General features: G+C 39.0%; 8 protein-coding genes, 1 non-coding gene and 1 pseudogene across 19 annotated transcripts in view; 7 read left to right on the forward strand and 3 right to left on the reverse strand.

Moving 5' to 3' along the window:
- The first annotated feature begins 24,480 nt into the window (after positions 1–24,480).
- Positions 24,481–42,759, forward strand: LOC146469094 (endothelin-converting enzyme 2-like). Of its 2 annotated transcripts, none has more exons than XM_085123763.1 (17): positions 24,481–25,918; positions 26,333–26,386; positions 27,876–27,992; positions 28,794–28,865; positions 29,981–30,108; positions 31,550–31,775; positions 32,751–32,849; positions 34,123–34,200; positions 34,391–34,494; positions 35,211–35,269; positions 36,420–36,474; positions 37,458–37,525; positions 38,163–38,299; positions 38,997–39,062; positions 40,196–40,291; positions 40,437–40,513; positions 41,185–42,759. In XM_085123763.1, exons 1-17 carry the CDS (start codon positions 25,211–25,213, stop codon positions 41,282–41,284), a joined length of 2,244 nt encoding a protein of 747 aa, XP_084979889.1. In that variant the 5' UTR covers positions 24,481–25,210; the 3' UTR covers positions 41,285–42,759. The 2 variants fall into 2 exon arrangements, with proteins under 2 accessions (XP_084979889.1, XP_084979888.1); XM_085123762.1 differs by lacking the exon at positions 38,997–39,062 and adding an exon at positions 39,113–39,178 and having other exon boundaries at positions 24,482–25,918; positions 41,185–42,758.
- A 94-nt stretch (positions 42,760–42,853) lies between these two features.
- On the forward strand, positions 42,854–57,220 carry LOC146469095 (endothelin-converting enzyme homolog). Its single transcript, XM_085123761.1, has 17 exons — positions 42,854–44,166; positions 45,264–45,317; positions 46,150–46,266; positions 46,806–46,877; positions 48,334–48,461; positions 49,062–49,284; positions 50,506–50,604; positions 50,904–50,981; positions 51,750–51,853; positions 52,891–52,949; positions 53,115–53,169; positions 53,804–53,871; positions 54,025–54,161; positions 54,614–54,679; positions 55,482–55,577; positions 55,817–55,893; positions 56,349–57,220. The coding sequence occupies exons 1-17, from the start codon at positions 43,447–43,449 to the stop codon at positions 56,446–56,448; spliced, it is 2,253 nt and encodes a 750-aa protein (XP_084979887.1). The 5' UTR covers positions 42,854–43,446; the 3' UTR covers positions 56,449–57,220.
- On the forward strand, positions 51,087–51,158 carry Trnad-guc (transfer RNA aspartic acid (anticodon GUC)). Its single transcript has one exon. It is a non-coding gene; the product is annotated as a tRNA-Asp (tRNA).
- Positions 57,221–60,126: 2,906 nt separating the features above from the next.
- On the forward strand, positions 60,127–87,110 carry LOC146469097 (dixin-like). Of its 3 annotated transcripts, none has more exons than XM_085123758.1 (15): positions 60,127–60,380; positions 65,190–65,310; positions 72,167–72,289; positions 72,715–72,952; positions 74,109–74,529; positions 75,635–75,812; positions 77,044–77,303; positions 78,508–78,606; positions 78,995–79,099; positions 80,019–80,120; positions 80,883–80,960; positions 81,844–81,910; positions 82,484–82,574; positions 83,051–83,159; positions 83,905–87,110. In XM_085123758.1, exons 1-15 carry the CDS (start codon positions 60,183–60,185, stop codon positions 84,010–84,012), a joined length of 2,298 nt encoding a protein of 765 aa, XP_084979884.1. In that variant the 5' UTR covers positions 60,127–60,182; the 3' UTR covers positions 84,013–87,110. The 3 variants fall into 3 exon arrangements, with proteins under 3 accessions (XP_084979884.1, XP_084979885.1, XP_084979886.1); XM_085123759.1 differs by lacking the exon at positions 83,905–87,110 and adding an exon at positions 83,277–83,828; XM_085123760.1 differs by lacking the exon at positions 60,127–60,380 and adding an exon at positions 64,813–65,093.
- Positions 69,346–71,688, reverse strand: LOC146469098 (uncharacterized). Its single transcript, XM_085123619.1, has one exon. It carries the CDS (start codon positions 71,295–71,297, stop codon positions 69,708–69,710), a length of 1,590 nt encoding a protein of 529 aa, XP_084979745.1. The 5' UTR covers positions 71,298–71,688; the 3' UTR covers positions 69,346–69,707.
- A 1,386-nt stretch (positions 87,111–88,496) lies between the features above and the next one.
- On the reverse strand, positions 88,497–93,157 carry LOC146469099 (out at first protein-like). Its single transcript, XM_085123778.1, has 4 exons — positions 92,935–93,157; positions 91,691–91,825; positions 90,544–90,718; positions 88,497–89,348 (listed from the first exon to the last, which is right to left on the reverse strand). Exons 1-4 carry the CDS (start codon positions 93,148–93,150, stop codon positions 89,056–89,058), a joined length of 819 nt encoding a protein of 272 aa, XP_084979904.1. The 5' UTR covers positions 93,151–93,157; the 3' UTR covers positions 88,497–89,055.
- Positions 93,158–104,268: 11,111 nt separating this feature from the next.
- On the reverse strand, positions 104,269–106,822 carry LOC146469100 (juvenile hormone acid O-methyltransferase-like; annotated as a pseudogene). The gene is made up of 2 exons (XR_014867291.1): positions 106,527–106,822; positions 104,269–106,136 (listed from the first exon to the last, which is right to left on the reverse strand). The product of XR_014867291.1 is annotated as a juvenile hormone acid O-methyltransferase-like (transcript).
- Positions 106,823–107,922: 1,100 nt separating this feature from the next.
- Positions 107,923–108,940, forward strand: LOC146469101 (juvenile hormone acid O-methyltransferase-like). The gene has a single exon (XM_085123749.1). It carries the CDS (start codon positions 107,923–107,925, stop codon positions 108,748–108,750), a length of 828 nt encoding a protein of 275 aa, XP_084979875.1. The 3' UTR covers positions 108,751–108,940.
- A 6,665-nt stretch (positions 108,941–115,605) lies between these two features.
- On the forward strand, positions 115,606–133,707 carry LOC146469102 (AMP deaminase 2-like). 2 transcript variants are annotated; one of them, XM_085123755.1, is made up of 15 exons: positions 115,606–115,762; positions 116,800–117,203; positions 117,923–118,112; positions 118,950–119,187; positions 119,938–120,067; positions 123,464–123,595; positions 124,447–124,509; positions 126,216–126,270; positions 127,844–128,084; positions 128,764–128,890; positions 129,671–129,834; positions 130,820–130,940; positions 131,395–131,568; positions 132,531–132,641; positions 133,330–133,707. In XM_085123755.1, exons 1-15 carry the CDS (start codon positions 115,720–115,722, stop codon positions 133,480–133,482), a joined length of 2,346 nt encoding a protein of 781 aa, XP_084979881.1. In that variant the 5' UTR covers positions 115,606–115,719; the 3' UTR covers positions 133,483–133,707. The 2 variants fall into 2 exon arrangements, with proteins under 2 accessions (XP_084979881.1, XP_084979880.1); XM_085123754.1 differs by lacking the exon at positions 115,606–115,762 and having other exon boundaries at positions 116,602–117,203.
- A 3,411-nt stretch (positions 133,708–137,118) lies between these two features.
- LOC146469103 (uncharacterized) overlaps positions 137,119–141,855 on the forward strand; it is a 202,370-nt gene continuing 197,633 nt past the window's right edge. For all 6 annotated transcript variants that reach the window (XR_014867297.1, XR_014867298.1, XR_014867299.1 and 3 more), the window contains exons 1-5: positions 137,119–137,364; positions 137,811–138,074; positions 138,602–138,847; positions 140,799–140,874; positions 141,367–141,507. Coding sequence is in view for 1 of the 6 variants with exons in the window: in XM_085123770.1 (XP_084979896.1) it covers positions 137,327–137,364; positions 137,811–138,074; positions 138,602–138,847; positions 140,799–140,874; positions 141,367–141,507 (765 nt within the window). In the remaining 5 variants the exon portion in view is untranslated. The remainder of the gene's footprint in view (positions 137,365–137,810; positions 138,075–138,601; positions 138,848–140,798; positions 140,875–141,366; positions 141,508–141,855) is intronic.

A 141,855-nucleotide genomic window follows, 5' to 3' on the forward strand; every position in this document is an offset into this window, starting at 1 on the left:
ACCCGATTTATTTTTATTTATTTATATTTAGATGTTACTTTTTAATTTAATTAGTAGTTATTATCTTTTTTTTATACTGTCAAACACTTATATCATGAGCCTGTGGCTCAGGGGACTGGGAGACCACCCCCTGTGTATTTGACACTAAATAAATTACTTACTTACTTACTTACGTCTTGGGGTTTGGAATTCTTACGTTTGGGGGTTTGTTTTTTATGTTTGGGGGTTAGGAATCCTAACGTTTGGGGTTTGATTTCTTACGTTTGGGGGTTAGTTTTCTTATATTTGGGGGTTAGGAGTTCTTACGTTTGGAAGTAACTTTTCCTACCTCTGGGGGTTAGGAATTCTTATGTTTGGGGGTTTGGAATACTTATTTTTGGGGGTTAAATTTCTTATGTTTTGGGGTTAGTTTTCTTATATTTGGGTGTTAGATTTTGTACGTTTGGGGGCTAGGAATTCTTACATTTGGGGCATAGATTTCTTACCTTTGGAGTTTAGGAATTCTTGCGTTTATGGGTTAGGAATTCTTAGGTTCGTGGGTTAGGAATTCTTACGTTTGGGAGATAAGAATTCTTACGTTTGGGGGTTAAGATTTCTTATGTTTGGGAGTTAGATTTCTTACGTTTGGGGATTAGATTTATTACGTTTGGGGGTTAAATTTCTTACGCTTAAAGGTTAGGAATTTCTTCGTTTGGTGGTTACTTTTCTTACGTTTAAGAGTTAGGAATTCTTACGTTTGTTGGTTAGGAATTCTTACGTTTGGGGGTTACATTTTTTACGTTTAGGGGTTATTTTTCTTACGTTCGGGGGTTAGGAATTCTTACGTTAGGGGGTTAGGAATTCTTACGTCTTGGGGTTTGGAATTCTTACGTTTGGGGGTTTGTTTTTTATTTTTGGGGGTTAGGAATCCTAACGTTTGGGGTTTGATTTCTTACGTTTGGGGGTTAGTTTTCTTATATTTGGGGGTTAGGAGTTCTTACGTTTGGAAGTAACTTTTCCTACCTCTGGGGGTTAGGAATTCTTATGTTTGGGGGTTTGGAATACTTATTTTTGGGGGTTAAATTTCTTATGTTTTGGGGTTAGTTTTCTTATATTTGGGTGTTAGATTTTGTACGTTTGGGGGCTTGGAATTGTTACGTTTGGGGGTTAGATGTCTTACGTTTGAGAGTTAGGAATTCTTACGTTTGGTGGTTAGATGTCTTACGTTTAAAGGGTAGGAATTCTTACGTTCGAGGGTTAGATTTTGTACGTTTGGAAGTTAGGAATTCTTACGTTTGGGGGTTAGATGTCTTACGTTTGGGGGTTAGATTTCTTACGTTTGGGGGTTAGATTTCTTATGTTTAAGGGTTAAGAATTCCTTCGTTTTGGGATCAGTTTTCTTACGTTTGGGGGTTAGAAATTCTAACGTTTTGGGGTTAAGAATTCTTACGTTTGGGGGTCAGATTTCTTACGTTTTCGGGTTAGGAATTCTTACGTTTGAAAGTTAGATCTTTTACGTTTGGGGGTTAGGAATTTTGACGTTTGGGGTCTAGACTTCTTACGTTTGTGGATTAGGAATTCTTACGTTCGGTAGTTAGGAATTCTTACGTTTGGGGGTTAAATTTCTTACGTTTAGGGGCTATATTTGTTACGTTTGGGAGTTAGGAATTCTTACGTTAGGGGGTGAGGAATTCTTACGTTTGTGGGTTTGGAATTCTTACGTTCTGGGGTTAGATTTCTTAGTTTTGGGGGATAGATTTCTTACGTTTGGGGGTTAAGAATTCTTACCTCTGGGGTTTAGGAATTCTCACGTTTGGGGGTTAGTTTTTTACGTTTGGGGGTTAGGAATTCTAACGTTTGGGGGTTAGTTTTTTATATTTGGGGGTTAGGAATTCTTACGTTTGGGGGTTTGGAATACTAATTTTTGGGGGTTAGATTTCTTACGTTTGGGGTTAGATTTCTTACGTTTGGGGGTTAGATTTTTTACGTTTTGGGGTTAGGAATTTTTCACGTTTGGGGGTTAGATTTCTTACGTTTGGGGGTTAGGATATCTTACGTTTGAGGGTTAAGAATTCTTACCTTTGGGGTTTAGGAATTCTCACGTTTGGGGGTTAGTTTTTTACGTTTGGGGGTTAGGAATTCTAACGTTTGGGGGTTAGTTTTTTATATTTGGGGGTTAGGAATTCTTACGTTTGGGGGTTTGGAATACTAATTTTTGGGGGTTAGATTTCTTACGTTTGGGGTTAGATTTCTTACCTTTGGGGGTTAGATTTTTTACGTTTTGGGGTTAGGAATTTTTCACGTTTGGGGGTTAGATTTCTTACGTTTGGGGGTTAGGATATCTTACGTTTGAGGGTTATTTTCTTATGTTTCGGGGTTAGGAATTCTTTCGTTTGGGGGTTAGGAATTCTTACGTTTGGGAGGTTGGTAATTTTTACGTTTTGGGGTTAGGAATTCTTACGTTTATGGGTTAGATTTTTTACCTTTGGCGGTTAGGAATTCTTACGTTCGAGGGTTAGTTTTCTTACCTTTGGGGGTACGTTTTTTACTTTTGTGGGTTAGAAGTTGCTACGTGTGGGGGTTAGGAAGTTTGGGAGTTAGGAATTCTTACGTTTGGGGGTTAGTTTTTCTACGTTTGGGGATTCACAATTCTTACCTTTGTAGGTTAGCAATTCTTACGTGTGGGAGTCAGATTTTTTACGTTTAGGGCTTAGGAATTCTTACGCTTGGGGGTTAGCAATTGTTACGTTTGGGGGTTAGGAATTCTTACCTTTGGGGGTTAGATTTCTTATGTTTTTTGGTTAAGAATTCTTACGTTCGTAGGTTAGCAATTCTTATGTGTGGGAGTCAGATTTTTTACGTTTAGGGCTTAGGAATTCTTACGCTTGGGGGTTAGGAATTCTTACGTTTAGGGGTTAGATTTCTTACTTTTGGGGGTTAGATTTCTTATATTTGGCGATTAGGAGTTCTTACGTTTGGAGGTTACTTTTTTTACGTTTCGAGGTTAGGAATTCTTATGTTTGAGGTTTAGGAATTTTTACCTTTGGTGGTTAGGAACTCTTACGTTTAAAGGTTAGTTTTTTACGTTTGGGGGTTGGGAATTCTTACGTTTGTTGGTTAGTTTTCTTACGTTTGGGTGTTGAGAATTCTTACGTTTGGGGGTTAGATTTCTTACGTTTGGAGGTTAGTTTTCTTACGTTTGAGGGTTAGATTTCCTACGTTTGGGGGTTAGATTTCTTACGTTTGGGGGTTAGGATTTCTTACGGTTTGGGGTTACCAATTCTTTCGTTTTGGGGGTTGATTTCTTACGTTTGTGGGTTACGAATTCTAACGTTTGAGGGATAAATTTCTTACGTTTCGGGGTTAGGAATTCTTACGTTTGGGGCATAGATTTCTTACCTTTGGAGATTAGGAATTCTTGCGTTTATGGGTTAGATTTCTTATGTGTATGGGTTAGGAATTCTTACGTTCGTGGGTTAGGAATTGTTACGTTTGGGACTGATAGGAATTCTTACGTTAGGGGGTTAAGATTTTTTACGTTTGGGGGTTAGATTTATTACGTTTGGGGGTTAGATTTCTTACTTTTAAAGGTTAGGAATTCCTTCGTTTGGGGGTTAGGAATTCTTACGTTTAGGGCTTATATTTCTTACGTTTTTGGGTTCAGGAATTCTTATGTTTGAAAGTTAGATTTTTAACGTTTGGGGGTTAGTTATTTTGACGTTTTGGGGCTAGAATTCTTACTTTTGTGGATTGGGAATTCTTACGTTTAAGAGTTAGGAATTCCTACGTTTGGGGGTTACTTTTCTTACGTTTAGGGGTTAGGAATTCTTATGTTTGGGGGATAGTTTTCTTACGTTTGAGCGTACTTTTGGGGGTTTGATTTTTTACGTTTCAGGGTTAGAAATTCTTATGTTTGGGGGATAGCTTTCTTATGTTCGGGGGCTACCAATTCTTACCTTTGGGGGTTAGGAATTCTTACGTTTTGGGGTTTCATTTTTTACGTTCGTGGGTTACGAATTCTTACGTTTAGGGGTTAGATTTCTTACATTTGGTGGTTACGAATTCTTACGTTTGAAGGTTAGACCTCTTACCTTTAAGGGTTACGAATTCTTACGTTTAGGGGTTAGATTTCTTACGTTTGAGGGTTAGATTTCTTACTTTTGGGCGTTAGATTTCTTACGTTTGGGGGTTAGGAATTGTTTCGTTTAGGGGTTAGGAACTCTTACGTTTAAGGGTTAGGAATTCTTACGTTTTGGGATTTGATTTCTTACGTTCGTGGGTTACGAATTCTTACGTTTGGGAGTTAGATTTCTTACGTTTGGGGGTTGGGAATTCTTACGTTTGGGGGTTAGGAATTCTTACGTTTGGGCGTTAGATTTCTTACGTTTGGGGGTTAGGAATTCTTATGTTTGGGGGTTAGGAATTCTTACGTTTGGAGGTTAGATTTCTTGCGTTTGAGGGTTAGATTTCTTACGTTTGGGGGTTAGGATTTCTTACTGTTTAGGGTTACGAATTCTTTCTTTTTGGGGTTTGATTTCTTACGTATGAGGATTAAATTTCTTACGTTTCGGGGTTAGGAATTCTTACGTTTGGGGCATAGATTTCTTACCTTTGGAGTTTAGGAATTCTTGCGTTTATGGGTTAGAGTTCTTATGTGTAGGGGTTAGATTTCTTATGTTTGTGGGTTAGGAATTCTTAGGTTCGTGGGTTAGGAATTCTTACGTTTGGGAGATAAGAATTCTTACGTTTGGGGGTTAAGATTTCTTATGTTTGGGGGTTAGATTTCTTACGTTTGGGGATTAGATTTATTACGTTTGGGGGTTAGATTTCTTACGTTTGGGGGTTAGGAATTCTTACGTTTGGGGGTTTTATTTCTTACGTTTTCGGGTTAGGAATTCTTACGCTTGAAAGTTAGATTTTTAACGTTTGGGGGTTAGGTATTTTGACGTTTGGGGGCAAGAATTCTTACGTTTGTGGATTAGGAATTCTTACGTTTAAGAGTTAGGAATTCTTACGTTTGTTGGTTAGGAATTCTTACGTTTGGGGGTTACATTTTTTACGTTTAGGGGTTATTTTTCTTACGTTCGGGGGTTAGGAATTCTTACGTTAGGGGGTTAGGAATTCTTACGTCTTGGGGTTTGGAATTCTTACGTTTGGGGGTTAGGAATCCTAACGTTTGGGGTTTGATTTCTTACGTTTGGGGGTTAGTTTTCTTATATTTGGGGGTTAGGAGTTCTTACGTTTGGAAGTAACTTTTCCTACCTCTGGGGGTTAGGAATTCTTATGTTTGGGGGTTTGGAATACTTATTTTTGGGGGTTAAATTTCTTATGTTTTGGGGTTAGTTTTCTTATATTTGGGTGTTAGATTTTGTACGTTTGGGGGCTTGGAATTGTTACGTTTGGGGGTTAGATGTCTTACGTTTGAGAGTTAGGAATTCTTACGTTTGGTTGTTAGATGTCTTATGTTTGAGAGTTAGGAATTCTTCCGTTTGGGGGTTAGAAATTGTTACGTTTAGGGGTTAGGAATTCTTATGTTTGGGGGATAGTTTTCTTATGTTTCGGGGTTAGGAAATCAAGCGTTTGGGGGTTCGATTTCTTACGTTTTGGATTTAGGAATTCTGACGTTTGGGGGTTAGGAATTTTTACATTTGGGGGTTAGATGACTTACGTTTGCGGGTTAAGAATTCTTATGTTTGGGGAGAAGTTTTCTTACGTTTGGGGGTTTTGAATTCTTAAGTTTGGGGGTTAGTTTTCTTACGTTTGGGGTGTAGAATTCTTACGTTTGTGGATTAGGAATTCTTACGTTCGGGAGTTAGAAATTCTTTCGTTTGGTGGTTAGAAATTCTTACGTTTGGGGGTTACATTTCTTACGTTTAGGGGTTATATTTCTTATGTTAGGGGGATAGGAATTGTTACGTTTTGGGGTTTGGAATTCTTACGTTTGGGGGTTAGAGTTCTTACTTTTGGGGGATAGATTTTTTACGTTTGGGGGTTAAGAATTCTTACCCTTGGGGTTTAGGAATTGTTACGTTTGGGGGTTAGTTTTTTACGTTTGGGGGTTAGGAATTCTACCGTTTGGGGGTTAGGTTTTTTTATATTTGGGGGTTAGGAGTTCTTATGTTTGGGGGTTAGGAATTCTTACGTTTGGGGGTTTGGAATACTAATTTTTGAGGGTTAGATATCTTACGTTTGGGGTTAGATTTCCTACCTCTTAGGATTAGTTTTCTTATATTTAGGTGTTAGATTTTATACGTTTGGGGGCTAGGAATTGTTACGTTTGGGGGTTAGATGTCTTACGTTTGAGAGTTGGGAATTTTTACGCTTGGCGTTTAGATGTCTTACGTTTAAGGGTTAGGAATTCTTACGTTTGGGGGTTAGGAATTCTTACGTTTAGTGGTTAGCAATTCTTACGTTTTGGGGTTTGATTTCTTACGTTTGTGGGTTACGAATTCTTACGTTTGGGGGTAAAATTTCTTACGTTTCGGGGTTAGGAATTCTTACGTTTGGGGGTTAGATTTCTTACGTTTGGGGGTTAAGAATTCTTGCGTTTGGGGGTTAGATTTTTTACCTTTAGGGGTTAGATTTCTTATGTGTCTGGGTTAGATTTGTTACGTTTGGGGGTAAGATTTCTTACGTTTTCGGGTCAGGAATTCTTACGTTTGAAAGTTAGATTTTTTACGTTTTGGAGGTTAGGAATTTTGACGTTTGGGGGCTAGAATTTTTACGTTCGTGGTTCAGAAATTATTACGTTTGGGAGTTAGGAATTCTTACGTCTGGGGGTTAAGAATTTTTACCTCTGGGGGTTAGATTTGTTACGTTTGGGGGTTAGATTTCTTACGTTTAAGCGTTAGGAATTCTTTCGTTTTGGGGTTAGTTTTTGTACGTTTGGGGGTAAGATTTCTTACGTTTTCGGGTTAGGAATTCTTACGTTTGAAAGTTAGATTTTTTACGTTTGGGGGCTAGAATTTTTACGTTCGTGGTTTAGGAATTCTTACGTTTGGTGGTTAGGAATTCTTACGTTTGGGGGTTACATTTGTTACGTTAAGGGGTTATATTTCTTGCGTTTGGGGGTTGGGAATTCTTACGTTAGGGGGCTAGGAATTCTTACGTTTGGGGTCTTGCAATTCTTACCTTTGGGGGTTAGATTTCTTTTCTATTGGGGGATAGATATCTTACGTTTGGGGATTAAGAATATTTACCTTTGGGGTTTAGGAATTCTTACTTTTGGGGGTTATATTTTGTACGTTAAGGTTTTAGGAATTCTTACGTTTGGGGGTTAGTTTTTAACGTTTGGGGGTTAGGAATTCTAACGTTTGGGGTTTGGTTTTCTTACGTTTGGGGGTAGATTTTTTATATTTGGGGGTTAGTAGTTTTTACGTTTGGATATTACTTTTTTTACATTTGGGGGTTAGGAATTCTTATGTTTGGGGGTTAAGAATTCTTACGTTTGGGAGTTTGGAATACTTATTTTTGGGTGTTAGATTTCTTACGTTTGCGGGTTAGGAATTCTTATGTTTGTGGGGTTAGGAATTCTTACCTTTGGTGGTTAGGAATTCTTACGTTTGAAGGTTGGTTTTTTACGTTTGGGGGTTAAGATTTCTTGAGTTTGGGGGTTAGTTTTCTTACATTTGGGGGTTAGATTTTGTACGTTTGGGGGCTTGGAATTATTACGTTTTGAAGTTAGATGTCTTACGTTTAAGGGTTATGAATTCTTACGTTTGGTGGTTAGATGTCTTATGTTTGAGAGTTAAGAATTCTTACGTTTGTTGGTTAGATTTCTTACGTTTGGGTGTTAGGAATTCTTACCCTTGGGGGTTAGTTTTCTTACGTTTGGGGGTTAAGAATTCTTACTATTGGGGGTTAGATGTCTTACGTTTAAGGGTTGGGAATTTTTACGTTTGGGGGTTAGGAATTCTTACGTTTGGGGGGTTTGATTTCTTACGTTTGGGGGTTAGGAATTCTTACGTTTGGGGGTTAGGAATTCTTATGTTTGAGGGTTAGGAATTCTCACGTTTGGGAGTTAGTTTTCTTCCCTTTCGGGATTAGAAATTCTTACGTTTAAGGGGTTAGGAATTCTTATTTTTTGGGGATAGCTTTCTTATGTTTGGGGGTTAGAAATTCTTACGTTTGGGAGTTAGATTTCTTACGATTGGGTGTTAAGAATTCTTACAGTAGAGGGTTAGGAATCTTTACATTTGGGGGTTACATTTCTCACGATTGGGGGTTTGGAATTCTTACGTTTGGGGTTAGTTTTCTTACGTTTATGGATTTAGGAATTTTTACGTTTGGGGGTTAGATTACTTACTTTTGTGGGTTATTAATTCCTACGTTTGGGGGTTAGTTTTCTTACGTTTGGTTGTTAGTTTTCTTACGTTTAGGGGTTACATTTCTTACGTTCGGGGATTAGGAATTCTAACGTTTGGTGGTTAGTTTTCTTACGTTTGGGGGGTTAGTTTTTTTACGTTTCTGGGTTTGGAATTCTTACATTTGGATGTTAGTCTTCTTACATTTCGGGGTTAGAAACTTTGGGCTTTAGAAATTTCTTACGTTTTGGGGTTACTTTTTTACGTTTTGGGGTTAGGAATTCTTACGTTGTGGGGTTAGATTTCTTACGTTTGTGGGTTTGGAATTCTTACGTTTAAAGGTTAGTTTTCTTACCTTTGGAGTTCTTACTTTTGGGGGTTAGATTTCTTACGTTTGGGGGTTAGGAATTCTTACGTTTGATAGTTAGATTATTTAAGGTTTGGGGGCTATATTCGGTACGTTCGTGGGTTAGGAATTCTTACGTTTGGGAGTTAGGAGATCTTACGTTTGGGGGTTAGTAAATCCTTTGTTTAGGGTTTACAACTCTTACGTTTAAGGGTTTTTTCTTACGTTTGGGGGTTAGGAATTTTTACGTTAGGGGTTTGAAATTCTTACGTTTGGGGGTTCGATTTCTTACGTTTGCTGGATAGATTTCTTACGTTTGGGGGGTAGGAATTCTTTCGTTTGGGGGTTAGATTTCTTACGTTTGGGGTTAGATTTCTTATATTTGGAGGTTAGGAATTCTTACGTTTGCCGGTTAGATTTGTTACGTTTGGGGGTTAGATTTTTTATATCTGGGGGTTAGGAATTCTTACGTTTGGAGGTTAGATTTCTTACGTTTAGGGGTTAGAAATTCTATCGTTTGGAGGTTAGATTTCTTACTTTTGGATGTTATTTTTCTTACGTTTGAGAGTTAGATTTCTTATATTTGGGGGGTAGGAATTCTTACGTTTGCCGTTTAGATTTCTTACGTTTGTGTGTTAGATTTTTTATATTTTGGGGTTAGGAATTCTTACGTTTGGAGGTTACTTTTTTTACGTTTGGGGGTTACGAATTCTTTCGTTTGGGGTTTGGAATTCTTGCGTTTGGCGTTAGATTTCTTATGTTTGGGGGTTAGATTTCTTACCATTGTTTGTTAGGTATTCTTACATTTGGGGGATAGTTTTCTTACATTTGGGGGTTAGTTTTCTTGCATTTGGGGGATAGATTTCTTACATTTGGGGGTTAGATTTCTTACGTTTGGGGGTTTGGAGTTCTTACGTCTGGGGGTTAGTTTTTTTAATGTTTGGGGTTAGAAATTCTTACGTTTGGGGGTTAGTTTTTTTACGTTTAGGGGTTAGGAAGTTCGGGGATTCGGATTTCTTACGTTTGGGGGTTAGTTGTTTTACATTTTGGGGTTAGGAATTTTTTACGTTAAGGGGTCAGATTTCTTACGTTTGGGGGTTAGAAATTCTTACGTTTGAGGGTTAGTTTTTTTACGTTTAGGGGTTAGGAATTATTACGTTTGTGGGTTAGGAATTATTACGTTTGGGGATTAGATTTCTTATATTTGGCGATTAGGAGTTCTTACGTTTAAAGGTTACTTTTCTTATCTTTCGGGGTTAGGAATTCTTATGTTTGGGGGTAGGAATTTTTACCTTTGGTGGTTAGGAACTCTTACGTTTAAAGGTTAGTTTTTTACGTTTGGGGGTTAGGAATTCTTACGTTTGGGCGTTAGATTTCCTACGTTTGGGGGTTAGCAATTCTTACGTTTGGGGGTTAGATTTCCTACGTTTGAGTGTTAGATTTCTTACGTTTGGGGGTTAGGAATTCTTACGTTTAGGGGTTAGATTTCTTATGTTTCTGGATCAGGAATTCTTACGTTCGTGGGTTAGGAATTCCTACGTTTGGGAGTTAGGAATTCTAACGTTTGGGGGTTAGATTTGTTACGTTTGAGGGTTAGATTTGTTACGTTTTGGGTTAGGAATTCCTTCGTTTGGGGGTTAGTTTTCTTAATACGTTTGGGGGTTAGGAATTCTTACGTTTTGGGGTTTGATTTCTTAGTAATACGTTCGTCGGTTACGAATTCTTACGTTTGGGGGTTAGATTTCTTACGTTTGGGGGTTAAGAATTCTTACTTTTGGGGTTTAGGAATTCTTACGTTTTGGGGGTTAGTTTTTTTACATTTGGGGGTTAGGAATTCTAACGTTTGGGGGTTAGTTTTTATATATTTCGGGGTCTGGAATTCTTATGTTTGGGGGTTTGGAATACTGAGTTTTGGGGGTTTTATTTCTTACGTTTGGGGTTAGATGTCTTACCTTTGGGGGTTTGTTTTCTGATATTTGAGTGTTAGATTTTGTACGTTTCGGGGCTAGGAATTGTTACGTTTGGGGGTTAGATGCCTAATGTTTGAGAGTTAGGAATTCTAGCTTACGCTTGGCGTTTAAATGTCTTACGTTTAAGGCTTAGGAATTCTTACGTTTGGGGGTTAGGAATTCTTACGTTTGGGGGTTAGATGTCTTACGATTGAGAGTTAGGAATTTTAACGTTTGGGGGTTAGATTTCTTACGTTTGGGGTTAGGAATTCTTACGTTTGTGGGTTAGTTTTCTTATGTTTCGGGGTTAGGAATTCTTTCGTTTGGGGGTTAGTTTTCTTACGTTTGGGGGTTAGAAATTCTTACGTTTAGGGGTTGGGAATTCTTATGTTTGGGGGATAGTTTTCTTATGTTTCGGGGTTAGTAAATCAAGCGTTTGGGGGTTCTGACTTTTGGGGGTTAGGAATTTTTACAATTGGGGGTTAGATGACTTACGTTTGCAGGTTATGAATTCTTATGTTTGGGGATTAGTTTTCTTACGTTTGGTGGTTAGTTTTCTTACGTTTGGGGTCTAGAATGGTTACGTTTGTGGATTACGAATTCTTACGTTTGGTGTTTAGGAATTCTTACGTTTGGGGTTCATTTCTTACGTTTAGGGGTTATATTTCTTACGTTTGGGGGTTAGGAATTCTTACGTTTGGGGGTTAGTTTTTTTATATTTGGGGGTTATTAGTTCTTATGTTTGGGGGTTAGGAATTCTTACGTTCGGGGGTTTGGAATACTAATTTTTGGGGGTTAGACTTCTTACGTTTGGGGTTAGATTTCTTACCTTTGGGGGTTAGTTTTCTTGTATTTGAGTGTTGGATTTTGTACGTTCGGGGGCTAGGAATTGTTACGTTTGGGGGTTAGATGTCTTACGTTTGAGACTTAGGAATTCTTACGCTTGGCGTCTAGATGTCTTACGTTTAAGGGTTAGCAATTCTTACGTTTGGGGGTTAGATTTTGTACGTTTGGGGGTTAGGAATTCTTACGTTTGCAGGTTAGATGTCTTACGTTTGATAGTTAGGAATTTTAACGTTTGGGGGTTAGATTTCTTACGTTTTGGGTTATATTTCTTACGTTTGGGGGTCAGGAATTCTTACGTTACGGGGTTAGGATTTCTTACGTTTGACGGTTTGGAATTCTTACGTTTGGGGTTTAGATTTCTTACTTTTGGGGGATAGATTTCTTACGTTTGGAGGTTAAGAATTCTTACCTTTGGGGGTTAGGAATTCTTACGTTTGGGGGTTAGTTTTTTACGTTTGGGGGTTAGGAATTCATACGTTTGGGGTTCGATTTCTTACGTTTGGGGGTTAGATTTTTTATATTTGGCGATTAGGAGTTCTTACGTTTGGAGGTTACGTTTCTTACGTTTCGGGGTTAGGAATTCTTATGTTTGGGGGCTAGGAATTTTTACCTTTGATGGTTAGAAATTCTTACGTTTAAAGGTTAGTTTTTTACGTTTGGGGGTTAGGAATTCTTACGTTTGGGGTTAGATTTCTTACGTTTGGGGGTTAGATTTCTTATATTTGGGGATTACATTTTGTACGTTTAGTTGTTAGGAACTCTTACGTTTGGGGGTTAGATGTCTTACGTTTGAGAGTTAGGAATTTTAACGTGTGGGGGTTACATTTCTTACGTTTAGGGGTTATATTTCTTACGTTTGGGGGTCAGGAATTCTTAGGTTAGGGGGTTAAGATTTCTTACGTTTGAGGGTTTGGAATTCTTACGTTTGGAGGTTAGATTTCTTACTTTTGGGGTTAGATTTCTTACGTTTGGGGGTTAGATTTCTTATATTTGGGGGTTACATTTTGTACGTTTAGGGGTTAGGAACTCTTACGCTTGGGGGTTAGATGTCTTATGTTTAAGAGTGAGGAATTCTGAAGTTTGGGGGTTAGTTTTCTTACGTTTGGGGGTATGATGTCTTACATTTAAGGGTTAAGAAATTCTTACCGTTGGGGGTTAATTTTCTTACGTTTGGGGGTTTGAAATTCTTAAGTTTTGGGGGTTAGATTTCTTACGTTTGGGGGTTAAGAATTCTTACGTTTGTTGGTTAGTTTTCTTTTGTTTGGATGTTAGGAATTCTTACGTTTGGGGGTTAGATTTCTTACGTTTGGGGGTTAGGAATTCTTACGTTTTGGGGTTAAGTGTCTTACGTTTAAGGGTTGGGAATTCTTACGTTTGGGGGTTAGTTTTCTTACTTTTGAGGTTAAAAATTCGTACGTTTGGGGGTTTGATTTCTTACGTTTCGGGGTTAGGAATTCTTACGTTTTTGGGCTAGTCTTTTTATGTTTGGGGGTTAGTTTTTTCACGTTTGGGGGTTAGGAATTCTCACGTTGGGAGTTAGTTTTCTTCCTTTTCGGGGTTAGAAATTCTTACGTTTAAGAGGTTAGGAATTTTTAGGTTTGGGGGATAGCTTTCTTATGTTCGGGGGCTAAGAATTCTTACGTTTGGGGTTTAGGAATTCTTACGTTTGGGGGTGAGGAATTTTTACGTTTTGGGGTTTGATTTCTTAGTAATACGTTCGTGGGTTACGAATTCTTACGTTTGGTGGTTAGATTTTATACGTTTGGGGGTTACGAGTTCTTACGTTTGGAGCTTAGATTTCTTACCTTTAAGGGTTAGGAATTCTTACGTTTGGAGGTTAGATTTCTTACCTTTAAGGGTTAAGAATTCTTATGTTTGGGGGTTAGATTTCTTACGTTTTGGGGTTAGGAATTCTTACGTTTTGGGGTTTGATTTCTTACGTTTGTGGGTTACGAATTCTTACGTTTGGGGGTTAAATTTCTTACGTTTTGGGGTTAGGAATTTTTACATTTGGGGGCTAGGAATTCTTACGTTTGGGGCTTAGATTTCTTACGTTTGAGGGTTAGATTTCTTACCTTTGGAGGCTAGATTTTTTACGTTTGGGGATTAGGAATTCTTTCGTTTGGGGGTTAGATTTCTTATTTTAGGGGTTAGATTTCTTATGTTTCTGGGTTAGGAATTCTTACGTTCGTGGGTTAGGAATTCCTACGTTTGGGAGTTAGGAATTTTTGCGTTTGGGGGTTAAGAATTCTTACGTTTGGGGTTTAGATTTGTTACGTTTGGGGGTTAGATTTGTTACGTTGGGGGTTAGATTTCTTACGTTTAAGCGTTAGGAATTCTTTGTTTGGGGGTTAGATTTCTTACGTTTCGGGGTTATATTTCTTATATTTGGGGGTTACATTTTGTACGTTTAGGGGTTAGGAACTCTTACGTTTGGGGGTTAGATGTCTTACGTTTAAGAGTGAGAATTTCTTACGTTTGGGGGTTAGTTTTCTTACGTTTTGGGGTTTAAGAATTCTTACCTTTGGGGGTTAGTTTTCTTACGTTTCGGGGTTAGGAATTCTTACGTTTTTGGGCTAGTTTTGTTATGTTCGGGGGTTAGGAATTCTTACGTTCGTGGGTTACGAATTCTTACCTTTGTAGATTAAGAATTCTTACGTTTGGGGGTTAGTTTTCTTACGTTTCGGGGTTAGGAATTCTTACGTTTTTGGGCTAGTTTTGTTATGTTTGGGGGTTGGGAATTCTTACGTTCGTGGGTTACGAATTCTTACGTTTGGGAGTTAGATTTCTTACGTTTTGGGGTAACGAGTTCTTACCTTTGGAGGTTAGATTTCTTACCTTTAAGGGTTAGGAATTCTTACGTTTGGGGATTAGATTTCTTACGTTTGAGGGTTAGATTTCTTACGTTTGGGGGTTAGATTTCTTACGTTTGGGGGTTAGGAATTCTTACGTTTAGTGGTTAGGAATTCTTTCGTTTTGGGGTTTGATTTCTTACGTTTGTGGGTTACGAATTCTTACGTTTGGGGGTTAGATTTCTTATATTTGGGGGTTACATTTTGTACGTTTAGGGGTTAGGAACTCTTACGTTTGGGGGTTAGATGTCTTACGTTTAAGAGTGAGAATTTCTTACGTTTGGGGGTTAGTTTTCTTACGTTTTGGGGTTTGATGTCTTACCTGAAAGGGTTAAGAAATTCTTACCGTTGGGGGTTAGTTTTTTTACGTTTGGGGGTTCGAAATTCTTAAGTTTTGGGGGTTAGATTTTTTACGTTTGGGGGTTAAGAATTCTTACGTTTGTTGGTTAGTTTTCTTACGTTTGGGTGTTAGGAATTCTTACGTTTGGGGCTTAGTTTTCTTACGTTTCGGGGTTTGGAATTCTTACGTTTTTCGGCTAATTTTCTTATATTTGGGGGTTAGGAGTTCTTACGTTCGTGGGTTACGAATTCTTACGTTTGGGGGTTACGAGTTCTTACGTTTGGAGGTTGGATTTCTTACCTTTAAGGGTTAGGAATTCTTACGTTTTAGGATTAGATATCTTACGTTTGAGGGTTAGATTTCTTACGTTTGGGGGTTAGGAATTCTTACGTTTCGGGGTTAGGAACACTTATGTTTGGGGGTTAGGAATTCTTACGTGTTGGGATTTGATTTCCTACGTTCGTGTGTTACGAATTTTTCCGTTTGGGTGTTAGATTTCTTACGTTTGGGGGTTAGGATTTCTTATCTTTTGGCGTTAGATTTCTTACGTTTGGGGACAGGAATTCTTACGTTTGGGGGTTAGGAATTCTTACGTTTGAGGGTTAAATCTCTTCCGTTTGAGGGTTAGATTTCTCACGTTTGAGGGTTAGATTTCTTACGTTTGGGGGTTAGATTTCTTACGTTTGGGGGTTATGAATTTTTACGTTTAGTGGTTAGGAATTCTTACGTTTTGGGGTTTTATTTCTTACGTTTGTGGGTTACGAATTCTTACGTTTGGGGGTTAAGTTTCTTACGTTTCGGAGTTAGGAATTCTTACGTTTGGGGGCTAGGAATTCTTACGTTTGGGGCTTAGATTTCTTACGTTTGAGGGTTAGATTTCTTACCTTTGGAGGCTAGATTTTTTACGTTTGGGGATTAGGAATTCCTACGTTTGGGGGTTAGATTTCTTACTTTTGGGGGTTAGGAATTCTTTCGTTTGGGGGTTAGATTTCTTACCTTTAGGGGTTAGATTTCTTATGTTTCTGGGTTAGGAATTCTTACGTTCGTGGGTTAGGAATTCCTACGATTGGGTGTTAAGAATTCTTACAGTAGAGGGTTAGGAATCTTTACATTTGGGGGTTACATTTCTCACGATTGGGGGTTTGGAATTCTTACGTTTGGGGTTAGTTTTCTTACGTTTATGGATTTAGGAATTTTCACGTTTGGGGGTTAGATTACTTACTTTTGTGGGTTATTAATTCCTACGTTTAGGGGTTAGTTTTCTTACGTTTGGGGGTTAGTTTTCTTACGTTTGGTGGTTAGTTTTCTTACGTTTAGGGGTTACATTTCTTCCGTTCGGGGGTTAGGTATTGTAACGTTTGGTGGTTAGTTCTCTTACGTTTTGGGGTTAGGAATTCTTACGTTTGGGGGTTAGATTTCTTACGTTTGGGGGTTAGAAATTCTTACGTTAAAGGGTTAGTTTACTTACGTTTGACGGTTAGGAATTCTTACGTTTGAGGGGTTAGTTTTTTTACGTTTCTGGCTTTGGAATTCTTACGTTTGGATGTTAGTTTTCTTACATTTGGGGGTTAGGAAGTTTGCGCTTAAGAAATTCTTACGTTTTTGGGTTACTTTTTTACGTTGTGGGGTTAGATTTCTTTCCTTTGGAGATTAAGAATTCTTACGTTTAGGGGTTAGATTTCTTACGTTTTGGGGTTAGATGTTCTTACGTTCGGAGGTTTGGTTTTTTTCCGTTTGAGGGTTAGATTTCATACGTTTGGGGGTTTGGAATTCTTACGTTTGATAGTTAGATTTTTTACGTTTGGGAGCTATATTTGTTACCTTCATGGGTTAGGAATTCTTACGTTTGGGAGTTTGGAGTTCTTACGTATGGGGGTTAGTAAATCCTTTGTTTGGGGGTTACAATTCCTACGTTTAGGGGTTATTTCTTACGTTTGGGGGTTAAGAATTTTTACGTTAGGGGGTTTCGAATTCTTACGTTTGGGGGTTCGATTTCTTACGTTTGCTGGATAGATTTCTTACGTTTGGGGGGTTGGAATTCTTTCGTTTTGGGGTTAGATTTCTTTAGTTTGGGGGTTAGATTTCTTATATTTGGAGGTTAGGAATTCTTACGTTTGCCGGTTAGATTTGTTACGTTTGGGGGTTAGATTTTTTATATCTGGGGGTTTGGAATTCTTACGTTTGGAGGTTAGATTTCTTACGTTTAGGGGTTAGGAATTCTTTCGTTTGGAGGTTAGATTTCTTACCTTTGGATGTTATTTTTCTTACGTTTGAGAGTTAGATTTCTTATATTTTGGGGGTAGGAATTCTTACGTTTGCCGGTTTGATTTCTTACGTTTGGGTGTTTGGAATTCTTACGTTCGCAGGTTACTTTTCTTACGTTTGGGGGTTACGAATTCTTTCGTTTTGGGGTTTGGAATTATTGTGTTTGGGGGTTAGATTTCTTACGTTTGGGGGTTAGGAATTCTTACGTTTGCGGGTTAGTTTTCTACGTTTTGGGGTTAGCAATTCTTATGTTTGGGGGTTAGATTTCTTACGTTTGGGGGTTAGATTTCTTTTATTTTGGGGTTAGGAATTCTTACGTTTGGAGGTTACTTTTCTTACGTTTGGCAGGTTGGAATTCTTGCGTTTGGGGGTTAAGAGTTCTTACGTTTGGGGGTTAGATTTCTTACGTTTGGGGGTTAGATTACTTACGTTTGGGGGTAAGGAATTTTTCTTTTGGGGGTTAGGAATTCTTACGTTTGGGGGTTAGTTTTCTTACGTTTGGGGGTAAGAACTTCTTACGTTTGGGAGTTAGTTTTCTTACCTTTCGGGGTTAGAAATTGTTATGATTAAGGGTTAGGAATTGTTATGTTTGGGGGATAGTTTTCTTATGTTTGGGGGTTAGATTTCTTACCTTTGTTTGTTAGGAATTCTTACAATTGGGGGTTAGATTTCTTACATTTGGGGGTTAGATTTCTTACGTTTGGGGGTTTGGAGTTCTTACGTTTTCGGGTTTGATTACTTACGTTTGTGAGTTATTAATTCTTACGTATTGGGGTTAGTATTTTTACGTTTGGGGGTTAGGAATTTTTACGTTTGGGGGTTTGATTACTTACGTTTGTGGGTTATTAATTCTTACGTATTGGGGTTAGTTTTTTTACGTTTGGGAGTTAGGAGTTCTTACGTTTGGGGGTTAGTTTGCTTACGTTTGGTGGTTAGTTTACTTACGTTTGGGGGTTAGATTTCCTACGTTCGGGGGTTATAAATTGTTACGTTTGGGGGTTGGATTTCTTAGGTTTTGGGGTTAGGAATTTTTACGGTTGAGGGTTGGTTTTCTCACGTTTGTAGGGCTAGGAATTCTCACGTATGGGGGTTAGATTTCTTATGTTTGGGGCTTAGGAATTCTTACGTTAGGGGGTTAGTCTTCTTACGTTTGGGGGTTAGGAAGTTTTACGTTTGGGGGTTAGATTGCTTACGTTTGTGGGTTATTAATTTTTACGTTTTGGGGTTTGTTTTCCCACGTTTGGGGGTTAGGAGTTCTTACTTTTGGGGGTTATTTTTGTTACGTTTGGTAGTTAGTTTTCTTACGTTTGGGGGTTAGATTTCTTACGATCGCGGGTTAAGAATTCTTACGTTTGGGGGTTAGATTTCCAACGTTCGGGGAGTGAGGAGTTTTTACGGTTGGGGGTTGGTTTTTCTACGTTCGGGGGGTGAGGAATTCTTACGTATGGAGGTTAGATTTCTTACGTTTGGGGCTTAGTAATTCTTACGTTAGGGGGTTTTTTTTCTTACGTTTGGTGGTTAGGAATTCTTACGTTTGGGGGTTAGTTTTCGTACGTTTGGAAGTTAGTTCTTTTACGTTTGTGTTTTAATAATTCTTACGTTTGGGGGTTAGTTTTCTTACATTTGAGGGTTAGGAAGTTTGAGGATTAGAAATTCTTACGTTTTGGGGTTATTTTTTTTGAGGTTTTGGGGTTAGGAGTTCTTACGTTTGGGGGTTAGGAATTCTTACGTTTGAGGGTTAGTTTTCTTACCCTTGGGGATTAGGAATTCTTACGTTTGGGGGTTAGATTTCTTACGTTTGGGTGTTAGGAATTCTTACGTTTTGGGGGTTAGATTTCTTACGTTTGTTGGTTAAAAACTCTTACGTTTGGGGGTTAGTTTTCTTACGTTTGGGGTTTAGGAAGTTTGGGGTGTTAAAAATTCTTACGTTTGGGGGTTAGTTTTTTTACGTTTTGGGGTTAGGAATTCTTACGTTTGGGGGTTAGGTTTCTTACGTTTGTGGGTTAGATTTCTTACGTTTGGGGGTTAGTTTTCTTACGTTTTGGGTTTAGGAAGTTTGGGGGTTAGGAATTGTTACGTTTGGGGGTTAGTTTTTGTACGTTTGTGTTTTAATAATTCTTACGTTTGGGTGTTAGTTTTCTTACATTTGAGGGTTAGGAAGTTTGAGGGTCAGAAATTCTTACGTTTTGGGGTTATTTTTTTTAGGTTTTGGGGTTAGGAGTTCTGACGTTTGAGGGTTAGGAATTCTTACGTTTGAGGGTTAGTTTTCTTACCTTTGGGGATTAGGAATTCTTACGTTTGGGGGTTAGATTTCTTACGTTTGGGTGTTAGGAATTCTTACGTTTTGGGGGTTAGATTTCTTACGTTTTTTGATTAAAAACTTTTACGTTTAGGGGTTAGTTTTCTTACGATTAAGGTTTAGGAAGTTTGGGGTGTTAGGAATTCTTACGTTTGGGGGTTAGTTTTTTTACGTTTGGGTGTTAAGAATTCTTACGTTTTGGGGGTTAGATTTCTTACGTTTGGGGGTTAAAAACTCTTACGTTTGGGGGTTAGTTTTCTTAAGTTTGGGGTTTAGGAAGTTTGGGGGGTAAGGAATTCTTACGTTTGGAGGTTAGTTTTTTTACGTTTTGGGGTTAGGAATTTTATACGTTTGGGGGTTAGTTTTCTTACGGTTGGGGTTTAGGAATTCCTACGTTTGAGGGTTAGATTGCTTACGTTTTGGGGGTTAGGAATTCTTACTTTTGGTTGTTAGATGTCTTACCTTTAAGGGTTAGGAATTCTTATGTTTCGGGGGTTAGTTTTCTTACGGTTGGGAGTTTTTTTTTACGTTTGTGGGTTAGGAATTTTATACGTTTGGGGGTTAGTTTTCTTACGGTTGGGGTTTAGGAATTCCTACGTTTGAGGGTTAGATTGCTTACGTTTTGGGGGTTAGGAATTCTTACTTTTGGTTGTTAGATGTCTTACCTTTAAGGGTTAGGAATTCTTATGTTTGGGGGTTAGTTTTCTTACGTTTTTGGATTAGGAATTCTTACGTTTGGGGGTTAGTTTTCTTACGTTTGGGGTTTAGGAATTCTTACCTTTTTTGGTTGTTAGATGTCTTACGTTCAAGGGTTAGGAATTCTTATGTTTGGGGTTAGGAATTATTACGTTCGGGGGTTAGATTTGTCACTTTTTGGGGGTTAGGAATTCTTACGTTTGGGGGTTAGTTTTTTTACGTTTGGTGGTTAGTTTTTTTACGTTTATGGGTTAGGAGTTCTTACGTTTGGGGGTTAGTTTTCTTACGTTTTGGGGTTAGTTTGCTTACGTTGGACGGTTAGTTTTCTTACGTTTGGGGGTTAGTTTTTTGACGTTTGTGGGTTAGGAATTCTTATGTTTGGGGGTTAGTTTTCTTACATTTGGGGGTTAGGAAGTTTGGGGGTTAGGAATTCTTACGTTTGGTGGTTAGTTTTTTTACGTTTTCGGGTTAGGAATTCTTGTGTTTGAGGGTTAGATTTCTTACGCTTGGGGGTTAGGCATTGGTACGTTTGAGGGTTAGTTTTCTTACATTTGGGGGTAAGAAGTTCTTACGTTTGGGGGTTTGATTTCTTACGTTTGGGGGTTAGGAATTCTTATGTTTTGGGGGTTAGTTTTCTTACGTTTGGGAGGTTTTTTTTTTACGTTTGTGGGTTAGTTTTCTTACGTTTGGGGTTTAGGAATTCCTACGTTTGGGGGTTAGATTTCTTACCTTTTTGGATTAGGAATTCTTACGTTTGGGGGTTAGTTTTCTTACGTTTGGGGTTTAGGAATTCTTACGTTTGGGGGTTAGATTTCTTACGTTTGGGGGTTAGGAATTCTTACCTTTGGTTGTTAGATGTCTTACGTTTAAGGGTTAGGAATTCTTACGTTTGGGGGTTAGGTTTCTTACGTTTGTGGGTTAGATTTCTTACGTTTGGGGGTTAGTTTTCTTACGTTTTGGGTTTAGGAAGTTTGGGGGTTAGGAATTGTTACGTTTGGGGGTTAGTTTTTGTACGTTTGTGTTTTAATAATTCTTACGTTTGGGTGTTAGTTTTCTTACATTTGAGGGTTAGGAAGTTTGAGGGTCAGAAATTCTTACGTTTTGGGGTTATTTTTTTTAGGTTTTGGGGTTAGGAGTTCTGACGTTTGAGGGTTAGGAATTCTTACGTTTGAGGGTTAGTTTTCTTACCTTTGGGGATTAGGAATTCTTACGTTTGGGGGTTAGATTTCTTACGTTTGGGTGTTAGGAATTCTTACGTTTTGGGGGTTAGATTTCTTACGTTTTTTGATTAAAAACTTTTACGTTTAGGGGTTAGTTTCCTTACGATTAAGGTTTAGGAAGTTTGGGGTGTTAGGAATTCTTACGTTTGGGGGTTAGTTTTTTTACGTTTTGGGGTTAGGAATTCTTACGTTTGGGGGTTAGTTTTCTTACGTTTGTGGGTTAGATTTCTTACGTTTGTGGGTTAGTTTTCTTACATTTGAGGGTTAGAAATTCTTACGTTTTGGGTTTTTTTTTTTAGGTTTTGGGTTTAGGAGTTCTTTTTTTGGGGGGTTAGGAATTCTTACGTTTGAGGGTTAGTTTTCTTACCTTTGGGGATTAGGAATTCTTACGTGTGGGGGTTAGATTTCTTACGTTTGGGTGTTAAGAATTCTTACGTTTTGGGGGTTAGATTTCTTACGTTTGGGGGTTAGTTTTCTTAAGTTTGGGGTTTAGGAAGTTTGGGGGGTAAGGAATTCTTACGTTTGGAGGTTAGTTTTTTTACGTTTTGGGGTTAGGAATTTTATACGTTTGGGGGTTAGTTTTCTTACGGTTGGGGTTTAGGAATTCCTACGTTTGAGGGTTAGATTGCTGACGTTTTGGGGGTTAGGAATTCTTACTTTTGGTTGTTAGATGTCTTACCTTTAAGGGTTAGGAATTCTTATGTTTCGGGGGTTAGTTTTCTTACGGTTGGGAGTTTTTTTTTACGTTTGTGGGTTAGGAATTTTATACGTTTGGGGGTTAGTTTTCTTACGGTTGGGGTTTAGGAATTCCTACGTTTGAGGGTTAGATTGCTTACGTTTTGGGGGTTAGGAATTCTTACTTTTGGTTGTTAGATGTCTTACCTTTAAGGGTTAGGAATTCTTATGTTTGGGGGTTAGTTTTCTTACGTTTTTGGATTAGGAATTCTTACGTTTGGGGGTTAGTTTTCTTACGTTTGGGGTTTAGGAATTCTTACCTTTTTTGGTTGTTAGATGTCTTACGTTCAAGGGTTAGGAATTCTTATGTTTGGGGGTTAGTTGTCTTATGTTTGGGGTTAGGAATTATTACGTTCGGGGGTTAGATTTGTCACTTTTTGGGGGTTAGGAATTCTTACGTTTGGGGGTTAGTTTTTTTACGTTTGGTGGTTAGTTTTTTTACGTTTATGGGTTAGGAGTTCTTACGTTTGGGGGTTAGTTTTCTTACGTTTTGGGGTTAGTTTGCTTACGTTGGACGGTTAGTTTTCTTACGTTTGGGGGTTAGTTTTTTGACGTTTGTGGGTTAGGAATTCTTACGTTTGGGGGTTAGTTTTCTTACATTTGGGGGTTAGGAAGTTTGGGGGTTAGGAATTCTTACGTTTGGTGGTTAGTTTTTTTACGTTTTCGGGTTAGGAATTCTTGTGTTTGAGGGTTAGATTTCTTACGCTTGGGGGTTAGGCATTGGTACGTTTGAGGGTTAGTTTTCTTACATTTGGGGGTAAGGAGTTCTTACGTTTGGGGGTTTGATTTCTTACGTTTAGGGGTTAGGAATTCTTATGTTTTGGGGGTTAGTTTTCTTACGTTTGGGAGGGTTTTTTTTACGTTTGTGGGTTAGTTTTCTTACGTTTGGGGTTTAGGAATTCTTACGTTTGGGGGCCGGGTTAGATTTCTTACGTTTTTGGATTAGGAATTCTTACGTTTGGGGGTTAGTTTTCTTACGTTTGGGGTTTAGGAATTCTTACGTTTTGGGGTTAGATTTCTTACGTTTGGGGGTTAGGAATTCTTACCTTTGGTTGTTAGATGTCTTACGTTTAAGGGTTAGGAATTCTTACGTTTGGGGGTTAGTTTTCTTACGTTTTTGGATTAGGAATTCTTACGTTTGGGGGTTAGTTTTCTTACGTTTGGGGTTTTGGAATTCCTACGTTTGGGGGTTAGATTTCTTACGTTTGGGGGTTAGGAATTCTTACCTTTGGTTGGTAGATGTCTTACCTTTAAGGGTTAGGAATTCTTATGTTTGGGGGTTAGTTTTCTTACGTTTGGGGTTTCGGAATTCTGACGTTTTGGGGTTAGGAGTTTTTAGCTGTACAATGCAAGTGCCGGGACGATTGTTTTTCCTTGTTAAACCTATTGTTTTGTGGCGGTTTCGTTTAATATGGCGACATCAGCTAAAATGTCTTCATTGAAATGAATTCACGTTTTTTTAAACGTCGTTGCGATTATTCCAACTCGCTTTAAATGTCAAATGTAGGTGAAATTTCCTGGAGTTGAATTCTTGGAGACCGCACCCAAATTGAAAGAAAAATTCGTCGTCCAGGCTTTACGTCTTCTATAAAACGTGCCATCAGAAAAACCACATCCTAGTCGTGCAATGACGGTAAAGAAATGTAATGTAATGCACGTACAGAGTTTTTGTTTTGATTATTAAGCAACGTTGACATCGCCCTTGTCATTTAAAGTTTCCAGTGAACAACATGAAATGACCAAAGGAAGGTTTAATGGAAAACCTAAACGCATGACGATAAATTTTTCATTCTCAGTCTCAAGCTTGAATGCCGTTTAAACCAGTTTTGTTACTGGATAGTTCGGGCACACTGTACATGATGAACGAATTAGAGTAATGACAGTAATCGCGAGGTAGTACAAGTAACGCGACCTTATACATGCCCTGAAGTATGTTTTTAAGTGAGGGTTTTCATCGAGTCCCTACGAACACCGTTATGAAATAATCAATAGTTTTCCGCTCTATTTTTCTTTGCATTGACAGGCGATATCGCAACTCTTTGCTTCGTCGGAGAAAGCCGTTCTATTTGTAACGGAAAGTTTCCTAATTTTCTAACCGAAATTTTAGCCGCTTACATAGAAAGCGCCCCAGGTCAGTTACATGATATGCTGCGATACATTCGTTATGATTCGTCCGTCATGATTTCGACTTTGAACAGGCAACAGAGAAGGCAGTTATAGTTGGTCATAAAATATGTCTAAAGCCAAAACGCTAACGTTCTGCGGGACCAGATTTACGAAATCCTCCTAAAGCCGGCGAAATTGATCGCCAGCGAAAATCGCAAGCGATTTTCGCCACCTATTAATGCGGACACACCTGGCGATTTTTTCGCCGATCGTGGCGTTGTGGCACTTCAACCTTGTTCCCGGGCTCCATCAAGGGGCGTTTTGAAAAGTCATTAGGACAAAGTCACCCAAACTGATTGGTTGACTTCACTGGCGATGAGCGTAGAAAATCGCGGTAACGGGCACACTTGGCGAATGCCGGCGAATTTAATCGCCGATTTCTAACAGATATCAGATTTTATACGATTTTACGGCGATTTTATACGCCGATCGCGGCGATCGTCGCGGCAATCGGCGTATAAAATCGCCAGGTGTGTCGCCGGCTTTAGTTAAGATACATGATGAGTATTGTCTCTTAACAATTGTCTATTGTTTTTCAACAAAAGAAACGTTTCATGAATAATGGCTAAATACACGTACCGATTAGAAGTGGGCCAGTTTATTACACGTTCCAATTTGTCAATTTGTTGGTCGATTTCTTCCGTTGGTTTAGCACTAAGTGAAACTCGGCCTGACTCAAAAATTCTGTAGAACGCTGGCGCCACAGAATGTAATCTTTCGGTTCGATTTTTGCCCGTTCATTTATTTTCTTTGTCAAACTAGACCAAGTCTTACGTCTATAGCCTTAAAACTTTGTACATGCAGACTAGAATCTGTGAAATTATTTGTACACAAGATTTGATCGCCAAGACAACTAATAACAATGCAAGTAATGATTTCAGGAATAAATATGGAGTAAACCAACAGACAATTATTAGGGACTTATTTTAACGCTTTTTTGCCCTGGAGCAACTTACAACGGGTGAGATGCCGTCTGAAATCCTGATAGCAGTGAAATCATGTTTCATGTAAGCAGGTTACAGCAAACATTGTATCTCAAACACAGTGAGACACCAGTAAAAGGGTGTAACCAGTAACTGGATGGTGTGATCGTTTGAAAAATTTCTGCTCACCACATAAAATATTACAAATTAGAGGAAAATTCATATTCACGCGAAAAGTTACGCATCGGTAAATGTTCTGCCGCAGGGAAGCTTAATACTCATTATCTGACAATGGAACGAGGCTATCTTCTAGGACTTGGGGTAATTTATCGAAGAACTGGACACATTGTTCTGAGGCTTTTCGTTTTAACTGTTGCTTTCCTTTCGTTGGTGTCATGTGCTAGTTTACCTTCCAACGCACCCTCGACCATTCTTGTCCGTCGAGAGCCGCCGTTAGAACGCCGTACTTTAAAGGAAAACAGACAATGGAACTCTGTAGAGGCTGAGGTATGCCAATCAGAAAACTGCGAAGCTATATCTAAATTCATCGAAGAAGCAAGGAACGAGACAGTGGATCCTTGCGAAAACTTTTACGAATATGCTTGTGGAAACTGGATCAAAAACAACCCGGTGCCTTCGGGAAGGTTGGAATTCTCCAGATTTGATAAGTTATCGATAAAGAACGACCGTATAATGAAAGAAACGCTGTCGACCGACAAACCCGAGGACACGGAGACCATCAAGAAAGTGAAGAACTTTTATCGCTCGTGCTTGAACGTGGACAAAATTGACGACTTAGGAAGCGAGCCTCTGCTTAACTTCATCGACAGTTTGGGTTCGTGGTCGCTGAACGATAAATGGAACGCCGAAAATTGGGATTTTTATGATGTCCTAGCTGAGGTACAAAAGGATTATCCAGTTGAAGTTTTCTTTAGTGTGGATATCATTAAGGACCCTGATAAGGTGGAAGGGAACGAGACAAAGAATTATACTATTCTGGTGAGTATTTACTACCACAAGCAATATATGTCACGAGCCCCAGGAAAGAGGTTGAAAAAATCTGCGACGCCGACGGGAGGCGAACTCATAACCTTAGGAAAACTTCGGGCCGTCGTTAAAAATCTTCGCGGGAAGTTTTCGGAAATCTTCGTCATTAATTTGCCAGCGCCCTATAATAGAATAGAGTTAAGTTTCGTGATGTGACGGGCTGTAATGCGGGGCGAAAAATATGGAAGAAAAGGAATCGAAAGAGAAGGAAAGATGGCAATATTAAGTTCGGTCACGAGATGAGAAAAAGGTGATACTCAACATGTTATGAGCATAAGAGAAAGAGAAAAAATTACGTAAAATTTTGCAAGGGTTGTGGTAATTAGGGGTGTTTTTTCCCTGTCTACTTATTTATTTACTTTTCAGATTGATGGAGCGGATTTGAATATCCCACAGATCATATATTTCACCAACAAAACGGTAAGCCAACAGGGACAGGGGGTGGGTGCATGGTAGAGACACTGCTAACCTGATTGATTGACCTTAGCTTCACCAATGTGTTGCTGCGCTTATGTCTGGGCGTGGTCGAAAAACCCACTACCATCCTTGAGTTATGTTAATTGCGTGTCTAAAGGTGGATTTCCACTGTCGCGTAAATTTTACTTGCGTACAGACGTAAATTTAGCTGGCTTTACGTACTTAAAAAAAATAAGAAACGACGTATGAACGGCTTGCGTAAACGTAAAAAGTTGAGCGTTCAACGTTTTGCATTTACGCACGCGGCTCAGACATCCCTTACGTACGTAAAGCCAGCTAAATTTACGTCTGTAGGCAAGTAAAATTTACGCGACAGTGGAAATCCACCTTAAGTGGTTTTCTCGCCGGATTGGAAATTCATAGCGCCCGGATTCAACCGTCAGCTCAAGACTCGACAGAACCGATCGAGTTTAACTCCTTAGCCAATCGTGTCAATAAACAATGTCTGCTTCTTGCAAGTCGGTGGGACTTTCAACATTTGTTGAACAAACACACTTGCACATTAGTCTGAGAGATTTAGAATCGCGTTTATGGCAAGCGGCAAGCGCCAGATTCGCGTTTATGTTTTCGTGAAAAAATGAGTACGTAGATGAGAATAATGCGAACCCAAAACTACTCAATAGACCTTTATCGCTCGGCGGCCATGTTGAGTCTCAGGAGAATAAAAAGCTTTGTTTTTGCACGGCAAGCCTCGCTCTGAATTTGCGTCTGGGTGAGGCTAGACTTGCTTACAAGTCGAGCTGAGACGGCGCGAAGCGCGATCGTCCGAGCTCGAGCGAGCGAGCGCGGAGCGCGAGCTAGCGACAACTCGTCGCTCGCGCCAGGTCTATTCAATGAGAAGCGAGCGAGCGACTTTGAGAAAGTCTAGGGCGAGGCTTGCTGTGCAAAAACAAAGTTTTTATTCCCAGAGACTCAACATGGCCGCCGAGTGATAAGGGTCTATTTAACTGAGAAACCGAAAACAGGTAGCCGTAAATATAAAATAAACATGGCCACGTCGTCATTTATGCCGTTTGCCGTTTGGGGTAAACGAAATTCTAAATCTCTCTTTTAATTCCTAGTTGCTGGCGATGAATTTTTAAGAAATGTTGGCCCGATATTGACACCGGTTGGGCGCCATGCCGTCCACCGGCAAAACATTTCGTTTTCAACATTAAACAACATCCCTTCAAGTTTTGTCGAACAAATATTGGTCAGATGCTGGAACCGTGCATTCATTAACCCTTTAACCCTTAATATCAAAGAATAAATTCTCCTATCTTGTTCCCATATTTTTCTTGTAAAATTAGTGGGGAGAAGTTAATAAAAATATCAAGAAAATTCACCTTGCCTTGGGTGATCATATCCTTAATTCTCATGACCTCGGGTTTTGAAAAAGCCTTGATATTACAAGGAGAAATTTGATGCTGATCAAAATGAATCGTCCTTTCAGATTGTGAGAGAAGTGTGGAGGTACATGACAAAAATTACCAATTTAACAGGAGTGAGTTTTAATGACTCAAAGAATGCGATGATGGAATTACTTATTTTTGAACTCAAGCTTGCTTTGGTAAGTAAACTAAATTTATGTCATAAAAATCTTCATCAAGGGCACCCAACGAGAGCATTCAGCAAAATACTTTGTCTGTGTTCTCAGATAAGTTTTGTGCCCTTTTAAAGATATATTTGTATAAGCTAATACAGTTTGGTCTATTCGGTGCTTAATTCACTTATATCCAGAAATGCACCTAACCCTGTATTTGGGTACTTTATGTCAGACGGACCTTTTTTGTTATTTTTATATGACTTCATGTTTGACAGAATTATTGGTGTTTTAGTAAGAATTTAGGGTAGGGGACACCTTGTGACGTCTATCATACAGTTTATGCATACATGCCTCTGTTGGCTTTGCGAAAATACTGTCTGACCATTGTTCACATTTTTAACAACATATTTGCACTTTCGAAAACGAAAGGAACAGGACAATTTCGATAAATTAACATTTTTACTTCGCCATGACGCTTAGGGGTATAAAGCAACTGAAATTACATTGAAGTTCAGAGATGAATAACTAATTTATTTTATTTTATTCCCCGAAGCCTCGTCACCGTAGCCAAGCTAGAATTTTCATGTAATATATCAAAAGTGGGCTATTAGTTTCCCAGTGTTATGGAAATTTGAGCTGATATTTCGCCGTCGAAAACTTAAGATTTTCTTCACAACTAAATACGAAATTTCCAGGCGATTAGGGCCGGATGCCCCTAATCTTGTTGTCATCCTTAAGCCTTTTTTTTTTTTCGTTAAAACGTTTTAAACGAACATTTCCCTTTCAAATATTATGTCTTTTTCCTCTTTTACACGCTTTTTACAGTATTGGGTCCCTGAAGGAGCGAGACGGTATGCACGTATTCCGATAGGCGAATTAACTGACGCTTTGCCTCAGGTAAGCTATTTTTAAAATCTCCGAGATCAGTTATGACGTAAAAGGTCATCCGATTGTGTTCCACTCGTAACCAAAGCGTAGTATGAGAATTTTCATGCATCTAAACTTCGATCAAAAAGATAGAATGTCACGAAAAGATTAAATACCTGGACATTTAAATAAAATAAGATAATAAATAATCAAATTTAATGTCAATAACACGGGGAGTGCTTGCGCAGTCTCCCGAGCCAGAGGCTCATGATAAAGAGCTTGAGAATAATCCAGATCGAATTGGAATTTGGAAGTGTTGGTTTTTGAGGAGAGGGGAAACCGGAGTACACGGAGAAAAACCTCTCAGAGCAAGGACGAGAACCAACAACAAACTCAACCCACATATGACGCCGAGTCCGGGAATCGAACCTTGGCCACATTGGTGGGAGGTGAGTGCTCTCACCACTGTGCCATCCCTGCTCCCCAAATTCTCACAATAAGTACCATAGAAATACCTTAAAGGACGGTGAGGAGAGAGCGGTTTCAATTTAAGTGTCGAAAAACCAAAGCCACAGTACTTACTCTGGCCAATCATGAGAGATGTAAACAGCGCAATGAACCAATCAGAACACGAAAGCAAATACATGTAACCGGCGCCAAGGGCGGGAAAACGCGTGCGCGCCGTGAGGATTGGGTTTGACGTTACTTCTCATTGGTTGAGAAAATAGCACCGGTTTTGCTAGCCAATCACAAAGCGCAGTAACGCAAAACCAAAACAATTACAAAATTAATTTCGACAGTCAATTGAACGGTACTTTTCTGTATAGCGTTCACGACGTCAGATCTAGCGCTACCCTTCAAAGTGGAAGACTTTGTACCCGATCGGGGTTTCGTACCGCTCCATTCCAAGAGTCCGGCCCCGACCCGTCCTTAGTGCTATCGGCGAAATATTTATTTACATCTTTCGATTTCCATTAATAGCGGCAGTCGACCATTCAGCGATTTCATGTTTTAAGTATAAACGAAGCCAGAAATAAACAGAATGGCTCTTCGTCCAGTCTTCCTGATTGAATTGAAATTTGCAAACGTTAGATTTGCAAGAGGATGAAGTTTAGCTAAGTAATAACTTGCCTATTTTCTGTTAGTTTCCTTGGCTAGGACACTTACGCACAGTGCTTTCGCAGCCTAACATCTCAAATGACACCATGGTCGTAGTTCTTGCCAACGATTACCTTGAAAATTTGATTGATATACTGCGCAAGACAGACAAGAAGTAAGTTGAAGTAGTTAAAAAATCTTTCGTTTGAACGGTCACACTTAAGGAATTGATTCCAGTTAGAATAATCTTGTACAGCTGAGCATAATAATCAGCACCACAGGAAAGTAATGCTCAGTAGCTTTTTTTAAATGGTTACACTTTAGGATTTCCTCCACAGACTCTAAAGTTAGAACTACCTTGTACAGCATAATAAATAACACCACAGGAAAGTACTGCTCAGTAGCTTTATTTAAATGGTTACACTTTAGGATTTCCTCCACAGACTCTAAAGTTAGAACTACCTTGTACAGCATAATAAATAACACCACAGGAAAGTAATGCTCAGTAGCTTTATTTAAATGGTAACACTTTAGGATTTCACCCAGACTCTAAAGTTAGAATCACCTTTTACAGCATAATAAACAACACCACAGGAAAGTACTGCTCAGTAGCTTTCATTTGAATGGTCACACTTTAGGATTTCCTCCGCAGACTCTAAAGTTAGAACTACCTTGTACAGCATAATAAATAACACCACAGGAAAGTACTGCTCAGTAGCTTTATTTAAATGGTTACACTTAGGATTTCATCCACAGACTCAAACGTTTGAACTACCTTGTTCAGCATAATAAACAACACCACAGGGAAGTACTGCTCAGTAGCTTTCATTTTAAAAGTCACACTTTAGGATTTCCTCCACAGACTCTAAAGTTAGAACCACCTTTTACAGCAAAATAAACAACACCACAGGAAAGTACTGCCCAGTAGCTTTCATTTGAATGGTCACACTTTAGGATTTCATCCACAGACTCTAAAGTTAGAACCGCCTTGTACAGCATAATAAACAGCACCACAGGATAGTACTGCTCAGTAGCTTTCATTTGAATGGTCACACTTTAGGATTTCATCCACAGACTCTAAAGTTAGAACCGCCTTGTACAGCACAATAAACAGCACTACAGGAAAGTACTGCTCAGTAGCTTTCATTTAAATGGTCACACTTTTCTTTTTCGTTCAGCCCCCGAGGAAGGTTTGTATTGCAAACCGAAATATCGGGCAAAAAAATTGTTTTTTTTTTTTAAAAACAAATATATTTCAGTTATTCTAGCTTTTGTTGTTTGTTCTATCAAGCTCGTCACCTCCGCCGTTGGGATCAGTCTGCCGTTAATATTTCGTATTTGAGATAATTTGCTGATCCAGGTCTACAAGTGATCCGGCACCACTCATTGGTTTGTCGCTGTGGAATTGCATATTTTATTGTATACACTTTAGGATATCATCCACAGACTCTAAAGTTAGAACCGCCTTGTACAGCATAATAAACAGCACCACAGGAAAGTACTGCTCAGTAGCTTTCATTTGAATGGTTACACTTTAGGATTTCACTTACAAACTTAAATCTGGAGTAAGTAAATCCAATGTATGACGTATACTTATTAACTTTCATTGCCTTAAGGGTGCTGTCTACATATTTGGTATGGACCGCTGTGAAGAAGTTTGTCCCACATCTCTCAAAAAAATTCCGAGAAGCTCGAGAGGAGTTCAAGGAAAGACTTCTTGGAAGAAAAAGCAATGCGGAAAATAGGGGAAAAGTTTGTCTTGGCTTCACAAACGCACTTCTTGGTCCAATGCTGGGAGGACTGTTCATACGGACTGCCTTCAGAGCAAAGAGCAAAAAGAAGGTTTGTATACAGCCACAGGATACCCACGGCATCGTCCACTCTTTTACCAATGCACATTTAATAATTTTGTGTTAATGAGCATAATATTGTAAGACTATCTCAGGAATATCGCAGTTGTGCAGTACTTAGCGCATCCGACATTCGATCAGATGGCCGTAAGATTGGAGGACCGATGTTTCAAGGCTAAGTTGATCTCTTTAATGCTGTGTTGTTTCTTTAGACAAGAAACTGCCCCACATTGTGTATAAATGGGTACCGGCGACATACTACTGGACATAACCCTGCGATGGACTAGCATCCCATATAGGGGAAGTGGCAGTACCCCTACCCCTAGTTGGGTATCCTCTGATTGACTAGTATCCCATCTAGGGGGGAGTCATACTCCTTGTTGCTTTATACTGGGTACTCTGTGATCCACTAGCATCCAATCCAGGGATAGTAGCAATACTCTTTGTCACTTCGTGCTGGGTACCCTGTGATGGGCTAGCATCCCACCCAGAGGAGAGTAGCAATACTCCTAGTCACGTCATGTTGGGTATCCTGTGATGACCTGGCATCCCATCAAAAGGAAGTACTACTCCTAGTCACTTCATGCTGGGTATCCTGTGATGGGATAGTATCCCATAGGGGGGGTAGCAATACTCCTAGTCACTTCATGCTGGGCATTCTGTGATAAACTAGCATCCCATCCAAGGGGGGAGTAATAAATTCTCCTAGTAACTTCATGTTGGGTATCCTGTGATGGACTAGCATCCCATAGGGGGAGTAGCAATACTCCTAGTCACTTCATGCTACAGAAACCAGGTTACAGTCAGGCCGTTTGGCCCACTTGGGCTTGTTGTGCGTTTACCTTTTTTTATCTCAGACCAAACTCTCCCACGAGGCATTGTTTCCAATGGATTATTCTCAAATGGGATGTAGGTCACAATTGTTACTAAAGCGAATTCAATTCATGCCATTTTCTGAAATTTTAAGGTTGAGGTTATGCTAGAAGGCATCATAAAGGCTTTCGAAGACCGTGTGTCCGAGGTGGGTTGGATCGATAGCCAGACCGTGAAAGCTGTCAAAGAAAAAGTAAGTGAAACAAGAATTGTGCGATGCTGGAATAAAAGACAAGAGAGACAGAGAGAGAGGGAGGCAAACAGACCGACAGACAGACTAACTAAACGCCTAGTCATTAGGGTTATTTTAATGTTTTGGGTAGTAATGTCGTTGTCACTTTTTTGGTTCGTGTGGTATACGTAATTTAGTGTAATCTATTCGTATTTCGTTCACAAGTTTTGCCAGTTTTAAATAGAAATTTTCGCCTTTTAGGTCAGTTTAGCTCTTCAGCGCGCAAAGCAGTCAGTCGTATAGTTTCTCTTCAACGCTCAAAGTGCAGTCAGTTTAGTCCAGTATTTCTACAGCTCACCCAGCTCCGTAACAAATGTAAGTGTCCCTTTCCGTCGAGTTGTCTATTTTGCGCTAGTCTACTTTGTAACGTTTTGTTTGCTTGTATTAATTTTAGTTTTAACCGCTTTGCTTCATTGCGGTGTCTTCGCTCTTTCTTCGCTGCTATCTTGTTTTTTAATAAAGCGTGTTAACATTGTATGTAACGGAAAGGTGGATGCTCTATTACTGTTGCGGTGGTTTTACAGACAGATAGATGAATAAGCGAACCTGTGAATGAATGCATGAATGAATTAAGTAATTTTATTTAGATACAACTTCTCTACACGATATGACACGAAAGCCGAACATAGATGAATGGTTACAGCTCAAATACATGTAAAATACTCGACACCCATGAAAGGAAATGGCATAAACAACTGTTTAGCATATTAAGGTACAAAACGACGTTCTGACGGCGTTTGATAGGTTCTTTTTAAAAATAGCTTTTGATTTTGACAGACAGCCAGAGACACACACGGTGAGAGAGAGAGGTAGATTTACAAATCCGTCCATTCATTTATCAACATACTCGTTTGTTCGTCCATCAATTTCACTCGCTCATTTACACACTCACTCACTCAGTCACTTACTCACACAATCATTCGTTCCTCCGTCCATCCATCCATCCATCCATCCATCCATCCATCCATCCATCCATCCATCCATCCATCCATCCATCCATCCATCCATCCGTCCATCCATCAATTCGTTCGTTCGATCGTTCATTCATTCATCCATCCATTCGTTCGTTCGTTCGTGTGTTCATTCATTCATTCGTTCGTTCGTTCGTTCGTTCGTTCGTTCGTTCGTTCATTCATTCATCCATGCATTCGTTCGTTCGTTAGTTCATTCATTCATCCGTCCATCCATCCATTTTTCGTTCGTTCGTTCATTATTTTTTTTTCTTTGTTTATAGGCAGATGCGCTTCAATATAAAGTTGGATATCCTGATTATCTGTGGAACGATACAGCATACGCCCAGAGATATAACATGGTATGATTAATTAACTACGGCCGAATGGTTCAAAACTGACCAACGTACAAAGAACCTTAGTACTTAGTAAGTACAAAATAAATACAAATAGCCTATTATAACCATTGTCGACCGCGTGTAACTGTTAACTGCGAGTTCTTCCGCTTCGCGATTACTGCATGCATAATCGTATTATTCTTGTTTCTTTCAGTTGAACATTACCTGTGACCAGTGGTTCACAAATGTGCTCAACACTGATAAATTTGTGAACCATCAAACATTCACCAAGTTAGGGAAACCAGTTGACAGAGAACAGTAAGTAAAAGTGTCCGCTCAGAGAGGTTTTGTTATGACCTGTTAAAATAATCGAATCTCGGGATCGGCTCATACAAAATTTCAAATAACCCCATGTACCAATCAAAACTCAAAACAAAAGTATCCACAACCACTGTCAAGCTCGCGCAAACATGTTTATGATGATAAGCAAGTAATCAAGGCGGCTTAGCGCGGGAAAATGTAGCTGGTAGCAAGTGGCGGTAAAACATGTAACCGGTGCCAAGCGCGAGAAAACATGCAACCGATGCCAAGGGTGGGAAAACATGTAACCGCTACCAAGCGCGGGAAAACGAAAATTCTTAAATAACAAGGACTGGGACCAGGTTTGTGGGCCCGCGAGAATGGGCACCCCCACCAAACCAATGTTTTCGCGAAAACCTCTGGGCTCTGAAATCTGGTTCAGGTCCTTGTTATCTAAGGTCTCCCCGGGAAAACATGCAACCGATGCCAAGCGCGGGAAAACATGTAACCGGTGCCAAGCGCGGGAAAACATGCAACCGATGCCAAGGGCGCGAAAACATGCAACCGGTGCCAAGGGCGGAAGAGCATGCAACCGGTGCCAAGCGCGGGGAGAATATTTAACTAGCGAACAGTCCTTAAAGTGACAATCTCTGAGAAGTAAAGGTGGGCTGATAACAGTTCTATAAATTCGTAAGCTACGAATGAAAGTCACTTTCCTGGCGTTATTTTTATAGGTGGCAAGTGGAACCTCAGATGGTGAACGCACTTTACGATTTATCCGCAAACGAGATAGGTGAGGTTTTACACTATAAAATAGATAGGTGAGGTTTTACCAATACACTATACCCTGTTTTAGTACAAAGTACAAAACGCCTGTCTGAATAATATAACTTTTGTGATTCAACAGAAATACCATGTACGCGAAAATAGCGACCGTCTGCTCCATGAAGCTCGGGTCACCAAAGCGTAATATAAGAGTTTGTATGGCGATTTTACACTTAGCCTCGCATTAATAATGAGGTTCAAAGCAACTCAGAAATGGCCTATTCTCAGAATAAGCAGCCAAAAGCTTTTGATTGAAACAGGAAGATACGACAACATACCCCGTAATGAAAGGCTGTGTAACGTTTGCAACTGTAAAACCATTGAAGATGAAATGATGATTGCCCAAGTTACTCTTCTTCAAGAGATATGTTCTTTACTAAAATAGAACCTAGCCTTCCATTTACACGACTATTAGTAAAAGAATTTTTACTATCGCATATAATGAACTCAACTGACTATTTTATAAACACTCAATTAACTTCATTTGTTTCCTCGTGCTTCGAATTGAGAGATAAACTTCTTTCCGGAATGATTACTTCTACTGTATGAATAGTTTAAAATAAGTAAACTTAAGACTTCAGTTACTTTATTTTTTTTTTCTTTTCTTTTTTTTTTTACTTTTTTTTATTTTATTCTATTTTAAGTTATCTTAGGAATTAGTTAACGAATCAATAATTAGCTATGAATAGCTTTTGCAATACTGTATTTGTTATAGTCATGCAAATAAAGCTTGTTGTTGTTGTTGCTGGCCTGTTCTCAAAAATTATCCCACTTAGCTATACAGTGGGTTTCACTTTGTACGTACCTCTTACTAACGCCAGTAACCGAGGTCGAGGTCCGTACTTCACGTTACGGACCGAGTTTTTTCCCGTTGATTTATTTTCCCATAAATCAACAGGAAGAAATGAGGATTCGTACCGAGTTTACAGTACGGACCGAGAAAACAAGGTTAGTAAGTTATTTATTACGTCTCTGAGGTTAATCGGGCGCGCGGGAAAAGAAACTAGATGAAGTGTAAATTTAGCGGGCCGCACAGTGAAATGTGACCCGCAAAATTGACCAATCACACCGCGCGTACTAACTGAGAGATAAATTGTCAATATTGTTTCTTTCCTCAGTTCTTCCAGCAGGAATTCTACAGCCACCGTTCTTTTATGCCAACGACATACCAAGGTGAAAAAATAATATAATGTGCGGTTATCAAAATGGAAATGTTGTACCAGGTCGTCTAGCAGACCTTTACTCGGAGCGTACAGCTTCTATACTAAGCCTCTGGTACGGCGTTTTCGCATATCGTTTTTTTTTAGATACTCATGGGAACACTATTTCCAGCGAAAATTTAAATTCCGGTTTACATGAGAATTATGTAATGTTTAAAACACTAGCAGCAGTGTTTAATCGGGATTTAAAACCACGAGGCGCAGCCTTGTGGTTTTAGACCCGATTAAACACTTGCTATGAGTTTTTTTGAATGGCTTCAAAAACATTCTGGAAAAGCGTGTGTGAAGAGAGTTCATAACAATGATGCTTTTGTGAACGTTGGAAATTAGCATAAGAGAAAACCATTAAACACCCCATACGAATAAGGAGGAGGTTTTATCGGGTTTTAAAACCACTACACGTGATGTTTTGCCGACCATTTGATAGGTCAATGGGCTTATAAATTATTAATGAGTTTTTGAAGGAGACTGGTTAGAAAGTTTCCCGCAAATTAACAGAACATCTCCCTGATACAAGAAAACTTTTCACGATACGCTTTCTTTCAACATCTTTTTCAGCGTTTCATTCATTGATTCCTTATAGGCAAACTTTTTCATGTATAAAAAAAACGCGTAAAACACGCCAATCTCACGTGTACAACTCGCAGACTCGGCCTGCAAAGTGCAAAGTGACTCTCGCCAACTTTTTCAACAGAAAGAAAAAAATCTGTTTGGTCTCAGTAAGCTTACATTCCAGCACGCATGCGTTCATGCATGTCTACCATGTGTTGTTTACTTAAGACAACAGGGAAGGCAGAAATTTAGATCATGCAAGGCACAAATTTGTCGTGAAAAAGAATAAGTTGGTAAGCCTCAAATAGTTGTCAACTTTCCGCTAGATGTCGGACGCACTTTATCACGGGTAATTGGCATAAATTATTTGCTTTCTCGTTCCAGGTCCTTGAGCTATGGTGCGATCGGTCACGTGCTGGGTCACGAGCTCACGCACGGCTTTGATACGACAGGTGAGAGTTAACACGTGATTCAAAATGCAAAAGGCGATTCAAACCTAAAATTCGTTAAAATGCGTAAACAATAAACTGCCACAGTTGTGCGGACACAAGAACATATCGCGGTCCCCTTTTTGGGGGCACACTATTGGCAAGTACAAAAGTTATATTTTTTCAGGGCCTTTTATGGAGGAATACTCACTTTCAACTATCTGGATCTTACAAGAAAAGCAGCTGAACGGACACTGAGAATTAGTGAAACTTAGACTTGGGCATTGAACTGAGCAGAGTTAACCGATAGGCTATTTCCGAGTTGCTGTGAACCTCATTATCAAAGCGAGGCTAAGCGTAAAGTTTTTATTATGAACATTACTTTTTATTCATATGCAAAAAAAACTAATTTTCATGTGAAAAGTTTTTGCTCTTAGCCTCGCTTTCATAATGAGGTTGACAGCAACTCAGAAATGGCCTAATCCGAACAGTAGGGGTAACAACTATAAGAGACTGGTACGGGGAGCAGGATGTTCTCATCCCCTTACGCCCCCCCTCCCCCCCTCCCTTCCACCTCCGCAACCAATTCCTGATATAACCAAAGGCTTGCAAGTTCCTGTACTTCCGCGACAAAATGTTATTAATGTTATTATCGTTCCAGGACGGAAATATGATGAGAAAGGTGAACACGTTGAAAAACGAACCCACTGGAGTAAATCTGCCATAAGGAAGTTCCAAGAGAGAGCCAAGTGTTTGTCCGAGCAGTATTCACAGTACAGAGTCCTCGACAAGTTTAACGTAAGTAGTCTACAGCAATTAACATCCTTCTTGGATTCATTATCATCCCTGAAGGGTTTCATTTTTCTTTTGATATTCAGTGTATTAAGATTTGAAGCTACTGTGTACTGGCTTTCGTTAGGTTTGAAGACCAGTTTCGTAGTATCACCCATAGAGGTTTTGTTGAAATACGGGCCTTATGAACTGTCACGTGTTTATCAACATCACGTGTCCATCGATTTAAAGCCACGTGCACCCAACATGACCATTTAAGTAAAATACTTAAAATGTTGTCTCCTGTCTTCCCAGATCGTTTTGTGTCCTTTTAAAGACATATTTGTTTAAGCTAATACAGTTTGATTTTTTCAGATACCTTACCTGAAAATTTAAGTTACAGAAAGTTTTAGGAAACGGAATATTATTCCCCGAATTTACTAGCTGGTCTTTTTTGCCTTTTTAAGGAATATTTTCCCGTTCAAAGACAAAAGGAATTCAGTGTTAAAAAAAAACTGAATGAGCTGAAAAAAGAATTAGCTGACATTTCGGGGAAGAAACTGTCGTTTCTCGTTACGACTAAAACCACTGCAATAAACCGTTGGGGGCCCTTGTTACAACTTGTTTATTGACATTATATGCACAGCCATTGATATGATTATCGTGTCTACTGATGCCATAGTTGTCTCGATTATTTGTTGTGTGTTTTGAACAATCGCTTCAGGTAAATGGGCTTCAAACCCTGGAAGAAAACATAGCTGACGGAGGAGGGCTGGCTCTAGCTTACAATGTAAGATATCACGTGATAACCTCGTGCTGTGTTTGTTGAATTGTGGACAGGTTAGTGGAACAAGAACTCTTGGCGAGAACATTGCAGACTTAGGAGGACTTAATCTGGCTTACAACGTAAGAAGATCCTTGTCTTAATTGGCCTCATTTTATTTTGGTCCAACTCGACAAGTATTTTCTCCGATACGTTTTTTAGCGATTTGTGGTAATTTTAGGGCAAACTTAAACCAAGAATGTTCTACTAATCTTAAAATTTAGCATTCAAAATCATAAGAATTGCATCTCTGTTGAGGAAATTGTGCGCATAAAACAGTTGCGGGACCGGTGAGTTATAACTAATTTGAACCTTAACTTCGAGAGACGCATCCCCAGGCCTGAAAAGGTTACCAGTAGCATCTGTGAACTTGGCAAGGACCGCCTCTACAAAAAGGACCAATATGTAGCTGAATCTTCATGTTATCATGATCAGCAATGAACTAAATAAAACAACTTGAAAAATGCAAGGAGATCGAACAGTTAGTATTTTAATAACATTGTCCAATTTTTCGGTTAGACAAAACTTACCTTCATCAACAGATTTTGAAGGTTAGTTCCATTCATATATAAAAATAAAACAATCACTCTATTTCCCCCCTGGTTTTTGAAGCTGGTTAGGCAAAAGATATATGCTAAAGCTCCGATTATTGTTATTCAGAGAAAAAAGAAAAAGAAGTGAATAAATACACTTGTACAAAGGTAAAAAAAAAAAAAAAAGAAAATAAATTTCTCCTTTATAACAATAGAAACTTGAAGTTGTATAAAAATCTGAACTCGAAACCCTAAAACCTTACGTTGCGGACCGCGGTACGAAAGGACAGCAGTATCCGGCGAAATGTACCTTGTTCCCAGGGACTCTCTTCTTCACGCCCCAGGTCTCTCTCGCTCCCTGGGGCAAGAAGAAGAGAGAGCCTAGAAACGAGGTTGCGGCATCGTTTGGCGGAATAGACTGAATCCAGGTGGTGACAGTGTCTCGCCACGGATGAGCACATTACATCATGTGATCAACCTCAACCAATAAGACTCGAGGAAAATTCAGGAACGAATAGTCAACTCAGCTAACCTGAATCATGGGAAATTATTTTATTTTTGTTTTAGGCGTACATTGCGTTCACCGAGAATTATGGTAAGGAGCAAGTGTTACCAGAACTGAACTTGACAAATAAAGAACTTTTCTTCGTCGGATACGCACAGGTACATTAACTCACACTTTCCTTACAATCAGCAGTATGTTCACATTGTTTAACTAATTGCACAACTACAGGACGTACCACATGGGTTCCTGATGAGTGGTATTTTTGTACCATGCTCATCAATTGACTGAATTGTTTATTCCCAGAAATGGTGCACTAGTACCACTCCCAAGGGGGAGCTCTTGACTGTCAAATTGGACGTGCACGCTCCTACACAGTTCAGGTGAGTACAGCAAGTCTATCCTTAATACCATGCACACGGGAGCTTCCAAACGTCAAATAGGAAGAATTCTATGTGTGGAACGCCTGACTCACTTTGGCGCCTTTTTATTTTAAATTTTACTTCCGCGAGGCATAGTCATTTCGTTATTGTTGCACATTTCCAACGAATCGCGAAAATTAACCCTATTAGTCTCAATAGCGACCAACCTATAACTTCTACCTACAATATCACGACCTGGTTAACCATACAGGTTATGAGATTACATGGCCTGATCACTGACATGATCTCTAACCACCAAAGATGTATCGTGTTGATGTCTAAACAAATTCTCCTGACTAGAACCATGAGAGATATGTTGTGAACAGTGAGATCAATATCGATATTCGATACCTATATCGATATATTCAATATCCATATTCGATACCGAAAGTGATATATTCGATATCGAAATTCGAAACCGAAATCGATATATTCGATTCGAAATTGGGGCTTAAAGCAGGTTATTCTATTACGTTGTATTTATTTTCGGGAAGTTGTGTACTTTACTCGATTTTATTACCAGGTGCAATTTGCACGATTTCTCGAACTGTGAACCCCAGAAAAGTTTAAAGTCGTGAGGGTAAGATTCCTCCTAGCTTTTCTAATGTCGTTAAAACGCTTTTATTTCGTAGGGTCATTGGAACCTTGGCAAACTTTCAGGAGTTTTCAGACGTGTTCAATTGTAAAGTAGGATCGTACATGAATCCAAAGAAAAAATGCGAAGTCTGGTAAATACCGGATGGTATGCAATTTTTGACGACTACTGAGGACACACGTGAAGAACGAACTATTTAGAACAGTAAATATGGCGATAGCACGATGGCGAGGTTTACGTCTTGTTATGGAATGTCCCAATATTATCTCAACCTTATTAAGGGACGGTGTCTCCTTTGACTATTGCGCATACGTTCTGCGCATCTCGAGAAAGTCGGCTTTCGGCGGTGCCTGCTAAAACAGAGATATTATTTTCGCAGTTTATAACTTCGCCTGAAAAGCAGATCTTGGCGAGGGTTATTGGAATCCGAAAAGAAAATTAGGGGTAACCTCCCATTTTTCAGAAATAATTAAGTTTCAATTTGGGAAAAAACGCCATGCGTTGTTTTGTATCTTAGCGCTTTTTAGAATTGTTGTTGCTGAAAAATTCATGGTTACCACCAATTTTCTTTTGAATTCCAATAGCACTTCCTAAGATCTGCTTTTCCTGCATAGTCATAAGCTGTGTAAAAGTGCCTCTGTACTAGTAGGCACCGTCCTTAAGCAAGACGTCGACTCTACATTAGTTTTCTACGTCATTTTTGTAGCTTTCTCCGAAGTCCAGTGCCACTGCATTAGATGAGGAATACGCGATTCCATAAATTTTTGTCCAGTGAAAGGTTGTTTATAGGCGGTTTTTCATATGTGCTCTCCGTAGTTTTTATTTCTTATAATGTTTTTTTAATTGCTGCATTGAATATCTTCAATTGTATTTTTTTCCTGGTTAATATTGTTTCAATTTTAGTTTCCTAATTTGTTTCTTTTATTATACCAGAAATTATGTTCTTGCCTAATAAAGTTGTTATTATAATCATTGTCATTATTATTATAGTAGTAGTAGCAGTAACAGCAGCAGCAGTTAACACTGAGATGTTGTCCGTAAAATAAGAAAAGGTCCTAAAAAGAAGAAAATAAGAATAGCTTAGACACTCGTCCGCAGTAAGACGTTAATTTTCATTTTAAATACGGAATATTATCCATTTAGCTGTGCGTCTAGCGCTACTGAGCAGTACTTTCCCATGTTTATTATGCTGTACAAGGTGATTCTAACTTCTGACTCTGTGGATGAAATCCTTCAGATAAAGGCTACTGTGTAGAACTTTTCTGTGATGCTGTTTATTATGCTGTACAAGGTGGTTCGAGCTTTTGAGTTTGTGGAAGATATCCTAAAGTGTGACCATTCAAATGAAGCTACTGAGCAGTACTTTCCTGTGGTGTGGTTTATTTGCTGTTCAAAGGTGGTTCTAAGTTTTGAGTCTCTAGATGAAATCCCAAAGTGTAACCATTCAAATGAAACAACTGAGCAGTAATTTCCTTTGGTACTGTTTATTATGCTGTACAAGGTGGTTTTATTTTTTGAGTCTGTGGCTGAAATCCTCAAGTGTGACCATTCAAATGAAAGCTACTGAGCAGTACTTTCCTGTGGTGCTTTTTTTTGTGCTGATCAGGATGTTTCGAACTTCCAAGACTGTGGATTAAATGAAAGCTCCTGAGCAATACTTCAATTTAGTACTTTGTATTGTGTCGCAAAAAAATTGTTGAAACATTTAAGTCTACGGATGATATCCTAAACGGTTGATCGCCCGAACAAAGTTGTATTGAGTAGTACAATCCAGTGGTGAGCTGTTTATCATGCTGTACAAGGTGGCTCTTTTGTATCTCTGAATAACATCCTAGCGTGTGGCCATTCAGATGATAGCTAATAAACTAAATTTGACAAAATAACAAAACAATTTTTGATTTTCATAATATTTTGAATTAGGATGCTCTCGAGAGCGAAAAACTTAAGATCCGGTTTCAGAGTTTGACGGTTGTTTTAATGATTCATAATGGTAATTCGCTTGGAGCATGCCTCTTCTCTTTTGCCGTTTTTTCTCCCAACTTTTTTTCTCGTCCATCGACAGGTGTTAAGACAAAATATTTGTTCTCTTGCGGGTACCTGTTGCATGGCGTAATCACTCCAGCAACTTCTGCCGTCCAAGAAGATCGTCACCAAGCCAAATATCTGATTTACACCAAGAAGTTAGCGACTCAGATTTCCTCGAATTATTTTTGAGAAACCTTCAACTGGTGACATGGGACTGAAGTAATTTTTTTACACTGGTAAACTTTTGGTTAGGAATCCACGGTAGTCCAAAAATATGGAAGGAAGACAACTACTCAGACTTGGAATTTTTGCGGTGACGGGGCGAATTACTTTTAAGGTTTTAGTCATTTTAAATGTGTTTTTTGTGGTGTTCGTATCGAGTGCTATTATACCGCCAGAAGCGGAGGGCAATCGGGTTCGAAGCGTAGCGCCTATGGAAGTAAATGCTTTAAGAGAAAGTATTACGGAGGAAAGTAAGCAAAACAAATCTCTATCGCCGGCGATTTGCCAATCAGAGGACTGCAAAGCGATCTCAAAATTAATCCAAGAAGTGCGGGATGAGAAAGTGGACCCTTGCGATAATTTTTACGAATATGCTTGCGGGAATTGGATTAAAGACAACAAGGTACCGCCTGGGCATCTTCAGTTCTCCAGGATAACACAGCTATCGAAAAACAACGAGCGCGTTATGAAAGAAACACTCGTTCGCGATCAACCTGAGGATACGGAGGCCATTATGAAAGTGAAAAACTTTTACCGTTCGTGTTTAAACGTGAAGAAAATTGACGATTTGGGAAATAAACCTTTGCTGGATTACATCGACGGTTTGGGTTCGTGGGCGCTAAACACGAAGTGGAGCGCCAAGAATTGGAATTTTTATGACGTTTTGTCCGAGGTGCAGAGAGATTATCCAGTTGAAGTTTTTTTCAGCGTAAATGTGATTCAGGATCCCGTAAAGGCGAAAGGAACCGAGAAAAAGAAATACATCGTTCTGGTGAGTGTAACAGTCTTGGATAAATTTCCACGCTTTTAATTTCATAGAGGCGAGGTGTTATAATGATAGCGTGTCTGACTTGTTTTGAAAGATCGCGAGGTCAGTAACAATCCAAGGTTGATCTATGTTGTTAGACTCAGATGGCCAGTTATTAAAAGACAGCTTAGACGGTGTTTAACAAAACCACGTTCTAAGCCGTTTTCAATTTTGCCAACAATCATATCTAAACATTGTCTGCTGCCGACGGCAACAAGAAGGCTTGCATCCCAGACTAGCAAACTATTTATCTACTCAAAATAAACTACTTATAAACATTTGGAGGCCCACTGATTGTCTTAATCCGCGGCCTAAGTTAGAGACTCTGTTTAAATAACTGGCCCAGAGAGGTTAATACTATCTCTCCCTAGTCGGTCGTAGATCTTGATCCAGGATACATGGAACAATCCTGGAAAACTGACAAAATCAATGCGGGTATTATCATACCATCTGCGCTTAAGCTGGAGAAGTTATGTCTCTAATTGCTTCATGCTTAAGAATCACCGTTAAGCTCTGACGCGGATGGACAGGTCCCAATGATTTCCGACAGCTTCGATTAAACGGAGTGAAAACGTTCATATCAACTGATCCAAACTATGGGTGGTTTGCATTGCCTCCATGTTGGTCGACAAGACAAAAGAAAAATTGCTCACATAGTTTGCATAAAAATGGCAGTTAACTACTAGAGGAGAAAAATTTTATTGTTCCTTTCCACCAACATGGCCGCCATGACGTCACGTGCCAACCATCAATATCCTATAAATAAGCTTTTAGATGGGGGATAGACTCATGAAAGGAGAAGCTTAGAGCGAAGAAACCCAAGGGGAGAGGGCAAAGGCGGCCTCAATACTTTATCTCAAGGCTCCCAACCCCTTACCCCTCACTCCTCCGTTACCCTCCCCTCCCTTCCTCTTTTCGCTGAGCTTTCTTTTCGATCTTTCTCCCATTAGTTACCCCGTTAACAGGGCGCCCAGCCCTCACCTTTGCACATGAAACAGTCCAGTCATGATGTGATTATTTTCGGAGAATTGTTTCTTACTGACTTATTTACTTACGTTTAGCTCGACGAAGCGAAGTTGAATCTTCCGCAAATCATTTACTTCACCGATTCAAAGGTAAGAGGATTCGCCCATTGCGGCGCTATTATTCAATTTCAATATACATAATCTCTTCACCATACTTTAGATATTTCTTATAGTCCGAGTTAGGAGAATTTGCTTAAAGATCAAGACAGCTCCTCCTTTGTGATCACTGATTTCCTTTTTTCTCACGAGCTTTGAGTTTAATGAAGTATAATATTGTGAGGAGAAATTATATGCTGGTCAGTATGTCCACTAAAAGACGACTGTTGCTTTGTGTTAAATGCCCTGAAATGTCTCGAAAAAGTCTGGCCCTTTAGTTTTTTCTGCAATCAGTTACCAGCGAGAAGTAGAAGTTGGCTCTACGTCGTGCAACGGCCACAACAACAAAAGCGTTTCGAGACATATTCATTTCTAGATATATATGTTACACTACGCAACGCTTCGTGCAACTTGTGTCGAAACGGCGCAATGAAATTGCGAGACAGCTAGTTGAGAGAACTAAAGCCTGGTTTTCCTCTGACTAGCGACACAAGCACAGACGCAAGCATAAGATTGTTTATTTCACCGTGAAAACGGCCTTGACGCAAGCATAAGCACAAGTGCAACCACAAGCACAAGGATAAAAAATTTTCCTTTTCTTGTATTTGTGCTTGCGTCACGTTCGTTTTAACTTTTGACATAAAGCTCTTGTACTTGTGCTTGTGCTTGCGCTCGTGCTTGCGTCGCTTAAGAAAACCAGGCTCAACCAACCTCGTTCCCAGGGTTTTTCCTGGAAACGAGGTTGAACCAGGCTTAAATTGCTTACTGTACCAGCGCCTATAGGGTGTTAGGCATGCGTTACTGAAGTGATGAATCGTCGTTTCAGATTTTGAGAGAAGTGTGGAAATACATGTCAATTATCACCAGTTTATCAGGAGTAGGTTACAATGACTCAAAGGATGCGATGAAGGAATTACTTATTTTTGAGGGGCGCCTCGCTATGGTAGGTGGACTTCTGCCTTTAATCAAGATAACCGTCTTTCGCTATAAAGTTTTGGGCCCTAAACAAACCAGAGAAAAAGTTGTCGACAGCTATGTGTATTCCACAACTATTAGTGCTCGATGGAGCTTTTCCAACACAAAAGACCAAAATGATCGATAAATTTGTTTTTGTATGCGAGAGTTTGGTGGCTAGCGCTCCTGCGCATGTCAAAGCGTTGACAACGAGCACTGGCTGTGTAAAACAAACAATTATGAGAAATAGGACTTTTCTATGCATTGGCTTGTCCTGAATCAATTTTCAATAGTGTAAAGCATACAGAACAGAAGTGGAGAAATTACCTTATAATGTACCCTTGGACATTTCGACAGGGGTTCAAGAGCCCTTGGGTGGGGGAGGGGCCTATCAAAGGCATCGCTGGAAATAACCTATTTACTAGTTTAACAATGGTTATTACGAAGCAAACGTATGGTACCTTCTCAATTAATTCAGCCGGTTCACGTTACCAAATGATTTTTTTTTCTCCAATATGTTTTATCCAGTATTGGGTCCCTAAAGTGTCCAAGAAGTACGTGCGTATTCCAATCGGAAAGTTAGCAAAGGCTCTGCCTGAGGTAAGCCATTGATAACACAAACAAAACTGATTTTACCTGTATCGAGGACTGTGTGATGTCAACGCAACCGCGCAATGAACTTGCAGCTTATTGAAAACTTTGTGAGGCTGCGAAGGCACAGACTTCGCACTCGGTCGGGGCAGAAGAGCTTTACACTGTTTGAACCGGTTTCCATAGCACCAAGCCACTAGGAACATTACTAAGCATGTCAGCAATTACTATTGTAACGTCTGACATGAAGCCCCACGACAAGTTATTTTATTTTATTTTTTGCAACCAGCCCAGGAACGTCTCTCTCTCTCTCTCTCTCTCTCTCTCTCTCTCTCTCTCTCTCTCTCTCTCTCTCTCTCTCTCTCTCTCTCTCTCTCTCTCTCTCTCTCTCTCTCTCTCTCTCTCTCTCTCTCTCTCTCTCTCTCTCTCTCTCTCTCTCTCTCTCTCTCTCTCTCTCTCTCTCTCTCTCTCTCTCTCTCTCTCTCTCTCTCTCTCTCTCTCTCTCTCTCTCTCTCTCTCTCTCTCTCTCTCTCTCTCTCTCTCTCTCTCTCTCTCTCTCTCTCTCTCTCTCTCTCTCTCTCTCTCTCTCTCTCTCTCTCTCTCTCTCCTAACAAATAATTCTTTGCAAACCTCAGTCTGAACATGTGAAAAGAGCCTTTGCTTACAACGGCGCTGAGCTATGGAATTTATCAACTCTCAGGTTTTCTGAAACAGGCTTTTCAATAATGTGCCTTCTTTCAAACGAGAGCTAACATCTCTTAAGCCCTAACCGGCATCCTTAGTTTAATTTTTTTTTAATAAGATACGCTTCATAGAATGTTTTATTACTACTAATTAGTTAAAATGCTTGCCTTCCATTTAAAGAAGTTCCCAAAGGTTGTTAAATGGAACCCCGACGGTAAAATAAAGCGTCACATACTCGCTCCCTCCCTTCTTCTTTCCCTCTCCCTCCTTTCCTCCCTCCCTCCCTCCCTACCCTCCTTCGCCCCCTCCTTTCCCTCCCTCCCTCCCTCTTTCGCTCCTACCCTCCCTCCTTCCATCCCTCCCCTCCCCTTCTCTCTCTTCCTTGCTTCCCTCTTTCTGTTATTTCCTTCCTTCTTTCTTTCTTTCTTTCTTTCTTTCTTTCTTTCTTTCTTTCTTTCTTTCTTTCTTTCTTTCTTTCTTTCTTTCTTTCTTTTTTTCTTTCTTTCTTTCTTTCTTTCTTTCTTTCCTTCTTTCTTTCTTTCTTTCTTTCTTTCTTTCTTTCTTTCTTTCTTTCTTTCTTTCTTTCTTTCTTTCTTTCTTTCTTTCTTTCTTTCTTTCTTTTCAAACTAAGAAACCAAACAATAGTAGAGACCGAGTTCGAACCTTTCTTCTTCCACCCTTCTCACTACCGCCTCCATTATGACTTTCAAACTATTTGTAAACTATCAACTTCTAAATCTAGTTTATTTCCTGATTATCGCGCTTTGCTCTTCTCCATCAGTTTCCTTGGCTAAAACACTTAAGGAGGGTGCTGTCGCAACCGGACCTTTCAAACGACGACATGGTCATAGTCCTCGCCAACGATTACCTGCAAAATATGATCGATCTACTGCGCAAGACAGATAAAAAGTAAGTTCACTCTGTACGATTTCTGGGTAGGAACAAGAAAAATAAAAACTAAAAATGCGAAATAGTTGGCCCTATTTCGCATTTTTATCGAGACATCTGCCCCTGCGTGAACGAAGGAATTAGTTTTAAAGTGTTAGGAAATTTGGAGGTGATATTTGCCAAAGCAAACTTTAAATTTTTGTTACAATTTCTCACTTGAATGATCACACATTACAATTTCATCCACAGATAGACTCAAAAGTTAAAACGTTAAAAGTTAGAAAGTTAGAACAGCACTTAGGATCTCGCGACCAAACTTTAAAGGCAAAGATTACACTTTTCGAGCATAGAGCGGTTTTCAATTGAGTGTCGAAAGTTTGGTTTTGTATTACTAAGTTCTGTGATTGGTTAACAAAACTCGCGCCACTTTCTCAACCAGTGGGAATTCAAGCCACGCGTTTTCCCGCGCTTGGCGCCAGTTACATGTATTTGCTTCGAATTCTGATTGGCTCGTTGTGTGTGTTTACATCTGTTGCGATTGGCCAGAGTAATAACTTTGGTTTTGGTTTTATGGCTCAGTTGGAAACTGCTCTACCATACCAATTAACTTTCCTATGTTAGGGTGCTGTCTACATACATCATATGGCGGTCTATCAAGGATTCAGTCCCTCTTCTCTCCAAGTCTTTCCGAGCAGTTCATCAGACGTTCAAGAAGAGACTTCTTGGAAGCAAATCAAACAAGTCGAGAGAAGATATTTGCTTTAGTTACACTAACAACGTTCTGGGGCCCATGTTGGGTGCCGTGTTCATACGAAATGCGTTCAAGCCAGAGAGCAAAGAAAAGGTGCGTGTACAAGGAGACTCTTAAGGCTGGTTCACACGAGCAACGCAAATGCAAGCGCAAGTACAAGCAAACACACGTGTGCCAACCACAACGCAAATGCAAATACGAGAGCAGACACAAGAAATGGAAAATTTTTCATTTCCTTGCGCTTGCACTTACGCTTGTATTTGCATTTCACACGTGTGAACTGGGGCAATGCAAAGGCAAACGCACGCAAGATGAAAAATACTCGTTCCATGCCTACACGGTTCAAACCAAGATGGCGTTCTCTTCCGTCATCTTTAATCTCGTTCCCAGACTCCTCGTTTCCCGACTGCTGGCTGAAATACACATGCGTATCTCATTCTGCTTGCAGTTCAATCTCGTCCCTCCAATCTCTTACACCAATGATCAGCATCCGAGACTTGTTAACAGATTATTTTCAGCCCATTAGAATACAAACGACTTAGCTAGGGTTGATGAGGCGTAGATTTTCGCTCATTTTTTTCGCTCTCGTTCAAAGCCCAAGCACTTTTTACATACGGCGGAACAATCGAAATCAGAACGACTGCGTTGGAGGCTAGACGAAGCTGTGACTTGGCCTTTAGCATAACAGTTCGTAATCGTAATGTACCAATTTGAAGGATAAGGTTTATTCTAGTCCTTCAAATTTCTTCAAAATAGTGCGTACCATTTTCGGAGTGACTATTTTTCAAGATTTTGCAGCACCATTCCTTCAAAATGACGCATTCGATTTACAGACTGGGCGGTCTGGCCTGCCAGTTTTGGCAAATGGAAAGCACTCGTAGACTAACCTAGTGGCCTACACAAGTCGATGAAGATTTTCCGTGATTCACTGTTTCCTCTGAACAATGTTTCACCTCCACCAGGCTTATATACCATCACATTTATTCCATTGCCTATCAGTATGCTGGACGTTTGTCCCATGAACCTAGTTTAATGGCCTTAGCTCCCACGAGTCTCTTGTAGCTCAGTGGTAGAGCACCCGAACTAGTAATCGGTAGGTCCTAGGTTCCGACTCCTGATTGGGGCACTCGGAGTTCCTTTTTCCGAGTATATATGCCTGTGTCATGCACTGAATAATACATCATTCTCAATCTAATGCTTCACATTTAGCAAAGTTTATTCATTGAAAGCTGCTATCCATTTTGTTTGTGGATGCTTTGGTACCTGGAAGCAGGATTTAAATTAATACCTCATTCATTCGCCTTTCTTTTAAAGGTGGAGGTGATGATGGAAGGCATCATTCAGGCTTTCAAAGACCGTGTGGCTGGGAGGGGCTGGATCGACAACCAGACCGTGGAGGCTGTCAAAGAAAAAGTATGTTACAATACATGCGATTCTTAACAGTTACTGAAGCAACTGAATAAACGTTTAAACGCTAGGGATATCTTTGGTGTGAGTGGGTACCAAAGTTTGTATTATAAATGATCACAGGAAACAGATGAAATTCATTGAACTAAACAAGGTAAAAGGAGGCCGCGTCGAGGCGTGGAAAAAAGCGCGCGCACCGGAAGCCAACCGCGGAAAAACATGCAACCAATGTCAAACACGGAAATTATGATAATTTCTTTAATTTGTTTATTTATTTCTTTGTTAATTTAATTATTTATTGACAGGCAGACGCAGCTGTTTATAAAGTAGGATATCCTGATTACCTGTGGAACGATACAGCGTTCACCCAGAGATATAACATGGTATGTTTAACACTTCTCGCGAACATTTTTTTTTTTAATTCAGACAAGGCATTAAAATAATAAAAATCGATATGTTTTATAATTATTTCTCATTTACGTGTGAGATCCTCGGTAGTATAGTGGTGAGTATCCCCGCCTGTCACGCGGGAGACCGGGGTTCGATTCCCCGCCGGGGAGAATAGTGTTGTTTTTTTTTTTTTTAATTTTACATTATTTATTTTGCGTTCTTTGTCTATCCACCTGAAGAAAAAAATGAATCTCGGCTAAACTTACATCTATGGCTGAAAATATGTAGTCAACTTTTATTTTTTCCGGTATGTTTGTACTGATAAATCGGACTGAAAATTTTAATCAATATATGAACCAGATAATACATTACTGGTACTGTTTCTTGCCTTTGAATGATGTTTTTTCCACAATCTGAGAAATTTTACTTCATTAACTTCATTGACACCCCCCTCCCCCCCCCCCCCCCCCCCTGGACCGTTGGACTCTTTTGTGTCCGGCTTTAGCCTAACTGGAGTCTTTGGGTCTAACAATTTGCCCTCATTCTCACCTCCCCGTGAATTATATACCTGAGTACCCCCACCTGGGGCCCAAAGTCTCTATGCATTAGTTAGTCCAACCTCGTTCCCAGGGCTTCTCTGTTGTAAATTAGAAGTGGCGGGCCCTGGGAACGAGTTGTTAGTCGAACTCTCAAAAAGTTTGGACGTCCTATGCTCTACTTAATTTATCTTTGCTCTTCACTTTTATTTTTTTGTTTTTCAGTTGAATATCACAGCTGATCAGTGGTTTAACAATGTACTCAGCACTGATAAATTTTCCAACTATCAAATTTTCACCAAGTTGGGGAAGCCAGTTGACAGACATCAGTAAGTGTAATCCTGTGCTTGTCGTCATAAGACGGTTATTATTATTAATACTCAGGAAAATCAATTTCACCGGAAAATAAATTTAAAATAATCCAATGAACCAATTGCAAGTCTATGAACTTGTACCGTTCCAAACGCGGGGCAACCGAGTTAACCGTTGGGAAGGGCGTAAAAACCTGCAACCAATGTCAAGCGCACATGCAACCGGTTTCAAGGGCGGGAAAACATGCAACCGGTGTTGGTTTGAATAAAATATGCCAGCATAATTCACTGCTTTCGGCGGCGAGCAGTCTGCGGGCATAATACCACATTTTTGAGCAGTATTTGAGCAGAATGCAGAGAAAAATCGGTAATACAAAAAGATATACAACGCAGTTAAGAAAAAAGAAAAATAGTAACAAATTCAACTTTTTCACATGGTCTTACCTGAAAGGTGCTCACATCACCTATCTGAGCGGTTATAAAAAAAAATGCGCCCGTGCTCTCCACTAGGTCACCTACGAGCCAGCAGTATTACAAAAACATTACCTCCAATAGTAATATTTTCGAAGAATTTTCCCGCACGAGAAATGCCAGGTACTATTGTGTCGAGCATAATTTTGTTGCCCGAGCAAAATTTTGAGCAAAATAAGCGATTTTACGACCACCACCGGTAGGCATAATACGCCAATTTACGAGCATAATTTCTCTAAGCCTAAAAGGGCGTGTTCAATCGCGGGAAACATGCAGCCGGTTGAAAACGCAAGCACAACTTTTTCCAGGGTCCTTTTTCTTGAACAGAAAAGGCCCTGGGAAAGAGGTCGTGCCCAGCACGAAAATTAAATATGTAACCGCTTAACCGGTGTCAAGCATCAAGTTTGCTCAAGAGAGCATCCTCTCTTGGTTTGCTATGAAAAAATATGCCAAACAAATCAATATAGTGAACAAACAAGTGCAAAAACTGCAACACGCAATTAAGTACATTCCATACGATGGCTTGGGACTAACAAGAAATTTTTGAATTTGAGCGTTTTTTCTGTTTTATATTGTTTTATCAGGTGGATAACTGTGCCTCAGTTAGTAAATGCATTTTACGTTATAACCAAAAATGAAATAGGTAAGTGAAAAGTTCCGTAGGCTTAATTACGCATTACACGATTTACTCGTGTCTAATTAATGCTTTTTACGAGATTTTAAGGAAGTGTTCAATATTCTTGTCGCTTTTGACACAGCTCAGAGTATTTGTTTGTTATAGCCAAAGTTATGTCTTTTGTGTCCACAGTGGTTCCAGCGGGAATTCTGCAGCCGCCTTTCTTTTATGCAAACCATATACCCAGGTAATATACCCGAAAAGCTTTTCTGATATTTAACAATTATTTCACGAAATCGAGTAATGATGATGATGATGATGATGATGAGTCCTACATCAGTCTCGTCAGCACAGCCAGGGCGCGTTGCAGGTCAGCTAAGGCCTCTGGGAACGAGATTGCCCGTACATGGACTCACGGCTAGCAAGCAAGCATGCGCAGTGCTGCGTTAGCTGTAAGGCCATGTACGAAGAGATTCAATCAAAGAGTGAAAAGTAGTTATCCAAAAGAAATGAGGAAATGTACAACAAAGCGCAATTTTCCCCTTTTTTAACAGTAGCTTTCTGAATAAGCTAGGAACGGTATGTTGAGTCATATAGCTTGAATGAGATTGTTGATAACTGGGATATTCTATGGTGAGACAGCTGAACTGGTTGTCAGTGCCATACCATGGTGGTCCTAGTGTTCACTCGGTTGGTGAACGTTTTAACTAACATGACTAAGTTTTCTCTTCCTGGAGCAAAATCATTTCTTATTTGCATATGCATGTGAACAAAAGCTTTTTTAAAGGTACCATCTATAACAGAACTCACTTTGAAAAAGAGGTGAAAAACCTATTGTGAGCTGTTGAAAACGCTATGAATCACTTGTTTTCTTGTTCCAGGTCCTTGAGCTATGGTGCGATTGGTCACGTGCTTGGTCACGAGCTCACACACGGTTTTGATACGACAGGTGAGAGTTAACACGTGACTACAGCGCGCAACATTTGAAGGAGTGGTTATGAAACCTTGCGAACTTCTAAAGAGGTGCTAAAATTTATGCTGCGTAGCGTTTCCCCTTCTTAAGCTAGAAAGAGAATGAAAACTGAAGTATATTATTTTATAGGACGAAAATTTGATAAGAATGGTGAACTGATTGAGAAAAGAACTCGCTGGAGTGAGCCAGCGATAAAGACATTCCAAGAGAGAGCAAAATGTTTGGTGGAGCAGTTTTCACAATACAAAATCCTCAACAAGTTTCACGTAAGTAAATAGACAGGATTCGTTCCAGTTTACAGAATTTAATTAAAACTTTATTTTGTTGAAAACCAACTGACAATGTCGATTATACAGGAAGCCAGGTCAGGTGTCGGTGATTACAAAACCACGTCATCATCGATGTCGAGTGATTATAAAATCACGTGTCTATTAACGTAAGATGAGCATAATATCACGTGTTCATTAATGTCGCCTGTCCAACCACTGTTGCAAGGGAGAAATTTCACGCTGATACCAAGTGCTCGTTTATATGTCAAGTGTTCATTGATTTCATGTTTCTTGTCATATTGCATGCCATGTTTTCAATTTGCAATAAATCAGATCAGTAGGCTTCAAACTCTGGAATGGAACATAGCTGACAGCGGAGGCCTGGCTTTAGCTAACAATGTAAGACATCACGTGATAACCTCGTGTTGTATTTGTTGAATTATGCACAGATTAGTGGAACAAAAACTCTTGGCGAGAACATTGCAGACTTGGGAGGAGTCAATTTGGCTTACCACGTAAGATTTTTTACAATTTTTTTAAAACTTCGCTACAGCTACAAAGGGTTGTGGAGATGATAAGTGATCATGGAACAACCTGCGTGGAAGTTTCGCAAAGAGAAGCGCATTAACGCAAACAAACACAAGCGAAAGCATTGTTTTCAATTATTGAACGCAACGACAAAGCAAGCAAATCGTAAAATTAACGTTCCTCACAAAATCCAAACGAAATGAAGGTGCCGTCAGTGTTCTCAAGTATTAAAGCTAGCTTGGCCCACACTTATACACTATACTTGCACCGAACACTAACAATGTTCACACTTATGAAACGCAGGTGCAGTTCTAGTATTCTTAATAAACGTAAAGAGAAATCAAGGAAAAGCAATTTTCAAACTTATCACACACGAAAGAAACACGATTATTAGCATTAAACGCAAAGGAAACGTTTACAAAGGAAAGGCTTACACCAGTTAAATGTAAAGGCAATGGCAAGCAGTAATAATGATTTTTTTACACGCAAAGAAAATCAGCTAATCTGCCAATGCTCACTCTTCATAAACGCAAACAAAACGCGAGCACAAGCAATGTTCGAAAGCATTGTTATTGGATAGTTGCTCGGATAGTGATCAAGCGTCGCCTTGTACTGTAGCCCCAGTTGTTCAAAGAGCGGATAACTTTTTTTTTTAGCGGATAAGTCTATATCCAGCGGATAAAATGTATTGGTTGGGGGTACATTTTAATCAGTAGATGTAGAGATCTACGCTTTTTAAACAACCGGGGCCATGAAGACTGAAGGAGAGTTTTTTTGTTTTTCTTTCAGGCGTATAATGCGTTCAACGAGAAAAATGGACCGGAACCAGTTTTACCAGGGCTTAATATGACAAGCAAAGAACTTTTCTTCATCGGATACGCTCAGGTACACCATTATACATCATTATCAACATCTCTCTGGAATGAATATTGCATACGATATCTTTCAACGGTAACAAACACTACTGATAGCCTTCCTACCTTCGTTATCAGAGGTGTTTTTCTGGTGCTGTGATGTCCGTTCGTTAGCACATGCGTCGCAAACACCATTCTCCGTGTAATTTCCAAAGACGTCTGAAGAAACAATCTTAATTCTAAGCCGTTTTTGCCTTGTTTCACTTGCAGAAAGAATGCACCCACACCACCCCTGCTGCGGAGTTTTTGTCAGTTACAGAGGATGTCCACGCCCTTACAAAGTTTAGGTGAGTCAACTACGCAACAAGTCCGTCCCTACCCTGGACAGGCGAGCTAAAACTTTCACATAGGGTGGGGAGGATAAGGACGGGAGGCTTCAATATTTATAACATCACAATAAACAAATTATAAGGCACCAAAGCCACAAGCTCCATGATCTGCTGCCGCCCCGCAATGAGTCTACTTATTGCACCCGTAGCCAGAGATACTTTAAACTACCGATTTGTAAGACAAATAGGTTTAATAGTAGTTTATTAGTAGTAATCTTAATTATTAGTAGTTACGGTTTTTATAATAGTTGTGATATATTTATAGATAATTTTTAGTTTCCTTGTAAAGTGAGTCGTATTTCAGCCGGCCCGGGGGCTGCAATGATTTTACTTCTTAATAAAGCTATCTATCTAAACAATAAGTACATTTTTCGCTTCTGTAACTAGTTGTTGCTTTTCCTTTGCTTTTGTAGGGTGATTGGAACCTTGTCAAACTTTCAAGAGTTTTCAGATGTGTTCAAGTGTAAAGTAGGATCGTACATGAATCCAATGAAGAAATGCGAAGTCTGGTGAACGAGGGGTCAGCATATTAAACTGAGGAAAAATGGCTCGTTGTATTAATTAACAATTATTCACCAATTTGGAGGTGGATGGCTAATGCTCTCTCCAGTTTGAGTAGAAGTTAGTTGTTAGTACTTAGAGAAGGCAAGTAATAGTACTTAGAGTAAGCGAAAAATACTAACTACTTGTTTAGTATAATACTAAATGAGATTATTATTCATTTTTTATGAACAAATCATATCATTTGCTATTGTTTCATTTAATTAGTCAAAACATGCTTTTGAAATTAGTGAAAACATACTTTGCAATTGAAAACTATTCCTCTAAATAGCTATTATTTTTCTCCTTTCACAAGTAGATATTTAAACAAATTATGTTTCTAAAATCATTTTGCTCTTTCTCTCAAACCTACATTCATTGTTTTGCACGTAGAAACTCTAAGAAAAAAATTGAAAAGGGGATTTGCCGCAATTGTGGCTCTTGTGATGTCAAAGTTTGTGAAATAGAAGAAGTTTGCCTGTGTAGTTGAAAGCAATTGTAAACGATTGTAAAGTTAAGTGTGATACGTTTGACAAACGTCTTTCAGAATCCAACCTTTTCTTTTTGTGGGCAAGCTTGTGTAGTAGCAAGCATCGAGCAAGTCCTCGATTACGCATGCGCACTCCTTGCCTTCGATAGCGCACCTAAAATGCTTGCGTCTACAGTCATATATGTCCAGCAGACGCCTGTATCTGGCCATTCAATGTTTTTATTCAGTTGAAAATAAAAGTTGTTTTTCTCGGTCGTTTCTGTAAAAGTTTATGATTCGGGGATTCATCCCAAAGTTCAACCTCGTTTCCAGGTTCTCTCCTCTTCCCGTCCCATGGGAACGAAGTTGTCCAAAGTCTTAACAGACGTCTTCCCTCTCTATACTACTTGTTTCCGACGTTTTTCATTAAAATGCTGTCTGGGTCAGTAATGAGAGGTTAATCACTAAGAGGGATTTATCCCTAATCCCGCAGCCCAAACGACGTTCTAATTTCGATCCCGTAGCACGTGATCCCAGATCCTTGGCCTGTAAAATACCACAGAAACACTCTGAAACGGGAGGTGTTATAGCATTATTGCACCTCCCCGTTTCAAAATGTTTCTGTTGTATTGTAAAGAGAATTAGAGGAGTAAAGTACTGAGACTGCGATCATGATGATTTATTTGCAGCCATTGTCTCCCAAATTTGATCTTTCCGGGTTTTTAGCCTGTAAGAAGAAGCAAAACTGCAAAAAGGAGCGCGCTATGGCTGGCCACCTGCAACCGATTGTCTCCACTGAGGAGGGTATTCACAGGCTACAGATTTCTGATCGTCCTTGTTTGCGAGGGGGAAGGGAGGAGGAATTAGCTTTGGCATAAAAACACAGGCCAACGTAACTTGAGGCCCCGGCGGATAACTCATATCAGTTTAAAACCGAAGGCTGTTAGTTCCCGTGGATTTGAGAAATCAGAGAATTAACTCTGCAATGTATTAAAATAGTAACTAATAACTGATTTTTTTACATAAATTTCCCGTGCAGTCTTTAAAGAAATGTCGTCCACGCGAGGTTAAGAATAAAATATTTGACCTCGCTGGTATTCCAACCCATTAGCCCCTGGATTTTGATTACCGATGATCGAAGTACTAAGCTACGAGGCCAGACGGGAGTGCTCTTGGCTCGATCGTGGTCTTGGATTTGGTTCAGTCTAATTGGCTAAAGGGCATGAAATTTAATTTTAAATTGCCTTTTTTCCTCACTTTTTTACGCACTTTTTCTATCTTAATCTGTATGGATTTTGCGATTCCAACAAGGTTATGGATCCTTAGTCCAATTCCAGCACGTACCGTTTCCTTCACTTGTAACTATATCTCTTGCCGACACGTATTTTGGTAAGGGACTTTTCCAAACGAAGTTTTCGAAAACAGGTCAGTATATTTATGACTGGTGATAAAGCTCAGATTAGCAATAATGAAAACTTTTCATCTTGTATTTATACGCGATAATCGGGGCTGCAGTGTATAGACATATTAAATGAGGTGCAGTTTCTTAATCCAGTGGATTAAGACCGGCTTAATTAAATTAAGTGTACGTTGTAATACCAATATTTCTCGTTTTAAAAACCTTTTGAACTCTCTCGACTTTCTATATAGGCTTTTGATTCCAACCTTATCTAAGCTGATCTAGAATGTAGACCAAGTGAATAATGTTTTCTACAAAGTTGGGTGCAGGACGGCCGAAGCATATTGTGAGCTTGATCTTTCCCCCCATCGCTTGTACTGACGGATTATTCTGAAAGGCGGATAATCTCTTGAAAATTTACATTTAGATGGTGACAAGAGACATTTGTTGATCATGACTCATAAAGTAACAGTTTAAGTGCATCAAAGTCCGTCAGACGATAGGTTGCTAGAAGTCGCCTTCTCGTTAGCCGGCCGATTAGTCGAAAGTCCCGGTAACTTACCGGGTCCGGTAAGTGTCTTTGGTGATAAATGTTTCTTAACAGAAGTCAATTTTTGTTAGCTTTGAATACTAAATTTTAAAATCTTATAATTCTATGAAAATATTGGCCAAGTACCATATCTCTAATCAATATGTAATCGGCGAAAAAGCATTAAAAAATATACTTAACGAGCCCGGTAAGTTACCGGGACTTTCGAGAAACGGGCCCTAGAGGTCACTCCAATCAGTTCACGTGCGAACAAGCGAGACTAAGGGCGCTTTGCATTTTTCAGTTTGTAAACGGAATGTACCAATTTGAAGGATAAGACCGGATAAGTTTTATCCTAGTCCTTCTAGTTTCTTCAAGAGAGCGCCTACCATTTTCGGAGTGATTATTTTGCAAGATCTTGCAGGACCATCCCTTTAAAATGACACATTTGATTTACAGACTGGGCGGTCTGGCCGGCCAGTTTTTGGCAAATGGGAAGCGGCACGCAGCCCGGACTCAATGCCATGCACGGCAGTACCAGAGAGCAGAGTTATCATTGTTGTAATTGTAGTATACAAAAAAAAACTGACTGGACAGGGTAGCTGGTCTGTAAGAATACGGTTTGGTCAGAAGTGGCGTATAGATTTTGAACAGAAAGCTATGCCGGCCTAGAGAAGGAAAGCACAATGAGTACGAAAAGCAGTGATTGATTACTCTCTGTATCCACTATATGACGAAATCTGGAGAGAAAAAGAAGCTGAGAAAAGGAGAAGGAGGCGGAGGAGAGGGAGAAGAAGAAGATCGAAGAAGAATGACTGTGGGACAAGAAAGCTGATAACGAATGACTGAGGGAGGACCAGTTATGCCAAGTGAAATGGTCGGGATCATTTGAATACATAAAATTTATGGGCATCCCAAAATGACCACTCCACTTTTCACTGTTTTTTTTTTTTTTTGTTTGTTTTTTTGTTTTTTTGCATCATACCATGGTCCCCTCCAAACAAAAAAAATGCCAAATTTAGCAACTTCCAGTCAACAGATGCACTTTGAAGTTTCCGCCTCAATCCCGACACGATATTTTTGTTGTTGTTCTTGTTGTTCAAATCCGTTTTCTCTAGGAGTGGTATTTACTGAAGACACCAAGAGCACCGACTCCCCCGCCCCCGCCCCCTCCATCCCCCTCCACCGGCCAGTATCGGTTTGATGACCGATCAAATATCGATTGCATTCATTCAAACCCAGTTACTAAAAGATGGCTTCCTGTCAGCTCGACCACAGACACTAAACTCGACAGGCGTTGGGTAAATGGAATGTCCGGGCGCTATTATGAGGCAACGAATAACGACAACATGTACAATTTTCCGAACGAAGCTGCCAGGCGAAGCCCCGTGACTTCGCCTAATTCGCGACGCAAGGTAAAACGAGAGGGTTTCCATGAGAGCTGTTCATCTCCCTCGTTGGCAAGAGAGACGCTAAAGCGAAATGCGGAAGAAGGAAACAAGCGCGAGGTACGTTCCACTCATTTCTCGGGATTCTGCTTCAAAAAGTAGAGCATAATTTAGGTTTCGTGCTTCAACGGAGATTTATACAGTTCCCTGCGGTTGGTTTAAGATTTTACGGTCGACAAGCAGTCATTGAAGCGTGTTTACGCGCCATCGGCATAATTTCAGGTTTGACTATACCTAACTATGTCGAACGTACGTTGTTTTCACATACTCGATCTAAACATTCTATTCCTCTGGAGAAGTAACAGTCATTTCTTTCATGAGTGAAGAAAATTTAAGTGTCAATATTTTTGTTTGTGTCTATATTTCGACGGAATATTTCTATCCTCATGAATTCAATTCACCGAACATTTTAATAGCAAAATATGTCTTCTTGGCTTTCACACCAATGACGGGTGAACAATTAGTGTTGACATACTCTACTTTGTGATATAAGTATATCTTGACAAGTCTGTTTTATTGTTCTTTCTATTGGAGCCTAATACAGTATTAGTAAGAATAAGTGAGTACATCTGTTTCCTTTGATGTCTCGAATTCTGTCATTTTACAATGTATGACGTTTATGAGATATATAAGTGTATTTTTGAGGTGTCAAACGTCTCCAACATTACCTTGTGAGCAGAGGCCCTTCGGTCTGACTTATCTAGTAAGATCGAAGGGCCTCTGCTCGCAGGGTACTCCAACATGGGCACGAAGGGGCTATTAATATTGACGTGCCTGTATTACAGATCATTTTAAAAACGGTATAAATGAAAAGGAGTTTGTTCTCTCTGGGACAAACTTAACTGTATTAGAGAGCTTTGCCTTGTGCGGTCTCCCATTTCCTTACTAACGCCAATGCTCCGTTGGAAGTTTATTAGTTCACGTACCACGACAACACACACTGCAGAGTAACAGTAATTCTCTGATCCAGCTGTAGGCTGTTGCCTAAGAAAAATTGTACGGAGCCCACAGGGGCAAAAGTGGAGAAGTTAGGAGCCCAACATGGAAAGTGTTAGGCGCTGCTGCAAAAATTTAGGCATCCAGAGCATTTTCTAGGGTGCCCCAGGTTATCAGACTCCTGTTTGAGAGCAGCCTTGTCAGCTTTTGTGTCAATAATGCTAGCGGCACAATATTCATTGTATCAGAGAGCTGTGTACAGGAAGTTGTTCACCTTATGTAGTATACATGTATATGGCTGGAGATGGCCACAATGAAAACAGTTTCAACTTGAAAGAGTTCTGTTTTTTTTTTTGTTTTTTTTTTTGACATTGTAAATCATAAACACTGGACTATCATTATTTAGTTATCAGTTCCTTCTTTCCTTCGGAATCTTCTAGAACTCAGTTGATATCCATGCAAACTTATGTATCTTCTTACATGTACCTTAATCTAAGACATTTTATTTAAATGAGGATACCAAGTTATATTGCTACATAGTCTTTAAACCCATGATAGAGTCCTTCAAGTTTTTAATATATTATGTGTACTTAATTGTGACATTTTGAAACCAATATCATCATTTACCGCTGGTGTGAAGATTGTGGTAATGGAATAAGATCACAGAAATGGTTTGTTTTCTTTAGATATTTTCAATTCCTTAATTCTTTTTATTGTTTACAAAAAAGACGTCTTAGTGGTTGGCATCAGTACTGATTCTGTGGATTATGATTGTAATAGCATCCCTGGTACTATTTTCTTTCGTAAGATAAAAATTAATCTGCCTTCCCTGTTAAGGTTAAGTACATCATTTTTCTGTCACTTAAAAACCTGATCAAGACACAGTGATAACAATAGTTAAGCTTATGTGATTAGTTGCTGAGCACAAGAATTTAATTTGATTTTAGGATGTGTCTGATCTGATTCCAGATTAATATTGCACTGTAGAATAATTCTGGAATGCACTTTTGCTTTGTATGGAAATCGTGATTATTAGAGCCCGCATATGTTGCGGCTTAAAATTTTTTTGGGGTTAAAAATTTTCAAACAAGTTTTTTTTTTATAACCCTTTGTCTAAAATTGTGGTAATGAATACTGCACAAGTAAACTGATTTGAAAAAATATAACCCCGGCCCCGCCACGAAAAGTAAAATTAAACCACAGCATACACATGTATTTCTCAGTACACCACATAAATTGAATAAATATATGATTTTAAAACTCTAACTACACACTTTAAGGAGATCTTGTTTTCTAGTTCAAATGCACCAAAAGGTTTCTTCTTCACCTTTCCCCCTCTCCTTTAGTGTCAGTTTAGGACATTCTTTTACAGAAATTATATATAGAACCTGAGGTCTCTTCCTGTCGTTTGTTTATCATGTTAATAAAGAACTTAATTTTGTCTTAGACTGTTTTGATGTACACGTACCCCTGATCTTCTGCCTTTTTTTACAAAACTAGTATAAGTAGAGGTCTACAAATGTACAACTCTGGAATAGTAAATTATTTGACATCCTACTTTTATGAGAGAACAAAGCAGAGTAGGTGCTAATATGCAGGAAAAAGGTCAAATGAGTTATGTTCATCCTAACTCTATTCACTTTCAGGAACAACAGAGAATTCAAATTATACGTTATTACATGTAGAGTGACGTTTATCATGATTTACATGTAATTGTATATGTTGTGGTTTAATTTTTTTCAAACCAGTTTGATTTTTGCATAAATTAAAGGAAAATAAAAATAAACTGGTTTGAAAATTTTTTCACCAAAAAAATTTTGAACCACAGCATATACAAAGATGTAGTTGAGAAATACAAACAAATTAAATTAATGTTCTTGACAGCATAAAGAAAGGAAAGGTTTGTTTACATTTTAGGTGATTCTATCGAATTGCGGTTCACATATTTTGTTGGGTCACAGTGCCCACACGAACGCCCACATCTACCTAGCATTGTAGCTTTATTTTTAGGCTAAGGTGGAAAAAGTAATTATTACGCTTTGTCTCCTAAACAAACATAGTGATCCCAATTTTTATTCCATTTATTTAATGAAAATACAACCCTGTATGAATGTCCACAACAAACTTGAAGAATTTCTCCTCATTCAGTTTTGAAATATTCTCGTTGGATCACTATTAGTTAAAAATATGTTTTTAAGCATTTCATTGGACGTGTGCAAAATAATGTCGAAATTTCCTTATATTTCATTTTTAAGTTTTTTTTTTTATTGACAACTTAAAGGCATTTTACTGTAACATGGTACAGTCCGTAAGTTGTGCTACATGTATAACAAGAATGTTAACTTTCATTACTTAAAGAGTTCTTCTTGGTCAAGCTAGGGTTTCTAATATTATTGTCTTGACTTGGCATGGTTAAAGTGCACCTAACCCCAAAATTTTTTTTTCGCTTAAATAAATCTTTGCACCTGTTCGAAACACATTAAGCCTTTTTGCGCCTTTTTTCAACCAAATCTTGACTTTTTATAGCCTGTAAAAGTTACGCAATCTAGCCATCATCTGTCCCATGACCGAGCTAGTAAGGGGCATGGGACTATTCCTGAATTTACGTCACAAACTGCTTTGCATGCATTTTCACAAAGACTTAATACAATGCAAATCAGTTTGTGACGTAAATTCAGGAATAGACCCATGCCCCTTACTAGCTCGGTCATGGGACAGATGATGGCTAGATTTCGTAACTTTTACAGCCTATAAAAAGTCAAGATTTGGTTCTAAAAAGGCGCTAAATAGCGCAATATGTTTCGAACAGGTGTAAAGATTTATTTAAGAGAAAAAAACATTTTGGGGTTAGGTGCACTTCAAGTTTGCTTGCTATATAATTACAGTCCCAAACTGTATAGTGTGAAAAAAGTGTGGTAACCCCCTATTTTTATTTTATTATTTTGTTGATGATATAATAATATTATTATAACCTGGGCTATGCTGTCTTACAGGAACCCAGTAGCCTTTGGCGCCCAAGAAAATTTTCAGGGTGCCAAACGTTTTTGCAGCCGCACCTAACATTTCACTTGTTGCGCGCCTCCTAACTTCACGGCTTTTGACCTCGAGGCTGCTTGAAATTTTTCTTAGGCAACGGCCTTGATAACCAGACAAATTTTAAAAACTATTTCACTATACAGTGTGCATGTAACTTCGTTATCAGTGGAATTACATTATGTAAACAAACACAATGTTAGTTCGGAATTTACTACATATTTAAAACTGGGTCTACTTTGACTGTACAATTTGTTAGTTCTATTTTTTTTTTTTTTTTGGTTTATTTGATCTTTTTCCACTGTTCCAAAAATACCTCAGTAGATGAGGGGACAATGGGTTTTAATTGTCTCAAGAATTTGATGTCACTGTGTTGATTATATTGCGGTTTTTCTTCCATTCTTAGTAGTTTTCAAAGGGCCTTTATCATTTCTAATCTTACAATATTCTTTATTGTTATGCAAAATCTTTGCATGTTTGAGTACTCAGTCAACCAGAAAGACATGCTCACCATGAAACATTCATCATTCCGCTTCGATATTTAAATTTGTTTAAGTTTCTTGTTTGCAGCATTATCTTGTACTCTTCAAATCTTTATTTTTCAAAATGTGTGTCGGTTGGTTTACATTGAATAACCACATATCACACACTTAAAGAGAGTTTAAAATCAGATACCAAACATACCGGCTGAAATTCAAATTGTTCACTTCTAAATGGATGTTTTGAAACATGCCCTGAGCACTCTTTAAACTTAAAATGTCCGACAGGGAGAAACGAAAGGTACACCCTGGAGTTGATTTTACGGTAAATAACACTTTAAGTTACCATTCTTGATCTTCCTTTATTCATGTAGTATCCAAATAGTGAATTAACATGGTGTCTCTAACTTTATCTTAATAGGAACAGTACGTTGCATGGGTGAACTCACAGCTAAAGAAGAGACCTAGCAGTCGTTTTGTTCGTGAGATCCCTCGGGACACAAGAGATGGCGTCGCACTAGTTCAACTGGTCGAAGTGTTAGGTGAGTTATTATGTTTACTTTATGCATTTGTTTTTATCTATGCCAAGAGAATTTGTACACAAAATTATTTATGAGAAGTGCAATAGCATTTTGTGGTCTTTGTGTGAAGTGTCGCTCAAATGATCTCTTAGCTATCTAAATATTGACACTGTTTTAGCGATTGTCAGTGTGGTTTTAATTAAAAAATAAAGTGTGAAATGACTGGTTTATTTTAAGCTGGAATTAAGCTTTGCTGGATCATAAATAACCTAGGTGACATGATTTTCTTAGATACAGATTTTGAATAATTTATGTCCCTGTAATTTACAGCAGACTCCAGTTATCTTTATGTCCATAAACCATAAACGATTTGTTTACTATTCATAATTACAAAATTTGTCCAACCATGTCCATGAAAAAGCAGTTTCAGAAGGTGCAGAGGATGTGAGCTTCAGAGTCTGATGTGTTAAATTATGACTAGACAGCACAGTAATGATAGAGGACTAATAATCAACTGTTGGAGACTCCATTGTTAAAACTCACTCAGTTATTATGCTGTCATCTTGCTGTTGTGAGAGCCTATAATGTCACAAGACAAAAAACCAAACATTGACAAAATGTAAATGCTTGTATTTGAAAGTAAAGTTTATTAATAACGACAAGGTAATGACTTGTAATCATTTTGTCATTTTGCTGTCAAGACGTCTTGAAATTGCATAATGTTTTGAATAACTGTTATGAAGTTTCTGTTCATTGAACACCAAATAATTGAACTTAATACTGTGGTGTGTGAATGTGGTTAATGTAAAGTGTTCTTCATTGAAAGGCTATTTAATGGTGGCGTCATATACAACTACCGGAATCCTTCAGTTTGTTTTCTCTTGTAAATTAGAGGTATAGTTATCTAAACATCACTGGGATTACAAAATTTAAATAAGAAAGGAAAAAAAATAACATCATCAGGAAAATTGCTTATGGGTCAAAAGAGTGTGAGAGTTTTAATGTTTAGAGCCACACATAATTGAAGGGTTTTATGCAAAACTATCGTAAGTGACGATTTTGGCCATTTTTTAAATGTCATCCAAATGAGCTGAATTTTTGCATGTGGTCTTTGATTTATTAGAAAAACATTGCCCTGTATTTTTTTTCGCAAATTTCTGCTTCATTTTGAAGAAAAACCTTAAGCAAAAAACGCGTCGGCGTTCTTTGCATTCTTTTATTAGGAATTCCTTCAGCTGTTGATTATCCTTAGGCTGTTTGTTGGTTTGTACAGTCATATACTTTGAAGTCTTTCCCAGGGCCCAGTTGTTCAAAGCTTGATTAAGCTAATCCTGGGTTAGTGTGAACTTTATCTGAGTTTAATTAAAAATCAATAAAGATTTTTCAAAACAATTTTTGCCCCTCTGTCTGGACATAGACTTTTCTTTCCAATTAGCTTTTAAAAATAAGCTTGGAAAAAACATTTTTAGCAAGCAAGATGAAAACTTTGTTTAACTTTTAATTGGGGATTAGCCTTTATCTGCTTTTGAACAACCAGATTTAATTAAGCAATGGTTACTTTCATTTCACCCGCTTCTAGTAATGGCAATTTTTTTCTCATTTTCTTTTTTTTTTTTTTCTTCCTGTATTTTTTGTTGGTCACCCAGCCCAGACCTCCAGGTGTCACTTGGTCAAAAAGTGGTGACCTGGTGGTCGTGAGTTCAAGTCCTTGTCAGGGCAAAGGAAAAACTTTTTTCCTTTTTGCCTTTTTCACTTTTTGAAAGCTAAGCACTCTTAAGGCTCCAAACATTGTACGGGAAGTTAACTCCAGAAATACATCCATGAATGGAGAAATAAACTTGCACTGTCATCATTTTTCCTATGCATGTGGCTTTTTCGACTGAAGCGGGCAAGTATCTGCTTTCAACATCGCCACAGTTGTTTGAGGATTCCGAAATAAAGCCTCTTCACTACCTCCAAAAGGCACCAAGTTACGAGTAATTTTTCACATTTACCTGAAATTCGTCATGTGAAAACCCTTTGACCTACAATCTTGGACAGAATAAAATGAAAAATTAAACCCCCCCTCCCCCCAAAATCAATGATGATTTCGCGCGCAAAGCAAAACGCGCCATTTTCCCATCATTGAAATGGGGGGGAGGGGTGGTCTTAATTTTTCATTTGATCTGTCCAAGATTGTCAGCCGGCTTTAAACGTGACAAAACAAAGGGAGTGACTAATTAGTAGATTATTTGTCAACATATTTATCGGGATATATCAACTTTGTCTGACGCAGTCACACGCGTCACAACCTGAAGGCGGTATCTGTGTTTAGGTATTACAAGTGCGATATTTTGGTAACAGAGAGTAAATAAAATACGCAATCAGGTTGGCACAACTTTCCAAAAAGTACTGAAAAATCCTCAGACAACATGCCCTCGAGAAAAAGAATATCGGAAGAAACAAAGGCTTCAATCAGAGCCCTAAAGATGACTACAAATCTCACATTAAATGAGATCGCCGAACGCTTTCAGGTCTCGACAGCAAGTGTTCACCGCGTAACGAGCTCAAAATACAAGGAAGTATATGAGAACAGGAGACATTTGAGCGGCAGAAAGAAAAAGCTTACTCCTGAACATGAAACGTTGATTCTTAGAACCATTGAAGAGTTAAGAGAGCAGGAGGGTTCATTTTCTTCGCGGCGCCTGATGGAGCGGACAGGAATTCGTCATGTCACTGATCGAACGGTTCGGCGTTTGTTAAATAGAAACGGCTACTTCTTCCTGCAGGCTCGTAAAAAGGGACTAATGAGTCAAAGCGACAAAGAGAGAAGAGTAGAATTTGCTAGACGGATGCAATCAAATTACCCTCAGAGTGTCTGGACGGACACTATCGCGTTTTACTTAGATGGGGTCTCGTTTATTTACAAGACCAACCCCATGGACCAAGCCCGAGCACCCAAAGGGAGAGTATGGCGATAAAAAAACCGAAGGTTTAAACCAAGGGTGTTTAGCTAAGGGAAGTAAAGTCGGAACAGGAGGTAAAGTTGCCAAGATGATGGTAGCAATAACTCACGGTGGAGGAGTAATAATTTGCGAGAGATACGAAAAACTGGATGCAAAATATTTTGCATCGTTTATTGACCAACACTTTAACACCATGTTTGAACGATCTGCCAAGGGATTGACTCGCCTCTGGTTGCAAGACGGTGATCCTAGCCAAAACAGTAAAACAGCCCGTGAAGCTATGGCTCGTTGTCATTGCGAACTTTTAAAAATACCGCCGCGAAGTCCCGATTTAAATCCTATTGAGAATATTTTTCACATTGCTTCCAAAAAGTTGGAAAAAGATGCCCTGAACGAAGGCATCACACATGAGTCGTATGAAGAATTCTGTGATAGAGTGCAGAGAACAATCAGTGGTATTTCTCAGGAGTTGATCGATAAAACTATCCAGTCTATGAGTGGTCGCATCACTGGCATAATACAAAACAACGGAGAACGACTAAAATATTAACTCCTTGGCCGGTCACGGCCTGACTCACTGACCGGCCATCGCCTACTGGAACTATGTTTCCGGAATGGTACTTCAAACGTTTTATTGACGGTTTATGATGTATTTTACACGGTTTATGGCTGGTTTTGAACGGTTTCAAACGGTTTTGGACGATTCCGGCTATCAGTAAAATATATTTGATTAAAGTCTTTCATTTGCCTCTCATTGCAACAAAACCGTGGTAAATCGTGGAAAATCGTTGCTAACAGTTTGTAAACCGTGCCAACAGAGGCCTTCACATAAGAAAATCGTGATAAGCTCTTAAGAATGGAAAAAATCAATAAAATGAAGTGTTTACAGTCTTGCATCGAGTTCTTCAGTGTAAACAACGACAGTTTTAGAACCTTTAAATTCACAAGAACTTGAATGTGTAGATGAAATAGCACATGGGTTCAGCGCGAGTATTGTGTAATGTGCTGAACGTACATGTCACCTCTGGTTCGAGCCCCACTACTACTCGTCATAGTTTTTTTTTTTTTCTTGTCTAGGCTTGTCTTGTTTTCTTTTTTTTAATTCTTTCTTTATGATTTCCACCAGTCTAGTCACCAGCTGCCAGCTATTTGATTTACGCGCGCTTTCGCCCGTCAGCACAAAAAAATAAAATAATAATAAAAAAATTAATTATAATAATTTCCATGTCAAGTACGAGAGCCTCCCTTTTCTTTTATTCATGAACACGAATTAATTTCTTGGTACCTTTCATAATACCACTGGAATTTAATGTTACAATATAGCTTGAATTGAGTACAAGCGTCCTCCGACAGGTGCTTTTTACAGATTTCCACTTCTGAAAACACTAAGTAGTTCACGTGGATTTTATAACTCGCTGCGGTAAAAATCAAATTAAACTTCACTGATTATTTACAATATTGTACGATAGTTCTCTATCGATTGAGAATGAATTCTGCGAAGCAACGTGCGCATGGTGGAATTGCAAGCTGTTCATTCTGTGGGATTTGTCTCCTGAAGTGGAAGGAATGCCAGCGCACTGCCATCATTTCTGTTTCCCTCTCATCGACGGCCCCTCCCTTGACGTACACCAAGTCGTGCTTCGTGGTGCAAAAAATCGGCGTATCTGCTGTGAACTCAATGTCCTTACTGAAGTGACTCTTTGGGGCAGGAAGGTGCACGGGTTGTCCCTCAAGCATCAATAGTAAATCGTGCCACTGGATGATTTGAGGGTTCCATCTGAAGTCATTAAGAAAAATGACCTCTGCTTTCTCTGCTCCGACCCAAGCGAAGGTGGATGTGGCGGGATTAGTAAATGAATTGTAAACTAAGTTTAAGGGGTTGAGGATAAATGTTTTACCCGTGTTTGCATGGCCTTTTATGAGGATGTTTCTGAATTTTCCTCTCCCTTGCTCTAACAGGGTTCTAACAGCCTGCGTGAAGGTGTCCACCGAAACGTCATTCCACCCCAGTAGCTCTTTAGCACACTGTAGCCACTGTCCGTTGCACTCTGTTTTGCACGGGTCTTCGAGCGCTCTCTCTAGTAGCTCAAGCCTGGTCATTCTCCTTCGCTGCAGAACTTCACTGGCCTTCTCCATTTCCCACGCTGTTGCTATCACTTCTTCTACTACTTTACTGCCTCTGTTGACAATAAACTCAGCCAGATCAGTTTTTCCTTCTGCTTTCTGGGCGCTTGCGAGTGCGAGTAGCTCGGTGCGAGTTTTGATTTCTTTCGAAATCACGATATTGGATACTTCGAAAGCGCTTAGGCGTTGAGAACGCCTTCGCTTAGCTGATGGCTTCGCCGCCCCTTTGAAAGTAGAAGCCTCTTCATTTCTCTCCTCTCTTCTGTCTTCACCACTTGCCGAATCAGTGTCCGACTCTTGTAGGTCCAGCTGTTGTCGTTTCACACGAGCTTGGCTTGCGGACATGGTTCTCGGTGGGCCTGCGTTAGTCAAATCAGGATGGCCAGAAGACTGAACAAAGTTCTCATCTTCTTTTGTTACATACAACCAAGCGGTATAGTAATTTACATGGCGATTCGAGAAGTGGACGTAGACATTCCACTTGTCTTTCAGGTACTGGCGAATAGGTAGCCATCGCTTAATTTTGTCTAATTTGACTGCCAAATGGTAGTGCTTTCCTCGGCGTTTATGGCGTTCTTGACAGCATGCCCACTGGATTACTTTTGCTTTAGGACCCTCACATTTCGTAACAGCTTCGCAAACTGCAGTAGCGAACGATTCTCGGTCTGGAAAAATACCCAGGTCAGCTTGACTATAAGTCAAAAGATAAACGCTTCGCACTTGTTGCGGGGTTAGCAGTAAGTCATCTTCAGATGGCTCACTGGTCTCTGAAGAACTCGTTGAGCTCGAATTGTACTGCGAGAGCAAATCCATAATTATACGTACTGAGGAAGTGAGACCAAGACCAGAAAGTAGGAATGTGCAACTATTCTTTATTTGCCTTGCAAAAATTTTGTAACACCAACGCTGCAATAACTCAACTTTTCCGACAATAGTCATGACACGCAACTATGCCTTTTTCATCTCCATATTAATAGAATACACACGACACACACTTTATCAAGATTTCCTTTTAAATACAGTACTTATGTGATGTTTTCATTTCCACGCAAGACCACTGTTTTCGTGTGGTTGAGTTTCTTTACGCTATGTTTAGTTTTAAAGGTGTGATTGCAGGTTTCATCTTATAGTATTTGACCTATGAAGCTACTGGTAACGTCAGTGTAAACTTCAGACAATCTTGGACAGAATAAAATGAAAAATTAAACCCCCCCTCCCCCCAAAATCAATGATGATTTCGCGCGCAAAGCAAAACGCGCCATTTTCCCATCATTGAAATGGGGGGGAGGGGTGGTCTTAATTTTTCATTTGATCTGTCCAAGATTGTAGCTGTCTTCACATGGCCATTGAATTTGCCATAATTTTCTTAAGATTTTGAATTTTTTAAAATTGTTTGGAGCCTTTGGAATGCTTAGCTTTTGAAAAGAAAAAATTTTTCTCTGCCCCAACCAGGACTTGAACTCGTGACCACCAGATCACCATGTTTTGACCGAGCAAAACCTGGTGATCTGGGGTCACAAAATTATTATGGGCATTACTAGAAGTGTTGTCGCATACACAATGGCTGCTTGATTAAGCTCACAGTTGAGTTAAATGCACAGAATTACAAGAATTCAATGAATGAAGATCAGTAAAATAATACTGTTGCTTATAATAATATTTTGAATGATCTAAATTTTATGTAGTGTCTCTTGAGTTTAGTTCTTTTCTGACCAACAAAATCTCTTGTGCTCTGGCTAGAAACTTAAAGAAGTGTCTGAAGCCTACATTTTGAACTGTATGACTTGTGTGATTTATTGTTATTGCAGCTGGTGAAACACTGAAATTTGATGAATCTCCAACATCTTATGCATCCAAGAAGGAAAATGTGGATCAAGTTCTACATTTCATGGCAGCCCAGAGGATTAAAATGCGTCAGATTTCCTCCAAAGGTTAGAAATGTTTGCTTTGCCAAACTTTTTTACTCCTTCGTTGCTTGCACTTTTGGGCGTCACGACATAACTGAATTGGATGGGTGACTTTCCCAATGATTTTGCATTATTTAGGTGTGTAATTATTTACAAGGTTGCGATCATTGCAGTTAGAGATTTTTGTCTAATTTGTTGAAAAAAAAACTTCATTCAGTTATTTGTTCATTATAGTGTACAGTCAAGCCCTAACATTTTGAATGTTTTATTCTTCATTTGAGTGAAGTGTCAACTGAAGGTAAATCACTCTCAATATTTGATGGCTTAAAAGAAAAATTCAATACAGACAATAGCACATGCTTATAATTAAATGAGATCTTTGTAGGAAATGATGTATTATTGCAGGGGATACTCTTCTTAAAACTTTACTATCTCTCGTTCGTTTTCAGAAATTGTAGATGGTAATGTAAAAGCCACAATGCGTCTTGTACTTGCGCTAGCTGCTCACTTCAAACCTGGAAGTGTAAAGCCAGCAGCACACCAGGGTGCCATGTCCTCCACACCAACTAAGCTTACACGCAGTCCATCTGCTGCAGCCGCTGCAGCCGAGGCTGCTGCTGCCATCGGAGAAGCCAGTAGGAAACACGCGAGTGCTGGTCGCCACATAAAAATACCATTCCGACTCAGGTAAAGACAACAGCCATGCTTAGAGAGACAACGTAATATTTAAACCACCAGTGGAACATACCTAAGACATTGCTCTCAAACTTTCTAACACAGCATGGAAATTGTACTTCCTGTGCAAGTAATGTAGTATTCACTCCCTCCCTGAAATCAATGTTGAAATTTAAGAGGTATTTTAGATGCAAACAGCACTGTTCAAACGTTACCAGTCACCTCTCATTTCTCACGAGACACTTCCCTCATAGACAGAGACGAGAGTTGCATCTCGCAAGACATGATTTGTGTCTAGGGAGGGGCAGTAACTTATTTTTTAGCTATCCTGTACGCTCAATGGGGGTGGTAGGGTGGGAGGAGTAACAATAGTATTTCTTTAGGGGCATTGAGGACTGTCATTAGCAGGTGGGGACCAGTACTTGCAGCTGGCAAACATGGTAAGGATGCCTAAGTACATGTAATTTAAGTTTAAGAGTAGGCATACATGTAAGAAAATTCTTTAGTTTACATGTAGGACTGACTATTTTCCTTGTAGGGCTGATGTTTCCAAGCCCTTTAGAATGACAGCCCTGGGCAGTAGAAAGATTAGAGATTAGAATGTGTGCTGTCACTCCAAGGAACATTAGCATGATCAATAATTGAACAAGTATCATTTATATTTTCTATAAATGCATTTTGATTTCTGTCTCAAACATCATTCTAAATTTTTGAGCTTTAAGAGTATTGTATTTTATTTTGTTTACAAATTTTATGATTGGACAATATTAGTAACCAGATGTTTAATCAGCTACCTCCTGTTAAGCCCTAGCAAAATAGAGTTGCCAGTGGTTGCAAGTTTTCTTCTATGTAAACTTGTGATTCTCCTTCATGAATTCCTTGTGGTTAAGTCCTTAGTGGGAACAAATCCAACTCATTACAACTTATATGTTGTTCAGCCCAGTCAAAATTCTTTTGAGTAGTAGGCAAGATGGCTTGAGTAGTCTAGGCAACTAGTAGACACCTAAGTTTTGAGACGTAACATTCAATTTAGGTGTGAAACAGGCCACAGATATTTCGTTGAAGGCAGCAAAGTCGCTGGCTACCGGAACATTTTGACTGGGCTGGTTGTTAGTTTTAAAGTAATTATTTTTCAAATCAATTTAATTATTTGTGCATGTGTTTTTAGAAAAACTTCCAAAACAAGTCCACTTGTAACTCCAAAGTTTCAAGGAGATCTTCATGATTTGGATAATAGCCTTGCAACTACCCCCACACTTTCTTCCTCGCCACTCAACACATCATTGATCAGGACGCCAGTGAAAAAGACAACTAACCCAAGTACTGAATCTCGTCATAAGGATACCAATTCAGGAGGATCCAATGCAAGTAGTGGCACTTCTACTCCAAGACTTGTTCACAGCGACTTCGACTTGCTGCAGTCTGTATCGGACTCGGAGTCTGTGGCTTCCTATCAGGGTCCTAATAAAAAGAACAGTACCGCTGCTTTTTCGGAGTTGGATTTCCTTCCTGAGGTTATTGAAGGTTATGATGAAATGGAAGGGGACACGAATCAGGCAAAGGAAATGCTGCTGCATCTGCAAAGCTTGGTGAGTTGTCACAGAGTGTACTTGAAGCTCCCAGTCACTGGGTGTCACTTATTGTTCAAAAACTCATTAATAATTCATAAGCCCATTGAGCTATCAAATGCTCGATAAAACATCACGTGCAGTGCTTTCAAGACCTGAGAAAACCTCCTCCTTATTAGTATCAATGTTTAATGTTTTTCTTGGATGCTATTATTAATTTCCAACGTTCACAAATCATTATTGTTATGAACTCTCACTTTTCCAGGAATGTTTTTGAAGCTGTTCAAAAAGCTCGCAGCATGTGTTTTAAACATTACTTAAAACTAAATCATTGTATAATACAATTCCAGGGATTTGATTGGCTTCGAGGCCATGGTATATTAGCCATTATACTACATGTATGCCCAAGAAATAGAGACCATGAAAGTGTCTTCTGGTTGTTCTTGCAAAGCAAAATCAGCAAGATCTAGAAAGATTTCTTGATTATTTTTAATAAAGCAATTTTTCTACTCTTGCTTGTTGGATATGAGGTGACTACAGTGTATATTCAACTTGATGCTATATGCGCCTCGCTCAAAGGCTCGAGCAGGCAAGTGGTGTATAGAAGATTGTGAGATGCATCCAGAAGTGCATGCTTATTAGATGCATGCTCTTTATGAAAGACATCACAAAGTGCCCTCTAACCTCTAGCCCTAGTACTCACCTTAGCACAAATAATTCTGACAAACATGAAGTGATAAAAATGACAAACACCTCTACTAATACAAAGTACCTGAATGGTCCCTTTGCAGTTAACAGTCGCTTGGTATAAAATCCACCATGCTGGAGAGCAAGCTATGCACTGGGACATCCAAAACAAAGAAAATTCAAGTCTGACTGGATGAAGTCACTTTGGTTTGGATGTCACAGTGCGCAACTTGCTCTCAAGCCTGGCAGATTCTGTACCATGTGACCATTGAGCTGAAAGGACCCATTAAGAGTTGCATTTAGTTCTAGATGTTGCATGATGAGTTCAAATGTTGTTTAGGACTCTGTAGGCAGATATTCTTCAACAGTGTCAAAGCTTCGTGTGCACCATTTTCTCACAAGTTTTGTTCTTAAAATCTATTATTTTTTTTATTTGCAGCTGTTAAATGGCAGAGTTGAGGAGGACGATATTCCTGAAGAGTACTGTGGACTGGAAGGATCCACAGTCCAGGAGCAGCTGACGATTGTGAGCAGTCGACTTGACCAGCGTGAAGCTGAATATGATAGTCGTAAAGCAGAACTTAATAAAACTAAAGAGGAATGTATTAATTTACAAGGTAACTTGTTTCATGTATGCTCCTTTTTGATTCAATAATTCATCTGGAACTTTGTCAGTGTCTTAATGCAATAGAACCCTCTCTTATGTGCTGTTTACACAGGTGGTTTTCAATGAAATTTTGTTTTACTTTATCGTGTTTGGTGGCCTTATGCACCAGCAAGATGTGTCATGAGGATAGTGATGCCAATTTATTTTGTTGTGCTCAAGCTTGCAACGAAAATAGCAATTGTAGACTTGAGCCAATATCAGTACAATTTGGGTGTAATATTTCCTGCAATTTTTTTGAAAATTGTCACCAAGTTCCATGAAGTTTTGAAATGCTCGAAACCCCTGCGATATTCCAGCAGGAAATTGCCACTAAATGAGACTGAAATCAGCACTAGTTTGCGTCTGCTATTTTCACCATGACCTCAAGCATTGCACAAAAAATTGCATGTGTAAACAGGTCTTATTTGGAACACCCACTTATAATTATTCTGTAACACAATTGAGGGGCGTTAGTTTCTAAAGAAACTGTGGCGCTGTGTCGGTGGGGAATAAAACCCACTGTTTTAACCCTTTCACTCCCATGGGAAATGTCGTATTTTTGTAAAACGGCAACTGTGAACCCCTACAACAACTGTAATACACCAATTAAAAGGTTTTATCTGGGGCATTGTATAAATCATTCCAGCTAAGACAAAGAAAGTAACAGAAGAGAATGAAAAGTGTGTAAAAAGAGAAAATATAAACCTTAAAGTCATCTCACTTCTCGTATACACTGGGTATACCCCTAAACTATAGCTAATTTGCAGATCTCAGCACATAGTTTCTTGTCAAATGGTGACTTGGTCTTAAAAGCGTAAGAGGAAAAAGTTACAAAAAATGGAGGGGTGGTTAATCATGTCTTATGTAGGAGGGGGGTAAGATTTTATGCTTCCATTGTGCAGATCTCTCCAAGATCTGTTTGGTGTCCAAATTTGATAAAAATTGATCCAATATTGGGCACGTAATGACTTTTTGTGCCATATGGCACTCTTGGGAGTGAGAGGGTTAAGTTAAACTAGCCAGTGTAAAGAGATTCTATTGCTGAGATTTGAAGCATTAGCTCTTTGTCAGGGCTTGCTCTGTTGAAGGGCTAATACTTAAAACATGAACACTCGAATCTCTTTACAGTGGCCAATCTACATTATGTTATCAACTCTGTAGATCAACCAACCATTTGTAACACAGTTGATCATTTTTACTAGGTGTGAAAGCTGGTCTATTGTCCAGACTTAATCAGCAGGAACATACCATAATGCAGCTTCAGTCAGACACGTTAAAACACGAGTTCCTTCAACAACAACACGAGACAGAAATAGCGCAGCTACAATGGCAGTTAGCTGACAAGGACAAAGAAATTTCCTCCCTGAGAAATGAACTGGTGCACAGAGAGAAGACATTGGATAAACAGAGAGCAGAGCTTGAAGATGCCGTGAGGCACATAGAGGAACTCCAGTATGGACAGGTGTGTTAGTAGTATTAAACTCATCAGCAATAGATGAGGTTAGGTGTAGGTGCCAAAAGCGGTGGTGGAGCACGTGCGTACAAGATAGGTGCTTAAGTTTCCATGGCAACCCAGTGAACGTCAACCACCACTGGCACCATCACGCTGAAGATAGAGATCTCTAGAAAAAAAAAGAGGAAACAATAGACACTTAGCTTAGAGGGAGGGAGGAAGGGACGGGGAAGAACACAGCAACAAAGGCTTAGTACATTTAGTTGCAAACACACAGAATTGCACAATGAATCTCAGGAGTATAAGCCCTGTAAAGTCTTGAAGCCCTGCTACTTACTGGGCCACCCCACAGTCCAGGTGAGCCATGGTTATGAAATTCTTTAACCAGCATTGTTTAGAGCTTAACTTTGCCTGAATTACATATAGCCACATTTACAAGGAAGGGGTAATTAAGGTAAAATTGTACTTCAGGCCTTTGGGCCCCAAATGGTCAGTTCCTGTCCTGGGCTCCATAAAACAACAAAGAGTATTTCTACTTGCCCCTGGAAAGAATAATTATAATAGAATTCTAGTTTATCATTGGAAGTATTGCATACTTTGTGGAGACAGACAATGCAGAATAAATTTCTTGTGCAAGGAAACCATTATACACTTGCAAATGTTTCGAAAGGAAAACCAACATTTTGGAATTTCAGAAAACATTATTACAACAGCAAACAAAAGAATGTGCTCTTCTTTAAAATGTTCCTCTCTTGTCTGTATTTTCTTATGTTTATTATTATTTTCATTTTCCAACAATGTCTGTATTCTTACTTCTGATCGTTTTCACATAATTTATTGTAGAACTTTATTAGTGTTGTCCTTAGCTTTGTATTGCCTGCCAATAAAAATGTATTTAAAACAACAGACACACTAAAGATGCAGAGGCTAACCTTGCCTCAAACCACCAACCCTCTGATCTTTGAGCTGACGTGTTTTTAAAATCCAACACTCTAACTACTATGTCACCATTCCTCCAGAAGCATTATAAGGGAATGCTACATTGTTTGTGGGTCTAGCACGTCTTATGTGAGTAGTATGCGACGGGTAGCTGTGTCCTGGGTTTAGTAGTATAGGATAGTAAGTCATGTCTTGAATGAGTATTATGTGTGACATAGCTTGAATTTATTTATTTTTTTATTATTGATTGACTGTCTTTTTTCTTTCCTTACAGGCAGGACCTGGAAGACGTGCAGATGACCGCATAATTATTGAATTTCAGCAGAAAATAAAAGAGCTTCAGGAGAAGCTGGATTCTGTTGGCAGTCATGAGGTAAGAGGTGGCTCTGTCTAGCCTACAGGACATGTCTAATAAAATTATGACAGGCCTCTGTTTTGATGGCGCATATTGTAAATAGTGTCTGTTCTATTCAGTATATAAACCAAACTAAAGATAGAGTAAAATCACTTCTCCAGTTAAAGGAATTTTAGAAGACACATTACCATTTTCCAAGATCTTTCATTATCAAAATCTGATCCTTTTTTGTGTTTCTGTGTCTGTGTGCACACAGGCATCTTTGAGCAAAATAATGTTAAAATGATTCAGGGATTTGATTTCAGATATTTGAACAGGCAATGTCCAGTGACCACCTGTTATTTGTTGCTTTGTATTAGAGGATGGAAATGGGTTCTAACTAACCTTTTCATCTTTGGTTTTTTAGGCCAGCATATCAGCTAGGATCGCCTCACAAGATGAGAAAATGGCATCATTAGAGGACAGAATTTTGAACCCTCAAAATTCTGCAGCTGTTTCTCTTGGGTTGAGGGTAAGCTTAGTTTAAGCCCTGCCAAATGAAGTCGCGAGTTATCACAAGGGAGGAACTTATACCAACATTATCTGGTTAGAGAGACTGGAGATAACATAGTTTCATTGTGAGCATTCAACATTCCCAGTCATAATTTCGTACACATAGTTTTCTTCCTGTGCACATGAAAAGCAACTGAGGAACAGAGAATTTGTCAAACTAACATTCCTGTATTGACGTCACAGCCATACCATCTTCAGTCTCTCATCTTGTGCATTATTGTATCCCAACCAGAAGTAAAATTTCACATTCTTATGCATCTGATACCCAAGGCAGAAAAATTGATAAGGAAATTTTGTTATTTTCATTTTTGATACAAGAACAACATGAAGATCTGATCAAGCAAATAAAAAAAAATTGTCATATACACCTTAATGTACCACAGATGCTCTGTTAAGTCCTCCGCCCCCTCTCTAATAATAATAATAATAATAATAATAATAATAATAATAATAATAATAATAATAATAATAATAATAAGTAATAAGCCTCCTATTCTACCATTAGGCACTGAGGGCTGAGAATTAAAGAGTGTTGAACGATTGAAACAAAACTTGGGGGATGGATGGTTGAAATGTTTAGGTATAGTCTGTGGAGGGAACTTGGTCAAAAGTGTAGTTTTTGATAGCGATGATACCGTACCTTTGTTGGAGTCACAAATGAGGAACTTGTTTAATTTATTTGATAAACGTTTATTAATAAATACATACTGTATTTTGAGTTTTCTTCAAAATCTATAATAATCATATTGGACCGCCCATCATTTCTTGAAGCCCCATAACACAGCTTTTACAGTACATATTTTTATGATAAATACGTTGTTTTCATTTAAGTTTATAATCTTTTTGAATAACTTTGTAATTGTTCCCTATCAATGTAGAGATCAGAAGAGATGGAGGTAGTAAGAGAAGCCATTGAAAGTCTACGGAACTGTTTTAGACCACATGATCCACACCATCACACGCTGGACACGTTAGAACAGGTATTTAGCACGTAATATTTAAACTTTAATAAACATCTATTGAAGGCTTATTTGCATGCACCAGTTTATCGGCCTGCGACCAGTTGTTCAAAGTCCTTTTAAGCTAATCCTGGATTAATGTGAACTTTGATTTGAGTTTAATACTGTAAGTACTACTTAGTATAGATCCTTCCAAAAGATTTTTGTTCATTTGGTTTGACTTAGACTTTTCTTTACTTTTAGCTTGAAATATTATTAGCCTTTGAAACCACTGTTAATGAGCAAGATGAAAACCTCGATTAAATTTTAATTGTGGATCAGTATTCATTAATTTTTGAACAACCAGGCACTGATTAGTACAGCTGTAGGTTCAAATGTATGGGCCAATTTACAAATTGTACAATTTGTCAGCTGAAAAATCTGTATAGCAATGTCACAGATATTTCAAATTTTTATACAGTTTTACAATTATCTGAATTCAAAGATCACACTATCCTCTTGGTTAGCTGAATTGTGCTTTGAGCAATTGGGATGAGTTGTTCTGTAAAGAAACTTGCCACATTTGGTGGCTGTATAGTGTTTTTATTATTGATTATTGTTTTTAATTTGACTTTTGATTACTTTTAGGGCCAATATTAGATTATCAGTTTCATTACTGTCAGATGTCACCCTCATAAAATAAACTCTTACTTACTTACTTACTATTTAATATGAACAAGTGTTTTTTTTTATCTGGCCACACATACAAGCAACCAACAGTATTTTATTTTTCCTTCTCTACAGAGTATTGTATCTATAATGTCTTCTTCAGACCATCATGTTCAATCTTTAGCTTCTAATCTTGGACATGTTCATATTCAGGTAAGCCCCAGACTACTTGTATGTTACTTGCGGGGAGAATTTAAGGTAACTTTCCACTATCTGAGTGGAACAAAATAAGTGGAAAATATTTTCCTCACAAACTGCTGGGGTCCTGATATACAGCTGTAGGTCATGTGACCTTAAGGTGGGCAGTTGCTTTTGTTCTGTCCGCCATTACTGGCCTTCCCACCCACCCACCTTTGGAATTCAGTTTGTTTACTGTGCTAGTATGAATGGGCAAACCTTCTATTTTTGGTAGTTTTTTTTCTTTTTTTTTAATTTTTTTTTTATTTTTCATTTTTAGTGTTTATAAGTTGTACAGTTTTTTTTTTGTTTGTTTTGGTTTTACATGGCATAGCTACCAGTTGTGTAGGAAAGAAATTTCACCTTTACTAACAAGTCATTTTCTTTATTTCCAAGATCTGTATGTATCATGAAGTACTGATAGTTAAAAAGGCTAGTGGAAAAGTCTCCTAAGTGTGATTTAAGCGGAAAAAATTTTTTTTTATCAAAAGTGCTGGAATTTTTGTATGTGCTTCGTTTTTCTCAAAAATGAAGTGTAAACCGGCGAAAAAAGTATCAAGGCATTTAATCACTTAAATCAATAATTGATTTAAGTGATAATGCCTTGATACTTTTTTCGCCAGTTTACACTTCATTTTTGAGAAAAACGAAGCCAAAATATCGAAAAATCACTCTCCGGTATTAGTTGCTCAGGCTTGCCTCTGTTGTGGCTGTACATGTACATGTATATCCTTCAACTAAAAACTGTGCTCTTCAATTTCCCCAGAAATGTGGTAGCACTTAACAAGCAGACTTGATGTGTTTTGTGGTAAATTTTTCAAACTGACGATATATTATGTCAATTTTTTCCTTGTTGCAGGGGGTGAATGGATTTGATCACAGTAATGGATACAGTGCTAATTCACATCTACCTCACAGACAACTAGGTATTGTTTTACAAGCAATTGCCTTGCATGAAATGCTCATTACAGGTCAAATGTTGATGAAGCGTGAGTCATGACGTCCTCACAGATAAATTAACAATATTTAGGGAGGGTTACTAGCACCAAGCTAACTCAAGGTTAATTAGGGTGAACTTCATGAATCAAATTTGGAATTTGGAGGTGTTGGTTTTTTGAGGAGGGAGGAAAGCAGGAGAACCTGGAGAAAAACCCTTGGAGCAGGGACAAGAACCATCAACAAACTCAACCCACCTTTGGCATCAACTCTGGGAATTGAACCCGGCCACTTGGTGGGAGGCAAGTACTCTCACCACTTCACTGCGCCATCCCTGTTCCCCTAACAGAGATGTTAACAACTTGATAAGTTGTAAAAAAAAGCCTGAAAAAATCATGACGCTAGAATCGTGACATTGTCAAAGGGAAAGGCCAGTTACAATAATTATTTATTAATGTAACAAGAGATTGCTACCTGGATTCATGCCTACTGCCAGTGCCTGCGATAAAAAGGTTGATCATGTTTTGTTAATCACCTGCATTTTATTTTTGGTGTTGTTTCAGAGAGTCATGCTGCTGAAACAGGAATCAACACTAAAGTGCTTTATTTCACTGAGAAATCTGTCACTCCATTCCTTACATCAATACCTAAAAGGTAGGCAAAGATGTGGGTGAAGGGACATTCTGGGACTTGATGTTTTTTCTAAGGGTGGGGCTGGGGCTGGGGGAGGAACTTTGAAAGAACCCCCCCCCCCTCCCTTTATGAAAGATAAGGGAGGAATCTATGTGCGAGATAACCATGGAACCAGTTTTGCAAGCCCCAATTGTGCATTTTTGTCGTGTCTTTCATTTAGTTAAAATATTTTATTATGTGTACTAGTTAAATGGATGTGTACCAAAATGGTAACACACACATCTGAGATCTGAGATAGTTCTCTAAAGACAGAAATTTTAAAAATACTGTGATTGAGATTGCACAACGGTACCAGAAAAAGAATGTCCATACCCTTACTGAAATGAATTTTTCTAAGAACCCATAGTCTAGAAATTCCAATTTAGCTTCCTGCTTCCCAGTACATTTTCTTTTATTTCTGGATGCCCTACATTGAGTGTTCTTTGTATTACTTTCAGATTAGGAGAAATAACTTTAGGAGACTTCAAAGAAGCTATTGATAGGCCAGGAATGTTTCGTTATCACTTCAAAGCACTGGACCCTGAATTTGGAACTGTTAAAGAAGAGGTATGGGGCACTGAACTGTGATATAAAAATGACTCCTCTATCAATGCCCCAATATGTGGAACATAATTATCGAAAAACAAACAAAACTAATGTTTGATTAATGGCTGTCATCCACAGGCAGCCTAAAAGCCTTGGCACATAACCATTATGTACAGTGTACAGTATTACAACTAGCATCACGGAAAGTAACATGCAGTAGCTTTCATTTGAATGTTCACTTTATGATCCCATCCATTGACCCAAAAGTTATTAGTCACCTTTTTAGCTTTTACATACATGTACAATATAATAAACAACGTCATGAGAAAGAACTGCTCAGTACCTTTCACTGGAATGGTCACAAACAAGGATTTCATCCATAGACTTACAGTTAGAACCACCTTGTACAGCATAATAAACAGCATCACAGGAAAGTTCTGCTCAGTTGCTTTCATTTGAATGGTTGCACTTCTGGATTTCATCCATAGACTCAAGAGTTAGAACCGCCTTGTACAAAATAATAAACAGCACCACAGGAAAGTACCTCTCAACAAGTTGCACTTTAGCATTTCACTCCTGAAGAGACTTGAAAGCCAAACAAGCATCATGCAAACTACATGCTGTTTGTCTCAGCACCTAAACTTAAGACGTCATGGGAAAACATGCCTTAATTGCCAGCTCTTTTTAGCTTCCACCTTACAGCTAACAGAGTATTCTTTGAGATAGACTTGTGATATTGTTGAATAAATTGCCTCTCCCTTTTCAGGTTATTGACGATGGTGACCGTGTGCCAGGCTGGGAAGGGAAGATCGTGGGTTGGGTGGAGGATGATTCAGCACAGGTTCTTTCCCATCAAGAACAAAATATGGCGTGACATGATGAATGTGTTGAAATGTACAGTACAATCCCTTTAGTTCAAAGCCCCAGTAACTCAAATGTCCTCCTAACTTATTACTGTATTTATCATGAGATTGCATTATTTAAGGACAGTGCCTCCTAATACAGAGAGAAATTTTTCCTAGTTTATGACCTTGCAGGAAAAGATCTTAGCAAGGACCATTTAAATCCAAAAATAATTTGGGACAGTTCAGCAACAATGATTCTACAAATTTTTAAAATACATAACAGTGTAAGGCTTTTTTTTTTTCAAATATTATTGAAGCTTAATCATGGCTGCCCCCAATTTTTGCTTTGGAATTCAATATCCCTTGTTAACTGAGATCTTCTTTTCCTGCATTAAGTCATGAATGTCATAAAGATTTTCCGACAAGGTTTATTTACAAAACTGACAGAATAAAAGATTACAGAAATCTCTCGCTTGTCGACTCTCTTGCTCACTGCTTGCACATGTTTTTTCCTCTTTCTCGACCAGTCCGAACCAGTTTCGCTGATGTCATACCATGCCACACTGCTTTACAGTCATGCCGCTTTACAGTCACGCCATTTCCGGTCCGACATGAGCCATGCAAAAATACCTTTGAATTAGTAGGCCTCTTCCTTGAAAAACAAATATTATTAGCATTTCTCGTACCATCCCAAGATGCGCAGAAGGTTTGCACAGTAGGTAAAGGAGGCATCGTTCTTAACCCTTCTAAATAACTCAAGTTTAACTCAGTCAGTCCCGTTTTGTTTTCTATTGAAGATTTGAGGTTTTGAGACTCTACTGTACAATAGTGAATGTATTTAGCAATAATTCACGAGTTATTAACATTACCTTATATTTCCTCAAATGTTAGCCTTGCTTGATCATTCCTTATGGTTACTAAATCAGTGCTATTGACATTGTGGGATTGGGCATTGAATAGTAACTATGTCAAATAGTAGCCTGTGTATGTGGCAGGATGTTGGGAGAGGGCAAAAGTTGGGCGAACAAGCTGCAAAACCATGAGGGGAATGGGGGAAAGGTGATTTTCTCGTGGCTTACACTGCTTGTGGTGGCTCTGGTACCAAAAACTTTAGCTGCATGGGCGATACCGCTAGCTACGCATCTAAATTGTAGTTACTGAGGCTGGAAGCCATATACAAGATATGGCTGCCAGCCTCAGCAACCGTCTTATATGTATAGGAGGGCACATGGGGATTTTTACAGTATATGTTGTTTCAGGCCAATTTTTCCTACTTTATTGCAGTGCTGTTAGCAGTATTAACCTGGCATGTACACAAAGTCATGTAGTTTTGGTATTTCCTCTACTTTTGGCACTGTGACAGTGTTTCAGGGTTTGCAAACTGTTTGTCCTCGTAATATTGCAGTTTCAGCTAGGCATCCCCCAATGTTCCCCTCTTATATAATTATGTGCTTCGCGTTTTTCGGCGGAGGTGATTTAGTCAAAGTATATTTTGTAATTTTTTAGGCCAATTATGCTTTGTTGAAAAGTTACTTCAAGATGGGGTGGGAGTGGATACTGGGTATTAAGGGGATCCAATGGCCCTTTCCAAAGAAGTACAACATTCAATAAGTCAGCTAAGAAGAGCTTTTTCAAGGGTGAGGATGCGTGCATGCTGTGTTGGGTCGATCTACAATAAGGTTGGCATCATACAAAAATGTAGACTTTGTTTCTCCTCATAAGTATAAATTTAACATTGAATTTATTTGGAAACCGTTTTGGTTGGTAAGGTCACTACATGACACAGCTGCTTTTAATATTAGTAACAACCATATATATTAGTAACTTCTCACAAATATAGGAACAATATGTTGAATACCGAACATCATGTGACTGTGTCATCCATCTTCTTCAGACGAATTAAGGTTTATCATGAAGAATATGTCTGTCATTAACCAATTGCCAGATAGATAGCTTTGAACATAATATCGACTTTCTTTTGAAGATTTGAGTTGGCACATAGCCATGCAAATGTTGCAAACAAAACATTTAAAGGAAGCTTTCACCCACGTACTTTAATATGCATCACAAGTATGCAATAACTAAATTTCATACATTTCTCTATAGTTTTTTCCATGTGCAAGATGTAACCAAAGACGTCAGCAAAGATCACCCTATAGTGGGTCCCTAAAAGGTGATCCTATTTGGCTCAAGGGCCATTATAACACATTTTAGATGTGTGCAATTGATAAATCTGTTAAGGAAATGTTCATCAGTTTCATATAGAATTAGTTGAGTGATAGTTATTGTGAAAATTGGGCTGTGTTCAATTGACAGTATTCCAAAATAAGAATAAGCAGAAAAGCTGTTAAATTTATCTTTTTAAGTAAATTTGGGGAGACATTTATGCAAACTTTAGCTGACACATGATACTTTAAGAGCAGTCTTGTACTCCAATAACTTTTAAAACCTCTTATGAGGGATTTCTTGTCATGGTTGTATGTATTCATATTCCGGAATAGGGTCAATCGAATGCACCCTTAATAATAAAAGCATAGGTTGTAGTACAGTTGTTACATATTAAATTACAGGAAGTTTTATTTCCACAGGGATATCAGCAGTGTGGGGGTGGGGGGGGGGGAGGTACTCTTCGTGGGGTTGTGCAGCTCGGTTCCTGTTTTATACCAGAATATGTAATATTTCGGTACCCTTAGTCAGACTTGGCCTCTAAAATTCATACCCATTTCGAGACAGTTTCTAGAATTCATACCTGTTTTCAGACTTTCAGGCCAAAATGGTTAACATCTATGGCCTATTTTAGACCAAATCGGTTCAGAAACCATACCCTTTAGGGCTGCACATACCTATATAGCTTATCTATGGGGTGCCCCTTCCCCACGGAATCATCAGTGGAAAAGGGACTTCTAATAGGTTATTTTTATTCAGATTTGCCCAAGACAGTGAATGGAGGCTCTACTGTGTAAATATGGTATTGTAAAGTACTAGCAGTATAATTATTACTCTAGTGAGATTTATTTTGCAAAAGAGAATGGTACAGAGAATGTTGTCAGTCAAAATGTGTAAATATTTATTGTTTAAAAAATGTACAATATGTGTAATTAAAATAAACTGTGTTTTTGCAAGACTAGCTTAGCTAGTTTGGTTTTAAATCTTACCTACAATAATCTCTCCTAACGGGCACTCATCTATTTACTTATTAAGAATGGTGCTGCCTAATACAGAGGTATTTTTGCAGTTTATGACTGGGAAAATCAGATCTAAGCAAGGGCTGTTTAAATCCAAAAACAAAATTGGGGATAACCATGCATTTTTAAGAGATAAGCAACAATAATTCTAAAACGTTTTAAAATCAAAATAGTGTTAGGCATTTTCTTTCGTAATTGAAGGTCAACAATATTATTGACCTCCCTGGCAATTTTCGTTTTGGATTCGAACAACCCTTGCTAAGATCTGCTTTTCCTGCATGATCATAAATAGTGCAAAATATCCGTTTATATTTGTTGAAAACCTGAGTTTCTCGGATCATCTCAAGATGCGATCTCAAGATAAACAGAACATAAGGAGTCACTTTCCCTAACAGTCGAACAAGGAACCATATCAGAGATGAAGGAAGGAGATTCTAAATTGAATGAATCTTTATGGTAAGTTGTTTTATACAAATATACAATAATTTATTTCCTATTTGTTACAATACAAAATCTTTCATAAAAGTTGCCTTTATGTAGCAAAAACATTGCAAGAGTTGAAAATAGAAAACTGAGAGAATATGGATCGTTGGATTGTAGACCACTGACGGAGAAAATCACTGTCGCATATTATTTTGCCTTTTTATTCAGTAAAAAAGTATAAATGGGAAAATAAATGAGGTTAATCATTTTTTAAAAATGATCAAATAAATAAATATGAAATCTTTGTTAAATTAGTAAACTCCAGGCCCCAAATAAATGCCAGGTTGCAAACAACAAACGTGTGCAAAAAATATTCTTTGCTGTTGAAAAATAAATCAGTGTTGATACCATTTAATTATTATTTGTCAAAGGCAAAGAAAATGTATACCAATAATTTACTTAGCCTGAGGTGAATAATAATTGTTATTGTCTTCACATAAGTTTAAGAGGTGAACATTATAAGAACAAAAAAATTAGCAAATCATTAAATAACAACACAAGTACTAAAGATGCGTTCGTGCATGATACAAAACTTGCCCTTTCATTTTGCAATGCAGATAAAATTTTGAGACCCAAGCGATCTATTAAAATCACTTCATTGTTTTACACGCACCTCCACCAATGTCATCTATTGAATAACCAACTTGCCAAAACTGACATGATTTTACTAGTCTGTGACTTAGGTGGCTACCATTAGTCTCAAGCCCTGACATGTACCTCTAAAAATTATACTTGTTCATTAATTGCGTTTGACGTAGAAAGAACACACTCGTACAAGTAATTGCGGTTGGAGTCAAGATTGCATGGGACAATGAATGGATCTTAGGATGCATATCTAGCATCCCCCGCAGATTTTGCAGGGGCAGATGACATCATTACCAACTTGGCAAAGAAGAGAGAGAGCCTGGGATTGAGATCATCAAACACACTCCCTAATCTTTGATTATTACTAGTTTTAGTCACTAGTTTTATTATTATTATTATTATTATTATTAGTAGTAGTAGTAGTAGTATTATTATTATTATTATTATTATTATTATTATTATTATTAGTATTATTATTATTATTATTATTATTATTATTATTAATTTTTTTTTTTTTTTTTTTTGCTCAGTGTGCAAACAGGCCAGATTTCTGTTAATCATGCAACCTGATTAGTTCTGGCAGTGGGCAGAATGTTTCGATCTTGCCCATGAATTGGGTTGATTTGTTGCAAGACCAGGGCCTTGTTTTCTTATGGAAAAAATAAAAATGTTATTCACCAGCCTAGGTGAGTCTGTATGAGGAAAACTGCCCCTCTACCTTGAATATTGCCCGAGGCCTCAAGACCTTGGGCACACACTTTTTCCTGACACATGCCTCTTGACAGGTGGATAACATGTACATCATTTTAGTTAGGAGGGCTATAAATTGTCATCCCAAAAGCAATGTCTCCTCTCTGCAACATAAAAATCAAACACATGACACTTTCCACATGTTTTGATCCCACAGCGATACTCCATTGGCTGTCCATTGTCATCTTGACCTTGACAGAGTTTCAGTTGGCAAGGGTACCAGCTAATACACACTTCCATACTACAGACACACTCTGCACTCAGTTCAGATGTGTCCTTGCATCCTTTTAATACTCTTTTTAAGCCAGACTGATCTTGCGACACCAACTCAAGCTTGTCAAGATCCTCACGTGTTGAATTTTCTAACAGGGAAACAAATATCACTCAAAATGACCTCTACAAAATCATTATATTATTTTAAATTTAAGTTTGTTATCGTCACCATGTACAGGTGTTTTAAATTAAGACACAAGTGAAGGGTGATTCAAATATCATTTCTTGCCTCTAACCCTTCAAGCCCTAACAGTGATCAGCATCAAATTTCTCCTTGTAATATCAATGCTTATTCAACCCTTGAGGCCATGAGAATCAAGGATATGATCACCCGAGGCGAATTTTCTTGATATTTGAATAACTTCTTCCCAGTGCTTTTATAAGAAAAGTATGGGGACAAGAAAGGAGAATTTGGTCTTTGATATAAAGGGGCACCCAATGGGTTACATGTATTTGACAAGGGATATCTGTTCAGAGGTCCTTGATCACCTCAGAAAACAGATTCATTCAGACATACAGTAAATCTGCAGTTTTCTTTCAAATGGCAAAATGGTAGCTTAAATTTTCTTGACACTGGAAAACTAATTCCTTTCACTTTCAAAGGGGCAAATATGTCATTAAAAATTTGAAAAAGGGGTAAGCTGAACCCAACAGCAGCTAGTAAATTGAGGAAATACTCCATTTCCTAAACTTTTAGCATCTTATATTTTCAGCTAAAGCAGATCAGTCTGTATTAACTCGCACAAATTTGTCTTTAAAGGGAACCTCCACTCTGACAACAAATTGACGGTTAAGTGTTGGAAATAGTGTCCGAATTCTAAATTTTAGTCTAAAACGTAGAAATAAAATTCAAGTGTGTTAAAATTAGATATGATTATCAACTATTATCGCTTTTAAATTTCCTGGGCGCAGCCATTTTGAATTTTTTGACGTGTAACGGTTGCCACTATTGTTATTCGTTAGAAGTTCTTTTGTTTGAAACAATTAAGCAACCGTATTACGTCATGAAATCCAAGACGGCGGCGCCCAGAAAGTTTAAAAGCAAATTAAAATAGGCGATAATCAAATCACATTTTGTCCGACACTGAAATATTATTTCCATGTTTTCCAACGAAATTTCAAAGTAGATTGTATTTTCAACAATTTAACAGAAATATGTTTCGAGAGTGGAGGTTCCCTTAAAATTAAGGGCATAAAATGATCTGGGGACAGAGGAGACAACAGTCTGTAAAGTATTTTACCTATTGTAAGTGCTCTTTTTGGTGAAAGACTGCTAATACTCACCTGGTAACAAAAGTTTGAGGTTCGTTCCTTTGAACAACACCCTGCCGGCATCTTTACACAATTCAGTAATCTTCTCATGAGTGACATTTATTGAGTCCAAAACAACAACATGATCCATGTCGTGAGATGCACTTGCTATGTCCTCTTCAGGAATTCGGATTGTGCTAGGGTTTTTCTGAAAATTCACAAAAAAACAATATAGAGATTTAGAAATATGTTTATGGCAAACAGCAACTGACAGAAATAAACATGTGACTGTGTTTATCCTACATTTGTTGCTCACTGTTTTCACTCTCACTAAAATTGAGTAGTTTTGCATTAGCATGAAAGATCAGAAGTATTTTACACTATTCTCATTTATGTTCTCATTTTTTCGAGAAAACGTAAATGGAATCTCATGTTTGCCATTTGTGTAAACACAATTCCAAATCGCTCTAATAATAATTATTACCTGAATGTACCTGGCTAATTAACCCTGATTTTGATCTACAGTATTTAGGATGCAGTCATTGTAAATACACAGTCCAGTCTTTTTTCAACAGGCACCTTCCAGGAATCTGTATTGCCTCCTTAAAGGGGAAGTATCACACAAATTTGCTGTCATTTCAAAACCCAAAAATGTTTGTCTGTCATCAGAAACACAGAAGTAATAAATTATCATTCCAGTGCAATAAAACTGTCGATTAGTGCCTATTGAGTGACCAGAGACAGAGTAGGCTGGTATGGATTGAAACTTGAAAAATGTTAGGCTTATGTTTTTCAAGTTCTCTCATTTTTGTTTCCAAAATGCACTAGAACAGATCACGAGTTGTTCCTTTCAAGAATTGAGTTGATTTCTTTCCTCTCATCATTCTAGAATTATGTGGCAGCTGATTGAAGGTCTTATTTCATCATTTTTAACAAAAGGTATCAAAAACCCCATGATACTTCCCCTTTAAAACAAGTTCTCCCTGAGTAAGGGTCATGTATATGTACTACTACATGTAATTTTTAAACTAACTTACTGGACAAAAGACAAATATGACTTCTAAAGAAGAGGGCCCGCATGATACAAATTGACCATAAGCCATTAATTTTTATACCTGTATAGAATTTGTGATTCCTTATTTATTTAGTTAATTCAGTTCCTTTATTACAATTTACTTACTTGTCTTAGTTTTGACATTGCATCAGATGATATGAACTCATCTTCTTCAAGCTCTGTTACAAAACACATGGCTTCATATGAACTTTCGGCTTTGTCCATCTCCCCAAGAACAACAACCTTGAAAATCTTGCGTTTCTAAAAAGATGAAATAATGGCAAAGTAATCAACAAAAAGTTATCATTTGGGTCCAGTTTTAGCAGAATGCATTCTCCTTGTTTAGAATCATTTTTACTAATATTCACAATACAACTAAGGTTTGAAATTAGGTGTATTGCATCATGCAGGCTAGCTTTCTTCACGCAATACCAGACTGAGACTAGCCAGGCCAGGCAAGCACAGATGTATTCAGCACCTTACTGATGCTGGCATCAAAGACCACCTCTTAAGGCCGATTTAGACGACACAACTTTTGCTTACGACTGTCGCATACGATTTGTAGAGCACGCGCTGCTCACATCATGCAAAAAGTCACACAACCCCACGTCATTCAGCACTGCCTTTACCTGCAATTGTCGTAGGATTTTAAAACGTTTTAAAATCCTACAACATTTTTTGTGACGTATACGACAGTCGTAAGCAAGTGGTAGATTTGATTTACAGGAAACAATTCGTGTCATAGGCCTGTCGAAAGTTTGCTGCATGCGACAAAGTCGTACCATGTAAATCGCCCCTTATATACCTCTTATTATTGAGCTCTTCCCTATGTTTAGGCAAGGCGGTAGATCTTCGAGCAAGACAGTGATAAAATGCTTTATTTATAATACAATTCATGACATTTCAAAGTTTTACACCTCTAATTCAAATGGTGCACTGGTTGGGTAACTTGGTTGGGTAGATTTGGTGCGACATGAAAGCATATGACTCAGAGAACAGGCCTGTTTACACAAGTCAATAACATAAGGTAAAACTTTTCCTGTAGATGAAGACAAGTTTCATGCCAAGGCAAAAGAGAACGAACATAATTAATGCCTCCACACACAGCAATCTGATATGGCATATATCGAAAAGAAGATTTCGGCATTCATACGGCATATGCGCTTTAAAAGTTACGGACACTGTTTCAAGACAAACTTTCAGGTTAATTTTCGCTCTCGGAGAAAATAGTTTAAGGCCCAAAACAGGATGCGCAAGTTGATTTTTGAGTGACATTATGTTTTCTATGAAATTTTCTTTTCTTTTCAACTGAATTTTTTGCTATTAATACTAAAACGCTCATCGTACGAAATGATATTGAGCTTACTTACCAAACGGAAGTCGATATAAACCGTAACATAGCGAGCTCCATTCGTAATGAAATCAATAGTAACATAGTCTTTTTCGGGATCTGCAAAGAAATTCTTTTGCACCACATCACCATCTTTTGCTTTGATGTTCACAACGAGATTTAAACTGCATTGTTGAACGACAAACACAAACAAAATTATCGACTGTAACCAAAACACTGTCAACTCCAGCGCCATTTTGACAACTACCGAGTCTTCGAAACGAATGATGGGGGTATAAATGTGCAACCACAGGTTACCCAAGAATCTCTTGCCTTTCATTGAAAAACAGGTCTGGGATGTTTTGCGGGAAATTAGTTCCCGCAAAATAAAACGCCGCAAAAATTAACTCTCTTCAATCAAATTAAAAAACTCCGCTTTTAATAAACTTGTGCCACTGGGGTGATATCAATCAATCAATCAATGTTTATTTGCCCTATTCAATGTTTTCTTACAGCAGTATTATTTCTAATAGCTTAGGAGCAGGAGCTCTCAACAAACCCTACTGGGCTTACAAGGAGAGCCCCTGGTACATAAATTTGTTGATTAACTACTCTGAATTTACATGGCTGAGTTGTATATGTAGATATCTATTTTTTTGTCTCTTACAATACTTCTAATTGTTAACAACATGATTCTCAACATTTTTAGAAATTCACTCACAGATATACATTTTAAGTTTATATGATTTTCCATTGGAAAAAGCAACCAGAGCTTGTACGATAGTCTGTATCGCAAACAAAAAAATGTGTAAAGCGGCACAGAAAATTTCAAGTGTACAGCAATTCAGTACATTAGATTGGCACGAATGGGTCATCTGAAGGAACACCATTTGCTAGGGCGTCTGCCATGCCACGTTTTTTCCATCCATTCTCGATGATTCCTAGGTTTTTCTGCATGCGCTGATTAACATCGATCAACCAACGCGAGGTAAGCTCACGCATAAGGAACTGGAATGCCCATCTCAATTGCAATATCACTGGTGTTTTGCCCAGCGTTTATCTTCTTCTCAACTTCTCCAGCATACCATCCTTGAAATTTTTCTATCATGAAATGTTTACAGTGGCGATTAACTGATACATGGGGGTTGGTTAAACGCAGCAGTGTTTGCTGGTCAAACGAGTTCTGTGATGTTATGCTTCTCCAGTATTTCTCGCACATCATTATTATTCTGCCCCTTAAAGGTGCTCCACACTGTTAAGGTTTCTTCCACTTAAATTAAATGTTCTGCTCCTTGAACAGAGAATCGCGAAAATTAGTTCCCAGCAGAAATTTTAGTCATCTCGAACCGCAAAAATTTGTTCCGCGAACCACAAAAAATCGCCAATCCCCAAAATAAAACTCCCGCAAAATTTTCGTTCCACACGGTACATGAGTATTAAATGAAATCACCTTTAGCGTATTTTGTGGTTAGGTTATTTCACCTTTTGGATAAACTACGAACATTCTTTCAATTCTTCTGTACCGGTGATTTGCATAATTTATACTCTTCCGCTCACAAGTAAAAGGGACGGCTATCACATAGATCAGATGCCCTTCAATACGGCAAATTAGACAACTTCATTTGAATTTTTTTACTTCTTTATTGTCTTAAAGTTTCGCGACAGTTTGTAAAAAAACCTTTATAAGTACCTGAGGAAAATAAAAATGTCGGGGGACTGGGACCTAATTAACCACATAATGATCGACGTCACTCTACTTGATTCAGTCCCGGGAGTGTTGTGTTTTGGTTACAAAACGCTTCAAAATGTTCGCCGACCGAAAATGTTTAGCATTTAATCGGCATAGCCGCTGGAAATTTAAACTCAGCACTCCTCGTTTATTGCGCGTTGTAACATTCACCGTGGCACTTACAAATTCAGTAGAGGTATAATGTCCAGACCACTTATTGGTGATTTGCATAGGGAAACAACGAGATAAATAAAGCCTCCCTCGCAGACGCTCTTTAGGCTCCTCACGCAATCTTTCTAAGGGCGAGACAAAAATTCTTCAATTAAAGAAAAAGTGCATGAAAAAACTGAAAAAGAAGAAAGAGTTTCGCGAAAGAGGGCATACAATCTATTTTGTGGCCGCTTGTCCCGTAATGGCATATCTCACCATTTTGGTCTACTGTTCCAAAGAAATTGGACGAAAAGTTTTCCTGCACGCTCTCGGACCCCGAGGGGCGTTATTCGCAGGCTACAATATGCTTGGCATTACTGCAAATTGAGTTTAAAATTTGCAGAGAAAACTTCAAATATTCTGTGAAGATGCTAATTTTAGAAATACATATACAAAACAAGGTCAGGTAGAACTGAATAAAGAACAAATATTCACGTTGAAACAAACATCATTGGTGTACGATTTTGCCAAATTTGTTCACTGATTTAAGGTGTCGAACGCACTCCTTTTGATAATCTTTGATTACTGCTAGTAATATAATAATGATACACTAGTCAAAATACGAAATAACTACAGCAATATTCGGATACTAAACGCGATAAATCAAAAGTGTTTCAGGGGGCGTCTTCAGGCTAGAGTTCCGTCCGATATTTAGATATCGCTGGAAGCCGGTGGTGAAAATTTAGAACTTGCTTTCTTAACAGCTACCAGTCGGCAAACAGGCGTTTCTTCCTTATTTCCTCGAAAGTCAAGACAGGGCGTTCCGTCTTCCCCAGAGTACGAAATGTACGGAGCCAGAAACGTTTGCAAACGCTCTTCCGTCACAAGCGATGGATCAAAAACACCGTGTGTACTTGACCAATGCCATTGAAGAAGACTGTCGATGTCTTCAAAAACACGGCCGTGTAATATCTGCGCTTCGTAGCTCCGAATAATTTCAAATCCAGCTAATGAGCAATACTCCTCGATCTTCGCCTTTGGTTCGCATTGATACATCTGGCAAATTCGCTCTGCGTTTTCAGGATTCAATTCCTTGTAGGCGTTTAACGAAAACGGAGGCAGATGGGTGATGTAATGGAAAGCAATTTTCCCGCCAACCTTAAGACTTTGAAACGTGTTGTGGAAGACTTGTTGTTTGTCAGCAATCCAGTGAATGACATGATTACTGAACACAATGTCGTAAGACTCAGAGCAAATTCCTGGGAAGTCTGAAGCGCTTCCGTCGACAAATGAGAGATTCTTGATTTCACTGTGAGTTTTCCGAGCCAACTGAATTCGTTCCTTATCAGGATCAACACCAATGACCTTTCCCTCGGGTCCTACCAGCCCAGCTAGGTAAGCAGACAGCTCTCCTGTACCGCAACCTAAATCCAAGATGGCATCTCCTGCTTGAGGACAAACATCAGCTTGGATGAACATTTCACCATCCACCTTTTGTACAGAGAGCGAAGTTTGTCGGTAGCCCTCTGCTGCGCTTATACTGGAAGATTGTCCCGCCATCTTTTTCACCCTCACCTTGGATGTTCTTGGCTTCATCCGATATGGCCGACTTACTTACGTAGATATAACCCATGCACGTACTAATGTCAATTCCGCGTGCTCTCACTGGACGAGACTGAAAAAAAATTAACATAAAAAAAACTCGTCCAATTTAGGAACAACAGGCCAAGCCAAGCATATCTTTAATATGTTTCTTTGTTCCTTCTGTTTTGATTTCTATCGGTGCTATTTTTAAGTAGTTACCACTAGACACGAAAGATCGAAATAGTACATAAGCAGACGTGATTCATCGTTCACATCAGGTGTTGTCCCATCACCAGCTAGCAAACAACTTTGAAAAAATGCGCCCACAAAATCAGCGAATAAACTCTGCATTCCCCTGAATAAAAAATCATCCATACAGAAAACAAGTTGTGAATTCCTTCACCATTTTCTGTCCCTAAGCAGATCTCGAGTAGCTAATCGAACAATGTTTGAAAACCTTGGGCTTACATTCTGCAGAGAGCCGTCTTGGTGGTAGTCTCCCTCGCAGCAGTTTTTAGTGTCTTTACTGGGGAGGAGCGTTGCCTGACGACACTAAAAACGGCTGCGAGGGAGACTATCTTGGTGGATTTTTTGCAAAAATCCAAGATGGTGTGCCATGGTTGGGGAGAAACACCAGTCTGGATGAACATTTCACCGTCTGTCTTTTGCACGGAAAAGCGAGGCTTGCTTGTAGCCCTCGGCTGCGCTTCACTGAGTTGCTACAAAATTTTGTCATGTTTCTTATCTTCTATAGACCCAATGCAAAAATGGCTGACATTTTAATGCTCTTTTGTTTGCATTCAAATTAGCCTCACAAACTTCGTTCTTGAGTTTAAAATTGAAACGAATATTTCACCGTGAACGAGGCTAGTGAGTCTAATTTGAATGCACACAAAAGAGCATTAAAATATCAGCCATTTCTGCATAGGGTCTATGGTGTTAGCGTTTTCAAGTAGAATGCGAGATAGCTGCACGGGCGCACCCTAAATGATCATGACTCTCTTTGCAAAACAGGCTTGAATCACGGCGAGAAGGAATGATTGAGTATTTGGCTATGTCAATGCCTCGAGCGCCGGTGCATTGTGACAGGCTTCAATAACTTCTGCTTGAGGTAGAAGTTATTTTTGCTCCCTGTACACAATTAAGGGGCAAAACAATTCTTAAAATTCGGCGCAATCCAAAAATTGCATCATATTCTTCCAGCATATAGCTCCATAAACATCTCAGAATGTTTGAGTGATTTTTAGAGCGTTTACAAAGAAGTAGTAACTTTTAAGGAAATTGAGGGAACTACTTTTTAAGAGGAGGTTAACAATTACTAGACGAACGCCAAGCCTGTCTGGTTAGTAGCCGATAATTTTTATTCTATTCTCTGTAAAGTGATTTAAAGTTAACAGAATAAAATTGTGTACGGTTTTCGGGTTCTCCAAGAAAATAAAAGCTATTGCTGAGGTGTTTCATGAAATTAGCAGACAGTGGCTATCCACAAGTTTCCTTGTAATGTATAGAATTGGAGCGTTTCCCCCGCGCACCAACGGTGTGGCAAGCGTGTAGATTAAATGGGTCACAGGTGCAAGCACAGGTTTCAGTTTTGGTCGCCCTACATAAAAATATCTGCTCATATTGTAAGCCGCAGATATTGACTTGCCGAAATGTAAAAAAAAAAAAAAATCCACCAAGACGGCTCTCTGCAGAATGTAAGCCCTGCAACGTTTTCAAACATTGTTCGATAAGCTCCTCAAGATCTGCTTAGGGACAGAAAATGGCGAAGGAAATTCACAACTTGTTTTCTGAATGGACGATTTTTTTATTCTAGGAATGCAGAGTTTATTCGCTGATTTTGTGGGCGCATTTTTTCAAAGTTGTTTGCTAGCTGGTGATGGGGCAATAACTGATGTATGATGATGTATCGTGTCTGCTTTTTTACTACTTCGATCTTTCTTGTCTAGTGGTCACCACTTTAAAAAAGAACCGGTAGAAAACAAAACAGAACGGAACAAAGCAACATATCGATCAGTGAAGATATGCTTGGCTTGGCCTGTTGTTCCTAAATTAAACGCGTTCTTTATACCCTTTTTTCAGTCTCGTCCACTGAAAGCACGCGGGAACTGACATCAGTACGTGCATGGGTTATATTTACGTGAGCAAGCCGGCCATATCGGATGAAGCCAAGAACATCCAAGGTGAGGGTGAAAAAGATGGAGGGACAATCTTCCAGTATAAGCGCAGCAGAGGGCTACAGACAAACTTCGCTCTCTGTGCAAAAGGTGGATGGTGAAATGTTCATCCAAGCTGATGTTTGTCCTCAAGCAGGAGATGCCATCTTGGATTTAGGTTGCGGTACAGGAGAGCTGTCTGCTTACCTAGCTGGGCTGGTAGGACCCGAGGGAAAGGTCATTGGTGTTGATCCTGATAAGGAACGAATTCAGTTGGCTCGGAAAACTCACAGTGAAATCAAAAATCTCTCATTTATTGAAGGCAGCGCTTCAAGCTTCCCAGATTTTGTCAGCTCAAATTCTTTTGACATTATTTTCAGTAATTACGTCCTTCACTGGATCGCAGACAAAAAACAAGCCTTCAAGAATATGTTTGAAAGTCTTAACGTTGGTGGCAAGATTGCAATGAGCTTCATCACCCGTCAACCTTCGTTCGAGTTCAACTGTTATAAGGAGCTTAATCCTGAGAACGTAGAGAATATTTGCCAAATGATGCACTACGAGTCGAGGGCTATGATCGAGCAGTATTGTTGTTCAGCTGGATTTGAAATAATTCGGAGCTACAAGGCGCACAGCATAGAACGAGTTTTTCAAAGCGTCGAAAGCCTCCTGGAATTTCACTGGTCCACTACCCATGGTGTGTTTAATCCTTCGCTTGTCACCGAAGAGCGTTTGCAGAGGTTTTTAGATTCATACTCCAGCAAAGACGATGGAACGCCCTGCGTTGACTTTCTTGGAATTAAGGAAGTATCGCCTGTCTGTAGAATAATAGCTATCAAAAAAGCAAGATGTCCTCCTTCGATATATTAACGATATATAAGTTATAGATGGGACGAACACTAGACAGGTTTAAGACACTTTGGCTCGCAGCCACTATAACTTATTTATCCTGGAAAACGCACGTTAGTGGTGAAATTACATGTTCACGATTTTGTTGTCTAAAGTAGAACAGATTTTGGGGATGCAAATTCAATTCAGTCTGTAAAAGTCGCAATAACATGATCAAAGCTCCTCCTCTTAATCATTAAAAAAGATTAAACAAAATAAAACAAACTCCTTACAACATAGGTAAAGCTCCTCACTTCAATGACCATGGAAAAACGAATCGGCAAAAATCACGGCAAAATACTGCCTCATCCAACAAGTTCCGTTTATCAAAATTCCGTACGGCGAGCTCGAGTAAAAAAGACTTAGCCAAGCGTTAGCCAAGCGTTTGTAACTTGGACAAAAAAGAGCCGAGAACGAGCACCAAAGCTGTGAAATGAACAGGGAACCCAACGACCCCCAATCGTCCCTAATACGCCAGAAGTGTCTTAAATAGATTTCTGTATGCTAATGAACCCGGCTTGGTTAATTTGGAGCTGCCCTAAAAATATTTAACTGTCCAGATATGTTAGGGGAACTTTGGTCGAGTCGAAAGTTCGAGGGAAATTTTTTGTCTCATCCGAAAGTTTTATCTATACTGATGGGTCTTGTCGAAAGTTCGAGGAGACGGAGTACCATACTTTCATTAGAAAATATTAGGGGACATTTTTTCTTGAACTATGTGACAATGGAAATTTAGCGAAAATCTTAGGCAATAAAAATGCTCATCCAAATTCTATAGGCCAACCGCCTGTCTATCCGAAAACGCGTTAGGGGATGAAATTATACGCTCCTCTAAGACCCAATTACGCATTCCCCCCAATCCCCGCTAAATAAACAGGGTTGCTCGGCTGTAGCAAAAACAACGACCGCTAAATGTTCTGAGTAGCGCCCATGAATTAGAAAAAATAAAAGTAATGTTCTTGATCTTAACTCCCAAAAAATAGTACCACATTCAGGTAACTCCTACCACCAGAGTCACACTCGGATGTTTGCACTGTGCGAGTTTCGGGATGTTTTGCACTGGCTCAAGTTTCACATCTTGGTCATTACCTCAGATATCTTTTGACATGGAAACACCTCCAAAGACCTCCAAATGTTGCCAGTTTTGCTTAGTTTTACAGATTTTGTTAGTTATTATCATAGGGGCGGCAGTAAGAATTGCAGTTAGGCTTCCACCTTAGGATCACTCAAAAAACTCCAAAAGGAAATAAACGAATGCCCGCTCTCCCTCCCCAGTTAACTCGTCGTGCACAGCAAAACTTGAATATAGTCATACTCCCCCCTTCCCCTCCCCTACACCCTGCGTCCGACCATGAAAGCGATGCCGTCCGTACCCATTTACCTCACACAAGCGTACAGCCATATCACCCGGGCAATGGCAGCCACGGACAGCTCTTTCGGCCTTTTAGGCGTCATCAGCCTAAACAGCTGTGCATGGGTGCCACTGTCTACGTGATATGGCTGTACACACCCGTGATGGTCTTGGCCATACCGCGGAGCTGTGCAGTGTGACCATTACTTTGAGATGTTCCTTTTTCTTTTAATATCTGAAATATGTTTCGGAATGACTCGATTAGCTCCCTTTTCAATAAGCGCCTTCCCCCCTTACAATTCGAATGTGATTTTGTTAATGAGTGCCTTAATTACGGAAGCGCCTTTATTCTAATAAGCGTCCCTATTTTATGCTTTGCTTTCTGCTACACTGAAGGAAGCCAAAACTTTATATTCACGCGCGGATACTACTGCCTGCTACGAAGGCTATTTAGTCGTAAGCAATTAAAGCCAGATATTCAGTTAGCCATGTTATATCACAACTTTCAGTAGCGGCCTATAGTGGCCGATGTGTTGAACTCACTTTTCAGGATTACGTTTCCATACCGTGTTTTATTTCTTGCGTCACTAGCGCGAACGAGCCAGTGCTCCCACATACACCGTTAAAACACTGAAAATATTGGAAATATAAGCTATAGGTCTTTAGTGCCGATTTCATTTCGCAAGGAAGACCAGAAGATGATCAAATAGGAGCTATTTCTAAGGCATGTTATAAGTATGGGCAATCAAATTGTGCAAAATGAAATAATTGCAATTGGGTCTTGGCAAAACTCTAATAAATTCCTGAGCCTAAATAATTAGATTTTTGACAAAGCGCACGTAAAATTATTTCCTAATTTTACTAGCATACAATTTGAGTAGAGATAACGCGTTCAAAACGCGTTTAAACCGCTTTCAAAATGTGTTGAAAACGCATTTTGAGTGCGTTTCAAACACGTTTTTAACGCTTCTCAAACGGGTTTCAATCGCGTTTTGAAAGAGTTTCAAACGCATTTTAAACGCGTTTTGAATGCATTTTGAACGCGTTTCAAACGCCTTTTAAACTCGTTGTAAACGCGTTTTGAACGCGTTTGAAACTCGTTTTGAACCCGTTTCAAACTCGTTTTAAACGCGGTTTAGACTTGTTATAAACGCTTTTTGAACGCGTTTGAAAGGCGTTTTTACCGCGTTTAGAAGGCGTTTCAAACGCGTTTTAAATGGGCTTTAAACGCGCTTTCAACTGGTTTTGAACGCGTTTTAATCGCGTTTTAAACGAGTTTTAACGCTTTTTTCAAATGGTGCACTGGTTGGGTAACTTGGTTGGGTAGATTTGGTGCGACATGAAAGCATATGACTCAGAGAACAGGCCTGTTTACACAAGTCAATAACTTAAGGTAAAACTTTTCCTGTAGATGAAGACAAGTTTCATGCTAAGGCAAAAGAGAACAAACATAGTTAATGCCTCCACACACAGCAATCTGATATGGCATATATCGAAAAGAAGATTTCGGCATTCATACGGCATATGCGCGCGGATACTGTTTTCACGACAAACTTTAGCTTTCGGGTTAATTTTCGCTCTCAGAGAAAATAGTTTAAGGCCCAAAACAGGATGCGCAAGTTGACTTTTAAGTGACAGTACGTTTGCTATGAAATTTTTTCTTCCTTTCAACTGAATTCTTTGCTATTAATACTAAAACGCTCATCATACGAAATGATATTGAGCTTACTTACTAAACGGAAGTCGATATAAACCGTAACATAGCGAGCTCCATTCGTAATGAAATCAATAGTAACATAGTCTTTTTCGGGATCTGCAAAGAAATTCTTTTGCACCACATCACCATCTTTTGCTTTGATGTTCACAACGAGATTTAAACTGCATTGTTGAACGACAAACACAAACAAAATTAGCGACTGTAACCAAACCACTGTCAACTCCAGCGCCATTTTGACAACTATCAAGTCTTCGAAAGGAATGATGGGTGTAAATGTGCAGTCACAGGTCACCCAAGAATCTCTTGCCTTTCATTGAAAAAGAGGTCTGCGATGCTCTAACTATAGTGTGTGTACGGCGGCCATGTTGGAGGACTAAAACAATAGAAGATATTTGCATAAAAATAGAATATATTTCCCAAAGGAAAATCATTGTATTGTTTCGGTCCTCCAACATGGCCGTCGTGCACACACACCATAGTTACCGTGTAGCATGGAAATTTTGCGGGTTCTGATTTTTGCGGATAGACCTCGATCCGCAAAAATCAACTCTCTTCAATCAAATTAAAAAACTCCGCTTTTAATAAACTTGTGCCACTGGGGTGATATCAATCAATCAATCAATCAATGTTTATTTGCCCTATTTAATGTTTTCTTACAGCAGTATTATTTCTAATAGCTTAGGAGCAGGAGCTCTCAACAAACCCTACTGGGCTTACAAGGAGAGACCCTGGTACGTAAATTTGTTGATTAACTACTCTGAATTTACGTGGCTGAGTCCCATATGTAGGTATCTATTTTTCTGTCTTTTACAATACTTCTAATTGTTAACAACATAATTCTCAACATTTTTAGAAATTCACTCACAGATATACATTTTAAGTTAACATGATTTTCCATTGGAAAAAGCAACCAGAGCTTATACGATAGCCTGTATCGCAAACAAAAAAATGTGTAAAGCGGCACAGAAAATTTCAAGTGTACAGCAATTCAGTACATTAGATTGGCACGAATGGGTCATCTGAAGGAACACCATTTGCGAGGGCGTCTGGCATGCCACGTTTATTCCATCCATTCTCGATGATTCCTAGGTTTTTCTGCATGCACTGATTAACATCGATCAACCAAAGCGAGGTAAGCTCACGCATAAGTAACTGGAATGCACATCTCAATTGCAATATCACTGGTGTTTTGCCCAGCGTTAATCTTCTTCTCAACTTCTCCAGCATACCATCCTTGAAATTTTTCTCTCATGAAATGTTTACAGTGCTGATTAACTGATACATCAAGGGGTTGGTTAAACACAGCAGTATTTGCTGGTAAGACGACTTCTGTGATGTTATGCTTCTCCAGTATTTCTCGCACATCATTATTATTCTGCCCCTTACAGGTGTTCCATACTGTTAAGGTTTCTTCCACTTAAATGCTCTGCTCCGTGAATAGAGAATCGCAAAAATTAGTTCCCAGCAGAAATTTTAGCCATCTCGAACGGCAAAAATTTGTTCCCGCAAACCACAAAAAATCGCCAATCCGCAAAATTTTCGTTCCACATAGATGAGTATTAAATGAACTCACCTTTTGTGGTTAGGTTATTTCACCTTTTGGATAAACTACGAACATTCCTTCAATTCTTCTGTACCGGTGATTTGCATAATTTATACTCTTCCGCTCACTAGTAAAAGGGACGGCTATCACAAACATCAGATTCCCTTCAATACGGCAAATTAGACAACTTCATTTGAATTTTTTTACTTCTTTATTGTCTTAAAGTTTCGCGACAGTTTGTAAAAAAAACCTTTATAAATAGCTGAGGAAAATAAAAATGTCGGGGGACTGGGACCTAATTAACCACATAATGATCGACGTCACTCTACTTGATTCAGTCCCGGGAGTGTTGTGTTTTGGTTACAAAACGCTTCAAAATGTTCGCCGACCGAAAATGTTTAGCATTTAATCGGCATAGCCGCTGGAAATTTAAACTCAGCACTCCTCGTTTATTGCGCGTTGTAACATTCACCGTGGCACTTACAAATTCAGTAGAGGTATAATGTCCAGACCACTTATTGGTGATTTGCATAGGGAAACAACGAGATAAATAAAGCCTCCCTCGCAGACGCTCTTTAGGCTCCTCACGCAATCTTTCTAAGGGCGAGACAAAAATTCTTCAATTAAAAAAAAAGTGCATGAAAAAACTGAAAAAGAAGAAAGAGTGTCGCGAAAGAGGGCATACAATCTATTTTGTGGCCGCTTGTTCCGTAATGGCATATCTCACCATTTTGGTCTACTGTTCCAAAGAAATTGGACGAAAAGTTTTCCTGCACGAACTCGGACCCAGAGGGGCGTTATTCGCAGGCTACAATATGCTTGGCATTACTGCAAATTGAGTTTAAAATTTGCAAAGAAAACTTCAAATATTCTGTGAAGATGCTAATTTTAGAAATATATATACAAAACAAGGCCAGGTAGAACTGAATAAAGAACAAATATTCACATTGAAACGAACATCATTGGTGTACGATTTTGCCAAATTTGTTCACTGATTTAAGGTGTCGAACGCACTCCTTTTGATAATCTTTGATTACTGCCGAGTAATATAATAATGATACACTAGTCAAAATACGAAATAACTACAGCAATATTCGGATACTAAACGCGATAAATCAAAAGTGTTTCAGGGGGCGTCTTCAGGCTAGAGTTCCGTCCGATATTTAGATATCGCTGGAAGCCGGTGGTGAAAATTTAGAACTTGCTTTCTTAACAGCTACCAGTCGGCAGACAGGCGTTTCTTCCTTATTTCCTCGAAAGTCAAGACAGGGCGTTCCGTCTTCCCCAGAGTACGAAATGTACGGAGCCAGAAACGTTTGCAAACGCTCTTTCGTCACAAGCAATGGATCAAAAACACCGTGTGTACTTGACCAATGCCATTGAAGAAGACTGTCGATGTCTTCAAAAACACGGCCGTGTAGTATCTGCGCTTCGTAGCTCCGAATAATTTCAAATCCAGCTAATGAGCAATACTCCTCGATCTTCGCCTTTGGTTCGCATTGATACATCTGGCAAATTCGCTCTGCGTTTTCAGGATTCAATTCGTTGTAGGCGTTTAACGAAAACGGAGGCAGATGGGTGATGTAATGGAAAGCAATTTTCCCGCCAACCTTAAGACTTTCAAACATGTTGTGGAAGACTTGTTGTTTGTCAGCAATCCAGTGAATGACATGATTACTGAACACAATGTCGTAAGACTCAAGAGCAATATCCTGGGAAGTCTGAAGCGCTTCCGTCGACAAATGAGAGATTCTTGATTTCTTCGTGAGTTTTCTGAGCCAGTTGAACTCGTTTCTTATCAGGATCAACACCAATAACCTTTCCCTCGGGTCCTACCATCCCAGCTAGCTAAGCAGACAGCTCTCCTGTACCGCAACCTAAATCCAAGATGACATCTCCTGCTTGAGGACAAACATCAGCTTGGATGAACATTTCACCATCCACCTTTTGCACAGAGAGCGAAGTTTGTCTGTAGCCTTCTGCTGCGCTTATACTGGAAGATTGTCCCGCCATCTTTTTCACCCTCACCTTGGATGTACTTAGCGTCATCCGATATGGCCGGCGTACTTACGTAAGCTTAAATATAACCCATGCACGTACTAATGTCAGTTCCGCGTGCTCTCACTGGACGAGACTGAAAAAAAAATTAACATAAAAATAATTCGTCCAATTTAGGAGCAACAGGCCAAGCCAAGCATATCTTTAATATGTTGCTTTGTTCCTTCTGTTTTGATTTCTACCGGTGCTATTTTTAAGTAGTGACATCCAGACACGAAAGATCAAAATAGTACAAAAGCAGACGTGATTCATTGTTCACCTCAGTTATTGCCCCATCACCAGCTAGCAAACAACTTTGTAGAAATTCGCCCCGATAAAGTCAGCGAATAAACTCTGCATTCCTGGAATAAAAAATCATCCATACAGAAAACAAGTTGTGGATTTCCTTCACCATTTTCTGTCCCTAAGCAGATCTCGAGTAGCTAATCGAACGATGTTTGAAAACCTTGGGCTTACATTCTGCAGAGAGTCGTCTTGGTGGATTTTTTGCAAAAATCGAAGATGGTGTGCCCTGGTTGGGGAGAAACACCAGTCTGGATGAACATTTCACCGTCTGTCTTTTGCACGGAAAGCGAGGCTTGCTTGTAGCCCTCCGCTGCGCTTCAGTTGCTACAAAATGTTGTCATGTTTCTTATCTTCTATGGTGTTAGCGTTCTCAAGTCAAATGGGAGATACCTGCACGGGCGCACCCTAAATGAGCATGACTCTCTTTGCAAAATAGGCTTGAATCATTTAATATCCGGACGGCGAGAAGGAATGATTGAGTATTTGGCTAAGTCAATGCCTCTAGCGCCGGCGCATTGTGACAGGCTTCAATAACTTCTGCTTGAGGTAGAAGTTATTTTTGCTCCCTGTACACAATTAAGGGGCAAAACAATTCTTAAAATTTGGCGCAATCCAAAAATTGCATCATATTCTTCCAGCATATAGCTCCATAAACATCTCAGAATATTTGAGTGATTTTTAGAGCGTTTACAAAGAAGTAGTAACTTCTATTAGGGAAATTGAGAGACCTACTTTTTAAGAGGAGGTTAACAATTACTAGACGAACACCAAGCCTGTCTGGTTAGTAGCCGATAATTTTTATTCTATTCTCTGTAAAGTGATTTAAAGTTAACAGAATAAAATTGTGTACGGTTTTCGGGTTCTCCAAGAAAATAAAAGCTATTGCTGAGGTGTTTCATGACATTAGCAGACAGTGGCTATCCACAAGTTTCCTTGTAATGTATAGAATTGGAGCGTTTTCCCCGCGCACCAACGGTGTGGCAAGCGTGTAGATTAAATGGGTCACAGGTGCAAGCACAGGTTTCAGTTTTGGTCGCCCTACATAAAAATATCTGCTCATATTGTAAGCCGCAGATATTGACTTGCCGAAATGTAAAAAACATAAGCTCCTCGAGATCTGCTTAGGGACAGAAAATGGTGAGGGAAGTTCATAACTTGTTTTCTGTATGGACGATTTTTTATTCCAGGAATGCAGAGTTTATTCGCTGATTTTATGGGCAAATTTCTTCAAAGTTGCTTGCTAGCTGGTGATGGGACAATAACTGATGTGAAAAATGAATCATCTCTGCTTTTTTATTACTTGGATCTTTCTTGTCTAGTGGTCACCACTTTAAAAAAGCACCGGTAGAAAACAAAACAGAACGGAACAAAGCAACATATCGATCAGTGAAGATATGCTTGGCTTGGCCTGTTGTTCCTAAATTAAACGCGTTCTTTATGCCCTTTTTTCAGTCTCGTCCAGTGAAAGCACGCGAAACTGACATTAGTACGTGCATGGGTTACATTTACGTGAGTAAGCCGGCCATATCGGATGAAGCCAAGTACATCCAAGGTGAGGATGAAAAAGATGGCGGGACAATCTTCCAGTATAAGCGCAGCAGAAGGCTACAGACAAACTTCGCTCTCTGTGCAAAAGGTGGATGGTGAAATGTTCATACAAGCTGATGTTTCTCCTCAAGCAGGAGATGTCATCTTGGATTTAGGTTGTGGTACAGGAGAGCTGTCTGCTTACCTAGCTGGGCTGGTGGGACCCGAGGGAAAGGTCATTGGTGTTGATCCTGATAAGGAACGAATTCAGTTGGCTCGGAAAACTCACAGTAAAATGAAAAATCTCTCATTTATTGAAGGCAGCGCTTCAAACTTCCCAGATTTTGTCAGCTCAAATTCTTTTGACATTATTTTCAGTAATTACGCCCTTCACTGGATCGCAGACAAAAAACAAGCCTTCAAGAATATGTTTGAAAGTCTTACTGTTGGTGGCAAGATTGCAATGAGCTTCATCACCCGTCAACCTTCCTTCGAGTTCAACTGTTATAAGGAGCTTAATCCTGAGAACGTAGAGAATATTTGCCAAATGATGCACTACGAGTCGAGGGCTATGATCGAGCAGTATTGTTGTTCAGCTGGATTTGAAATCATTCGGAGCTATAAGGCGCACAGCATTGAACGAGTTTTTCAAAGCGTCGAAAGCCTCCTGGAATTTCACTGGTCCACTACCCATGGTGTGTTTAATCCTTCGCTTGTCACCGAAGAGCGTTTGCAGAGGTTTTTAGATTCATACTCCAACAAAGACGATGGAACGCCCTGTGTTGACTTCCTTGGAATTAAGGAAGTATCGCCTGTCTGTAGAATGATAGCTGTCAAAAAAGCAAGATGTCCTCCTTCGATATATTAGCGATATATAAGTTATACATGGGACGAACACTAGACAGGTTTAAGACACTTTGGCTCGCAGCCACTATAACTTATTTATCCTGGAAAACGCACGTTAGTGGTGAAATTACATGTTTACGATTTTGCTGTCTAAAGTAGAACAGATTTTGGGGATGCAAATTCAATTCATTCTGTAAAAGTCACAATAACATGATCAAGTTTGATCAGTTTCATGATCAGTTTGAGGGCCACAAGTTTATTAGCCTTTGGCTATTAAGTGCCACCCTCTTTAAATAAAGGCTTTACTTACTTACTTACTTACTTACTTACTTACTTACTTACCGATGCTTACTTGCGGGGACCATATATCGCTACCTGCACTCTGGGGACACCGACTTCCAGTATAGCTAATACCAAAAGAGAGAGTGCATTTTAATGTACTCCCAACAAGGGAACGTCCAGAGCCATTATATTATAAAAATTGTAAATCGCTAACTGTGGGGACAAATACTCAATGTAATTATGGGGACTGCTTATAAAGTTCTTCGTTGTGGGGACTCGAAAATGTTCAGTCCACGATGTACTTATGAAAACTTACAAGGAAATCAAACTGATGGGACTGATGGAATACTTATTTTTAGGATAAGCGAGGGTAGGCTAACCTTTCTCACTTACTTACTTACTTACTCACTTACTTACTTACTTACTTACTCACTTACTATCAAAGCTCCTCCTCTTAATCATTAAAAATGATTAAACAAAATAAAACAAACTCCTTACAACATAGGTAAAGCTCCTCACTTCAATGACCATGGAAAAACGAATCGGCAGAAATCACGGCAAAATACTGCCTCATCCAACAAGATCCGTTTATCAAAATTCCGTACGGTGAGCTCGAGTAAAAAAGACTTAGCCAAGCGTTAGCCAAGCGTTTGTAACTTGGACAAAAAAGAGCCGAGAACGAGCACCAAAGCTGTGAACCAGTGAACAGGGCACCCAACGACCCCCAATCGTCCCTAATACGCCAGAAGTGCCTTAAATAGATTTCGGTATGTTTAAAAAGCCTGCTTGGTTAATTTGGAGCTGCCCTAAAAATATTTAACTGTCCAGATATGTTAGGGGAACTTTGGTCGAGTCGAAAGTTCGAGGGAAATTCTTTGTCTCATCCGAAAGTCTTGTCGAAATTTCGAGGAGACGGAGTAGCCATACTTTCATTAGAAAATTTTAGGGGACGTTTTTTTCTTGAACTATGTGACTATGGAAATTTAGCGAAAATCTTAGGCAATAAAAATGCTCATCCGAATTTTATAGGCCAACCACCTGTTTATCCGAAAAAGTTAGGGGATGAAATTGTACGCTCCTTAAGAGCGAATTATGCATTCCCCCATAGACAGGGTTGCTCGGCTGTAGCAAAAAAACAACCCCTAAATGGTCTGAGTAGCGCCCATGAATAAGAAAAATAAAAGTAATATTTTTGATCTTAACTCCCAAAAGATAGTACCGCATTGAGGTAACTCCTACCACCAGAGTCACACTCGGATGTTTGCACTGTGCGATTTTCGGGATGTTTTGCATTTCACGTTTCACATCTTGGTCATTACCTCAGATATCTTCACAGGGTGCCCACACAAACGGTGTGACTGGTGACTGTTTACAAAATTTAGAGGATTTGTATGGAAATATTATAAGCGGTTCGTATTAAAGCCAAATGTTAGGGTTTATCTGAAAAGTCATAATAAATGTAAACTTACCTCAATCGTTGTGCTTTGTCGCTCTTTTGCCTGAAAACGGCGAATTTAGGCGATTTTGAAGGTTTTGCTTTCGTCGTTTACCTGAGCGTTATGCACAACGATTGAGGTAAGGTTACATTTATTGTGACTTTTCAGATAAACATTTTCCCTAACATTTGGCTTTAATACGAACCTTATAATATTTCCATACAAATCCTCTAAATTTTGTAAACAGTCACCAGTCACACCGTTTGTGTAGGCGCCCTGTGATATCTTTTGACACGGAAACACCTCCAAATGTTGCCAACCAGTTTGCTTACTTTTATAGATTTTGTTATTATCATAGGGGCGCCAGTAAGAATTGCAGTTAGGCTTCCACCTTAGCATCCCTTAAAAAACTCCAAAAGGAAAGAAACGAATGCCCGCTCTCCCTCCCCAGTTAACTCGTCGTGCACAACAAAACTTGAATATAGTCTTGTACTCCCCCCCCCCTACCCCCTGCGTCCGACCATGAAACCAATGCCGCATGCGTACAGCCATATCACCTGGGCAATAACCTAACATAACATAACATAACATAACATAACATAACATAACATAACATAACATAACATAACATAACATAACATAACATAACATAACATAACATAACATGACATAACATAACATAACATATCTTTTATCTTTAAACACGATAGGGTTTATAAAGCTCATAGCTTGTGTGGTCGTGTGAAAATAATTACAATATGAAACTATATGAAAATAGTGATAACATTACTTACAGAACACAAATAAGGAAATATTCAATTAGTTTATAAGAAAGAGAAATGTTCAAATGAGTTCGCGTATTTACATGTAAATATTTGACTACAGAAATTAAGGCATGAAATGTAAAATATTTAGAAGCATTTGAAATCTTGGTAGTGCCTCGGCAGCGACTGGGCCGAGTGTGCGCTAAAATCAAAATCCTTAAAGTAAAAGTCCTTCTTCATTTCACGGTAAATGGCAGCCACGGGCAATGGCAGCCACAGACAGCTCTTTCGGCCTTTTAGGCGTCATCAGCCTAAACAGCTGTGCATGGCTGCCACTGTCTACGTGATATGGTCTTGGCCATACCGCGGAGCTGTGTAGTGTGACCATTACTTTGAGATGTTCCTTTTTCTTTTAATATCTGAATTATGTTTCGGAATGACTCGACTAGCCCCCTTTCCAATAAGCGCCTTCCCCCCTTACAATTCGAATGTGATTTTGTTAATGAGCGCCTCAATTACGTAAGCGCCTTTATTCTAATAAGGGTCCCTATTTTATGCTTTGTTTTCTGCTACACTGAAGGAAGCCAAAACTTTATATTCACGCGCGGATACTACTGCCTGCTACGAAGGCTATTTAGTCGTAAGCAATTCAAACGAGATTTCTAGTTAGCCACGTTATATCACAACTTTCAGTAGCAGCCCATAGTGGCCGATGTGTTGAACTCACTTTTGCATTACGTTTCCATACCGTGCTTTATTTCTTGCGTCACTAGCGCGAACGAGCCAGTGCTCCCACATACACCGTTAAAACACTGAAAATATTTGAAATATAAGCTATAGGTCTTTAGTGCCGATTTCATTTCGCAAGGAAGACCAGAAGATGATCAAATAGGAGCTATTTCTAAGGCATGTTATAAGTATGGGCAATCAAATTGTGCAAAATGAAATAATTGCAATTGGGTCTTGGCAAAACTCTAATAATTTCCTGAGCCTAAATAATTAGATTTTTGACAAAGCGCACGTGAAATTATTTCCTAATTTCATTAGCATACCATTTGAATAGAAATAACGCGTTCAAAACGCGTTTAATCCGCTTTCAAAACGTGTTGAAAACGCATTTTGAGTGCGTTTCAAAAACGTTTTTAACGCTTGTCAAACGGGTTTCAATCGCGTTTTGAAAGCGTTTCAAATGCATTTTAAACGCGTTTTGGATGCGTTTTGAACGCGTTTCAAACGCCTTTTAAACTTGTTGTAAACGCGTTTTGAACGCGTTTGAAACTCGTTTTGAACCCGTTTCAAACGCGTTTTAAACGTGTTTTGGACGTGTTATAAACGCGTTTTGAACGCGTTTGAAAGGCGTTTTTACCACGTTTAGGAGGCGTTTTAAACGCGTTTTAAATGGGCTTTAAACGCGCTTTCAACGTGTTCAAACTCGTTTCAAACTGGTTTTGAACTCGTTTTAATCACGTTTTGAACGAGTTTTAGCGCTTTTTATACGCGTTTTGAACGCGTTTCAAAGGCGTTTTAAACGCATTGTGAACGCCTTTCAAACGCTTTTTGAACGCGGCTTCTGAAACTCATTAATAATTCAAAAGTCAAAGATAGAGGAAGTCGTGCTCCGTGACGTGTTTGGATATCTGATGAAAAACTCCTCGTTTTTGCATCCTTAATTTTCCCTTGAAAATCAGTTTGTTTGAGAAGTTGTATCAAACACTCATCACAGTGTTTCATCACAATATCAAAAACCTCGAAGTCCGTCAGAAATACTCAGCTACGCGTCGTATTTTCAACTTTCTTCTCGGTGTTTGATATGTGATGAAACACTGTGTCTCGTGTTCGATATATTACCTAAACATGTTTTAATAATAATAATGATAATAAAAATCATTGCAGTTATGAGAACTCTTATACTAGTTTCTAGTACTGGAAACTCTTATACTAGCACTGCACGAAAAATTGGATTTGCTCTTTTTTTGATTCGTATCAAAGATGAGGTCAAATATAATAACATTTTTGACAACGCATTTGATGCGCATCAAAAATACGTCAAATATGTGACGCCTTTGCATATACCTTTGACTCGAATAAAAGTGAGTTCAAATGTATTAACAACTTTGACCCTACCTTTGACGCGCGTCAAATTGAAATCAAACAACTTCGACTACGCCTATGACGCGCACCAAAGGTGGATCAAATATGTGATATCTTTACAAATATCTTTGATTCGAATCAAATTTGACTACTCCTTTGATGCGCGTGAATCAAATGTGGTCTTGGTCACCTGTGTTTCGAATCAAAGGTAATCAAAGGTGGTCTTTGATAGTCTTTGACCACACATTTGATGTGGGCAAAGACGTTTTTTCGTACAGTGTAGTTTCTAGTGCTAGTGTCTTCGTTCTTTCGTCCTTTTCTGTTGGACTTGATTAACTTACCTGACTCGATGAACTCGATTAACACAAACGTTGTACTGCGTACTGCGTTTTTGTTTCTGTTTTTTTTTTCTTTTTTTTTTTTTTTTTTTTTTTGAGATGTTTAATATTTATTCTACTGGTACGAAAATTCGTTAACACTATTGAGCAGAGCAGCCTAATCACATTTTGATCACAGGCGAAAAATCTCTCAGAAACGTACCCCGGAGAGCTCAATTCTGTGGGCTAAGGTATATCAGCGTACAGCTAGAGGAGTGTTTGGCCTGCCACTTCTAGGAGCTAGGAAGTCGGAAGTCGGGATTCGGAAGTCCTAAATCAGCGGTGAGTCGGAAGTCGGAAGCCGGAAGTCCCTCCTTGGCTTTCGTACAACATGAGTCGAAACTTTGACCATCCGATTACTAGCTCAGATGTTCTACTATTTGACTAGGAGAAGTCTCATTCGTGGCGCGATGGATTTAGTGAGCGGCGAAGACGCGAGAGACGCGGGCGCCCTCCTCATTCACTTTTCATAGTTTCACCGTCACTTTGCGCGCGCGTACCTGAGGCAAAAGGTACGACTGCTCGCAGTGTACTCTATATGAGACTCATGGGAAAGGAAAACGACAAGCTATTGTAGGTAAGGCCAGGTACAGCAATGGTAAGGCTTCCGTGCCCAAAATGCAGTTACTTTCAAGGCCATTTAACAAAATCATTCATAGGTTTTCATTACTGCCAGTTTCCAAAGCGTTACTAAAAATAGCTGACAAAGTCGCTTTGTAAGTTTTTCACATTCTTAGCTCTCCCCTCCGCAAAGGCCTCCCTTGTGCTCGAGCGTAGACAAATAACGGACTGGAGAGAGTAAATTTTTGTTTCTTCTCATTTCCGACTTTTCGCTTCTGCGGAGGAGAGAGCATTCTTGGTCCAGATTTTATGCTCATAAAAAATGGGTAATTATGGTAATTATGGTAATACGCCTTAACACGGTTTTGACGAGTAGGCAAACAGGCTTAAAATAACAGTGTTTGTACGGAAATCCGATGTCAAATAATTTTCATAAAACATTGCCGCCGAAAAATTCATGAGTTGTAAACTTTTGGCATTAGGGAAAGGATTTTAAGAAAAAAAAAATTGGAGGGATGTCGTGTTTTGAACTTTCCATACATTTTCCTGTATTTTTTTCCCGCGAACTATTTTTAGTAACAGTTCACAGCTGGTACGCTTTACAGACAAATGCATGGAAAGTTCAAAACACGACTGGACGCTTTCTGGCACAGTTACGTCCCTCCAATTTTTTTTCGTAAAATCCTTTTCCTAGTGCTAAAAGTTTCCAATATATGAATTTTTCAGCAGCGATGTTTTATGAAAATTATTTGACATCGGATTTCCATACAAACACTGTTATTTCAAGCCTGTTTGCCGGCCTACTCGTCAAAATGGCGTCGAAAACCGTGATAAGGCCTATTATGAACTGCCACTTAACATTAAAGAGCCCCCCTTAAAAACTTACCCTGCGGGCACGTTTTTCAATCTTACAAGATTTAATTAATTTTAATTGTATTCATAAATGTTTCCTCTGCACGTGTATAAACGCCATACACAGCACTGTATTTTTAATAATCTGTTAAGTATGTACACCAGAACCAGCACACCGTGGCGGGATGGGCAACCTTTGCCATGTTTAAATGTAGAAGTCGATGTAAGGTATTGTTAGCAGATAATAACGATACGGATCAGTGAACTACAGCAATGTCACGTCTTCCTAACTACTGAAAGTAGAAGCAGGGGCTTAGCTTTTTGGTATATTAAACACGTTTCAGGCTATAGGGCTAAAACCAGCTATTTTTCTGCTAGGGTTCCCCCGTTTTTTTTAATTTTTCAATTAAATATAAAGAGCTGAACCATTTTTCATAGAATTTCAGTCAGCGGATGTGGAATTCTTTCGCGTGACTTCCGGTCATTGAACAACAAACATGCAATCGAGGTGACATCCGATCAGATTATTATTTAATTCGCTAGCAATCGACGGCGACACAAGAGTGACGGCTTCGAAGAAATACAGACATATATTGCCACATATTTCCGTCGTTTGATCTTGTGGAAAATGGCAACATTTGCCGAAGAAGGAGATAGTCTTGATCATGAAGGTAAATACTAATTCAGCTTGTTGAACGGTGGGTGCACTTTTTACCCGAAATGATTTTGACCAAAAGGACGTGATTCAGGTAAAAATATCCAGCAAAAAATTTCAAAAAGGCTCTGTTAAATCTAGTCGGACATATTTCGCTGTTATCAACGCTGGCTGATCGTAAAGAATTCAGAAATGAAGATTTAAATTTATGTTATATCCTCTGATTTCGATAAGTACATTCAAATTGATTTCAAAAGAATAAATATTACAAATCAAAATTTCGATTTTGTGAGCTAACACTTGGCATGGGTCATTTTCGATCTAATTATTTCTCACTTGAAGCCTTCGCTTTTCCATGTGAAATTTATTAAAATAAGCTGTGTATTAAGCTGTATAACATCGACCGCTTGATTGCTTTATAGTTTGTATTCGATTCGTTCAGCGAATTTTGTTTATTCTTTTCAAAACTGCGTGCGATCCAACTTCAATGAGCTTCTTAGTAATAAAATTCATCCAGCTTTACATGGTATGTTATAAAGACACATGTGATCTGGATTAAGATTATCACGACACTCACTTTTATCACAGCGAAAATTGATAATTTTTGTGGCAATTTGAAATCCCGAGGGAGGGCCATTTTGGCGAGTTCTCCAGTGAACCGAAGATAATACACTGCACGAAAACAAACGGCAGGCTGCACGCTCTTCAGATTTATTTATTTTCACTCATGCAGTTGTAATGAAAATTGTATAATTTCAGTAAACGAAGTGTTTGGTTATGACTTAAGCTTCGGATAAGCTCTTTCATGTCTTGTTTACTGCGTTCTTGTGAGTCGTCCATTACTTTCACAGTAAGCCAATCAAAACACTCGTAAGAACCTGTGTCAAAATTTTAACCAATCACAGTTTTGTTCAAATTGGGGCTTTCGTCGCTGCAAAATGGCCGACGGTGGAAGACCGGTCCAAAGACCTCGAAATCTGTCGATAGATATTCAAGCAAATCTCAATGAAACTCCAGAAGCATCTGGTTCTGAAGAACGGCTTTTATCTCCAGATTCAGCCAGGCGCCAGCGAGTTTTCAGCGAGCCCTCAAAGTTTGCCTCTGTTGTGGGGCAGGTCATTGCCCATACAAAACACGATGTCTTCCAGACTTTGCAAGAAACTTTGGAAGTTCTCAACGACGAAGCCGTGGTGTCCAGAGACTCACACAAGAAAGAAGGGTTGTGGTGTCATCCTTTTGAAATCCCTCGCCATCCAATAGAACAGATCGCGCTGAAGAATGAAGAAATCGCGCTGGAAAGACAACACTCAAAGATGATGGAGAGCCTAACTCCAGATGACTTCACCGAAATTGAGGAAGTTGTGAAGAAAGAGAAAGAAGATCCGGCAGATCAGAAGGAACAAGAGCACTGCCCTTTCTATCAGAGACTTTCTATTTCTGGTGGGGATATTAGTGGGGTATGTTAAACATGTTACTCATCATATAACTAACAAAATAATTAGATTTCTTCTTGATATAAATATTGTGTAAGTGAAAGTGCTCTATCAGAGTGTACGTTACTCATGCCCAGGCTGCTTATAATCAATCACAAGGCTGGAGCCCAGTATCCTAGGGTGCTCAAGAAAATGCTCAGTGTCCAGTTGTTCAAAGGCCGGATAACTTTATCCAGTGGATAAGTCGCTATCCGTCAGTTTCAATCTGTGCAAAGATTTCAGTATTTCCCCTTGTACAAGCGAATATGCACACTCTAACCACAGTTGAGTTTGGGAGTGTATGAGAACCTTGGACAACGTTTTACGTGAAGTATATTTTAGACCCTGTATAGTGCCTTATCCAGCGGATAAAGTTATCCGGCCTTTGAACAACTGGGGCCTGGGCTCCTAAATTTTTTGCAGCAGCACCTAACACTTCACATGTTGGGCTCCTAATTTCTCGGCTTTTGGCCTTATGGGGCAGGTTTCCTTTAAAATTTTCTCAGGCAACTGCCTTGAATCAGATTTTAAATATTTAATTGTAGTTATGATTAATTACTGATCAGAAATAAGTTACTGGAAGAACTGTATTTGTTTAAAGATCGTGAGCCAAGAGGTCCAGGTATACTGTCATTATTATTTTATCGAAATGGTCCTATTACTCTGGTGATGCTTACTGTATGATTATCATATTTGCATTTAAGGTATCGATAGATGAACTTCAACAAGCAGCAAAGCTCTTAGTGGAAGCTTTATTTATAAGAGCAAAGTACATGGCGTTGTCCTTGCAAAACTTTTGTCCAACAACTGCTCGCAAACTGAAGACTGTTCATGAGGATTATGATGTAGATGCCCGTTTTTCAGTGAAGAGACATGCAAGCGAGGAAGAATTTGGTTAGTTTATGTATCAGTTTGTTTGTATCACAATGTGAAGGATGGGTGCTTGAGACACCTAGGGGCTCTCATTCATGGCAAGAAATTCCTTCAATCAAGCCGAGAGTTTCTATGCCATGTTCAAGAGGGTGGGGGTGAGTTAGGGGTAATCCCATAGCAACCAAATCCAAGAACTTCTATGACAGGTCCAAGAGAGATGGGGAAGAGAGGTAGAGTTACTCCCATGGCAAGCAAATCCTCTTAATCTAGCAAAGAGCTTCTATGCCAGGACTTGGGGATGGGGGGGGGGGGGGGGTACTTCTTTTTGGTCCATGAAGGGTTTTTTTAAAGCAGTTTAGTCTGGTTCAGTCTGGGTACAGAATTCAGAGGGTTTTGACCTAGAATGGGATATCATTGAGAGAAATTTAGTCTGGAATGGTTCCCTGGGAATAAAAATTAAGATTCAAGTCTATGGTGAAGTAGGGATTTGGGATGTATAGAATTGGGTCACTAAATGTGGTCTGGTACAGGGTGAGGGCTTCATGGTACCAACAGTGCATCCCTCACCACCACCACTCCCCCCCCCCCCCCCACTCCATTTTACGGCATCATGTTAAGTTCTGTAAGAGTACAGACCATAGAAAACTACTGTTTCTTTTTACAATGACACGGAAAAAGTAAGAGTGGATTTGGCTTTATTTTCTGTTGAGAAAGTGTGTGTTATACCTGATGTCATTTTTATTGGTTGTACTATTATAGACAATAGCTCTGAACCAATCAGCATGTGGGAATTTTGACAGTTTAAAATATGTCATGTCACATTGTGTTTTAACACATTTCCACCTATTTTACCCTCAGAATCTTGCTTTCAACCTTTCTCGGTAAAGTCTCCATATGACATTGAAGTGCCTGGTGATTGTGGTTACCTTTTCGAAATGATTGATGGTGTAATTCAGATCACAGCTTGCAAAAAAAGCACTGATGGTGAAGCTGTTGTCAGTGACAAGGCTGAACCAGTTCAACACCCTTGTCCTAACTTACAGGAATATTTTGAAGATCAAAACATTCTTCTGGCTCTTTCAACCCATGGACCTGTGTGAGTATTTTGTCCCAGAAGCAATGTAATGACCCATTAACACATGTGATTTTGTGCAATTTATGTTGCACTCAAGTTGTCAGTTTGAAATTGCCACTAGGTCATTTCAGCACAATTTATCACTGTGATGTTGCAGGGGTTTTAAACATGTTTGAAACCTGATGCAAATTTGCAGTATTTTGAGAATGCAAACCAAACCTTCTGTAGTGGAAAGAACTTTGTAATGGACACCAGATTAGCCCATCCCTCCCCCCCCCCCCCCCTCTTAGGCCAATTTTTTTTTTCAGGGCTTTCTCAACTGGGAAAGTGTTATCCACATTGGCCTAATTTTCATAATGCTTCCTGACTTCACTTTTTCCCAAGAATCATGAGACAACTCATGTAATATTCCATCATCAATATAATTATAAAAAAGGAAATTTCAGTGGCTTCCACAGGGTGGCTCTTTCATCCACTGTTTCCAGGTTGAATTGGAATCTGGGAGTGCTATTTTTTTGTGGAGGGAGGAAAATTGGACAACCCGGAGAAAAATCCTCGGAGCAAGGATGAGAACCAACAATAAATTCAACCCAAATTTGACGCCGAGTCCGGGAATCGAACCCAGGCCACATTGGTGGAAGGCGAGTGCTCTCACCGCTGCGCCATCCCTGCTCCCTTATGATTTCTCATCATTATCAGAATTATTGTTATTATTATTATTATTATTATTATTATTATTATTATTATTAATCCTGGCTGTTTGAATTTTAGAAAATCATTTGCCTACCGACGTCTGAAGTACCTAGATTCTCGCTATAATCTCCATTTGTTGTTGAATGAGAACAGAGAGCTAGCAGCCATGAAGGAGGTTGCACACAGAGACTTCTACAATGTCAGAAAGGTGTGATAAACAAGTTTTATTTCTCATATGAAGCCATATCAATTGACTTAAAATTCTATGCAGACATTTCGACCGCTTGGATAATTTTGTTAAATAATAAAAGTTAAAATATTATTAATTTGATTTTATTAATATCATTATCAGCTACATTAAAAAGGTTAGACTACTATGCTGTGGCTTAAATTTGTTTTTGGTTTGAAATTTTTTAACCAGCTTATTCTCCCTTGTTTTCCTGCACAAAGGAGATATGGAGATACCAAATTTGTTTTATTATCAAAATCAATTATTACCTCCAATGTTTTTGAATTTGTTTTTTACAAGTAGCCAAGTGCATAATTATGGCACCAGAACAGCCAACCGCTATCGACAGGGTTGTAGCTAAGAAATTTGTCTGCCGGTTAGCTGAGAAATTGAGCCGGCTAAAGAAAGCGTGAAGTGCCTTCTGTCGTCGGCATAGCCGACGGAGGGGTAGGTATGGGAGGGGGTCGCCCCCTCCCATTAAGTATGGGGGGCCTCCACAGGAAATTTTGAAAATTTTAATTCAATTTGGTGCACTCTGGTGAAATCTAGGGGCTCTTTTATGCAAAAAGAAACAACCATTAAAGAGAAGGTCAGTTGTGGTGCCGCAGTTTGAAACGTGTGGTACAGAGATTCACCCTGAATTTATTCAAAATTTTCTCCCTCGCTTTGACGTTTCCATATTTCCTTCGTGTGGTTTTCGTTGTTTGGCGTTCCTTGAACTCTCTACCAGGTCTGTTCACTGTGCCCCTAAGGAGAATGACAGACCTTCTGAGCAAACAGTGTTTTGTTTTACTACAGTTCGTCAATCTATGCTGTTTTCTTAATTCTCTTTTTGGTGAGCTCACTAGAAGAATAGTTCGTTTTTTAAACACAGTAAAATCCATCAGGAGTATAAAAATTAGAAATAACCTAACTCTCCTAAACAAAATTCAAAACCTAACTAAAACCCGTTTTTCATGAATGCCGTGTATACTCTAACATTAAAAGTGAAAATACGTGCGCACGATTTTCAATATTTACTTAACATTAAAGTAATGAGAACGAAAGCTACATCGCTTCCCACTCGCTCCGAAAAGATAAGTGCTTTTAAGTTTGCACTAGTTTATCAGAAAATCGATTCTTATAAACGCTTAGAACTGCAAACAAAAGAGCTGTCCACTCAGTCGTTCAGCTGTTTATCCAGTTTCGCGGGTTCGTTCACTCGGTTTCTCGTTCGTTCGTTTTCGCCGGCGAGCACTCGGCGGACCGTTTACGTTTCTGGTTTGTTCAGTTGTTCCTCCGTTTGCCCAGTTCTTCTTGCTATTCATGAGCATAAACATGTTATAAGCAATAAAATTTAACCAATTAAAAGCTGTATTAAAACATTACGAAGAAGTTCCTTCATGTTTTTTTCTCTGTCATGCTACAGAGAAAGACTTCTTCTTTCTTCGATCTGACACAAATACCTGGTAACAAACTCGTTCCCAATTTTTCGCAATGCCTTGAATGCAGGGGCTACCAAGCTTCGTGTTGACAAGATGGAGGACACAGAAAACGGAAAGAGGACACGGTAAACAAGTCCTCAAAACAAGACTTTATTTCAATTACTTTATGGCATCGATACTCAAGGTAGTCAAGAGTTTATTCAACCTTTTCACTTAAAATATATTATTCTAAATCGAACAATTGCTTGTGGGTAACTAAAGAACTGTTCATTGCCCTTTTGACCGAGTGTTTGCCACCCAAAATTCAGCCGGCGATGACCTCTTTCCCAGCCGGCGAATTTTGCCGGCAGCCGGCGCTTAGCGACAACCCTGTATCGATCGCATTCTTGTCAAACAAATCTTAAGCAATTTACAGTCCTTTACCAAGGTCCCAAAATCTGGAACTCTCTCCCAATATCAATAAAAATGTTGGAGTTTTTAATCTATAAAATCATGAATTGATCAAGCCGCACTTATGCAGCACCATATTTTCTATTTATTAAAGAAAACTGAGGTGGCGATTGTTATAAGCCTGGGCTGAGTTGCTTGAAGCATGGTTAGCGCTAACCATTGGTTAAGGTAGCCGAACACAGTTTTCCAGTATACAGGTTTTAGTAAACGTTATTTGAAAACTACATACTTCTGAGTACCCGAAATTTACATGGTGCAAGATTACCTAAGAAGGAATAAATTTTGATACTTCTTGTTGAGTAAGGTGCCGTTGCCATGGCAACGCAGCAAACTATTAACCGCTCACAAAGAATGGTTTTCTTTAATTTCAAGAAAATGCACTCGTTAGATTTTTTCCATTTTTTGTATCCAGATAAAGTCACAAAATACTGACATAATGACGCTGCTTTCACGTAATTTTAACAGAGGGATCTCCTGTAAATGTTGGTTTTGCACTTTAATGTTTTTTGAAGACACCCTCTGTTAGATTTTGTTTTTTGTTTGTAGGCGAATTACGCTTTTAGAGAACTACTGTTTTGTCAAATTTCACGAAATTCTAACGAGCGGTTCCTTAGAAAACAGTTCGTTTCCATTAAAACAACCAGTCACAATTTTTTGGTCAAATGCACATGCGTGGCTTTCAATTAGGTTTTGAAAAAGCTTGCAAAAAGGTTTAGCTCTTCGTAAACTCACTTTCTTTGTCCGGTGATAAATGAAGAAGGATTCACAAACAAGAAACTGAGTTATTTTAAGAGCAAAACTCACTTTTGTGATCCATTTGGTATAAAATCGAGGGATGGATAGTATTTGCTTACCACAACCCTAGCGCGCGCTTAATATCATCACTAGCAGAATCTGTAAAACGTGCGCAAACTGTGTTCGGCCACCTTAAGAGGTATTAAAACCTATAGGTTGCTTCGAGCAACTGGGCCCTGGTGGTTTCTTAAGGTCTCCTCACCATTATTGTAACTTCTATCATTTCTTCTTGTTTTTTTAGTAAGGCAAATAGATAAATGATGATGATGATGATGATGATAGACCCTTGACTGCTTTCTTTTGTTCACAACTGCCAATGCTTCGCTTGACTTACAAAAGAAACTAGTCAAGCATTGGTATCTCCTTTAATTTGTGTAGGTCGCTTGCATAATTTTTCTAGAAAAAACAGTAAGCTATTTCTTGTTTATTCAGCATTTTGATAAAAAATTAAATTATGCAACTAAATATCTCATATGATAACCACTCTCCGTGCAAAAATAAGGCTTATTTGGAGCAATTTCGATTTTAAAGCAAAAATTCACATACGCCTCTCTTGCCCAAAATCTTTCATTATTATTTTATTATTGTGGTGCATATCATAGCTGTAAAGAACTTGTGTTCTGATCCCAGTATGCTAACCATCGCACCATCCTCCTCAATCAGTAAGCATCAACCTAATGCATATTCTGGCATTTTTTATTAACAGGTGGATACTCACGTTCATGCAGCCTCTTGTATGAATCAGAAACATTTGTTACGTTTTATAAAGAAGAAAATGAAGTGCAAGGCTGATGATTTTGTCATGATCCACGAAGGAAGGGAGATCACTTTACGTGAGGTAAATAATTATTGAAAGAGGGAACTTTCATCCATTTTGTAACAACTGGGTTAGATAAAGTGGTATAAGGGTCATAGTGTCACTCAGAGCTTTATTCCAGATTCTGTAGCCTGGAGTGAGTGAGAGTTTTTAATAAAAATTATTGCTATACTGCTAGTCCCACTGGATGGGATGCTAGTCCATCATTGGATAACCAATATGAAGTGACAAGGAGTATTACTACTCTCCCTGGATGTGATGCTAGTCCATGACAGGAAATGAAAACACAAGGAGTATTAACTATTCGCCATGGATGGAATGCTACTCCATCGCAGGATACCCAGCATGTTTAAAAGTACTACTCCCCCTCCCCCACTCTGTAGGGGTTCTAGTCCAGTGCAGGATTTGGCTGAGTTTCTTAACAGTTCACTGGTATCTGCTGAAACCACAGGTACAGACAGAGTGTTTTAGTGAAATTTCTTCTCTACAGTAAAAGACCAGCCTTAGATCAGTCATCTGATACAGTTACAATTAGAATGCCAAGTGACCATCAATACTTTAAGCCTTTGAATATTATTAAGTGATTTAAGCAGTTGTAAAAAGAAAGCCTGAAAAAAAAATTGGCTTGAATGGGGTTCAAACCCACTGCACCGGAATCACAGAGATCATGGGTTCAAATCCCATTCAAACCAAAAAAAAAATTTCAGGTTTTCTTTTCGCAGCTGCTTAAGCTGCGTATATAACTGTGATGATCATTCACTTATCCATTCTTTCCTCAGCAGCTCAAATGTATGAATTTCATATAATTTTTTTTATTCACTTTCATTTTAAGCCTTTACTGGCAGCTTGTAATCCTTTCCTTTCACTTGTAGGTTTTTGCAATGTTGAATTTAACACCATATGATCTTAGTGTTGACACTCTTGATGTTCATGCGGTAAGTCTTGAAAAAAATCATGCAATGCATCTTCTTTCTGGCTTTATCCAGGGAAAAAGACAAAAGTTGCGTGCTTAATTTTATTATTTTTGGAAGGGTGCCTTTTTTTTGGGGGGGGGGGGGGGTGTGGGGATGGAGGACTCACTCTTAAGGGAAATAATTATTATGTTGCTTTCAATATGGGATTGGGTTCAATTATGCCAAAAAAAAAAAATTACCAGATTGCAAAAGATTAGGCTACAACTATAAAACAGCTAGCACAAACAGTCCATAGGGTTATGTGAGGGAGGGACAACAACAACAACAACAACAACTTTATTTGTACCCCAATTAAAGAATTATGTTACAAAATTAGGAATTAAATAAAAATGAGCACATGGCTGTCCAGAATAACCATAATGGGCTAATTAGAAGCTGGACAACCATCCTTAGTGATTTTTTATTCCCATTTTGATGCCCAAATGTTTCTTTTTGCTAAAATGCTGCTGTTTGTTCATCGTTTAGTGCAATGCTTAGTAATACAGTCGAACCTCCCGTAAGCGACCACCCATAATGTCAAGGATATGTGGCCGCTTACGGGAGGTGGTCGCTTACCAGAGGTCATACCACAGGGGTCTAAATTTCGGGTAATTTACATATGGTAATTGAGGAGACCAAACCCTTTTGCCAGTGCTTATCGAAAACCAAAGTAATAACTTTTCTCTAGACTGCCCTATTTAGGAGCAAATAGTAAATGACATTTTTGCAATGTTAAATTTCAAGCTTAAAACATCTACAACTTTCGCGTTTGTTTGTTTGTTACATAATCCAGTTGTCATTTTTTATCGCCACAATTTTTCTGTTGACTAATACAAGGTTGAGATAGTCATCACCGGTCATGCATACATAGCCGCTTACGGGAGGTGGTCGCTTACCAGAGGTCATACCACAGGGGTCTAAATTTCGGGTAATTTACATATGGTAATTGAGGAGACCAAACCCTTTTGCCAGTGCTTATCGAAAACCAAAGTAATAACTTTTCTCTAGACTGCCCTATTTAGGAGCAAATAGTAAATGACATTTTTGCAATGTTAAATTTCAAGCTTAAAACATCTACAACTTTCGCGTTTGTTTGTTTGTTACATAATCCAGTTGTCATTTTTTATCGCCACAATTTTTCTGTTGACTAATACAAGGTTGAGATAGTCATCACCGGTCATGCATACATAGCGTGCTATTTACAAGATAAGAAAGTTACTTTCCTACAAGGGATTTAACCTGATTAAAGTTTATTTCAGCGTACACTATAATAGTGCATGTGTATGTTATCAATAATTATTGTTTCAATGCTAAGCTGTTTCGGGAGATACTTCCGGTAGCTCCGGCTGTGAGATTTCAATACGGCGTCTGCTGCAATGATGTGGGCCAATATGTTACAGCGACACATTTTGCAATTTCTGCCCGTGAGAGAAACAGATTGTGCAGATTGTGCGTCAAGTGGTCGCCTACGGGAAGTTAAAAACAATTGAAAATTTTAAACAATCACCTCTTAGAGCGGTGGTTGCTTACGAGAGGTGGTCACCTACAAGAGGTTCCATCTATAGTGATTTGACTTGAAAACTTTTGGTATTTTGGAAAAGTGGTCACTAATGAGAGGTGGTTGCTTATGAGAGGTGGTCCCAAAGGGAGATTCAACTGTAATTAATGTTGTGCTTCTTTTTCTCTAGGACAGGAACACTTTCCATCGCTTTGACAAGTTCAACACCAAATACAATCCAATAGGTAAGGCTTTGAGTAAAACTTGGATCTACCAAGGAAGAGGCAAGGAGTAAGAATGGAATGGAGTCAACATAGTAAAAAGTGTACATCCATTTCCTTGCTTACTGTACAGTTAAACCACCTGGCAAACATCTCTTGTAGGCAGGCAGATGTCCTAATTGGCAAGCAGATAGTCATTCATGGTCCTTGCCACACACAAATAATACTTTATAAAGGCTGATTTAGATGGTACAACTTTTGCTTACAACTGTCACATGCGATTTCTGGAGTGTGCCCTCTTGCGTAATGCAAACTCTTGTCACTCCACATTGCCTATACCTGCGATTGTCATACAGCATTTTTTGTGACGTACACGACAGTTGTAAACGAGTTGTAGGTTTGATTTACATGAAACAATTCGTGGTGTAGGGCTGTCGTAAGCTTGTCGCATGCAGCAAAGTCTTACCGTGTACTCTTTGTAGTAGCTGCAAGCTGGCTGTTATGGCTGGTAATTACAGTGAAGATAGCTGACTACAGAGAGCTCAAAAATTGACTGAAACACCACCACTTTTGTTTTTTACTGGTTTGGTTCCTTTTGGATCCAGCTTCTCCTAAGCTTATTGACAGCCCTGCTCCTATTGGTAGCATTGGCTATTCTTCTTTCTTTCCCAAATGGTATTCATTAACAACAGATGGTTCAGCAGAATGTGCATCACCTCCTGGTAGAGTCAACTCCCTTTGTTGCGGACACCCTCGGGACCACGTCCCTTAGTAGCGAGAGTCCGTAATAGCTGGAATTTATTTCAGTCAAATGTCTGCAATTCTTTTTTGCCGGGGATTTAACTGCTGTCCGTATAAGCGGAGTGTCCGCAAGACAAGAGTTCACTGTAGTTTTTAGGGTGATTGATCAGTTCTACCCCAAAGACAAAGTGATTATTTATCTTGCACTTGTTACGGAGGTTACAACTTTTTTACAGTAAACATGTTTTGGATGAAACTTCATCCATCTACAGTACAGAACCCACTAGTGGGTGTGATATAAATACAAGAATGATAAAATACAGTAAATACTCGCACAAAAGAACAAGTGGATTAAGAAGTTCGTCATTTTAGACACCTGGCCCCAGTTGTTCAAAAGAGCGGATAATTTTATCCACTGGATAGGTCGCTATGCTGCAGATAAAATGTGTGCAAGAATTTCCCTTTAGCCCTATAATTTGTGCATAAAGTAAAAGCGTCTGTCTTATTTAAGTATGTGATTGTTTGAAAAACTTGCCAAAAGCTTTGTCTGGAGTACATTTTATTCGCTTGATAGCAACTTATACACTGGATAAAGTTATCCGCTCTTTGAACAACCCAGCCCTGTTATATAAGAACCTTACAATAAATATATGAAGACTTATTCAGGCCAACCTTGACAAAAGTAGGTTCTTAAATGTGGGTGTTTACTGTATAGCTAATTACAACATGACAAGAAAACTATAAATGTAGCTAATTATGGCGTGACAATAATAAAGTAACAGAACAGAAAATAGACAAACAAAACTAAAAAGCCCTTGCACCACAGTATGACACATGTGTGTCTCTTTTTTCTCAGGTGAAAGCCGGTTAAGAGAGATCTTTCTCAAGACAGACAACCACATCAATGGCGAGTACTTTGCAGAGATTTTGAAAGAGGTCATGGCAGACTTGGAGGAGAGCAAGTATCAGATGGCAGAGCCCAGATTATCCATTTATGGCCGATCTAAGAACGAATGGGACCAGTTAGCATCCTGGGCGGTCAGCAATGATGTGTATTCTGATAATGTACGCTGGCTTATTCAGATTCCTCGGCTGTTGTGAGTATTAGTTCAGAATTCAGAGTTTCCTTAGTACAAAGAGAGGAGGGGATAATGCAATCTGGAGTTTTTAGTTTGAAAAGTGAAGGCAAGCAGGAAGTATCCATTGTGCTCTCATTGTGCGCCAAGCTATGGAGAAAGTCATGACCAAGAAAAACTTTCCATTTGCTTTATCATTTTTTAAAGTCTAAGTAGCTGTCACCTTCATTGTAACTGCTGGCCTTAACAAGGTGACTGCTGGCTGCTTATGACCGCCCTGTGCTATGCTTTTCATTGCCTTTACCAGTTGCAGCTCACTTCAGAATAGACCAGAGTCCAAATTGAGCAAGATATGTCCAGAAATGCATGCTAGTGAGAGTTATGAACTGTATGATAGACATCACAAGATGTCCCCTAATCTTAATTCTCACTAAAACACACATAATTCTGTCAAACATGAACGACCAAAAGGGCTGTTTTATACGAAGTACCCAAAATCAGGGCTAGGTGCATTTCTGGACACAAAAGAGTTGAGCTGATGATAGTAGTGTGTGTGTGTGGACAGTTATGCGATATCCTTCTGTGAGTTTGCTTCCTTGAATTGTTGAAATCATTCTTTTCCCATCAGCATTGTACTGTAAACCACCCGCTGAGTAATTTATAACCCATTCACTTTGGTTCTGTTTTGTATTTTGTGCAGTGATGTCTATCGATCCAAGAATCTTGTGAAGAATTTCCAGGAGATGCTGGAGAATATTTTCATGCCATTGTTTGAAGTTACAGTCAATCCACAGTCCCATCCAGACCTTCACAAGTTTCTTACACTGGTATAGTATCAGTCTTTATATTTAACACTTTTTTCATGAAATCATTTTAAATTTGTTGATCACTTGTCTGCAGGATCAATCAATCACTCAATCAGTCAGTCAGTCAGTCAGTGAGTCAGTGAGTTAGTCAGTCAGTCAGTCAGTCAGTCAGTCAGCCAGTCAGTCAGTCAGTCAGTCAGTCAGTCAGTCAGTCAGTCAGTCAGTCAGTCAGTCAGTCAGTCAGACAGTCAGACAGTTAGTCAGTCAGTCAGTCAGTCAGTCAGTCAGTCAGTCGGTCAGTCATTTAGTTGTCCATGCAATGTCTAATGAGCTAAAAGCTTGTTTAAATGCATATGTTCTAATGTCAGGATTGCTGACATTAGTGACCTGTTTCTAACCTGTTAATGCTTCGTGGCTAACATGTACATGGCCTGTTACTAACCTGTCACTAAACCGATTTTGTTGTCTAAAAAAACTGGTGTTAACTTGTTTGTAATAGTTGGCCAGCCTGTTATTTTCCTGTTTGTGTTGCTTTGATAACTTTTTGCTAACGTGTTTGTCTTACCTGTTTAGCCTGTTACTAACCTGTTCTGTTGTTGACAGGTTGTCATTATTTTCCTGTTTGTGTTGCTTTGATAACCTTTTGCTAACGTGTTTGTCTTACCTGTTTAGCCTGTTACTTATCTGTTCTGTTGTTGACAGGTTGTCATTATTTTCCTGTTTATGTTGCTTTGATAACCTGTTGCTAACGTGTTTGTCTCACCTGTTTAGCCTGTTACTAACCTGTTCCCTTGTTGACAGGTTGCTGGCTTTGACAGTGTAGATGATGAAAGCAAAGCTGAAAGCCACTTATTTTCTCCTCGGAGCCCACTGCCTGCTGACTGGACCAACAATGAAAATCCTCCTTATGCTTATTACCTGTATTATTTGTACTCAAACATGGCAGTCCTCAATCATTTAAGAAGGTCAGTTTGCATTAATAAAAATTAACAACCGCATCGCTAAGTGGCAGTTGGGTACCTGAGATATCCAGGAACTTCCATTATCGGCACCCAGGTGCTAGTTTGAGACCACCCCCATGCCTGGCAAATCCTGGTAAGAAAAATCCTCGAGGGAAGACAGGCACTCATCACACTGATAAAACAGTGGAAAAGACAGAGGGGGGGGGGGGGGGGGGGGAAGGGGAAAAACAAAAGCTTCGTGGCGCCAAAAAAAAAACGACCACGAAAACGCTGGCTAGGCCTGGGCAGCAAGAACGTTGTGTATTCTGTGAACACATGGACTCCTGGCGCATGCACCCAGAGACACCGCTGGTCACAGAGCAATACTGCACTCTTTGTTGTTAACTCTGTTAGATTGCATTTAACTACATTTATTTAAAAAAAGTCAGCAAAATTATACAAGGACATTTTAAAGGCAACAGGAGTTCCTTTTCATGTTTTAAATAACTGTGAAGTGGCCATCATGATGCGATTGAAACGTTCTTGCTTGTTGTCACTGATTTTTGTTATTAATTGTATTTTGAAATGTTCTCTTTTCAGTTTGCAATCCAAATTGAGTGTTTTTAATAAGACCCAAGACTGACCAGAGCTGTGGCAGATATTATTGTCACTAACCCTAACCCTATGTTCAGAGTAATATAAGTGACCTTTAAATTCTAGTTTGAGTACAACTATGATTACGTACGAGTTTTTCCAGTAGACGAAAAGTGTACCATCGGAGATCCAGGAGCAGTTAGTCAGGTGGAGGGGATTTTTGTGGCGAAAGTTTACTGTAAGAACGGTAGAGCCCCTGGGCAATTACTCTTACCAGTTCCAGAAGCATTTGAATTCCCCGCTTTTGATTGGCCAGAAGAATGTTTCTACTCACAAAATCTCTACACACCTCTGCGCCTGCACAAGAAGAACACCCCTAAGTCTTAACAGTATGGTATGTTTTATTTAATAACAGGGAACGTGGTTTCAACACATTTGTACTGCGGCCGCACTGTGGCGAGGCTGGTCCCGCTCATCATTTGGTCTCTGCCTTTATGTTGGCTGAGAACATTTCCCACGGTCTTCTTCTTAGAAAGGTTGGTAAAATATCCACTCAGAATATGCAAAATATATGAAAAATTCATCTATCATTTATTTACCAGGGCCCGTTTGTTCGAAAGCCGATTAACGCTAATCCCCGATTAAAAATTAACCGACGTTTTCACCTCGCTTATTTTAAATGTTTTCAAGAGCTAATTTTAACCTAATTGTAAAGAAAAATCTAAGTCAAAACGAAAGGATAAAAATCTTTTGGAAGGATCTTTATTCATTAGTCATTAAACTTGAATCAAAGTTTATGTTAACCCAGGATTAGCTTAACCGGGCTTTGAACAACTGGGCCCAGACTAAAAACGCGAACAACAGTGTGCATAAAGTTCCTTCCAGTTGAATAGTTTTGGGACCAGTCAGACTGTCTTAAAACTGAGACTACATGTAGGTTCTACTGTAAGCTGTAAATTTTAAACAGTTTGGCAATTCTTTGATTAACAGGTCCCAGCCCTGCAGTACCTGTACTTCTTGGCCCAAATTGGCATCGCCATGTCACCCCTTAGCAACAACTCCTTGTTCCTTAACTACCAAAGGAACCCTCTTCCAGATTTCCTGGCACGTGGTCTGGTAGTTTCGCTGTCCACAGATGATCCACTCATGTTCCACTTTACTAAGGTAAGTTTTACTTTAAGAAATATTAGGGACCTTAAGCAGCGACGACGGCAACGGCAACGAAAACGTCACCTGAAAATATAACTTTATTTCATTTGTGATACTTCGCGACTATTTCAACTCGCTCAACTTATAGACAAACGGCGAACTATCCAGGAACCAAATTGGTAGGAGCACCGTTCAAGTTAAGAAAGAAAATGAAAAATTTACCGTCGTGTGCTCACGTTCTCCAAAAAACCTAGAATTTGGTCAATTCACGTTGCTGTTTTGCAGAGGACGGCAAAGAAATGTACCAAAATGTAAAACGCACGTGCAGAGCGATTGTTTTTGCTCATTAAACCTATTGTTTTGTGGCGTTGTCGTTGTCGTCGCCGTCGTCGTTGCTTAAGCTTTCTATTATTGCGTTCGACTTAGCGTAATCATGGCATAATGAAACTTGACAAGTACTACAAGCTGGCAAAATGAAAAGGGCTTTGTCAGCTTGGGCACATGCGCAGTAGAGTCCGGTGGAGACTAATTTGCATAGAACTCGTCGCGGGATTTTTACTTTTCCGCCATTACAAAATTCTTAAAAAAAATATCGCAACAAACGGCTTCTTTAATTACTAAAGAAAAGGACGTTCGTAAATAAAAAATCCAGCTACCTTTGCGAAGGTGAACGCGATTCAAACAGATGAAAACAGCTTCCTGAACTCTCTGACGGTATTTGAAAAAGTTGGGCCAACGATTTTCAAGTGCTTCTCATAAACGCGTGTCCCTCGTCGTCTTCCCTTCAACATAGTCCCTTTAATGTTCCAATGCTGAAATGAAGATCGTTAAACTTAATTCCCAGCAGACGATGTTGTTATCCCGAATCGTAAAACATTTTTCCTTAAATTAAGAAAAAACCCCTAATCCATGCAATAGAACGTTAGCAATGTCTAAGGCTACTGGGTGAGTAAACAAAAGAAATTCCATGTTAACAGGAGCCATTGATGGAGGAATACAGCATTGCAGCACAGGTGTGGAAACTCAGTCACTGCGACATGTCTGAGCTGGCGAGAAACAGTGTTGTGATGAGCGGCTTTGAGGATAAGGTAAAACTTACAGTAAAAAAAATTTATAAGAGTTTTAGAAGTTGTAGTTCATTATGTAGTAATGAATTATGAATAGTGAATTATGTAATGGTCACACTCCAGGATTTCATCCACAGACTCAGTTGTTAGAACCACCTTGTACAGCAAAATAAACAGCACCATAGGAAAGTATTGCTCAGTAGCTTTCATTTGAATGGTCACACTCCACGCTTTCATCCAAAGACTCAAATGCTAGAACCACCTGGTATAGCATAACAAACAACACCACAGGAAAGTACTGCTCATTAGCTTTCATTTGAATGGTTACACTTTAGGATTTATCCACTGACTCAATTTTTGAAAAAAAAAAAAAAAACAAAAACAAAAAACAACAACAACAACAAGCAGTCGATGCCAAACATGGGAAAGCATATAATCAATACCTAGTGCGGAAAAACTTGCAACAGGCTAGAAGCGCTGAAAACGCCAGCAAGCCAAGTCACATTTGGCATATTGTGGTTTTCCTCTAATCGCTTGAAGAAATGAAATGGCTCACATTTATGATGAAAATTAGTTTTCATTCATATGCAAACAAACGTAACTTTCACATGAAAAGCTTTATACTTAGCCTCGCTTTCATAACGAGGTTCAGAGCTACTCGGAAATGGCCTATTTAAAATCGCCCTAAGATTTATGGCTGTTTTGGCAGGTTAAACGCCATTGGATTGGTAACAATTACAAGAAAGAAGGAGCTGCAGGCAATGATGTACATTGTACCAATGTCCCGGATATCCGGGTAGCATTCCGTCACGAGACTCTGGTGGAAGAACTCAGTACGCTGTGCACAGCAGCACGTGTTTAAAAGATCACGGCCTAAAACACGTGTTTGAACCGTGCCCTGAAACGCGTGTTTCGACCACGCCCTTGTTGAGGGATGGGCTCTTTTAACGTGCACATGCTTTAGCCAATCTGTCATCGTGCAAAGTTTCATTATCACCCAAGGATTCATGCACTCAACCCCGCTAAGAACATGATTTCAGGACTTTGGTGTCCAAATATTTTAAAGGAAAAAATTATATATTGTTGAGGGAAAAAACATAAAATTTTGTCATTTTCGTTCGCAAATGCAGTGCATTTTTCAAACTGGATGCAATCATTCTTATACAAAACACGAGAATTTATCAAATATTTTCATACAAGGAGCACTTCTATTTAAACTTACATTAAACAAAAAGTAATGAAAGTATACACTATTTGGAAATTATGGTAAAGAACATTATTTTTAACTTTAAAAAAATAGCTTCTACACATGCAGTTATGACTTTTAGCCGTGTATTTATTTCACTTATTTTTATTTACAGTTTGTAGGGTTAATTTTTGTTGTTGATAGTGATGACAATTTTTTTTCGTTGTATCTCGAGTTTCTTTCTGGGCGTTTGTTTAAAGTTTTTTTCTCTAAAATTAAAGTAAAATTAAATCCTCTAAAATTAAGACCCTGTTGTAATACGAACAAGTATAGGTGATTTAAATTAATCCAAAAAAAGTACGGTGATTTGAACTAAGTTTTATCAGTCTGGTTATGCTGTAATTGAATATAAACTCCAGGGCCAATTTCTTGAAGTTCTTCTTAAAACAACTTTGGAAAGAAAAACCCCTTTTTTAACCCTTAAGCATCAACTTTGATCAGCATCAAAGTTCTCTCTACAATGTTCACTGTTTTATCAAGCATACCGGTTATGAGAATCAAGAAAATGATCACCATAGATAAAGAGGTCCCACCTTGTCTGAGGTGGGGGGGGGGGGGGGGTTATCGAAGACACGACCTATCTCATCAACATTATTGGCTTTAAAATTTGAGTTGACACAGAAATATTCAGATAGTAAGAGTCAGCATTGCTAGATAAACGAGAAAAGTGAGGGTTGAATCATTTTTTAATGCTGGATAGAGGGGTGGCTATACAATAAAGTCACCATCTTTTGAGGTTGAGGAAGCGGGAGTGTAGGCAGAGACCACCACCTATTTTGTGGTTCTGTGGGTCCTGTTTTAGTATAGTACTTTCGAACACTTCACTAAAGGGTTTAAAAAAGACTATGGTACGATTGTATTCGTTGTATAATCTTTTTTTTTTTAAGAAGCACTTGAAAAGAAGGCAAAATTCAAGTTCAAGGCCCAGTTTACTAAAAATTATCAGTGATCTGAGGCCGTCAATGAGATATGGGAACAAGATTAATATTCAATTTTCACTGGGGTTTTAAAAATTTTATCATTTAAATTGGGAACACTAAAATATGATCAATTTTAAAATTCATAAAAGAAGTTGTATTTTACTCATCGCTAGTCCATTGCATTAAATTTTTTACAGATCAGTTGTGTTTTTTGTCGTTGTTTTCTTTATTATAGCCTGCGCAGTCGTTTGTATCTCGGGATTGCCATAGCAACCCGAAGTTTTGCGACCGCGTTTCTGGGGAGTAACGTCGGCACATTCTTGGTTTTTCTTGAAGTCAAATTGCTGTCTCCCTCCTCAAGCCCTTGTCTGTCGGAGTGGCCATTCTGTTCCTATTGTTTAACTTGAGTAACACTCTACTCAATTCGGATCCAGGAATTATCTATATATGACCCATAAGATCAGTCGTTTTAAATCACACTTTCAGACTTACTGCAGAAAATTTGTAGAGATGGAAGTGACACGATTCTCCTACAAATGACGGTATGGGAGGCTGATCAGTATCAAATTTCTCCTTTTAATATTAATGCTTATTCAACCCCCTGAGTTCATGAGAATTAAGGATATGATCACCCGAGGTAAATGTTCTCGATATTTTAATAATTTCTCCCCAGTACTTTTATAAGAAAAGTATGGGTACAAGATAGGAGAATTTAGGCTTTGATATTAAGGGTTAAAGGGTTAATAGTCTCTTCAAAAGGTTTTTTTGTTATTGTGTTCTCAGGTGACGAAGTTTTCGTTGATCATTTAATTCGACGATTTTGCTCGTGTTAACAGCAAATGCATTATAACGGAACCAAAAAGCAAACAGATAACAAAATAAAACTATTCAATAATCGAAGACTGGTGGGGTGCGCGTTCGATGTCACCAGGCTCTCTCTCCTTTGCCAATTTCATCCGCCCCTGCAAAATCTGCGGGGGATACGCGTCCCAAGATCCATTCATTCAATCAACGTTGTCCCATACAATCTCGAATTCAATCGGCTGTATTAGGAGTGCGTTCTTCAAGTTCTACGTCGAACGCAGTAAGACAAGAACATGCTCTTGTGCACTATGCCTAAAAGAGCGGAATGTATTCCCGATATTCCAGGCGGTTCGGTTTGGAATGGCGAGACAAGCAAAAGCTCGTCAGTATGAACAAAGAAATCAGCGCGAAGAGAAAAAACATATCACATCCGTAAGCAGGGTTCTTTATTTGGTTTTGACGCGAGTTATGAGAAGACTAAAAAATTAAAAGCTATAAAACAAGAGCACCTGTTTGCATACTACTTGCAAGAGCTTGCCTTAACCATGGAGGTGAAGGAGGGTGGAGAGTGACTCCAGGAACCAAAACATGTTAGTCCATCAAGGCCACCGCATGGTTTAATATGGACCAGCACATGCCTCTATGGGTCAACATTAACGAAGTCACGGCTTCGTGTCACAGTGAAATCTTCCCTGCTAGCAGAGGCCTCTTTTTCGTTGTATTCGTCAATTCAGCGAATACAACGAAAAAGAGGCCTCTGCTTAGTAGCAGAGAAAGCAAAATCGCCCTTCGTATTTCGCCTCGTGAACCAAAAACAACAACAACAACAACAACAACGAAAAAAAAAATAAAAAGAGACAATTTTAGTGCTTTGTAGCATTCGATAAAAATGAAGCCCTCTCTTTAAAAGTAAAGCGCCAGGTATAGCATAAAACGTTCTCAGCGAAATAGCTTTCCGCTGAACAAATAAAGCGAAAAGGAGCAAGACCAATACCCGCGTGTAAGAACCTACTTTTTTAGAGTTTGGCAAAACAGGTTCTTATATTTTGGGGTACTTACTGGCACTTAGGCATTTCGAAAGGCACGGCCTTTCTTCAAATAAAAAAAATAGAGCAAGGCTAATCTAACGATCAGGTAAATGTGTTTTTTGCATTATGCGAAGAAAGGCCGTGCCTTTCGAAATATTGGAAAAATATGTTTCGTAGACATTTAAATTAGCCTTGCTCTTTTTTGCATTATTTGTTGTACAATTTGTTGGTGATTAGATCCTTTTGTTGCGGTGGTCCTTCCAAACACAGCCAGTGGTTCTTTCTTCTAAAGGTTCCTTCTTCATGGCAACGACTAGCCTTTGAGCTCTAGCGATGGTTGGCATCTTTCCAGACTTATAACCTCTACAATATAAACAAATGAGCAACAAATGAATAAACAAAATTTGCGAAAATATCATGTGATTGACTCTCCCTCGTCCTCTCCCTCTGCCTCCCAGCCGTAAAAACCCAGAGGGACCTGGGGCAAAATTAATTTTTTTTTCAAGATGGCGGACACGAATGTTTGAAAACAACTGCAAACTTTCCCTGATTCTTCTTCATTATTTGAAATGTTTGTCAAGAGAAAGTGTGATCATACTGCGAGGCTTTCTCTTTAGTTCCAAATTCCAACGTGATACTGGAAAGAAATGAGATTTGCAGCTTTGACATTAAGGATGTTGTTTCCAAGACAACTCAACTGTGTGAAGTATGTCGGCATATAATCCCAGCAAAAATGTTCTTGAGAGGTAAGTGTGTTGTGTTGTTGTTGTTTTACGCTTTCTGTTCGTTCAAAATAATTATTGCATGAAGTTTCGGGTAGATTTCCGCACAACCCCACAATGTCACGGGGGTTGTGCGGAAATCTATCTACATCACTATCATATTAACCCTCTAGATCTTAACTTCAAAGAGTTTGAGTCGCAAAATGTATAAGTTTAAGCTTACATAATTTTGTGTAGAAGCTTGGAAGATGTTTTTATTGTAAGGCTGCAACAAATTGCGATTTTTTAACACAGTTCTCGGCTTACACAAAATAAAATAAGCTTAAACTTAATTATTGTGGTCTTAGTGTGGGCAAAGGATCTTTCTTTTTTCTTTATACCTGTTCAGAAACTTCTTTTCCAGTTTCACAAAAAAATTGACAAAATTATGATAATTTAGTGACCATGAATTAACCTTGCGTTTACTATAGGCTAAGAGACAGAGAAAAGACCAGAGACTGGTCCAAGCTAGGCAAGTCCTTCCCAGTCTCCAACACCCATCGCCGTTGGTCTGCAGAATCTTACAGGGGGGAGAAGTTTCCACCATCACAGAAATCACCTAGCCCACAGTATCTGCCCAAACTTGAGAACCGTCCAGCCTCAGCAGAGTCAAGTTATGATCAAGACTTAAAACACGGAAAGCTAACTGTTATTCCACCACTGCCTTTTGGACAGCGATATGCTGGATATGGAAGGTGACCTATTGAGTGTTTCAGTAGAGAAGGGATATTTAAGTATCGGCACCTTCCTCAACTGGAATACCTGACAGACCATGTTTGTTGAATGTATGTTGTGAAGTGGTAAATTACTTTCAGTTTTGAAGAAAAACTAGAGGTTTCTTTGGCAAGACGTCATTCAAAATTATATAACACTACTTTGTTTCTGGAAGTATGACTTGTCATGGCAGGTTTTACACTGCAGACAACAATCTGATTAACAAGATACTCAAACATGCTGTTAGTCTGGAATCAATGACATCATTCTTAATAATACAAACCATGTGATTTTCTCAGGAGAATCGATCCTTTATCTTTTTGGAACTAAAGAGTTCCATTTAAAAACATTTATTCTGAACAAGGTCGATGGTTACCACCAAAAATATACTGAACAACTATGCAAAATTAGATTGAAATGTCCCCTTGAAAGCAGCCACAAACATGAACGTCATGTCATTTTATAGGCCACTTTTTCAGGGTTTTTTATGTTAAGTTTGTTTTCCCAGGGATCCACAAGCTAAGACAAAGGATGGCAGAAAAGAACACACAGCTTATCCAAGTCATCAAGGAAATTATACCTACCCAGCCCTATCATCTTACTATCCTGACCCAGCCATGGCAGCCCCACCCCACCCCCCTGTAATGTATCCATTCCCCATGATCCCAGTGCACCCTGGGTATGCTCCTTGGCTTGCACCTCTGCCAGGATATGGTGTTATCAATAATGGCTTCCCTGATGAGAGAAGTGGAAGGTAAGGTCTGCAAAAATATATTGTTAAAGTCATTTCATGACAAATATTTGTATACAGGAAAAATTAACCAAAACAGAAAAAGATAAAGAAAGGAATCTGAGTCTTTAAGGATGGTGCCTTTGTTTGCTTCTGTGCATATGGTCTGCTCATCTTCGGATGGTCCGAGCTAATTTCTTTAGGACATTGCCTACTAATTCAAAGGTATTTTTGTGCAGTTATCACTATGCGGGAAAAAAAAAGATCTTCGCAAGGGCTATCAAAATCCAAAGCAAAATTGGGGTAATAGAAACCTGATACATTTTTCAGAGATAATTAAGCAAAAAAAGCAAATTATATATTTTAATGCTTTCTGGAATTATTGTTGTTTAATTATCTCTGAAAAATGCATGCAGGCATACTGTATGCAAACAACACAAAGAAATCAACAATGCTTTGTTTCCATTTGTTTAGAGAGAGTGATTTGCAAATTACATTCTTATTACATTCTTGGCTCAAGTTTATGCTGCTTTTCTCTAACTTAGTGTTGAAAATTAAGCCACATATTTTCCATTCACAAAACACTGGACAAGGTATTTTGATCGAATTGCAGGTTACATCCAAAAATTCCAACAAATCTGAGCAAATAAAAAAACGGCCTAAAATTTGACATACCGGTAGGTCAGTTATTTTCTCAGCCCTTCAATAAATTATTACTCCTACGTACAAATCCTCCAGCGATGAAGCTGCATCACCGTTGAAGCAACTATCCCGCAACACCAACTATGATGGTTGCAGGGTAATGCAATCCAAATGCTTGAAAACTGTGAATTCAGGAGTATGCTTCCTTATTAAGTAAGAGATAAATACCGAGAATGGAGGTATTAATCCATATACATGTATATGGATTAATACCGACGTTCGAGGTATTTATCTGACTTATTTCATGAATAGCGATCCTTTGTTCAAGGGGACAAACGCCGGCTAATTAGTACCGTCACACTTAGGTGAGAAATGGAGAACAATAGAAGCAACCTGATGTGTGCGTTTCTCGCAGTACTGCTAATGTAAATGAGGGATTTATCTGTATAAATCCATCGTTTCAGTTAGTTTAATATTCATGAAGTATGTAAGTTAAATAAAGGATGTTGAATAACAAAAGAAAATGTGTGATTCATGAAATAATTGCTATTAACCACTGCGCATCTGTTCTGTGCATCTCAGCATGGTATAAGAAACTTTGGTTTCTTAAGGAGGAGAGAAATTCTAATAAAAATTGCTTATATGCCATTGAGGCTGGTAAAGCTAATTTTCATGAAAATAAAATACTCATTTGTTGGCCTCATTTATGAAAAAAGCCTATTGGAATCCAAAAAGAAAATGGGGGAGTGTGTGTGTGTGTGTGTGTGTGTGTATGTTGGGGGGGGGGGGGGGGGAACAATTATTGTTGCTTAATTATGTTTGAAGTATGTGTTGTTACCTCCAATTTTCTTTCTGGATTCAAATAGCCCCTGATCTGCTTTACCAGCCGAGGCAAAAACTGTGCAAAAATACCTCTGTATTAAGAGGCAATTTCTTTAAGTGGCAAATCATTGTCTGTAGCTATACTCTGGTGGCAACACATTTTTATAGGGCTGGAGCTCGGACTTCATGCAGATAACCTTGAGTTCTTGTAATGGACTTTGTTCTAAAACAGGCAACTCAAGTGGTTGATGCTACAACTCATTCAGCCCTTTTACTGTTATTGAACTCTCTTTGAGATGGGCACAACTATAGCCTGTGAGAGCAGACAACTGTTCCAGCTTTTCTTTCACTCATGGAGAAAACAAAAGCCGAAAAATAGTCTGTTCCAAAAAAATCTGAAAGCAGGTGCTTGCAGGCTAGCACCTCTAAAACAGACAGTTGGTGCCAGTTCTGCTGGTATTCTTTTGAGTTGGCTGCATTTATTATTTTTAAAATGACACTTTTGTTTTAGACTTCCCAACAAGATGTCAAGGTCTCAAGCAGCTGTGGTACTTCAAAAATACACCAGAGGCTGGCAAGTGAGAAAGGTATATAGATTACTGTTATCTCTGAATCAGGTGACTAGTGACTCTTTGTATTCCCCATCCTCAGTAAACAACCTTCAACCAAAAAAATTAATATAGTGCTTGAGGAAAGCCTTTGAAAAGTAGGAAATGGTTGTTAAAAACTCCGGTCCCTTGGGAGACCTAAGAAGTGTCCCAGGGGACATTTTCGGACACGCTGATTCAATTAGCACATGGAACTGGACCCAGGGAGTGGCTATTATGATCAGTGGAAACCGTGACTACTCTGACAGAAAAACAAAGCATTTCATCACTAAGGGAAAATAATTTCCGAGCTAGTTTTTTTAGTCCCCCAACCACTTCAAATATTACCAACAGCCCTGATGTGAACAGATTTCCCTACAAAATATAATGTTACCACTTTTCCTGAAACGTAAAACAGCTCTGTCATAACAAAACATTGGGCAGCAATGAGGAATTTTTAATTTATTATATCCGTATGCCACGTTATAACAGGGTCCACAGTTTGCACTCTGGCGCTATATGTGTGACAAGAAACATTCCAGAAGATTTGCCGCTGGTCTGATTGACAGCTTCCTAACAGAAGAAATCATTCCAGATATCTTGATTGATGTTATCTCTGGCAAAAAATTCCTGGTATGTGTGCATTCCTGATCGAGCTGAGCTAGTAAAGAATATGCTGTGGTTCAAAAAAATCTTTGGTTTAAAACTTTCAAACCAATTTGATTTGTTTCCTTTTAGATTGTCTCAAATTTAATGGTAATGAATACTGCAGAAAAGAAAATAAAAATTAAACTGGTTTGAAAAATTTTAAACCAAAAAAATTAAACCACAACAAATACATGTCAACTTTCGTATATATTCATATTCATTTATTCTTCACGGGTAAACTATGAAACCAGAACATAACAAGCTCTCATTTGGTTTAATAGCTCAGTTGGTAGAGCACTGCACTGGCATCGCAGAGGTCATGGGTTCAAATCC

This window comes from Pavona decussata, unplaced genomic scaffold (genome assembly GCF_977016875.1).
Source record: "Pavona decussata unplaced genomic scaffold, jaPavDecu1.1 SCAFFOLD_127, whole genome shotgun sequence".
Taxonomy (NCBI): Eukaryota; Metazoa; Cnidaria; class Anthozoa; order Scleractinia; family Agariciidae; genus Pavona; species Pavona decussata.

Bases quoted from the DNA above. Each gene is read 5' to 3' on its own strand.
- LOC146469102 (XM_085123754.1), top strand. From the start codon at position 116,685: ATGGCCGACGGTGGAAGACCGGTCCAAAGACCTCGAAATCTGTCGATA. The intron at 130,941-131,394 runs GTTGGTAAAATA...TTTGATTAACAG, and splicing joins ACGGTCTTCTTCTTAGAAAG to GTCCCAGCCCTGCAGTACCT. The intron at 132,642-133,329 runs GTAAAACTTACA...CTGTTTTGGCAG, and splicing joins TGAGCGGCTTTGAGGATAAG to GTTAAACGCCATTGGATTGG.
- LOC146469099 (XM_085123778.1), bottom strand. From the start codon at position 93,150: ATGGCGCTGGAGTTGACAGTGTTTTGGTTACAGTCGATAATTTTGTTT. The intron at 91,826-92,934 runs GTAAGTAAGCTC...TCATCTTTTTAG, and splicing joins TTTATATCGACTTCCGTTTG to AAACGCAAGATTTTCAAGGT. The intron at 90,719-91,690 runs GTAAGTAAATTG...GTGAATTTTCAG, and splicing joins CAATGTCAAAACTAAGACAA to AAAAACCCTAGCACAATCCG.
- LOC146469095 (XM_085123761.1), top strand. From the start codon at position 43,447: ATGGAAGGAAGACAACTACTCAGACTTGGAATTTTTGCGGTGACGGGG. The intron at 45,318-46,149 runs GTAAGAGGATTC...TCGTCGTTTCAG, and splicing joins TTTACTTCACCGATTCAAAG to ATTTTGAGAGAAGTGTGGAA. The intron at 53,872-54,024 runs GTGAGAGTTAAC...ATTATTTTATAG, and splicing joins ACACGGTTTTGATACGACAG to GACGAAAATTTGATAAGAAT.
- LOC146469097 (XM_085123758.1), top strand. From the start codon at position 60,183: ATGTCCGGGCGCTATTATGAGGCAACGAATAACGACAACATGTACAAT. The intron at 80,961-81,843 runs GTAAGCCCCAGA...TCCTTGTTGCAG, and splicing joins TTGGACATGTTCATATTCAG to GGGGTGAATGGATTTGATCA. The intron at 82,575-83,050 runs GTAGGCAAAGAT...TATTACTTTCAG, and splicing joins CTTACATCAATACCTAAAAG to ATTAGGAGAAATAACTTTAG.
- LOC146469101 (XM_085123749.1), top strand. From the start codon at position 107,923: ATGGCGGGACAATCTTCCAGTATAAGCGCAGCAGAAGGCTACAGACAA.
- LOC146469098 (XM_085123619.1), bottom strand. From the start codon at position 71,297: ATGACTATTGTCGGAAAAGTTGAGTTATTGCAGCGTTGGTGTTACAAA.
- LOC146469094 (XM_085123763.1), top strand. From the start codon at position 25,211: ATGGAACGAGGCTATCTTCTAGGACTTGGGGTAATTTATCGAAGAACT. The intron at 32,850-34,122 runs GTAAGTGAAACA...CTTTGTTTATAG, and splicing joins TGAAAGCTGTCAAAGAAAAA to GCAGATGCGCTTCAATATAA. The intron at 34,201-34,390 runs GTATGATTAATT...TGTTTCTTTCAG, and splicing joins ACGCCCAGAGATATAACATG to TTGAACATTACCTGTGACCA.